This window comes from Microtus oregoni, unplaced genomic scaffold, assembly GCF_018167655.1.
Source record: "Microtus oregoni isolate MIOR12 unplaced genomic scaffold, Mior012 000025F_ref0000491, whole genome shotgun sequence".
Taxonomy (NCBI): Eukaryota; Metazoa; Chordata; class Mammalia; order Rodentia; family Cricetidae; genus Microtus; species Microtus oregoni.
The window spans coordinates 24,234,774-24,357,500 of record NW_024543084.1 but is presented as its reverse complement, the minus strand read 5'-3'; the positions used below and the strand labels follow the sequence as shown (position 1 = coordinate 24,357,500).

Genomic DNA, 122,727 nt, shown 5'->3' with positions numbered 1-122,727 from the left:
AGGCTGGCCGAGGCCTCGCTGCTGCTGGTGACGTTAGACGCCCGCCTGTGCCCCCCGCCGCGGTTGCGGCGCCACTCCGAGCCCGGGGTGGGAGGTGGTCCAGGGGGCGCGTGTCGCACACGACGGTTGCACGTGAGCTTCCGGGAGGTGGGCTGGCACCGCTGGGTGATTGCACCGCGCGGCTTCCTGGCCAACTTCTGCCAGGGCGCGTGTACGCTGCCTGAAGCGCTACAGGGACACGGTGGGCCGCCCGTGCTCAACCATGCTGTGCTGCACGCGCTCATGCACGCGGCCGCCCCAACTCAGGGCGCAGGCCCGCCCTGCTGCGTGCCCGCACGCCTGTCGCCCATCTCCGTGCTCTTCTTCGACAACAGCGATAATGTGGTGCTGCGACACTACGAGGACATGGTGGTGGACGAGTGTGGCTGCCGCTAACTACCTGGGACACCCTTGCAGGGACGACCCCACGCGAAAGCAAGGACCATTTGTTCATGTTTTATTGGTGACAAAAAGCTTAAAACAAATTTGACCAAAAATTAAGTTCCATTGCGTTGGCGCAGGTGTGCCTGGGTAGGGGTCGGGTGGCCGCTGCGGGAGGTTGGGGGGCCGTGGCAGGGCGCCCAGCAATGAGACCTCCACCCACGACGGGGAAGAACCCGCGGGCCGTCACGCATTGGTCACGCTCAGGAGTTTGCCTGCGGCCTCTGAAGCTCAAACGCAAAACAAATCCTCTGGCCATGGTGCAGGCGGTGATCCCAGGCTGCGGGGCTCAGGCTTCTTAGCGCGGCCTCTCTGGAAACTTCTTGCATCTCCCAGGTCCACCACTAAGGTCTTAGAGACAACTGATCAAAGTACTTCCCATACTCCTTTGAAGGAATTCTTGAAAAAAAAAAAAACAACAAAAAAAAATAAAACAAAAAACCCAAACACCATATTTTCTTTAAATGAAACCCCTTTGCGCTGGGACCGCGCCATGACGCTCCTGGCCGCCCGCTTGGGCACAGAAACGCGAAGTTCGTCCTGCTAAAACATAGCCCCTCAAATCACGAGAAACAAAGAAAAAGAACAGCGGGCCGGTCCTGGCGAGGCCGCTCCCTCTGGCGGGCTCGGCGCCGGGCCGGCCTCGTAGCGGTGCGGGCCTCTCTCCTCTCGCCGCCCGCAGGGGGCGCCCGCTCCTCGGCGCTCCACTCCGTCGTCCTCCCTGGCCGCTCTCTGCTCGCTCTCGCTCCTCTCTCCTCTCCTCGGCTGCTCACACAGTGGTGCTTCAGTTTTAGCAGTGGAAAACAGGTATCCATTTATTTTTATTTTTTATTACCCAGAATAAGATGCTGATAGACTAAGCCACATAGCTTAGCTCTTTCGCCGCCACCTGTAATCAGGGACAGGAGTGAGAGGTGTCACGGCCAAGCAGAAGCAGAACTACCCACACCCCACATTTATCTGCACTTGGTTACGGGGGTTGAGCCCACTAGGTTACTTGCCTTCTAGTACTGGGACAGCCCGGTGACCCCGCCGTGCTGATATGCCCGCTCTCCCTGGTAAGTGGAGTCTTGCGAGAGTGCCACGTCAATCTGTGACTTAAACTCATCACCGAGGTAGCTGTCCTGAAAGGCAAAGCTAGAGTGAGCGAGGCAGGGCCCCCACCAGCCCACACTCTGGGAAGAAACCCCATACTGTGGCAGGGTGACAGGCCCAGGGCCCAGTCTAGGCAGGGTCATCCACCCTTCAGAAAGGCAGCACGATGGCCGTGTGCAGCTGAGGGCCCACCTGGGACAGCTCTGGCTGGGAAAGGCCGGGCTGGCTCATCTGGGAGGGCTGGCTCATGGACACGTAGCCCTGGGTGAGGGCGCCCTGCGAGAAGGGCTGTGAGGCCACATCCTGGCTGGCCTGGCTGTTGGGAAGGGTGGTCTGGCTGGGCCCTGGAAGCCCAAAGCGATTCTTCTGGCGGCCTCCACGGCCAGTCTTGCTTTTTGGGGTGCCCCGGCCTGAAAGACAGCAGTGAAAGACAGCACAATCCACCTGAAAGCCGGGTTCAGATGAGGGCAGGGCAGGGAAAGGCCATTACCAGCAGCGGGCCCGTTGGCCTGTCCAAAGTACCCAGGTGGTGGCATGGGAGGCATGACCAGGTTGAAGGGAATGGGGATGTTCATGGCGGCCACATGGCTGGGACCCGCACTGATCATGCCAATCTGGTCGTGGGTCTGGAAGTACATGTTTGAGGGCCGGCCTGCAAGATACCAGGGGTCAGAGGCAGGGCCCCAGTGGGCAATGCTGCAGTGGTAGCTGCTAGGCCAGTCAAGCAGACCAGCAGACGGGGGCTGAGGGTCTGCCACACAGGGTGCTAGTAGAGGGTAAGAAACTCAGAGGTAGGCGAGACTGTCCATAATGAGTTTCTAGGCAACTCACAATCTTCCAGAAAACAGAGGCCAGTCTGGCTGAGGTACACACAGGCTTGCCTCAGGGCACACAGGGCAGTAGCACTCAGCAGCCTCAGTGGCACCAGAGGGACAGTGGTACAAATCACTAGCAGAGGCCAGTGTAGCTCTGGGGGTCTTAGAAGGGGCCCCAGGGGCCTGCTTGGAGAAGCCACATCGACCAATTGGGAAAGCTCCAAATGGAGGTCAAGGACTGAGTCTGGGAGGCCACCCAGGGGGTGACAGGTCCAGATTGGGACTTGGGAAGGTCAACACACTGGTGGTTGCCAGGAAAACTTACCCTGGCTACTGCGGTCATAGACAGATCCAGGGATGATGGCCTCGCGGGCATCATACATGGCTGTAGTCATGAAGCGGGCCCCCTGCAGGGTGGCACAAGAGTGAGGAATGTGTCAGTCAACAGCAGCAGGGGCTAAGAGCTCCCAGCTTTCCCAGGCCCTGGGCCAGCCCATTGGCCCACCGGGTTGACGGTGTTGACGAGCTTGCGAGGCTTGCTGAACTGCATGAGGCTCTCACGCAGGTTGTTGAGTGGCCCTTCCACCAGCGCCTTCTGCTCCTTGTAGTAGCTCAGCAGGTGGTTCCACAGTGGCTGCTTCGACAGTGCCTTTGGGTTACCCACAATGATCACACCATATCTGCAGGGCAACAGACATGCTAAGAGCTTAGGGCTACACCCACATGACTGCAGTGTCTAGGGCTAGCACCTTGAATATTAAGAGCTGGGTGCCAAGAACCCAACATTGGTCAACAAATGAGGAAGCACCTTAAACAGCTGAGCAATTGGAACCAATCATGACTCAAGCAGAAAAAGGACAGGGTACCAGAGACACAGGGACACACCAGGTCTGAGTGCACTTCCAGGACAGACGTGGAGAATAGGGCAAAGGAAGGGCTTCTTGTTCCTGTCTGGAGGAAGGTAGCAATGGGCAGCTGCCTACCTGGCTCTGGTGAGGGCCACATTGAGACGCCGGGGGTCGTTCAGGAACCCAATGCCCTGGTGCTCGTTGGCACGCACACAGGACAGGATGATGAAGTCCTTCTCCCGGCCCTGGAAGGCGTCCACACTGGCAATCTCCACTTCCTGAAGGAGACAATGCCCTATCAGTCATGGAGAAGTGGAGACTGCATGGGCTGCATGGTGACAATCCCTGGCCCTGGTACAACCAACATAAGATCACCAGAGCTCCTCCTCTGCCACATGTTAGGGTGGCACCAGCTGTTCTGCTCTCTTACAAAGTCTTACTGTGTAGCCCTGGCAGTCCTGGGCTCACTCTGCACTTCTGTGCCAGCTGGGTGCTGACATCAAAGGCAGCACTCACCACACACCCTTTCCACTCTCACCTCCAGCAGTCCAGAAGCTGCTCTGACTGCAGCACATCAGGCAGCCCTGCACATGATGTGGTCATGTGCTTGCTCCTCGCCGCTCAACACACCAGGGCACATTTTAATGCATTATCTGCTGTGCCCTTGCATATACCCCACAGCACGTGACAACAGGACTTGCCCTTTTCTTCCACTATGTGCAGTTGTCTCTGGTCACCAGGAAGGCTGCACTCAGCCCTGGCCCTCGGGGCACTTCTGACAGCCTACCTGGTAGAGCTTCGTGTGCAGGGAGCCACTGAACTGCATGTATTGCACCAGGTAGGAGCGCTGGCCCTCATAGGGTGTGATGATGCCAATCTGGTCAGGCTTGGCACCTGCCTTCAGCAGCTTTGTAGTTATCTTCTCCACATTAGCTGCCTCGGTCCTAAGAACATCCGGCTTTCAGTGACAGGCTCCCTACAGCCGTCCCCAGCCTGACATGATTTCAAGCAACCACGGGGGAACTAGAGAGCACATGACAGTCACCCACGCCTTCTCTTCACTGACAAGTACAGCAACCCAGGGAATGAGATGCTACGGTGGCCCCACGCACGGGTCGAGGCTGCACACCTGTTGAGGTAGGACGTGCCGGAGCTGGCAATCTCCTCCTGGCCCTGTGTCACGTAGAAGAACATGGGTTTGTCCGGCTGTGGCCACTGGAAGTCAAAGCCCTTCTTGACACGATCCGCTGTGTCGAGGAAGACAGAAGTGTCACTGCTGAGATGCACCAGGGCTCTAAGTACACAGACACTGAGGAAAGTGAGGTCACCGCACCAGTGGTACTGTCTCCAGGGCTCCCGGGCCAGAAGAGGGCAGCCAAGGGACCAGGCCAACACTGTTTAAGGCATCACTAGGAACAGGAGACATTCTTAGTCCCCTAGAAGCTACACCACTGCAATTTAGGGGACCCAGAGCTGCCATGACAGTGGGACCAGTCAGCAGCACCTGTCACAAACAAGTTTGTCTATAGACCCTCATCCTCACATCAATCCTGGGCCTACCAATCAATACTCTGCTGACCTAGGCGTCACACTGCACCCCCTGGCTGCCACTATTCTAGGTTTATTCAGGCTTCCCACTGTGCAGATCCTCACACCCTAGAGGCTAAATCCACTCCTACCAGCTTAACCCTTACCAGGGACCTTCCTCCCAAGGGTCCAATGTGTCATAGCCCATCACTAGTAAAGGAAGTTGGCATCAGGGGGCACCTTGCCCTAGGCCCTCCAATGTACCAGGGGAGCACAGCATGGTCCTTTGAACTTGTCAATGGAGTTTGGGGCCTAACAGCCACCCACAGAGGAACACACACCCTAGGTGGAGGCAGGCCATGGTCCCACAGGAGCTCTGGTGCCCACCAGGCAGGGTCTGTCCTGGTATAGCGTAGCCAGGGACATGCAGGCCTCTCCCAGCATTTCAACTGTGACACCTGAGTCATAAGGGGCAGCAGAGAACAGGAAACTCCAGGGACTGCTCCCATACTTGGGCAGCAGCACAAGTCACAGCTGGCGAAGCAGTGGTCTCCCTGCCTGCAGCTGCTGGGATTCCCATGCCACACTACATGGCACAGATCTCATCAGCACCATCCCTGTCTGAATTCATCAAACTCAGGCAACTCAAATCCACATGGACTCACTGAGAAACAAACCCACTGCTGAAGCTGTATGTGTGTTGAGATGGGGTCTCACTATGTAGCCCTGGCTGGCCTTGACCTATGCTTCCTAAGTGCAGGGATTAAAGATGTTATAAATTTTTATGAGAAATAACTTTATACTGCTAAAATCAGACAGCAGCCTTTTCTTCCTCATGGTCAAATCCCTCTACTCCACAGTCAGACTGCATGGAGGACAGCTGGGCCCAGAGCCAGTGTGGAAGAGAACTCTCCGGCAGGAAACCTGCCATAGCAGACCCATTGTGTGGTCACCACATACACTGTGCCCAAAGTGCTGGTGGGAGTTAGGGAGGCCCAACTGTTACCTGCAGTGACACCGTTCTGCAATGAGCCCTCGTAGAAGATGTTGGACGGGAAGGCGCTGAGTGCAGGGTGCATGCGGTACTGCACCTGCAGGCGGATGGGCCGGATGCCGAGCACCACCAGGCGCTCGAAGAGCGACTGTGACAGTCCGGCCTTGGCTGCCTTTTTGCACATCACCACAGGGCCCAGCTGACAGTGGTCACCCACGAGGATCAGCTGTGGCAAGAAGTCCCACAAGTCAACACCTCAGGCTCTAGCCAGCCTAAGTGCCCCCTCCCCCGACAGGGGTTCACTCCACCATCCAAAAGCAAGACTGTGAGTGCACACTGTGCTCACACTGCACAGCAGGAGATGGCAGCAGTGGACCACATGGACCTCCTGCAGGCCTTGTGCCACCCACCCAGCACTGCTACGGACAGGACATCAGAAGCCACTCAAGTGGCAGCTACCTACCTGCTTGGCCCCAAGGACCACAGGCACCATGCACTCAGGCTCAGTGGCCTGGGTGCTCTCATCAATAAGGATGGAACGGAACTGCATCTTGGCCAGCCTTGGGTCACCAGCACCCACACAGGTGCAGCAGATGACATCTGCGTTCTGTAGAAGCATAGGCGTAAGGACACATACAGTTGCCCCGCTCAATATCCACTCAGCAACTGTGTATGTAGGTACATCTGTGTGCATGTGTGTATGTTTTCCTGATGGAGTTTAGCTGTGTTGCCCCAGGCTGACTTTCCACAAGCAGTTCCCCAGCTAAACAAGCCACTCCTTCTGCCACCCAAATATCAGCACCACAGGCTACCATGAGCAGGAATGTTCGAGATGGTAGTCCTCTGGGGCACACTCCCCAGCACAGAAACAGCTCTATGTCTGCAGGACAGTGCCAAGCTGGAGGAACCCCAAGGCTGAGACTCCAGCTTTGGTAGCTGTGTGTCCCTGTCTGTGGGCACAGATGTAAAGACCAGGGCCTTCAAGGGCTCCCACGCTCCTGACTCGGACAAGTCTCTCAAGCCTCTCTGCCCACAGGGAACGGCCCCAAGGCTCCTGGGCTGGCGCCACACTCACCATGAGCAGCTCTCTTTCAGCTGTGCGCTTGAGCGCCCGGTACCGCTTCTCATCTGCAGACGACAGTTCGCCTGTCTCGTCCTTCAGCTGCTGCAGCTTCTGCAGCTCAGGCATGCTACAGAACACACAGTAGGAGTAGGAGACAGTGCCAGTGGCAGCATGCAGCCTGTACCAGGCCCCCAGATGCAGATACTCACCTGTCCATGTTCCTAATCTGGTTGTGCAGAGCCAAGAAGGACACTGGCGAGTCAATGGCCTCCCGGCTCTTGGCACAGAGGCGTACAACCTTCAGTCCTGTCTGGTGGATCTTCTCTGTGAGCTGGTCCACGGCGATGTTACTTGGGGCACAGACCAGCACAGGCCTGCACAGAGTGGAGTGGGCTGTCAGCATCACCCAGGGAAGCTCAACAAAGGCCAACATTGGAGCTACACAGCTCTGATTCCAGCAGGTGCAGCCATGCCAAGGCAGAGCAAGTAGTTTCCTGTCCCCTACTCAGCAACCATCATCTGAACGCTGCCCCTACCCTTTCATTCATTTGAGGCAGCCTTGTGACTTTGGGACACACAAAATACCTGTATTATGACACTGCAGCGCTTTCTCTGTGGCCCAGGCAGAGCCAAAACAGCCCCCCTCCCACCCACAAGGCTGTTGCTACTGAGCACCTACCCATTGCCCTGCCGAGCAAGGTGGTAGACAATAGTGGCAGATGTCACCGTCTTCCCTGTGCCTGGCGGGCCCTGGATGAGGCTGAGTGGCCTCTGCAGCACGGTCTTCACAGCATACACCTGCAAGGACGTTGTTTCAGCAGAGCTATGGTCGCTACAGACGCCCACAGGCCCTGCTCCTAGGGTCCCAGTGGCACCTGAGAGTGGTTGAGGTCAGGGAGCCCCTGAGCTGTGAAGCGCTTTGGCAGCTGGCATTTGATGACTACATCCTCCACCTCGTGGCCCAGCAGCTTGTGGTAGATGTATCCTGACACGGAGGTCTCATCCACAGCAAAGGTTTTCAGTGCACTCTGCATCCTGTAGAGCCAGTGTAGGACCCATGTGGGTCACAGGTACTAGATGGAGGTGGAGGGGTCCCCATGGCCCTATCACCCTGGGGCATAGGTGGACGAACCTATCAAAAGAGGTTGACTTCCACACAAAATCCACCTGGAAGTTGTGGGTCACTTCCACAGGCGCACCCACACTGCTGCGGAGCTCAATAGCAATCTCATCACCGTAATCTGGACGCTGAGTTAAGTCTGCTTCCTGTTCAAAGCCGCTACCCTCTATAGGGCCACTGGCTTCTGGTCCTCCTGAGTGACACTCCATCCATCACTAGACTAGTTCCCCTTGGTGTCCGCCAAGGGGGACTGCTGTAGTCTGACTCCAGGCTATTACACAGACCGACACGTATGCGCACGCACGTGCAGAGAGACACACGAATAGCACTGTGGTGGGACAGCTTCTAGCCAAGGCATATATAGTGCCGCCGTGTGCATGTTCCACACAGAGGGAAGACAGGAAGGAATCACACACGTTAAGGCCTTGGGGACAGCCAGGGGTCCTGTTATGGCACCCATCCTCCCAGCTGATGTAGCAAAGGATACTATCAGGGACCTTGATGACATGGCCAATCCCCTTCCATAGGGGTGCTAGGTCCCCTTTGTACCGCAGACAGATCTCGTCGCCCTGCATGAGCCGCATATCTTGCAGGAAGGAGCAGCAGAGTTAGCACTTTCCAGAGGGCCGTGACCTCCACCATGCAGAGTTCACAAAAGAACATGATACAGGGGACTAGGGATTTTAGGCTACTTATGGTCACAAATATTTTAAAACTTACAATCACCTCTTAACCAAATTATGACTAAATCCTCATTACCAGAGTCAGTCTTGGGCAAAGTGAAGAAGGCGATTCTCTTCTTGTTAAGGCCCAGGTCCCACCTGACCGTGATGTTATCTTGAGTCTGAACATATGAGAAACAGGGGCCAAGTTAGCCTACCACCCACTCCCGGGCCAGGCTCCCCACAGGATGGGGCCTCTACGGAGGCCATGCCTGTGCCGCGCAGCCTTTGGGGTGCAGTGCACAGCACCCACAGCCAGGAACTCCAACATCTGGGAAAGAAGCAACAAGGACCCACCCCCCCAACACCCGCTGCCCAAGCTGGCCCCAGCAGCAGACTTTGCAGAGAGCCTCAGGAGACCCCTGCACGCCAGGATCTGTGGGGAGAAGGTGGAACTGCAGACAAAGTTGTGAACCAGACACAGGGGTTCTCTCTGACTTTAAAAGTAAGAAACATTTTTGGCCTTCTTTCAAAATGCCCACAGTTCTGGTCTGATGCTGTTTGCGTTTCTGGTTCCATCCAGGTTCAAGCTCTAGAAGAGTCCCTGACCCTCAGGAGACACTCTGGTAGAGATCCAGCCTACACACTGCACCACATCACCTGTGACTCCTTCAGCTTCTTGTCGTAGTCAGCTTCTAGCTTCACCAGGGGCCCGAAGATGTTCTGGTACTGATAAGCATCCTCATACCGCAGGAGCACGTGCTGGGGCTCCTCATCCACGCCGGGCTTCTCCAGGTCCTCCAGGGTGGCTGAAGGGTTTTCCTGTGGCCAAAAATAGCGCTGTGCTTGCCCTGCTTAACCCATAGTCAGTGATCGAGAGCACGGAAGGAAACCAACTGGGGCTTGCATGGCCTCTGAGCACAAACCCTCATGGGTGGAGAGTGGCCACTTTGCTGTCAGTCTACGCTCTAAACCTACTGTACTGATGGTTGTGGTCATGTCCGGCAGCATTCTGACCCCAAGAAACCTGTAAAGAGCACCCCCAGGGCCCAGAGCAACACTAGGCCCACAACCAAGGGCGCTTAAGAGTCCTGGACATCCCCCAGTGAGCCAGGTCCATCCATCTCTTACATTCTGCACCCACATGCCTCCCCTGGGACTCACTGAGCTCAATAAACACCACTGTGGAAAACAGAACAGAATCTAGGTACATCACATCACAGCAACTGGAACCTGATCATCCAAGTGCAAAGAGACTAAGTTGGAAAGGCTTACAACACTTTGTCCCACACTACTTGTGATTCCTGGTTAAAAGATGCTCAAGTGACATTCCTAACAAGATCTGAACAATCTAGCTAGTCCCAGGAGGAGCCAGAATCCCACATCTGACCTCAAGCCCTGACTCATCCTCTGGGACAGATGCTCTCTGGAGCAGGAAATCTCATGACAGCCTCAACCAACTACTCAGACCATCCACTCTGTATCCTTCAGCCAGCAAAAAGACCCACTAGTTGGATCTCTGTGAGTTCGAGACCAGCCTGGTCTACAAGAGCTAGTTTCAGGACAGGCTCCAAAACCACAGAGAAACCCTGTCTCGAAAAACCAAAAAAAAAGACCCACTAGCCCCTGCAGGTTCCCCAGACCATGTCTTTCCTCCCCATGTCCCAAAGGCCCCAGTGTCAGGCTGGCTGTGTGCTCTTGTGTCTCTGCAGCCTTGGGCTAGCATCTCTGGATGGCTCACCTTCCACAGCTCCTCCAGCTTGTTGATCTGCTGTGCAGTGATCTGCCGTGCCCGCAACTGCTCCTGCTCTGAGGGAATCTTGACCAGCCATGAAAGGAAGCATCGGTCCTGGATCAGGGGCTGCCACTGGGAGCTGTCCCAGTTGATGTCCTTTAGGCTGCTCTGGCTGGCACAGGGCTGCCTGTGCAGATGTGGGGCAAGACAACGGGTTAGGACCTGGCCCAGGAGGTCTCTAACTAGCCAGAAGCCAGCAACATCCGCACACCTCAGCTCTGGCCCCAGCTCACAGTAGACTTCCTTCCTTTTTTCGATTTTTTGGAGACAGGGTCTCAGTATGTAGCTGGTCCTGGGCACTCTATGTAGACCAGGCTAGCCTTGAACTCAAGAGGTCCTCCCGCCTCTGCCTCTTAAGTGCTGGAATTAAAAGTTTGCACTACCATACAAGATCAGACTTCATTTTCTAATTTGACCAGAATACACACATAAAAGCCCCTTGGATCCCAACAGTCCCTGCCCTGCTCAGTCCTGTGCTGCTACAAGCAGCTCACCTGCACAGCAGCACCACTACTGAGTCAGCCTTTGCAGGGATGAAGCCCAGCAGGAAGACATTGCGGCAGCCGCAGTTGTAGCATTCCAGCACTGTCTCACCCAGGGGTCCATCCTTGTGCAGCGTCACTTCCTTGCATTTTGCCCTTACCAGGTGATTTACAATGTGGCTGGAACCAGGAAAACATTGGCAGTCAACACCCCAAGCCTGTCTTTTCACCATTTGCAGATCTATGGCCCCCATGGAATGTTCTGGGTACTACCTTTCATGGTCCTCTAGCACAGGTGGTCACACCTCATGCCCGTGCACCCTGGAGCCACAGTCCTGCCCCAACCAATCTACCTACAGGGAACTGCTCATTGGCTCACAATCCCTGCAATTTCTTCCATTCCCATTTTCTTTAGCTGGTCCAGTTCATGATCCTCTAATACCACTAACGGCTGGATGGGCACAGCATGGCTCCCCAAAAGAGGAGAGCCCCTTTCTCCCATGCCTACCTGCAGGTCACCTCCTGGTCTATGCAGCAAGGGACTGCTCTGAAGACTGCAGCTCCCCCATTCCTTCCATGCTGCCACATACGAGGACATGGTCTACCTCAAGGATGGCCTGTGCCAGACTGGTCAGCTCAACCCAGAGGGCCCATGAACTCTGCCAGCTTTTCTGATTGTTATAGGGGATGCCAGTCTTCAAGACCCCATTACAACCTTCACCAGAGTCCTCTGGCAGCCATCCAGCCACTCTTGGCTTTATAGGCCTGACTCCTAAACAGTGGCCACTAGATGCCTTGCTTTAGTGGCCAATTTCCCCCACCCCAATCCAGGACAGGCCCTTCTTGCCTACTGTGAGCTTTATTCTATTGCTTTTTCTGCACAGGAGGAACTGGTGCCAACGGAGCAACACTAGAACCTTCTGAGAATGGGATGCGTTGGTCTCAGAAGATGAATTTAAGACCATTTAAAGATGCTGGCCCCTGCCTCCTGACCTTTCTGCACCTACAAGCTTCTGTGGCATTGTAATATATATTCTGAGAAACAGGCCCCTGCTGGCAGTGGAGCACAGGCACACTAGACTCAGCTCTGCTTCTCTCAAGGAGTGGGAGGACCCTGTCATCATTATGGAAAGCCAGAATGGAGTGGGGCTCAGTAGGAACACCCAGGGATGGTGACAATTCTAGTTCTTCCTAATGACTTAGGATCTGGAACCATTTGCCCCAGAGACAATCAAGTGAGGGGCGCCAACTGGATGCCCGTAACCTCCCAGGAACAAGGACAAGTAGGCTGTACCAGCCTCATCTCATGTGAGACAGGCACAGACTAGGAATGAAATTACGCCAAACTCCTCGCATAATGAGCCAGCCAGAGAATCAATCAAGGGTAAACACGCCAAGGCGTTCACACGCCACCATCTGTTTCATGTTACACCAGTCAGAGGGAGCCCAGGTTCACCAGCGCCATCACATTCCACGTTTCACTCCAACGTCATCGTAACTCACTGTAGCCCAAGCGCCACTGATTAAACACACATGCATGGCTGTTAGCTACCTGCCAGAAGTATTTCCTCGGCCATTGCAGAACCACTTCTTGCTGGTATTGCAGTAAACCACGCAGGCAGGATCATGGATTCCGCAGTAACTGGAAAAGTCCAAACTCCAGCAGTCAGTGCTGGCCCGCAGCCTCTGGGATAAGTCCTTCTTCTTACAGAGCTTCTGGTTTCCATTAAACACAAACCCAATCCCAGCAAGTCAAGTAACAAAGTCGCCTCCACTAACACACTAAGGTGAGGGCAAAACAGATGCCAGGCAGCACAGACCAAAGCGGTCCTGGCCCCTCCCCTCAGATTGCAGGTTAGAAACAAGGCTGTGGTCAGGGGAGCACCTGACTTCAGTAGAAGGCACTATGGACCCAGCAAACTCTCAGGCCTACCTCAGAGGCTGGTGGTGCTATGCAGCACCCTATGTACCCTAAGTCACAGGTTCTCCATAGCTCTCTTGTGCACTGGGCAGGCTGGGGCAGGAGCTGTCAGACAGAACAGGTTCTCGCTGGCTCACTAGTCTACCCTGGCAGCAAGGAGGACGAGGGCACCCAGCTCAGCCTGCCCGGGGGCTCTGGAAAACACTTGTAAATCAGGAGAGCCATGAGAAAGGAAGGTCTGTGGAGGAGAGAGGCCAAACTCGTCCTGAAGAGGGCAGCAGGTGGCTGCAGAAGCTCCAGTGAAGGCACCAGCTCTGGCCTGGGGGTGAGGGGTGGTGGGACAACTAAGGGCTAGCTGAGCTGGGTGTATAGCAGCTGGGACATCCCAGCTCTTTAAGCCTCCACTCGCTCGTATGACTCTGATGGAGCTGAGAACCACAGCTGATCAGAACACAGCCCAGCCCACAAACATGTCCATGCTCCCCCACCTTTCAGAGTGGCTCTTCAGGGTCCCTGGGTAAATGGTTGTGGTTCCTCTCTAGCTCCTAATCACCAAAGAGTAGGGCTGGTGCAGGGGAACCCACCTGAGCTACGTGAACTTGGGGTGTCAGGTACTGAGCCCAGGGTTCTGACAAGCAATAGGGACTGGAGTCACCTCCTAGCCTACCTGCAGGCGTGGACTGGGAGGTCCTTGGTGTAGTACGTGTCTTCTTCGTCTTCTTCAAAGTTGAGCTCAGCCAGCAGCTGACTGGTCTTGGCTACACTGTCATCCACAGCCCCGTTCTGCAAGATGCCCTCTGGTCCAACCTACAGTAGAACACAATCCCAAAGGGTGCCACTCAACCTGATGGCTGAGAAACTATCCGCACAGCTGAGGTGCACAGGAACAAGACAACTGTTCCAAACCCATCACACACCCTAGGAATAGTCGTGTACCACAAAGGCAGAAGCAAGGCTTCCATGCCCAGGTGGTGCTTTATGGTGAGGCCCAGGGGGGGGTCTCAGTCACAGCACAGGATGTCGGCACCGAAACCTCACCACTGAGACCATGCCGCCTTGGCTAGCCTGAGGCAAGGCTCCATAACCCCAGGAAACAGACACCTCCTCATCAACCATGCTTCAGCACCAGGTTCCCACCTTCAGCCACCCCAGCTGACACCTGTGGACGTGAGCCTTTCAAGCCGCAGGCAGGCATTTGCAAGTCACTTCTCAGATCCTAAGACAGGGTGCCCACGAGAGGCGATTCCTAACACTACCAAGATGCACCTATATGGCTGGGTCACTGTCCGTGAGTACTCCTCAGACCACAGTCACCCCATGTCTATACTGACTTCAAAGGCAACATGGGAGTATGCTCGGTGGTCTAGAAGCAGTTTTAGACAAGAAAGGCCCAAAGTAAGTCTGGACTCGTCTTCCTCAGTACTGGGACAGAGCCAGGATCTCATGTATCAGCAGGAGCTCTACCAACGTCCTCTCCAGCCCTGGCCCCAGTGCTCCAATTTCTAGATGACAACATGCCACTGCAAAGAATCCCTTTAAAACTGTGACAAAAACAAAACAAACCAAAACAAAAACCCCAAGCCATAGAGCAAGCCAGGTATGGAGGTAGGAGGGTTACCATAGGTTCCAGGCTGGGCTGAACCGGGGTTGCTTTTAAGCGAGCATATCAGTGTTATCAGTGGCATTATTTCTCACCCTATGACAGGCCTGTCCCATGATGGCCACTAAATACTTCCTTCTCCAGAGCTATGACCATTATGAACTTTCTGTACAAGGATACTAGGGAGCGCCTGTAAGCGGGACTATTACAGAACCTGACTGGCTCACTTCCCTGAGCCACCACCTGTGTGGGACACCAGCTTAGGACCCTCACCTCACTCAAAACCCAGCCTTGCTAGACAGAAGCGCTCAGAGCTCTAACAGAAGTCCTTACAGGCCTGAGAAGAGGCAAGGCAGGGCTAGGAGGCTGTCGTGACTGCTACGACTGTGCCGACTACAGGGACCAAGGTTACGTCTCAATTCTCCAGCCCACATATCTTCACACCTGCTGCTCCCAGGAGCCATCAATTCTCCCCAGGCCACACCATTTTCCATTCCCCCCACGGGTACAGGAGCTCAGATTTCTGCCTGTCTCTGCTACACATGGTGTCTTCTAGCCATGTAAATGGGGCTGAGATGGAATCCTAGGGTGGCCTTGAGCCATCATTCCAGTGACCATGCATGCACTGTTGGTCACTCCGTCCCCTTTCCCATGTGTCTGTGAGCCCCCCACCCCCCACCCCATGTGGTGCCTGGCCTGGAATTTTGCCAGATGGTCCCCACTGTGGACAGAGGCTGGACTGTATCCCAGGGTTGGGAAGGAGGGTGATGTCTCAGTGGTCCTGACTCAGCTGCTGCTTCTTTAAAAATAAATAAATAAATAAATAAACAAACACACACACACACACGCACAGCATTGGTATTTTGCCTGCATGTATATCTGCACAGGGGTATCAGATCTTGGAGGTACAGATAGGTGTACCACATCGGTGCTGGGAATTGAACCTAGGTCCTGTGCAAGAGCAGACAGTGCTCTCAACTGTAGAGCCATTTCTCCAGCTCTGATTCAGTTTCTCATTCTACAAAACCTAGAATTGTCCCCACCCAGTCTTCTAGGGAAGCTGTCTACTGACTTCTGGAGAAGAGCCGTTCTTATTTGTTCCAGTGGTGCTGGGATGGAGCCCTAAGACTTCTGGGCGCGTACCCACAGCTGAGCTGCGTGACAGTCACAGGTTCATATTAAGAAACAGCCTTTCCAGGCTATAGTGGAATAGGAGGCAGAGAGAAGCACATCTCTTCAAGGCCAAGGCCAGCCAGGGTGCCACAGTGAGATCCTGTCTTGAAAATAAAATATAATTTTTAAAAGGAGAAAGGGAAATATTTTTCTGCATGTAGAGCCAGTCAGGTGTGAGACATCACCAGGGTGTCAAGGTCCTAACAGCACTGTGCTTACATCCCTCATGCAAGCTAAGGGTGAGAAGCCCTGGTCACCCTGAGAGGCAATATAAGATAAACACAAGGAAGATTCTCCAGCACCCAACAAAGGCCAAGCTGGAAAAAAGATTCCAGACTCGGTGCACAGCCTGGCAATGGACTACCCACCTCTACACATTCTGTGACTGTTGAGGGCAAGCATCTCACACTCTCAGAGGGACATCTGGTCCCAAATGGTAACAGAATGAGCTAAGAGCAAGGGACAGCACCTGGCAGAGCAGGGCCAGAGCCCTTGGCCCATGAGGAAGTCCAGGGCACACTGCCACCTCACCAGACTAAAAGTCATGCCATGGGTTCCCCAGCCAACTCAAGGGCTCAGGGCTGAGTGTCTTAGGCCCCGCTCCAGGAGAAAGTCTGCTCTAATACAACACTTGGGCCCACCCGGAAGCTGTCAAGTGAATTAAACCTACAAGGGTCACCTGCCTGAAGACTGATTCCCATAAGACACACAGAACTCAGACCCTGGGACAGAGCAGTGCAGAAAGGAACTGATTCCAGAAGAAACTTGTAGAAAGTTTCCATTGTGTGATGCTGTGACCTCAGACTAGAGGTGTACCACAGGACTCATGGGCATCACCCCACTTAAGTCTGCTGGCTGGCATGCACCGCCCTCAGCCTCAGTTAAGCTGGCTATATGCCTTAAGGTGTGCAGCACCCACCAGGGCAGCCTTGAATCTGTACCCGGCCCCAGGGCCACTATTTGGTCTACTCCTTGTAGTAACTCCACCCCTGAAGAGAGCCTGTCCTCCAGGAGGACCCAAGAGTCTTAGCCAAATCCATGTCTGCCATCCAAACACAAATGCTGGGATGTGAAGTGAATCATCTCTTGTTCTCCCAGGCCCTAAGCAGGAGATGAGTGGAAGCTGCATAGAATAGGGTACCCCTCCTCCAAATACACAGAACAGCCACACCCCTTCAGCTGGTCTTTCCAGCCTCAGGAGAACAGGACTTAGTGTCCTGATCAAGACCCAGCTGGGGCTGCTCCTGATCTGTGTGGCTATGAACTTTCTTTAAGATTTATTTATTTATTATGTATACAACATTCTGCCTCCATGTATATCCGCACGCCAGAGGACGGTGATAGATCTCATTACAGATGGTTGTGAGCCACCATGTGGTTGCTGGGAATTAAACTCAGGACATCTGGAAGAGCAGCCAGCGCTCTTAACCTCTGAGCCATCTCTCCAGCCCCGACTATGAACTTTCTTAACTTTAGTTTAGACCCAAGCTGAATTGTAGTCACTTCTGACCTATAACAAAGGCAACCTCACTGGGTCCAGTTCAGCAAGAAGTCCTCCTTTTCTCATCCTGTGGCCTCTGACCTCTATTCTGTCTGTATGGTATGAGCTCACTAGTACCTCCCAGGCACACAAGGATGGGACCATGCAGGTAGCAGAAAACTGCCAACCTGAGAGAGAGTACATGGTCAGGAGTCAGCCACCAAAGCCAGAAGTCATCCTAGGTGACAAAAGCAGCAGCTCGGCATCCAGGTGAGCCACACCCCATAGCCAAGCACTTGAGTCCCGAGGAAGCAAGCAGTGCTGCAGGCATGCTCCCATAAGAGCTGGAGCAGACTGGCCCAAACCATAAAAAGCACCCCACCAGCCCGGCGGTGGTGGCGCACGCCTTTAATCCCAGCACTTGGGAGGCAGAGGCAGGCGGATCTCTGTGAGTTCGAGGCCAGCCTGGTCTACAAGAGCTAGTGCCAGGAGAGGCTCCAAAGCTACAGAGAAACCCTGTCTCAAAAAAACAAACAAACAAACAAACAAAATAAAAAAACACCCCACTAAAGTGACCACCAAGCTGCTAACACTGTGGGCCACCATCGACACCTAGGCTCTAGGGGCCTCTTTTCTCATGAGACCAGAGGGACAGGGTTACTCAGCAGCCCGAGGAGAGGGCTCCAGTGCTGCTGTCATTCACAGGCTGTTCACACACGGCCAGCGGCATGCCCACAGCACTGCCATGGCATCCCCTGCTTCACCCTATACCACCTTCTGCCAGTCCTCTACTTAGCCCTACCTAAGGCCTTTCTGCCTAGGGCACATCACAGTGCCCGCAGTCCCTCCCCCCTCCAGGCCACGCTCTCACCCAACTTAGAAGCCAGCACCCCTAAAGGCTTCTATAAGCACTCAGGTCACCCTGAGTGCCACTGTCCTCACAGTGCTGAGTAGACACCATGAGCAACGCCAGGCCTTCCTCCATCAGTCCTGCATGCAGGAGGAAAGAAAGGCACCATGGGGCTGAGGTCAGGCCACAGGCTGCCAAGAGGTTATAAGGAGCACGAAGGAACACTTTAGGTGCAGAGGGGGTGCCAGTTCCAGCCAGGAGTTTAGTGAGGGCCTCATGTGTGACCACTGGTTAGTGAACATTGTAGTACAGGTGCTGCCCAGAGAACTAACTACACAGAGCCACAGGGGCTGCTGGACTCTGTAAAGACTACTGTCCCACTCTCTAGCTGCAGAGCCCAGCAGGGAAGGGCCCCTCACACATAGGGAGGGACACACAGAGCTAGGTAAAGATGCTAAGTTTAACAGGTCTCCGAGCCATGCGTCCTGCACATGTGCACTCAGGGCTGGAGCATTTTAACTGAGGGCAGGTCTCCACCCCACAGTGGGACACTGCAGGAGGCTGGACCCAAGTCTTTGGCAGTAGCAGGTGTGGTGTGGCCCACCAGACAGTGAAGACGGGCAGGATGGAAGTTCCCTGAGAAGAGGACAAGCGAGATGGCTCTGTGACTAGGGCTGGATGAGGTGCAAAAGTTCCAGAGTTTGAGCAGCAATGCCCGCAGACACTGGTGTCCCTCCCTGAACAGATTCCACTTCAAGGACAGCTGAGGGCACTGAGCCAGCAGCCTCTAGGCCACTTCTCCCTGCATACTATCACCATCCAGTGCTGTGTGGGCAAGACACCTGCACCTGCCGGTTCACCAGGAGGAGGAGGTACTGGATTCACAGCAGCACATCAGAGTCTCAGGAGGTACCTGAGGCCACTAAAACTCCCCAAGTCATCAGTACAGGAACATAGTAGTACCTGTCTCCTACAATTTTGATTTTTGCCATTTCACTTACGATGAAAGGCCTATGTGCTAAGCATATGACAGTGGTGACAGGTCCCCAAAGACCCATCACATCACAGCAAGGACAGTGCAGCCCTTCACTGCACCATTAGTGGGTCCTGTTTCCACCAGATCTCACTGAAAGAAAGGCCACAGCAGTGCTCAGGAGCCGAGCAGCCCAGGGGTCTCTCCCACAAGCCAGCACACAGCTGAGACCTGAAATCACCTTTCAGTGCTCACAGAAGAAAGAGACCTGGAAGAGTCAAGAATTGGGAAAAAAGCCTGGCCTATCTTGGGGACTTTGCAGGACAGTGCCAGCACATTCCATCTGGACCTGCAGGATTCTGACAAACACTGGGGCCTTTCACACAGAAAATGGGGACTTCTGGCGTTGACCCAACAGCCCTCTACCTCTAGACTCCAGGATCAAATCCCTGCCAGCATAGCAGTCCAGCAGCCCCCTAAGCAGTGGCGACATGGGACTCCAGGACAAGCTTCTTCCTCTAGAACATCTCCCACAGGCGCTAACCCACAGCAGAAAGTCAGCAGGGAGAGCTGTGTGCACTGCAGCCACTCAAGTCATGAAAAGGACACAATACATGCCAGCACATGGATGCACTGAGGTCACGACAGCAAGTGAAGAGTCAGGCACAGAGCTGGTGAACAACCAATTTAGTGTCTGCCCAGCGTGGACAGGGCTACGGCTCTGTCTGCACTCCAAAGGAATGAGCCACAAAGATGACAGACACAGGACAACCAAAACATGCCACCTCTCCACCAACAGGAAGGGCCTGGGACATTCTCATCCATAGAGGCCACAGGACTAGCATGGCCAAAGAGAGGCTGGGGTTGCAGGGACTCAGGATGAGATGCTCACCGTGCTTTCTGAGGGGGAGTGCAGGCTCCATGACTATTTCAATAAGGTTGGGGGAACCACCACTGGGCCAACAGGAAAAGCTCAACCTACTGGGCAGGGAAGCTTCCTAGGAGCCCATGACCAAAGATAATCACCTTCAAAGACAAGTAAGTTTAAAAAAAAAAAAAACAGTATTTCTGGTGCTTGGGGCCACTGGCTGTGCAAGGCAGGACTTTGTAATTCTGCTCACTTTCCACTCACAGATGTCCCACAGATGTATGTCCTCCTAAGACAGGATGGAAGGTGCTCCCTCCCTTCCCGGACAACAATTTGATGGTTTTTTTTTTTTTTTTTTTTTAGTTTTTCGAGAGAGGGTTTCTCTGTAGCTTTGGAGCCTATCCTAGCACTAGCTCTGTAGACCAGGCTGGCCTCGAACTCACAGAGATCCGCCTGTCTCTGCCTCCCGAATGCTGGGATTAAAGGCGTGAGCCACCACCGCCCGGCTAACAATTTCATGTTAAGAGAGGCCACAGGTGGGTGGAATGTGGCTCAATCTCCGATTTCAACTGGAGGAACAGGGCACATGCATGTGAGCACAAACACAAGTCTGCTGATGCACTTCAGCTAGAGCTAAAAGATCTTGAGAAGCAACCCCCCACTTCTGCTCCTGGTCTTCCCTTCACAGCCTGCTGCATGGTGGGTGACCCCACAGTTCTCTCCCCTCTCCAGGTGGATGAAGCCAAAAGGAAAGGTCTACCTGGTGGGGGAACTAACAGGAGGCCTGGCCTTCAGGGCCACCTCACTCCTCCAGGCAACCAGCTCTCTCCCCAGCTCCCTACACCGAAGGTGAACAGCTAGAAACAACACACACCTGTTCCCGATCGCTGTGGGGCTGAGTCAACCCTCTCCTTCTATTAGGACTGAAAATGAGTCCAAGTGGGTGGTCTACCCACAGGCATGACTCAACCAGCCAGCTCAAAGGCCCTTCCCCAACAAGGTCTGAGATCACTGATGAGGACTGGTGGTGTCTCCCTAGCCCCAAGCACAGGGACACACCTGTGGCTCCAGCCTGCAGCTCCTCTCTGAACACAGGAAAACAAGCTGTACAGTGAGAGCAACCTGACTATGAGGTGCTGGCCAGTTCCTAGTCCAAGCTGAAATACCTATGCCACCTGTCATTCAAAACAGAAGTCCCTCCCAGAGGCACCCATGTGATACCCACTGTCAATGCCTCTGAGGAGTAAAACTCAAACCCAACTTTTTCAAGCAGAGCCTAGGAGTTACATAACACTGGTTTCAGCAACAGGCAAACCCAGGAGGAAAAACAAACAGGCACTGGCCTCTCCAGCCACCCCAACCAGCCACGAGTGTGCTGCTTCCATCGCAGGCACCAAAACCCTGGCTCTGCCTTGCTCCACGGACCCCCAAACTTGAACCCAAATGGCCTGGCTGGAGGGATGATGGATTGAAATGATTAGTGGGTGGGATGAGGTGGTTGGACTGGCTAAAGAGGTGACCAAGGAGGGCACTTTGGGCCCAGAAGATAGCAACTGTGTACAGGTCATCTTAGGCCTGAGACCAAGGTAGGTTACCACAGACACACCCAAAAGGGGAGTGAGGACAGCTCTGCTCTGGCATGTCTTGAGCCGCAGCAGATCCTGTGTCACAGAAGGAAGGACATTTAGGCAGGTCACTGCCCAGCCTGGACAGGTAGAGGAAACAGGGCAGGTGGCAAGTAGGTGGTTCAAGAGGTAGGGAATCCGAGGAGATGGCAGAGAGCTGGGCCAGCGCTGCAAGGAGCTAGAGCAGGTGGCAGTGACTGTGGCAGGTACATGGGACATGGGATAGGTAGTTAGGACAGGTAGCTGAGGGTGGAAGCAGAGATTTAGGGAAGAGGCAAGTAAACTACAACCAGGGTAAGGTAACAGAGTTTTATCTACGGCAGGTTACGAGGACTCAAGACAGGTGGCGGTTACCTGAGGCAGTTAAACAGGAATGCAAAGTGGGTATCCATGGCCAGTTAACAGGGACTTTAAGGAGCCAGAGTGTGAAGCGGTCACCCGGGGCCTGCTAACTGTGCCTGGGGCAGGCTCACAGGGGCCCAGGACTGGTTAACTGAGATCTGGCACCCCAGCTCCCGCGCCCGCCCGCTCGCCCGCCCGCCCGCCCGGCTTCCGGCGCCGCCATGCGCCGCTCCGCTCACTTGTGCGTCGAGCTGGCCGGCCGCGCCGCCAGCGCCCGCTCCACTCGGGCCTCCCGCGCCGCCGGGGCCTCCGGGGGGCGTCTGCGTCTGGCTGGGGAGGGTGAAGTCCGTGAACTCGAACTCGGAACCCTGGGTGTCGGCGCCGAGCAACTCGGCCTCCTCAGTGTCCAAGAAGGTGAGCGTCTGGGAGCTGGGGCCGTACGCTTCCACGCTCATCCTGCCGCCCGGGCCGCGCCCTCCGCCGGCGCCTCGGCGCACTCGAGCCCGAGGCTTCGCCTAGGCCTAGGCCGTAACCTGGAGCAGCTGCCCCCGCCGCCGCCCCGCGAGCCGGGCGAGCTCCGAAGCGGCCTCCGGGAGCAGAGCCGAGCCGCCGGCTCCGAGCGCTGGGTCGCTGCCGCCGCCGCGCCCCTTCGCGTCGCCGCTCGCCTGAAAGCCCACCGCCGCTCTCAGCCCCCTGGACAGGAACCGCCGCCGCCGCTGCTGCGGTGCGCGTGCGCGAGCCCGACGCCGGCACAGGTGCGCGTGCGCGAGCCCGACGCCGGCGCAGTCGCGCGCGCTCCTCCCGGAAAGCGGCCAACTACGCCCGGGCTCTAGAAGCAGAGCGGGAGGGCGGAACTCGCCGTGCGCCTGCGCGAATGGGCGGGATTTCAACCGCCTTAAGGACTGGGGCTCGCGAGCTCGGCCCCGCCCCAACCGCTACTCGCGGTGCGCATGCGCGGCGGTGTTCGGGGCTGGGTGTTGAGAAGGTGCGTACTGAAGCTTTCCTCAAGCTGAGTGAGGGTGGAGGCTGGTGCGCTGGGACGGTGCACCTGCAGTCCTTGAGCCCTGCTTACCCCGTCTGTCACTCGGCTCGTGGCCATCCTCGGTGGACCCTGCCAATGGTGGTCACTGCTTCTCCTGGCGCTCCTGAAGCCTTTGACGACAACTTCTCCTTTCTTTTGTCTTGAAACCGGGTCTCACTACATAACCGTGCTAGCCTGGGACTCGCTGAGAAGGTGTCAGATCCTTCAGAACTACAGGTGGTTGTGAGCGCTGGGAGCTCAACCTCTGCGGGAGCAGTATGCACTCTAGCCGAGCCATCTCTCCAACCTGTTTTGTTCTCGATAGAGGGTCTCATACTGTAACCCAGGCTGATTTGGAACTCGGGTCAATCCACCTGCCTCAGAGTCCCTGGTACCACCACTGGAGATTGCAGTGTTTGCCACAGAACCCAGGCCTTTGTGCATGCTACAGCCACAGTCAGCATGGAGATGCAGGACCACATTCCTCCCTGTGCTTGTGTCCCACGCTCAGTGGAGGAAGCCCTGTGCTCAGAGAGCTGAGTCAAGGGTACAGGACACCTCTCGGATCTACCAGTCCTCGGCTGAGTGTGATGGTACATTCCTTAAATCCTGAGGGAGGCAGAGGTAGAAGGATCTCTGTGACTCTTTTGAGGCCAGCCTGCTCTACATAGCAAGTTCCAGGCTACCCAGAACTGTCTCAAAAACAAACGAAAAAGATAGAAAAACGATGTGGAACATGGTGACACAGGCCTTTTATCTCAGGACTCTGGAGATGAAGGAGAATCCGATTCAAAGCCATCCTAAGTTATATAGCAAGTTTGAGGCTAGCCTGAGCTACATGAAAACTTGGCTAAAAATAATAATCAATAGGTAAATGTTGATGAGACCAAGGATTAGCCTTGGTCCTTACAGTCTTCCACCACAGGACAAGGCCGTGCTTGTAACTGCTACTCAGGAAAAGGTTCTCCAATGCCTTCTTTTTTCGATTATTTGCATGTGAGCACACTTTTTTTTTTTTTTTTGGTTTTTCGAGACAGGGTTTCTCTGTGATTTGGAGCCTGTCCTGGCACTAGCTCTTGTAGACCAGGCTGGTCTCGAACTCTCAGAGATCCGCCTGCCTCTGCCTCCCAAGTGCTGGGATTAAAGGCGTGTGCCACCACTGCCCGGCATGTGAGCACACTTGTTCCTGCGGAGCTCATGTGGGGTCAGAAAACAGCCTGCAGGAGTTGTTTCTCCTGGGGGCTGGAACTCAGGTTTGGTGGAGAGCTCTTTACCCACTGAGCCTTCTCCCTAACTCCTTAGCCACTTACATTCAGGGTCAGTCAACAGAACGTGAGATTAAATCACCCAAATCCAGACCTTAGTGTTCTTTTTTGGAAAGTGTCTTGTTAGATCCTCTCACCTAAGCTCCAAGAGTCTGGCTCCTCTATGAATTTGAACTGAGCCACAGAACACCTGACATAGAGCCAAGCTACCACTCCCGATTACAAACATTTCCTATTTATTGATATAGGGGAAAAGACCTAATTAGTGGGTTTAAGATTTATTTATATTTTTTCTTCTCTCTCTCTCTCTTTTTTTTGATTTTCGAGACAGGGTTTCTCCGTAACTTTTGGTTTCCCTCCTGGAACTAGCTCTTGTAGACCAGGCTGGCCTCGAACTCACAGAGATCCGCCTGCCTCTGCCTCCAGAGTGCTGGGATTAAAAGCAAGCATCGCCACTGCCCAGCTAAGATTTATTTTTATTATTTTTTTGGTTTTTCAAGATAGTTTCTGAGTGTGGTCCTAGCTGTCCTGGAACTCACTCTGTAGACCAGGCTGACTTTGAACTCACAGAGATTCAACTGTCTCTGCCTTCTGATTGCGATTGCTGGGATTAAAGGTGTGCGCCACCACTGCTGGCCTTATTTTCTTTTTAATGGCACCTGTGTGGTATATGCACAGGAGTGCAGTGCCTGGAGAAGTCAAAAGATAGAGCCTCCTGCTGCGGGTGCCGAGAACTAAGGCCAGGTCCCCGGAAGAGCAGCCAGAGCTCTTCACTGTTCTCCGGGCCCTGTTGGCTGATTTTTCGTTGTTGGAAAGGAAACCTGGGCTTCATACACACTGGGCACCCCTCTACTTTGGGGGCTGCATGGCCAGCAACAAGAGACTCCATCATCTTCCACACTGTGGGTGCTTCCTACTGTATACTCAGTGATGGGAAATAAAATGTAATTAAGGCAGCAGCTCTCAGCCTGTGGGTCTTGACCCTTTCACAGGGCTCACATGCACATTCTGCATCTCAGATGTTCACATTACGATTCATAAAACCATAGCAAAATCACAGTTATGAAGTAGTAACAAAATAGTTTTATGCTTGGTGGTCACCACAATATGAGGAACTGTAGAAAAGGGTCACAGCATTAGGAAGGTTGAGAACCACTGGAATTAGGAGCTGGAGAGTGCCAGGCGGTGGTGGCGCACGCCTTTAATCCCAGCAGTCAGGAGGCAGACACAGGTGGATCTCTGAGTCTAAGGCCAGCCTGGTCTGAATCAAAAGGGTCTTCTTTTCTACAAATGTTTTTGTGAAATGACCTAGGGTGTTGATACTCTAGAATACAATTTAATGTAAAAGTCATGGGCTGAGGCCGGGCAGTGGCGGCGCATGCCTTTATTCCCAGCACTTGGGAGGCAGAGGCAGGCGGATCTCTGTGAGTTCAAAACCAGCCTGGTCTACAAGAGCTAGTTCCTGGACAGTTAGGACTGTTACACAGGAAAACCCTGTCTTGAAAAAACAAAAAAAAAAAAAGGAAAAAAGTCAGGGGCTGAAGTGATGGGTCAGTGGTTAAGAGCACTGGATGCTCTTCCAGAGGACACGGGTTCAGTTCCCAGCACCCACCTAGGGCGGTGATCTGTAAGTTTTCCCCTTAAATAAATAACCCCTTTATTATCCTAATTCTGAACTGGTGTGGGATTGTTTTATGGCATCAATTGATGCCCAACTTTTGATTTTAGAATCCCCTGGCTCTGCTGCCCACCGCCAGCTCAGAGTGTGTCCAGCTAGGCCCGAGCCCTCCCTCAGCAGGCCATGGCCTGTGCCTGGAGCAAGCAGTTGTGTATAGAATCTCAAACAGCGGCCGGGCGGTGGTGGCACACGCCTTTAATCCCAGCACTCAGGAGGCAGGCGGATCTCTGTGAGTTCGAGACCAGCCTGGTCAGGCTCCAAAACCACAGAGAAACCCTGTCTCGAAAAAACAAAAAAAACCCAAAAAAACAAAAAAAGACTCATATGATGTCCCTTCTACATCACTATTTTTGTATTGGGGATTAGTCTTGTACTCACTATTTATTTTGTAAAAATATGGGTTGACAATAGGGCTAAGAATGCGGCATTTTTAGAAATGGTACAGTCTTTTCAGACTGAAACTACACTTCTCAGGAAAGAGGTTGGAAATCTGAAGGTTAGGACCAATTTAACTAACAAAACTCGGTCAACTGAAATGGTACAGACTGATAGTAATTTATTTAAAGGGAGATTCAACACTCTGGAGAACCCACTAGCAAACCTTTAGTGGTACCAACAACCCTACCTTTAAAATGGTTAACTGAGCCGGGTGGTGGTGCACGCCTTTAATCCCAGTACTCGGGAGGCAGAGGCAGGCAGATTTTTGTGAGTTTGAGGCCAACCTGGTCTACAAGAGCTAATTCCAAGATAGGCACCAAAGCTACAGAGAAACCCTGTCTCAAAATACCATAAATAAATAATAAAAGGTTTGGTACAGTTAACTTTTGCAGTTATTTATTTATTTATTTATTTATTATGTATACAATATTCTGTCTGTATGCCTGAAGGCCAGAAGAGGGCGCCAGACCTCTTTACAGATGGTTGTGAGCCACCATGTGGTTGCTGGGAATTGAACTCAGGACCTTTGGAAGAGCAGGCAATGCTCTTAACCACTGAGCCATCTCTCCAGCCCCCTACAGTTAACTTTTCACTTAAAAAAAAAAAGATTAACTGAGAAACCAATATGGATGAAACAGTGCCTCTTGCTGAAGATAAACTGCAGACTTTGGAACAGCTGGTACGAGAGCAACCAGATGCTCACCCAGTGGTGTAGGAGGGTCTTCTTTCTATGTGTTGCTTTCATTGGTTGAATAAAGAAAACTGCCTTGGCCTTTGATAGGGCAGCCCTTAGATGGGTGGAGAATACAGAACAGAATTCTGGGAGGAAGAAGGCAGTGTGGCAGACGCCATGGCTCACCTCTCTGAGATGGACGCTGGCTAGACTCATGCCGGTAAGCCACAGTCAAGTGGCGATACACATTAATAGGGCTAGATTAAATTAATATGTGAGAGTTAGCCGATAAGGGGCTGGAGCCAATGGGCCAGGCAGCAATTTAATTACTACAGATCTCCATGTGATTATTTCGGGCATAAGCTACCTGGGTTTCCGGGACGACAAGCAGCCTGTGAGCCCGGGTGTAAGCCAGTCAGGCAGCAGGACACAGCCCGCCATTGCTCCTCATTGCTACAACCTAGAGACATATGCTAGAACATTATCTGTCTTTATTTGTGCAGGTATACCCATGATGGCCATAATTTCTAATAGATGTGTGATTACTGAATCAGCCTGTTCTGAGCTTAAAGCAGTTGCCCACTGAAAGCATGAATAAGTGTCAATGGTGTGGTGTACATATTTTGATTTTCCAAATAACGTAAAGTGGAACACATCCATCTGCCAGATTTCATTCCTTTGAGGACCCTTTGGGTTACTCCCTGCAGGTAACAGTATCTGGTTATAGAAAGAGCTGGTAAGACATCTCTTTATAATCTCCTTAGCTTGTTGCCATGTAATAGAAAACTCTGTAAATCTTTGCCATTGGCAGGTTCCTTATGAAATTCTGAGGCCTCATCACACTTCCAATCAATAATTGGTTGATTTTTTTTCTTCTTTTCTTTTTTTTTTTTTTTTTAGTTTTTCGAGACAGGGTTTCTCTGTAGCTTTGGTTCCTGTCCTGGAACTAGCTCTGTAGACCAGGCTGGCCTCGAACTCACAGAGATCCACCTGCCTCTGCCTCCCGAGTGCTGGGATTAAAGGCATGCGCCACCACCGCCCAGCAATTGGTTGATTTCTGCATGCCTTGAGCTAGAGGACCTGGTGGCTTACATGTGATTGGTGTGTGTTATGTATATGGAACAAATCCTATCTCTGATTATGCTTTGGGCCTGGATGAACAATGAAGTCAATTCTGTATCATCTGGTATAAATTGAGAGGTTTAAATATGCAAAACAACTGTTTCTGCATATTACGAATCAGTAACTATATTGAGAAGTTCTTTAAAATCTCTTAGTACCATGAAGATAGCATATAATTCTGCATTTTGGACAGAATTATAAGGGCTTTGTTCCACCTTACTTAAATCTTCTGATTTGTAACCTGCCTCTCCTGATTTATTTGCATCAGTAAAAGGTGTACAGGCTCCAGTTATTGGTGTGTCATATACAATTCGGGGGAAGAATCCAAGTAGTTCTCTTTATAAGGTTAATTTTATCACTTTTGGGATAATTGCTATTAATCTCTCCTAAAAAAATAGCACAATCTCTTTGCCATGGTTCATTGTCTTCCCATAATGTTTTAAATTTCATCAGTAGTAAAAGGCACTATAATCTCTGCTGAGTCTATACCTGCTGGTTGATGAAGTTTCAATTTTCCCTTTAAACTTAATTCAGAGACCTTTTACACATAAGTTTTTAATTTTTTACTTGGTTTATGTGGTAAAAATATCCATTCTAAGATAATATCTTTCCTCTGCATTAAAATTCCTGTAGGAGAAATTATGTAAGGCAATATGGCTAGAATACAACTAAGATTTGGATTCACTAATCCACATGTGCCTCCTGTAATTTATCTTTAGCCACAGTTAATTCTTTCTCAGCTTCAGCTGTTAAATTCCTGGGACTATTTAAGTCTTTGTTAACATTTAAGGTTTTGTTTAAATGAATTATTAGATCAGGTATTACCCCAACACCCAATTGTATACTGGACATGTCTCCCAGCAATCTTTGAAAGTCATTCAGGGTCCACAAACAGTCTCTCCTAATTTGTGCCTTTTGTGTTCTAATTTTTTTGTAAACCTATTTTGTATCCTAATTAATTGACTGAATCTCCTCTCTGTATTTTTTCAGGAGCAATTTGTAATCCCCATTTAGGAAAAACTTTCTTTACTTCTTCAAACATTCTTTCTAAAGTATCTGCATTTGAATAAGATAGCAAAAAGTCATCCATTTAATGGTAAATTATAGATTTAGGAAATTGCTTATGTATTATCTCCAGTGGTTGACTTCAAAGTATTGGCACAGGGTGGGGCTATTGAGCATTCCCTATGGGAGGATGGTCCACTGGTATTTCCTAGTAGGCTGAGAGTTATTATAAGTAGGCACTGTAAAGGCAAACTTTTCTTTCCTTTTCTTGTAAAGGTATGGTGAAGAAACAATCTTTTAAATCAATAACTATAAGAGGCCATCCTTTTAGTAACAGAGAAGGCAGAGGAATTGCAGATTGTAGAGGGTCCATAGGTTGGATAACCTTATTGACGGCTCTTAGATCTGTCACCATTCTCCACTAACCAGATTTCTTTTTAACAACAAATACAGGAGAATTCCAAGGGCTGATTGATTCTTCAATATGCTGAGCATCTAGCAGTTCCTGTACCAGCTGTTCTACAGCCTGCAGTTTGTCTTCTGTTAAAGGCCATTGTTTAATCCATATTGGTTTTACTCAGTTAACCATTTTAAAGGCCATTAGTACCTCTGATGGTTTGCTTGTTGCTTTGTGTTCTTGTACAGCCTGGATGGCTGGTGACCTTAGTTTAAAATACCTTATAATATTCTTCCCAGAAACATGAGTTTTGGGGAGTGCAGGAATGATAATCTGGGTATTCCATTGTTGCAAAAGGTCATGACCCCATAAATTCACTGCAATATTAGCTACATATGGCCTCTGCCTTCCTCTCTGTCCTTCTGACCCTATGCATTCAACCCATCTCATGCTTTGTTTCACTTGAGATAGGGTTCCAAAACCTAGGAATTGAAATCTGCCTCTTGAAGAAGCCAATTTGGATGCCAAGTCATGATACTCATGTCTACACCTGTGTCCAGTAATCTCTCAATGGCAATGTATTTATATGCACTCTTAGCTTTTGATCATTTATAGAAATCTTCCAAAATATATGCTTCCTATTTCCTACTGGAGTTTTTGACTCATCCTCCAGGTCTATTTTATTATCCAGAACAGTGTGGTTTTTTACAGTAGCCACTGAATTTTTTTTTAAAATTTTTCTGGTGAGATATGTCTTCCACAGTGACTGGGAATGGCTGAATCACATTTGACATGGGAGCCTGCAAGAGGACTCCCATGGGGTTTCCCAATGGTATCAGATTGCCTTGTCTGTCTTTTGTCTATCTACATTTATTGGTCCATACATCCTACGTATTGCAGAAGGCTGAGCATTCCCAGAGGAGACATTATTCCTAGGAATCCTTGTCTACGATCCCAGAGGAGACATTATTCATAGGAATTCTTGTCTACAATCCCAGAGGAGATAGCCAGAACCTGGAAACAACCTAGATGCCATTCAATGGAAGAATGGATGAAGAAAGTATGGAATATATACATATTAGAGTACTACTCAGCAGTAAAAAACAAGGACTTCTTGAATTTTGCATGCAAATGGACGGAAATAGAAAACACTATCCTGAGTGAGGTAAGCCAGACCCAAAAAGAGAAACATGGGATGTACTCACTCATATTTGTTTTCTAATCATAAATAAAGGACATTGAGCCTATAATTAGAGATCCTAGAGAAGCTAAAAAAGAAGGAGAACCCAAAGGAAAACATATAGGCATCCTCCTAAATATTAACCTTCATCAGGCAATGAAAGGAGACAGAGACAGAGACCCACATTGGAGCACCGGACAGAAATCTCAAGGTCCAAATCAGGAGCAGAAGGAGAGAGAGCACGAGCAAGGAACTCAGGACCGCGAGGGGTGCACCCACACACTGAGACAATGGGGATGTTCTATCGGGAACTCACCAAGGCCAGCTGGCCTGGGTCTGAAAAAGCCTGGGATAAAACCGGACTCACTGAACATAGCGGACAATGAGGACTACTGAGAACTCAAGAACAATGGCAATGGGTTTTTGATCCTACTGCACGTACTGGCTTTGTGGGAGCCTAGGCAGTTTGGATACTCACCTTACTAGACCTGGATGGAGGTGGGTGGTCCTTGGACTTCCCACAGGGCAGGGAACCCTGACTGCTCTTTGAGCTGACGAGGGAGGGGGACTTGACCGGTGGAGGGGGAGGGAAATGGGAGGCGGTGGCAGGGAAGAGACAGAAATCTTTAATAAATAAATAAATTAAAAAAAACAAAATCCATAGGTTCAATAAGTACATGTCTATTCTTCTGGGTCTGTTACTCCTTACAGCCTTAGTTAATCTTTGTAATCTTTTGTAATCTTTGGCCCTGTTTCACCCTGGTATATGATCCAATTCTCTTTCTTAGTTCCTGAATCTTATCCCAAACACTTAAAGCTGCTGTGCAGTCTAGGGATGAGGTGCGTTCTTTGTAGAGAGCCTGGCCCTGAGGATCAGAGTAATGGCTTTCACCAAGAATTTGATTTTGGAAAGTCTCAAATCCTCTTGCTTTTCCCTGTTGTTCTAAAATTTTTGCCTCTTCTTGCCAATAGCATTTCCATAGCATCTGGGTTCCATTTTCTAGGACTGCTGAGATTAATTGAAGCCAATGTATGGGGTGGCCTTATTGCTTGATGCCCACATTTTCACCACTTCCCAAACAAATGATTAATGTAGGCCACAGATACTATTGTTCGCTTAATTTCCTTTAGATCGCCTATTCCTGTGGTTCGCATGTACATTCTTTGACTCCCTTAGGGTGTTTTGTGCCAGATGACTTCTCAGACGATCTCATCAGATAGGCAGCTAACACTCGGGGTAGGTCATCTCAGACTCTGGCACGCACTGACGAGGCTAAATCCTGTCCTTGTACCTTTTCTCCCTGCTCATCCGTTTTGATAATTTCCTCAATCTTTTCAAATATTTTTACCACTACCTTTTGTAAACTCTGAATCTCCTGTCCAGTGTTCTGTTCTAGGGCCCTCATTGATTCATTTAACTTCAGGTCCTCATTCTGCACATATGATTGCAAGGTATGAAATTTGTCTCATCCTTGGACATAATTTTGATGGCATGCATACTGCCCTCCTGGAGAGATTCCCTATCTGTTAACCTCTCATAACTTTTAAATAGAGTCTGACTGTTAAATTCAACAGGACGAATTATTTCAGATGTCTCAGCACCCTTGAACACTGACTGGATTTTGTCTGTCAAGTTAATGTTAACCTTTTCAGTAGGAAAATTTCTCAGCTAGCTGTTCATTATTAGTCTGCAAAGACTGTGGCATTTCTAGAAGTGCCTCATTCTTTTTAAATTTTTATTTATTTTTATTTTATGTGCATTGGTGTTTAGCCTACATGTGTGTCTACATGAAGATGTAAGATCCCTGGAACTGGAATTACAGTTGTGAGCTGCAATGTAGGTGCTGGGAATTGAATCCGGGTCCTCTAGAAGAACAGTTCAGTATTCTTTTTTTTGTTTGTTTGTTTGTTTGTTTTTCGAGTCAGGGTTTCTCTGTGGTTTTGGAGCCTGTCCTGGAACTAGCTCTTGTAGACCAGGCTGGTCTCGAACTCACAGAGATCCGCCTGCCTCTGCCTCCCGAGTGCTGGGATTAAAGGCGTGCGCCACCACCGCCCGGCCTCAGTTCAGTATTCTTAACCACTGAGCCATCTCTCTTGCCCGCAGTCAGTGCTCTTAACCACTGAGCCATCTCTCCAGCCCAAGTGCCTCACTCTTGGCTCTGTTATCAAACCATTTTCTTAGGGATATAATATGAAAAGCAAAATCAAATGAATGGATGTAAAGGAAAATCACATAAGCCTTGCAGAATACCATCCATAGTATAAACAAAAAGTTTATTAAATTCCTGAATGGATATATTGTCAGCAATCATACAACTTTCAAATTTATTAATTTACTTACCACCATTAGATCTCAGTGAATTGTTATAGGTGAAATAATCTTTATTGACCAGCAGGTGTCATGGTTGCAGCCACATGGTGGGTGTGACCAGTGGCTGTACAGGATGTTGGTGCTGTTCTGGTTCCACACATCGGTGCCTGGTTAAATGTTGACAAATATGCTTTGCTTTCTGTACACGGAACAAGGAGCCCAGAGCTCGTGAGCAGGGAGCACAAACAAGCAGCTGTGGAAGCTGCTGCACCACAGGGAAATTAGCAGGCCGGGGAGGGGAATGTTGAAAATTGCCAAATTGCTGCATGGTAGCTCTGCTGTGTCAAGGTTTGGCAAAGAGCTGCTTAGTAGGTGAAATCAAGCCAGGCAGGTGGGGGTGGGAGATCTTCTGGGTCATGGACCTTTTATTCTTTTTTGGTCTATCTCCATAGGTGTGGATTTGGGATTACTGTGGGAGCCAGATGAAGATGGAATTTATAAAATAATTCCACACTAGCTCAGAATTGAGTAAAATAAAGGATTATTTATCTAGGGGTAGACTCACAGATCACAGTCCTCTGCACGAACGGGGAATCAGAACTGAATCCAGAAGCTGAGAGAGAGAGAGAGAGAGAGAGAGAGAGAAAGAGAGAGAAAGAGAGAGAGACCATTTTATGTTGGCATTTATTGTAAAGAGGCCATATCCAAGCGGGCTGGTATCTTAAAGGCCATAGGCTGAAGGAGTTCCTACAGCATCCATACACACACACAAGCTTGTGACCATACACACACACAGGTGTGTGCCTATATATACACACAAGGGAGACAGGGTTTCTCTGTGTAGCCCTGACTCTCCTGGAACTCCTTGAACTCACAGGGATCAGCCTGCCTCTGCTTCCTGAGTGCTAGGATTAAAGGCGTGCACCACCATGGATGTCTGGCCACTTTATTAGGAAGGAGGAGTCCCAAACCTATAATTATACACTGATCCATGGACTGTGACTTCAGGCCTTGGTGTACATGGAGGACCAGCAATGGGGAAGATGAACCCACATGAACGGGCCTTAGACTTCCCCAAGACAGGAAAGATAAAGACGAAGTGACTTGAAGGCTGGGAGTGGGGCTCAGCTTGTAGCTCAGATGGAGTGGAGTGCTTGTAGCTGAGTAGGAAGTACCCTGTATTGTAGCCCTAGCTTCATGGACACCTGTCATGCCAGCACTCAGGAGATGGAGAAACAAGGTCAAGATTTCCAATCAAAATAGGAGCTGGAGAGACAGCCTACAGGATAAGAGCACAGGCTGCTCTTCCAGAGATCTGAGTTTGTTTCCCAGCACCCACATGGTCCCTGCACCTCCAGTGCCAAGGGGTCTGATGCTCTTTTGGTCTCCATGATGCACAGACAAACAAGCAGGGAAAACACCCATGCATGTAAGATGAAATACATCTAACAGATTTTTTTTTTTTTGATTTTCGAGACAGGGTTTCTCCGTAGCTTTTTGGTTCCTATCCTGGAACTAGTTCTTGTAGACCAGGCTGGCCTCGAACTCACAGAGATCCGCCTGCCTCTGCCTCCCGAGTGCTGGGATTAAAGGCATGCGCCTCCACTGCCCGGCTATCTAACAGATTTTTTAAAAACAATCAAAACAAAAGAATGAGTCCTTTAATTCCGGAACTCTGAAGACAGAGGCAGGTAACTGAGTTCTAGGCTAGCCTGCTCTACATAATGAGACTGTATTTGAATAAATAAATAATTGAAACAGGAGTTTGAGAGATGGCTCTATGGTTAAGAGGGCTGTTACTCTTATACTGAAGATACAACTTCTGTTCCCAGAACCCACAGTGGCACCTTGGCCTCCTGAGACTCCAGATTCGGGGAATCTGATGGCCTTTTCTGGCTTTCAGTGCTGCTTGTACACATACACACACACACACACACACACACACACACACACACACACACAGAGAGAGAGAGAGAGAGAGAGAGAGAGAGAGAGAGAGAGAGAGAATTAAAAATCTTAAATAAACTGATGGTGTGCACTTTTAATCCCAGCATTTGGGAGGCAGAGGCAGAAGGATTATGAGTTCCAATTCAGCCTGGGATACATAGGAAGATCCTGCCTCTAAAAGAAATCAGTAAAGTCAAGGGTGATTCATGTAGGATGTCCTTCATATGGGTGTCTCTCATTGCCTGATGAATAAAGCCCTTTCAGTCAGTGGCCAGGCAGACTAGAGCCAAGCGAGAAATCCAAACAGAGATACAGAGAGAAAGAAGGTGGAGTCGGGAGATGCCATGTAGCCGCAGAAGGAGTCCCATGCCAGGGTATCACAGGTAAGCCACACCATGTGTCAATACACAGATTGGTAGAAATGGGCTAATTTACAAGTGAGAGTTAGTAATATGCCTAAGCCATTGGCCAAACAATTACAATATTATCCCTCTGAGTGTTATCTTATAAACAGAGAAAAACCAGTCCAGTAGAACTGCAAAGACAGAGAAGAGTCTCTATTATAGGTGAAGGCACACATCTTCCATCTCATCACTCAGGAGGCAGAGGCAGGCGGATCTCTGTGAATCTGAGGCCAGCCTGGTCTACAGAGCAAGCTCCAAGCCAGTCAGGGTTGTCTGTCTCAAAAACAAAACAAAAACCAAAAACAACACAAGGAATGATTGAAACACCCAAGGCCTGCGCGGCTGCTGTGTTGTCTCAGTCATCACAGGCAGTTCCAATGGCCCCACGGGAGTCCCATGGTCTGCACAAAGGAAAAGATTTGACCTATTTTCTAGATGGTTCTGCAGCAATGCAACCCTCCCTGTGCCCTGCCAGCAGACAGCAGTGAAGTCGAAGCCCTGCTCCAGGACATCCCTGGAGACCACTTTTGGAGGCTGATCCTCTTGGCTGGCCGGAACTGCCCACACACCTGGTGCTCATTCTGGAGAGAGCCCAAGCCAGGTCTGTAATTCCATACTGATTTATGGACTATGCCTGTGGCTTTGGATGGAGGACCAGGAAATTGGAAGGAACAGGACTGGGGAATTGGTCAAAGGAAACGGGGGAGGAGGGAGCTGTGTGGACAGAGCTCCAAGAAGTCAGGCTCTGAGACACTTCTGTCCCACATAGATGGACACCATGGGCGTTTTTAAAATAACACTTATTTTTTTGTTGGGGTGAGGAGCAATTGGCACAGTTCATTGTGGAGGGCAGAGACACTTGCAGGAGTCCATTCTCTCCCTCCACCATGCAGCTCCCGGTGGTCAAACTCAGGTGTCAGGCTTGCCAGCATGTGCTGTCACTTGCTGAGCCGTCGCTCTGGTCCAGCACAGAACTTTCCTATTTCAGTGGGGAGTGCGCCCGTTCTCTGGGAGTCCCCCTCTTTCCTGGCCATCCGCATCATTGCTCTAGGTGCCCATGAGTGCGGTGGCCATGGTGGCAGGAGTGGGAGCTGTGCCTAGGATCAGCGACCCGATGTTCACTCGCCAAGGGTGAGTGCCAGGTCAGCCTGCAGCAGAGGGCATCGGTGTCCTGCTCGGTCCTTCTGTCGCCCCTGCTCCCTGAAGCACTGAGGCTGCAGGTGTGTGTGTGTGACTATGTCCAGCTTTAACGTCATCTATTTGGAGGCAGAAAGAAATAATTGCACTGTGTAGTTGCAACCTGCTGTGTAGACCAGGCTTGCCCCAAACTTAAAAGTCCACCGGCCACTGCCCCCAACCCCTGCCACATGCTAGGATTAAAGGTGTACACCACCATGCCCCTGCCCTGGCTTTTTTATTTGTTTGTTTGCTTGTTTGTTTAAACATGTGTGCTAGGGATTTGAACCCAGTTCCTCATGCCTTCACAGCTCTCCCAGCCACTCCCCACCTCGCCAGCCTCTGCAATGGGCTGGAGGCAGGCTCTCCAGAGCACTGTCAGTCACTGTGTTACACTTAGTTACTTTGGTATATGTGCGTGCATTCATGTGGGAGCTAGGACTCCACTTCAGGAATCAAGCCTCTTAAAGACTGTGTGTGGGTTTGTGCACATGAGTGCAGAGCCCTCAGAGTCCAGAAGAGGGCATCAGAGCCCATAGCTCAACCTGCTCAACACCATGCTGGGAAGTGCTCAGGAGCCCTCTCATCAGCCCCACCTTGGTTTTTGAGTCTGTCTCTCTTGGAAACGAAGCCCACCAATTTACCTAGAGTGCTTGGGCAGCCAGTCAGTGAGCGCCTCCGGTCTCCACCTCCAGGAACAAGGGTACAGGCATGTGCCACCACAGCCAGCTTCTTTTTTTTTTTTTTGTTTTGTTTTGTTTTGTTTTGTTTTTCGAGACAGGGTTTCTCTGTGGTTTTGGAGCCTGTCCTGGAACTAGCTCTTGTAGACCAGGCTGGCCTCGAACTCACAGAGATCCGCCTGCCTCTGCCTCCCGAGTGCTGGGATTAAAGGCGTGCGCCACCACCGCCCGGCTCACAGCCAGCTTCTTATGAGGGTGTTAGGGACTGAGCTTCAATTCTCTCCCTTATGTGGCATAGTTTGTGCAGTTCCTCCTCATGCCAGCCTCTTCTAGCTCACAGGGCTGAACTAACAGAAGCACTGCAGAAGGAACGGATTGGGTCTTTGAATGAGGTCCATCCCCCATGGACGTGTGTCTCTGAATAGTTGGTCCCCATTTGGGGAGGTTATGGAACTTTTTTTTTCCTTCCTTCCTTCCTTCCTTCCTTCCTTCCTTCTTTTCTTCTTTTTCTTGAGACAAGGTTTCTCTGTGTAGCCCTGGCTGTCCTGGAACTTTGAGTTCTACCTGCCTCTGCCTCTTGAGTGCTGGGACTAAAGGTGTGTGCCACCACACCCTGCTGAGGTCAGGGAACTTTTTGGAGGTGGAGCCTTGTTGAAGGAAGTGTGTCCCAGAGGGATGTGAGGGTCTGTAGGCTCCAACTCCTGTTCTCTTTGCTTCTTGTGTACGTATGAAACTGTGATCAATCAGGTAGTGTGTGTATGTGTGTATGCCAGTGCACTGAACCGTAGCTGAAGGGGCTAGCCTGAAAATGATATATGTGTGTGTATGTGTTCTATTTATTATATATATTATGATGATTTAAAAAGTTTTAACACCCTAGTGAACAGGAAGTAGCCCTGGACTAGTGGGTACCAGACATGGTGCTTAGTTCCCAGTACCACACACATGCACACTTTCATGGACACACTAGTTCACTTACAGTGGCCAGGCGTGGTGGCACACACTTGTAATCCCAGCCACCAGGAGCCAGAGCCAAGACATCTCAAATTTCAGAGCAGCGTGGGCTTCACACTGGAGCCTATGCAGCACTGAAAACAGAGAAGGGGCCAGCAAAAGGGCTCAGCGACAAAGGTGCTTGCTGCCAAGCCCAGAAATCTGAGCCTGATCACCAGGGTCCACATGCGGAAGGAGGGAACTGACGCCATATCCTCCCCACCCCCAAAAAAGGACGTGATGAGAGAAAGCAAGAAGGAGGTGGCAGCGAGCTCGGCTCCGATTCTGGCGTGGAACTGTAATGACCGGGCAAGTGAGCATCCCTGATAGCCATGCTCCGTCTGCTGGCAGTGTGACCACTCTGAAATGGCGTGGGTTCAAGTGGCCCTTACAGCCTACAGCGTGCAGTGTGCCGAGGAGGGGGCGGGAGGACACGTGGGGGGCCGTGGGGGGCCGTGGGGAGCACCCAGGCCTGCGTCATAGTGAGTAGCGTCCTTTCAACACTTCAATCAGTATTCGGCCTTGCGGACCAGGCTGAGGACGAGGTCTTGTGCCTCCATCTTGGAATCTCACTCTGTCTCCATCTCCCTGTTTCTTCCTTTTTTTAATTAACTTTGCTTGTTTTTTGATTTTCAAGACAGGGTTTCTCTGTGAAGCCCTGGCTATCCTGGAACTAGATCTGAAAACCAGGCTGGCCTCGAACTCAGAACTCTGCCTGCTCCCAAGTGCTGGGATTAAAGTCGTGTGCCACCACCACTGCCCAGCCTTTAAATTAAATTTTAAAGATTAGGGGGCTGGAGAGATGGCTCAGAGGTTAAGAGCATTGCCTGCTCTTCCAAAGGTCCTGAGTTCAATTCCCAGCAACCACATGGTGGCTCACAACCATCTGTAATGAGGTCTGGTGCCCTCTTCTGGCCTGCAGGAATACATACAGACAGAATATTGTATACATAATAAGTAAATAAATAAATATAAAAAAAATAAATTTTAAAGATTAATTTATTTTAATTTTTTATTGATATTTATTGAGCTCTACATTTTTCTCTGCTCCCCTCCCTGCCTCTCCTCTCCCCCTTCAATGCTCCCACAAGGTTCCCATTTTCTCCCAATTTTTTTTTTCTTTTTGGTTTTTTGAGACAGAGTTTCTCTGTGGTTTTGGAGCCTGTCCTGGAACTAGCTCTTGTAGACCAGGCTGGCCTCAAACAAACAGAGATCCGCCTGCCTCTGCCTCCCGAGTGCTGGGGTTAAAGGCGTGCGCCACCACCGCCCGGCGATCTTGGCCATTCTTACAGGTGTAAGATGGAATCTCAGAGTTATTTTGATTTGCATTTCTTTGATGACTAAGGATGTTGAACATTTCCTTAAGTGTCTTTCAGCCATTTTAGATTCCTCTGTTGAGAGTTCTCTGTTTAAGTCTGTACTCCATTTTTTTATTGGATTATATGATCTTCTGGTGTCCAATTTCTTGAGTTCTTTGTATATTTTGGAGATCAGACCTCTGTCTGATGTGGGGTTAGTGAAGATCTTTTCCCATTCTGTAGGCTGTCGTTTTGTCTTGTTGACCGTGTCCTTTGCTTTACAGAAGCTTTTCAGTTTCAGGAGGTCCCATTTATTAATTGTTTCTCCCAGTGTCTATGCTGCTGGGCTTATATTTAGGAAGTGGTTCCCTGTGCCAATGCATTCAAGTGTACTTCCCACTTTCTCTTCTGTAAGGTTCAGTGTGGCTGGCTTTATGTTGAGGTCTTTGATCCATTTGGACTTGAGTTTTGTGCATGGTGATAGATATGGGTCTATTTTCATTTTTCTACATGTTGATATCCAGTTATGCCAGCACCACTTGTTAAATATGCTTTCTTTTTTTCCATTTGATATTTTTTTTTGCTTCCTTGTCAAAAATCAGGTGTTCGAAGATGTGTGGATTGATATCCAGGTCTTCTATTTGGTTCCATTGGTCCTCCTGTCTGTTCTTATGCCAGTACCAGGCTGTTTTCAGTACTGTAGCTCTGTAGTAGAGTTTGAAGTCAGGGATTGTGCTGCCTCCAGAAGTTCTTTTATTTTATTTTATTTTATTTTATTTTTTTTGGTTTTTTCGAGACAGGGTTTCTCTGTGGTTTTGGAGCCTGTCCTGGAACTAGCTCTTGTAGACCAGGCTGGCCTCGAACTCACAGAGATCCGCCTGCCTCTGCCTCCCGAGTGCTGGGATTAAAGGCGTGCGCCACCACCGCCCGGCAAGAAGTTCTTTTATTGTACAGGATTGTTTTGGCTATCCTGGGTTTTTTGCTTTTCCATATGAAGTTAGTACCGTTCTTTCGAGGCCTTTGAAGAATTTTGCTGGGATTTTGATGGGCATTGCGTTGAATCTGTTAATTTATTTTAATTTTAAGTGTATATACATTTTGCCTGCATGTGTATACACCATGTGTGTGCAGTGCCAGTAGAGGGGAGAAGAGGGCACCGGACCCCTGGCAACTGGAGTTAGAGTGGTTGCGAGCCACCATTGGATGTGGGAACTGAGCCCAGGTCCTCTTCAAGATGAGCCAGCTCTCCGGCACCCTTTGGTTTTCTCTGCCCCTGCCTCTCTGCTTCAGTCTTTCTCGTTTTTTTTTTTCCTTCCCAATCCTGTTATATTCCTAGTAGACTGAGGTGCTGTCTGGTCCTTCTGGTGATCTAACCCACTCCACATGCCCAGCTTCCGCCTTGCTCTTCCCGGGCCATCACGGAAAGTTCTAGGCATCCTCCAACCCCACTTTCCACGTCTGGGAATCAGCACTTTTCTCCCGCACCGAAAGAGGGCCCTGGAGCACAGAGGCGGCCACAGTCAACAACGCCTCCTCCCAGCTGCCTGTGGCTTCCTACAAGAACCTCCTGTCCTGGCAGAGGTGCCCTTGCTGAGCTGTGGCCAGGATGAACCCTGGAGACGCCCCCTTCCTAGGAATAGCAGCAGGCCGTGGGTCCTTCTCACTCACAGCAAGCACCCTGTTGTCGGCCAGGGCCACACCCGCCTGCCGCGGATGTCAAAAACATCTTTGAACATGGTGGTGGGCTCAACAGCCAGGGCTTCAAAGCCGCTGTGGCTTTATTGGGGGTGAGCTGGTGTGCTGGGAACTAGGTTTGGGCTTGGCCTCTAAGCCCCATGTCCCACAGAGGCTCAAGGCTGCCATTCAGGGTGGTCAGGGGCCATCCTGCAGAAGGAAGGTGCCCCTGGGCTCCTTTCAATTCCAAGCCACTGCTGGGCAGTTCTGTAGATGGAATCTCACTGAGGGGCGGGACTTAGATGGCAAGTCCCTGCTGCCTGTTTGAATGGAGACGAGTGTGTGTGTGTGTTTCTTTAGTGACAGGGTCTCATGTAGCCCAGGCTGGCTGCATATTTGCTGTGTGGTTGAAATGGCTTTGTACCCTGGCTCCTCTCACCTCCACCTCCCCAGTGCTGGGCTGGAAGACCGTGCGCCGTGCTTCCTACTCAGACAGCACACAAGATACTTCAGCAATGGAAGCAGGGCCAGTGTTTGTTGAATGAATACACAGTCGAAGATGCATCAGCCCACTTGTCCGTTTCTCTCGGCTGCTTCCCGGTCAGGGTAGCTTAAGGGTGCGTTCGATGGGATGCAGGAGCCAGGCTTGTAGGGTGGGTCAGGTTCCAGTGGTTGGCGGGGAGGTCTACAGTGTGACCAGGCCTTTCCACTCTTCAGTCTGACAGCCATAAAATCACCCTGCTTAGACTGGCAACATTTTCCTTTAATATGTTTCTGAAGGCTCTGGCAGAACCTGGAGGAAAATTCCAGAGTAACAAGGAGAGAGCTCTTTCACGTCCTTGGGGACCAGCAGGGGTGGGACCCAGGAGCACCCCACAGCCCCACCAGGAGGCCCTGAGATTCCCAGAGAGTGGCTCTTTGCCCACTGTCTGGTAGAGGACAGACAGACCTCCCTGACATTTCTTTCCATGCTGTGCAGAGTCTGGCTGAAGCCGCGGACCCTATGGCGCTCTGCACGCACACTTCCAGCACACTCTTGCCCAGAGCTGATACACCTTCTCAGTTTGCAGTCTTGCCCAGTCCAGAAACGCTGCCTCCTTCTCTCTCACCCTCACGTTTCCCCACACGGCCCACGCTCAGGACTGTCTCTGCTGACTCTTACCCTTCCTCCAATCACAGTGCAGAGGATCCTCCTCATGACTCCCATGGCTGCCTCTGCACCTCCATCATGACTCTAACCAGTCTGCCTTGACTAATGGAGTGTTGCTGGGGGAAGTGGAACCGGGCAGATGCTCTTCGGGTCAGGTTCCGAGAAGACACCTCCCGCCCTGCTGTGGCAGGTTTGCTAACACTACCAAAACACATCTAAGTCAAGACTGATACAACAGGAGGAACCATGGAAACAGGAGGAAGAACTTTCTAGACAGAGAAGTGCAGTGGGTGGAGATGGCTCGCCAGAATGCTACAGTGAGGAGAGATCTCGTCCTCAGGAGCTTCCGAGGGTCGTGAGCAGGAGAGGAACATGGGCTAATTTATTAGCTTTTTCTGGTCTTGAACCCTGGCCATCTTCCTATGTTTTTTTCCCATGTGTTGGGGTTACAGTGGAAAGGAGATGCACCATCTGGGATCAAGGTGGGCTGTGGGGAGAAGAAGGAGGAAGGTGTCTCAGGTACTGAGGGTGTCGGGGTTCTTGAGGGAGGGAATGCTGAGGGGCCCTAAAAGCAGCTCCTCTACCCCAACCCCGGCCACATTCCTGTCTGAGTCAGAACAGGAGTCTAAGTTGAGCTGGTGACTGGGCTTGGATGGTGTCCACTGTGGCAAGGAGGCAGAGGCTCGCCTAGCTGACCTCTGACCTTAGTGCCTTCCTCATCCTGGATTTGTGTGCTGTGACTGAACCCCAGGACCATGTAGTAAGGTGGGCCAGCCAGGAAGGTCAGCCTCTGTGTGGCGCTGGCAGCAGTCCCATGAGCATAAGGGGACAGGATGGTTGGAAACATGGGTTGTCACTAGGCTACACTGCAGCCCACTGAGGTTACCAATCCCAACACCCAACCGAGAAAAACAGCCCCCCCCCTCAGTGGAGACTAACCACAGGAGACATTCTGAGGCTGGAGGGCTGGAGGCGCAGTGAGGAGGACCAGCTAAGCTTCAGGTGCAGAACCTTGGGGCTCTGCAAAGGCAACTGCATGCTTACCCAGGGTCTCACCATGTAGGTTCCCCTGGCCCCAGCACAACCCAGTGAAGTTTGAAGGTGAATGGTTTTACCATCATGCACTATAGTTTTTAAAATAATAACTGATACATACATACATATATACACACATATAAATATATTCACACATACATACACACATACATAATAAATATATACACGCATGAATATATATACATACATACATAATGCACACATACACACACACACGCTAGTGGAACTCACAATCAAACTCACCTGACTGCCCAGCCCTAGACAAATGTTTCGTCCTCTCTTGGAGTCTGCTTGCTAGCTGCCACTCTGGGCCCTGGGACACTGTGACTGGCACAGTCTTGGTGATCCTTGCGATCTGATGTGTCAGCCTTTGGGAGCCGAGGGTGAGGGAGATGAGCATCCCTTGAACTCTGTTGGAACTGTGATGGCGTTGAGGAGGACACAGACACCAGTCCCTGACCGCTGCTGAGCTCCAGATGTTTGGAAAGAACAGGCTGAGTGGTTCTCCAAGCAGGATGTTCCCTGACATCCATGGTTGCCTGGAACTCAGTGGAAGCCATGCCCAGTGGCAACCTTCCTGGGGCTGGGATGGTCACCTTTCCACAGGGCCAGTGTAGACAGAGGGGCCAGTCACAGGTGAAGGCAACCAGTCCAGTTTGGTATCTGCCAGGACCACTAGCCACATCACAGGGAACCACTGAAGCTGATGCAGGGGAGGGGTGAGGCGTGTGCCTAGCCCTCCCCTGCTCTCTGCACCCCACCCTGCTCCCTCCCATCCAGCTATCCACCCACCACCATGACTTCCTTGAGCCATCATGGCTGTCACTCTGACCTCAGTGTCATCAGGTGACCCGTGGAGTTGCGCTGGGCCTTGCTCAGGGTGCAGTGAAAGCCATTTGACGACAGCAGCAGGGAGAGCAAGTCATTTGGAGGTGGGCATGCCCCAGAGTCACAGCCAGATGATGCCAGATGCAGGCTGGGAAGACCTGTGCAGCCCAGGCCTGGCTCCCATGACCACCCATACCCTCTCCTGCCCCATCCACCGTCCTTCATCTACCTCGGATGCCTGGACCAGGCCAGTCACAGGATACCTGCTCACCTGAGATGGTTTAGACTTTATCAGCCCTGCAGTGTCCTCGGACCACAACCCTTCTGTCCACAGCCTCACATTCAGCCCTGAGCCCTCCATGCAGTGGCCTCTGCCAGCTGACATTTCTTTGGCACCTTGCTGCCCAACCTCATGGCAGCTTCTCTTCCCCAGGCCTGGGCAGGAGCCAGGCATAAACACAGCGGTCCCTGCTCCATTCATCAGCCAGTGAACAAGGGCTGCACTGTGCAGGCACTGAGGCTGCTGCAGAGAGCAGCAGAGGACTGAGGCCCAGGGCTCCCCTCTTCTGTCCCCAGCCTACTGCAAAAACCCGGGGTAGACTTTTCTTCTGTGGCCTGTGTTTTCAGCATGGCAGGGATCCTCCCTTTCTTCCCTGCCACGGGCAGAGGTGACAAGTGTGTATCGTGCCTGGCAGCTGCTCTTAAACCAAGTTTCCCTATATGTAGCCTGGGTCCCCTGGAAGGTGCCATCCTCCTGCCTCCACCTCCTCAGTGTCGGGAGAGTAGGCATGCTCCACCAGGCCTGGCTTATGTGGTGCTGGGGATGGAGCTGAGCTACAGTCCCAGCCATTAGAATTGTATTTTAATTGTTATTTTAGTTTTTCACTCCTGCCCGGCTCCCCAGACAGGCTGTTCTGATTTCATTCTAGCTGATGATGGCCTTGAACTCCTTATCTTCCATCCTGTACCCCCTGAGCACTGGAGTGGCCTTGAGCCAGGAGGTTTCTGAGGGAGAGACTCCCTGTGTAGTTGGGTTGGCCTGGAGCTGCATCCTTGTGCCTCAGTCTCCCTGGCACGGGGACCACACTCCAGCGCCACCATTCTGGACCATACAGTTTATTTTCTAACGTTTTCTCTGTGAAGTTTGTGAGAACTACAAATGTTTGCTTGATTCTGGCATTGATCCCAAAAAGTGGGGGTCTTTCTTGAACTCATTTATATGTGTATGAGCGTGCACATCTGTATATATATGAGTCTGTGTGCGTGCGTGTGCATGCATCTGTGTATGTGCGTATGGGTATGTGAGTGTGTGTATACATGCGTGTGCATGCATCTGTGTATGGGCGTGTGAGTGTGTGTATACATGCGTGTGTAGCACTGCAGATGAAACCTGAGCAACCGAGGTTGCTTCCTGGTTGTGCTTGGTGGTTCTTCCTCATTAGCAAGAGGCAGAGCCTCAAGACCACCCAAAGGCTCCCTCACAGTGGAGAGCGGGGGACTAATGGAGGCTCAGACACCCCCACCCCTCCCCTCCTAACTCCCCATACTCCGGGGGGCACAAAGAGGCTGTAACACCCGCATCTCAGACCTGAGTTCTGACCAGATGTCTCTGGTCCATTCCAGCCGGGTCCTAGTGAAATTTAGGTCTCTTGAATCAATTCTTGAAGACGTAAAAATGTAGACCAAAATTTGAAATATGTGAAGAAAGAGTCAGGCGGTGGTGGCTAGAGAGAAACCCTGGCTCAAAAAACTGAAAAAAGGGGCTGGAGAGATGGCTCAGTGGTTAAGAGCATTGCCTGTTCTTCCTAAGGTCCTGAGTTCGATTCCTGGCAACCACATGGTGGCTCACAGCATTTTGTTACCAGACAGTGGTGGCGCACGCCTTTAATCCCAGCACTTGGGAGGCAGAGGCAGGTGGATCTCTGTGAGTTTGAGGCCAGTATGGTTTACAAGAGCTAGTTCCAGGATAGGCTCCAAAGCTACAGAGAAACCTGTCTCGAAAAAAAAACTGAAAAAAGAAAGAAAGAAAGGAAGGAAGGAAGGAAGGAAGAAAGGAAGGAAGGGAGAAAGGAAGGAAGGAAGGAAGCCTGGCGGTAGTGGTGCACACCTATAATTCACCCCCACCCCCGGGAGGCAGAGGCAGGCAGATCTGGAGCCAGTTCCAGAACAGCCATGGCTACACAGAGAAACCCTGTCTCAAGAAAAAAAAATTCAGATGAAGGCAGGCAAGATGTCTCAGGAGAAAAAGGCGCCTGGAGAAGCTTGAGGACCCGGTTCCGCCCCTGCTGGCTTTTCTCTGACCTCTACATACATAGTATGGTGCACAATAGCCTAATAGATGTGTGTGTGTGTGTGTGTGTGTGTGTGTGCTTGTGTGATCAGTATTGATGGTGCCTGAGCCTTGAATGACGTTTGCCATCATTCAATAAAACTGTGGTGCTGTCTTTAATCTGAGGCAAGTCTGGGGCGAGAAGGGTGGGAAGCAGGCAGAGCCTGCTGAAGGCCTAGGCAACACAGGCCTCAGACACTGGCTTCTTGACCCCTTATTATGGAGTGTAGATCTGGCTGGGCTGTGGAAATGGCCAAGTGAACCTCCCCTTGTTGCCTTGATGGATTCCCCAGACCCAGCCTGTGGCTGGGCAGCCAATAAACTTTCCCCCTGGGCGGTGGCCTGCAGTCGGTGCCACAGTCTCCTGGCCCAGCAGGCGTCAGTCAGAAATGGCCCCAAGGGCTCCAACAGCAGGCCCCACCTGGCCCTGATCCTGGAACCACTCAGCCTGGATGTCGGGAAGGGCAACTGGCCTGAGTTCATGAGTTCCAGAATATCACAGCTATTGCCTGGCTGGGGCCAGAACTGAGCCTGGATTCATGAGGGAAGGGCTGTGTGTGTGCGTGGACAGGTCTGGGGTTGTATGTGTATATGTATGGGGTTGTGCTTATATATGGTGTTGTGTGTGCATATATGCACTTATTTTTGGATTTTTTTGGAGACAGGGTTTCTCTGTAGCTTTGGAGCCTGTCCTGGAACTAGCTCTTGTAGACCAGGCTGGCCTCGAACTCACAGAGATCCTCTTGCCTCTGCCTCTGGGATTAAAGGCGTGCACCACCACTGCCGGCTTGTGTGCATTTGAAACATTCTCTGCACAGACTCAAGGTTACAGAAGCAGGCTGCTACATGGAGCCAGCCCACTGAGGATTCCCACAGGCTGTCTCTCATCCCAACAATGTCTGCTGTGCTTGGAAGAGTGGAAGAGGGGCACAGGCTCAAGGTCCCAGGGAGGCACCTGTGGAGTGTGGCCAGGGTTAGGGGTCTCTGCCCGGTGGAATTCAGGCTGTCCTCTGAGCTCCCCTCCCCATCAGTCCTGTCTCCCACATGGCGCCCCAGCTCTGCCTGCCTTGCTCCATACTTGTTGGGCTGCCATGTGCTCCCGTGTCAGAGGCTCGAGCACTCAGGTCCACCAGCAGTGGTGGTTTCTTGAGAATTCCAGCACTGGCCAGCAGAAGCAGCCCCAGGTGTGCTGAAAGCCAAAGAAAACAGGAGGTAGCCCAGCCAGGCAGGCAGTGTGCTTCTCAGAACATGGTCACGCCCAGCCTCCCTCTGCCGGGCTGTTCTCCCTCCTTCCACTCTGTGTCCCTATTGCCTTCCAAAGACAAGTTGGGCCTCAAGACATTGGCACTGCCCTTTGCTAGCCCCCCTCCCCCCAGTCTGACGCCCTGGGGGGCGTCTCTCTGGCAGTCCAAGCTCATTCCTGCTGAGGAGCCCCCGACACCTCTGAGTGACAATGTATCCCAGGATGCCTCTGGCAGGGTGGGAACTGTTGCCTTTCTGTGTCCCCACTAGCTACCTAGCAGGGAACTTGACTCACGATGGGCACAGCTTTATGTAACACAGATCTAGATACACATCCTCCAACACCCCCTCACTGGAGCTAAGCACCACTGATCTAAGGCCCTTTTTAGTCTTTGTCCCTGGGCCGCCTCCTCCAGGAAGCCCCCTATGACTTCTTATTGGAACAACAAGTCTTTCTGGGACTCTGGTTTGGCTCACAGTGGCCCCAGATGGATCAGTCCCTTCCCCTGATCCCAGCTTCTATGTAACAGACTAAGCCTGGTCTTCTGGGAGGCCGGGTAGAGAGGGTTAAAGTTCCTGGACCCTGAGGTGACTGGCCCAGGAAGGAGGATTTTTCAGTTCCCAGCCATTTTTCTTTTTGTGACTGGCTGTCTCCCCAGTGGCTGGGGGGGCAAAGCTGGGTACAGAACCCCAGGGAAGCAGAGGTTCCCTTCCCTACCCCATTGTTTCCTCGACAGTGCAAAAGGGGAAACTGAGGCACAGTCACCGTTTCCTGGTGATACTGTTTCTTTGGGACTGGAATCAGGATATTGTACCCTCAAAAGTCCCTGCAGACGCCCGCTGAGCCACGCCCACGGGGGCCTTTTGCAGGGTTCAGAAATGTGGACCGTAAGAACCTGAGTGTGTTGGTTCGGACTTTTCTATCACCCGTGACTCTGCTTCTCCAAATGTTATATGAGAGGGGCAGATAGATACTGTCTTGCATACTACCGGCACCCGATGGTGAACGGGAGTGCGAGAGGGGAGCCCCACTTGACTCCCTCAGGTTCATCCCTCTTTCTCCTCAGACCCCATCACGTCCTGATCAGTCGAGGGTCATTCCGCAGGGCCGTGGGGCGCGGCCCTGAATGCAGAGCCCAGCCTATTTACATTGTGGCGGGCTCTGGGCTGGGCCGCAGGGGCTGTCCCGGGCTGGGCGGGGGAATAAATAGGGCGCGGGCTCTAGGGCGCTGACAGCAGCTGCAGCTCCGTCGTCATGGGCCCCACCGCCTACGTTCTAGTGTTCGTCCTGGCTGCCATGCGTGTGACCGGACAGGGCCAGATCCCTCTGGGTAAAGCGGCTAAGTGGGAGGCGTGGGTGGGCAGGAGGCCTCTAAGCTCGCGGTTCCCGCTCCTCGGAGCTTGGGGTCCGCTCTCCAGAGACTGGGCTAAGAAATCAGGCGGCGGGTGGAGCTGGAGCAGCGGGATGGGTTTGGAGGACCCCGGAGATGGTGATGGATGATGGTTGGCGAGGGATGATGGGGTGGTTGCGTCGCCCATCAGTGGCCTCTGCGGATGCAGGTGGAGAGCTGGCCCCACAAATGCTGCGAGAACTTCAGGAGACAAACGCGGCGCTGCAGGACGTGAGGGAGCTGTTGAGACAGCAGGTAAGGGAGCAGAGAGGGAGACAGTGTGGGGAAAAACAGGGACAGGGGACCCAGCGCAGTGACGGGGCGGAGAACAGAGAGGGGACAGAAAAGGATAGACAGGGAGACAATGCAGGGAAAGAGAAACAGCGGACAACAGAATGGGCAAGAGTGTAGGACAGAGTGGACAGGGGCGCGGGACAGCGCGCGGGGATCGGATGCTCGGGGTCAGAGCCAGGGAGACGGGATCCAGAAGGGACTAGTGCAAAGGGAGTTGTGGGCACCAGGCTTCCCAGGGAGGTGATCGTGGGAGGAGGAGAACTGCGAAGGGGCGCACAGGGAAGCTTCCCGCTGACCTCCTTCATCCGCAGGTCAAGGAGATCACGTTCCTGAAGAACACGGTGATGGAATGTGACGCCTGCGGTGAGCACTGCCGGGGGCCCGAGGACGAGAGGAGGGGTGGGGAAACAGGAGAAAAGAAGAAAGAGGGAGCCGGGCGATGGTGGCGCACGCCTTTAATCCCAGCACTCGGGAGGCAGAGGCAGGCGGATCTCTGTGAGTTCGAGACCAGCCTGGTCTACAGAGCTAGTTCCAGGACAGGCTCCAAAGCCACAGAGAAACCCTGTCTCGAAAAACAAAAACAAAAACAAAAACAAAAAAAAGAAAGAGGGGTAGGGAAGGAAGATTGCGGGGGCGGAAGAGAACCGCGGTGAAGCGGGCTGCACGCAGGAGGTGCGAGCAGACCCGGGACAGCGTGGAGCTGAGAGGACATGCAGCGGCAGCGCGCACGCGCGAGCATGCCCCGCCCCAGTGGGCTAAAATGAGCCCTCCCGAGGGGCGTGGTCATGAACGGCTCCACCCTGGGCGAAGCAAGCTAGTCTCCTTGTAGGCGCGCCCGAAAAGCTTCTCCCCTGGGTGTGGTTCGGAGAGGCTCCTCCCCCCGAGCGTGGCCTAATTACTCCGGTCTCCAAAGGGATGCAGTCCGCGCGCACTCCGGGCCTGAGCATGCGGCCGGTATCGCTCTGCGCTCCGAGCTCCTGCTTCCCCGGCGTGGTCTGCACGGAGACGGCGAACGGCGCGCGCTGCGGCCCCTGCCCTCCCGGCTACACTGGCAACGGCTCGCACTGCACCGACGTTAATGAGGTGCGCGGGCTACCCACACCCCTGCCGTCCTGACGCTACCCGGGTCGACCCCACCACAAACTCCTTCCATCCCGACGGCCCCTTTATCCACCGAGGGTGTCCTCCCGCCCCTAACCCGGGGCGCAAATCCAGAAGACTTCACATCTACCCAGGGAGCTCCACCCAGGCTAACTCCATCACTGTCCCAGACACATGCCCTGACCACGCCTTCTGCACCTACTAACGCCCACCCCGACGACTCCTTGGACGCTGTGGGTGGCTCTCCCCAACCATCCTCCTCACCACTGGGTCTCGCTCGCCCCGACCACTCGTCCACTTTAGAAAGTCGCCCTCCTCATACACCTGGCAATCGCCGCCGTGCCGGCACACCCCGTCGGCCACGTCCTCCCTCGGCTGGGGATGCTCGCCCTCCAAGTTCATTTCCTCACCCCTAAGGGGTCACAACCCCACGTCCATCAAGGCAAAGTCGTCTGCGACCCATGGGATCTCCATCCCGTGTGACACCCTACTCCAAGAACCGGCTGATGGTCCTGGCTGGAAACCAATCGATCGGGTGGTGGTGGCTCACGCCTTTAACCCCAGCTTTCTTTGAGTTCGAGGCCAGCCTGGTCTACATGGTGTGTTCCAGGGCAGCTAGGGCTATGCAGAGACACTGTCTTCAATAAAACAGAACAAACAAACCCATGTCCAGATCCGGGAAGCCCCAAGGAGCGGCTCTCGAGGTTCACCTTGGGGCCTCTAATTTTATGTGCTGCTTCCTCACAGTGCAACGCTCACCCCTGTTTCCCGCGCGTGCGGTGCGTCAATACCAGCCCTGGCTTCCACTGCGATGTCTGTCCGCCTGGGTACAGCGGCCCCACCCACGAGGGCGTGGGGCTGGCCTTCGCCAAGACCAACAAACAGGTTATGAGACGTTTATGGCAGGAGGGAATGGAAGGCATTTTCTCCAGAAACCTCGGTCCACATCCTCATTCCAGCGAGGAAGTCCCTGAAGTCAGGGTGGACAGACAGGTCCTGGGTGAAACGTGTGTCGTCTGACAGTGGTCTCCGTCTCCCAGGTTTGCACGGATATTAACGAGTGTGAGACCGGGAAACACAATTGCGTCCCAAACTCCGTGTGTGTCAACACCCGGGTAAGGAAGGCAGGGATGATGAGAATGACGCCAGTGAGGCGCGGGTGGGTGCCCCGTTGACTAACCGCGCCTGTGTACAGGGCTCCTTCCAGTGTGGCCCCTGCCAACCCGGCTTCGTGGGTAACCAGACGTCAGGCTGCCAGCGGCGTGGGCAGCGTTTCTGTCCCGATCGGTCACCCAGCCCGTGCCATGAGAAAGCGGACTGCGTCCTGGAGCGCGACGGTTCGACGTCATGCGTGGTGAGTGAGGGCGCACAGGTCGTGGAGGAGGGGTCCCCGGGCTCAGGTGTGCGTGGACATTAACACCGACTGCCCTGCGCAGTGTGCCATCGGCTGGGCCGGCAACGGGCTCCTCTGCGGCCGCGACACGGACCTGGACGGTTTCCCGGACGAGAAACTGCGCTGCTCAGAGCGCCAGTGCCGCAAGGTGGGTGTGACCTGGAGGGCGTGACCTGGAGGGCGTGGTGAGTCCAGATAGACACGCCCCCTCACTCGACTTACGCGCTCCCCAGGATAACTGCGTGACAGTGCCCAACTCGGGGCAGGAGGACGTGGACCGCGACGGCATCGGAGACGCTTGCGACCCGGACGCAGACGGGGATGGAATCCCCAACGAGCAGGTAAATGTGAGAGGGCCGTGGACGGGGTTTGGGGACGGCTTGACCTCTAGCTGGTTGTCCAGCTTCCGACGGAGGGGCGGGACCTACTTGGAGATGCACAGGTCTGGGAAGTGGTTTTTGTTTCTTTTTCTTTTAAATTAATTAATTAGCTCGTGTGTGTGTCCACTCGCCAGTGTGACACTTGCAGGAAACGGTTTTCTCCTTACACTGAGTAAGCTCCAGGGAAATTGAACTAAAGCTATCAGCCTATCCCTCTGCCAGCCAATTGGGAGGCGATCTGTGTCTCCCCCCCCCCTGACTTCACTTGCCCTGTCTTCTAGGACAACTGCCCGCTGGTTCGAAACCCAGACCAGCGCAACTCGGACAGCGATAAGTGGGGAGATGCTTGTGACAACTGTCGGTCCCAGAGGAATGATGACCAGAAAGATACAGACCGGGATGGCCGGGGCGATGCCTGCGACGACGACATTGATGGCGACCGTGAGCATGGCTGGAGAGTCGGGGGGGGGGGCATCTCTCAGTGGCAGTGCTTGAATGCTTGGAAGATGAATGGTGACCCACCCTGATGTGGCTAAAGTCAACAGAGGGAAGCCTGAAACCACGGCTGCAAGATGGATAGAGTATCTCTGTGTAGCCCTGGCTGTTCTAGAACTCACTATATAGACCTGGCTGGCCTTAACTCAGGGAGTGCCAAAGCAAACAGCATTTTTATTACATTTTAATCTATCATTTCTTTCTTTCTTTCCTTTTTTTTTGTTTTTTTTTTTTGGTTTTTTGAGACAGGGTTACTCTGTAGCTTTGGAGCCTGTCCTGGAACTAGCTCTGTAGACCAGGCTGGCCTCGAACTCACAGAGATCCGCCTGCCTCTGCCTCCCGAGTGCTGGGATTAAAGGCGTGCGCCACCACCGCCCAGCTTAATCTATCATTTTTGTGTACACGCACCTGTGTGCATGCATGTATGTGCATGAGGGCCATGGCACACATGTGGAGGTCAGAGGGCGACCTGCATTGCAGGAGTGGGTTCTCTCTCAGGTGCCAGGCCTGACCCGTGCTGTTCTGACCCTGTCCTAACCTGGCCTTTCTTGGGATCCAGCCTTATTTCATTGATTTGTCTCAGGAATAAAAAATGTAGCTGACAACTGTCCCAGGGTGCCCAACGCTGACCAGAGTGACAGCGATGGTGATGGCGTTGGGGATGCCTGTGACAACTGTCCCCAGAGAGACAACCCGGATCAGGTATGCCACTTCCTAGGGGAGCCTTCCTGCCAAGGGCAGCCGGGGGTCCTCGGCCCTGACTGACTCCTGACCCCACTGCAGAGAGATGTGGATCACGACTTTGTGGGCGACGCCTGTGACAGCGACCAGGACCAGTAAGTAGCCCTTGAGATGGTCGCAGCTGAGTGGTGCATGACATCCCCTCCCAGAGTCCCATCGTCCCACTCCTTCACTCTAGGGATGGGGACGGACACCAGGATTCCTGGGACAACTGCCCCACAGTGCCCAACAGTGCCCAGCTGGACTCCGACCACGATGGCCAGGGCGATGCCTGTGATGACGATGACGACAATGACGGAGTCCCTGACGACCAGGACAACTGCCGCCTGGTGCCCAACTCAGGCCAGGAGGACAGTGACAGTAAGGGCAGTGAGGGTGTAGTCACTAGCTGATGTGGGCCTGGTCAGTAACAGGTGTGGGCGTGGCCGGCATCTCGTGTGTGTGTGTGTGTGTGTGTGTGTGTGTGTGTGTGTGTGTGTGTGTGTGTGGAGGGAGCGACCTGAACTGAGCCCAAAGTGGCAGCTCGTGTCCCACCTCCTTTCAGGGGATGGCGTGGGTGACGCGTGTCAGGGCGACTTTGACGCTGACAAGGTCGTAGACAAGATCGACGTGTGCCCCGAGAATGCGGAGGTCACTCTCACCGACTTCAGGGCCTTCCAAACCGTTGTGCTGGATCCCGAGGGGGACGCGCAGATTGATCCCAACTGGGTGGTGCTCAATCAGGTGCGGCCAGGGGCCACCGTGGCTATTTAAGGAAGCCTAGGAGCCCCTCAGCGTCGGCCTGAGACTCTTCCTTGTTCCTCCGACCTCCCCAGGGAATGGAGATCGTGCAGACCATGAACAGTGACCCTGGCCTAGCTGTGGGTGAGACGGGGCGGGGTGGGGCGGGATTATGGGGGCGTGGCCACAGAGCAGGACCTGTCAGCCTAGTGTTGGGAAGGGTAGAGAAAAGGGGAGACAGAGAGGTGAGGACAGATGGCAGGTTGCTGGAGTGGCCATAGGTGGGTTTCCACGTTGGTTGGTCTGGACCCGGGAAGGGTGGGGTTGCTGCTGTGCGTAGGGTCCTGAGGGCATGGCCTTGTGAGGGAGTGGTCTTGGGAGGCCTGGCCCTTGAGCCAGGGGGATTTGGAATGCTTTTGGATGTGGCCAATGGTATGCTGGGGGTGGGGCCTTATCAGAAAACCTAGTTCACTGGAGGAACTGGGTGTCCAGAGCAAGCAAGTTTTGGGAGGCCCCATTTCTCTCTCCCCTTCTACAGGGTACACAGCCTTCAATGGCGTAGACTTCGAGGGTACATTCCATGTGAACACGGTCACTGATGATGACTATGCTGGCTTCATCTTCGGCTACCAGGACAGCTCGAGTTTCTACGTGGTCATGTGGAAACAGATGGAACAGACATACTGGCAGGCCAACCCCTTCCGGGCGGTGGCCGAACCAGGGATTCAGCTCAAGGTGCTTGCTGCGCTGCGCCCTCTTGGTCCCCGCGCCCCCCCCCCCCCCCACACACACTATCCTTTCCCAACTTCACCCCAAAGCCTTCACAGCCTTCCAGCATTGTCCCACAGCCCTCAAGGTCACTACCCTCATTTTCCCCCAACCATTGCCACACAAGCCCGTGAATCCTCCTGCAGGAGGGCTGGGAAAGAAGCCCCTGCAGTCCAAGCACGGGGACTGGAGTTTGGATTCCCCAGAACCCACACAAATACTGGGTCTGCATGGCGGCCCACCTGTAATTCCAGCCTGAAAGGTAGAGACAGGCCCAGAGTAAGCTGGTTCGCGAGACTAATCAGACTGGGGAGCCCCAGGCTTCACTACAGACCCTGCTCTATTGAACAAGGTGGCAAACTCTTGGGGATGGATATGACACTAACTCCCGGCCGCACCTCCATGTACATACACCACATATATGCAGTGAAAAACTGAAGATATATCCTGCCTCAGGAAGGAAGGAAGGGAACGAGAGAGAGAGAGAGAGAGAGAGAGAGCGCACTCCTTTAGAAGCACCTCGTGTACCTTTCAGCCCAAACCTTCACAGAAGCCGAGTTTTACCTGGCCACTGCATATCCCTCCTGCAGTCACCTGCAACAGGTGCGCAGGTTCTCTAGACGCCAGCTTATCCCAGCAGGCACCTGTAACCTACAAGCCAGCAAACCTAGAGGGTCCCCAGGGTGCCCTGTGCTTCCAGTCCAGAGACTGCAGACTCCCCTCCCTGTGACAGGCAGTCAAGTCCTCCACGGGTCCTGGGGAACAGCTCCGCAATGCGCTGTGGCACACGGGGGACACAGCATCCCAGGTGCGGCTGCTGTGGAAGGATCCTCGCAATGTGGGCTGGAAGGATAAGACATCCTACCGCTGGTTCCTGCAGCACCGGCCTCAAGTTGGCTACATCAGGTGGGGACTGCCCTGCAGTGGGTGAGCTGCACTGGGGATGCCACGTTTTGTGGTGGTTCTAGAAGAAATGGGCTCCATCTGCAGCATAGGCAGATGGTCCTGACTAGAACTGACAGGACCCCAGCACCTTTGTACAGGGCACCTAACACATTCTTACAGGGAAAACTGAGGCAGGCTCTTCTGCTCCTGTTGTGACACCAGTCCATATCTTTTAAGTGTGAGCCAGTGATGAAGGGGGGCGAGCATGGGAACCCCACTTCACTGGTTCCCGTCACAGGGTGCGGTTCTATGAGGGTCCTGAGCTAGTGGCTGACAGCAACGTGGTGCTGGACACGGCCATGCGTGGTGGTCGCCTGGGCGTCTTCTGCTTCTCCCAAGAGAACATCATCTGGGCTAACCTGCGCTACCGCTGCAATGGTGAGCTGGGGCCAGCAGGCAGGACCCGAAAGGCTCCAGGAGGCATTCTCACCCGCTGTCTTTCAATCTACAGATACACTCCCTGAGGACTACGGGAATCACCAGCTGCAGAGGGCCTAGGGAACTCACGTGGGCACTGCTGCCTGATGAACTGTGGTAGCCTGAGCTACACTTGTCTGTGGGTCTGGCATCACTCTGGAGGGGTGCCTGGCCTGGGAAGGAAAGGCTAATAAAGTGTAAATGCGGGGGACTGGGGGCTCTGGTCTCTGCTGCAGGAGGCTCGCTCTGTGAACGGCCCCCAGGGAGGCCCAGATCTGTACTTTGGTCATTCAGATAGTCACTACAGATGCTGACACCCCGGGTATGATCAGACGGGTATTCCAAGTTTGAAGAACCCCAAAGTCACTGGGGCTCAGTGGGGGCTGTGCAAGGAGCTCAGGCCTGTGTGGGGCTCAGACACAGAAGAACAAGGCATCCAGGATGGAGGAGGAAAAGAGGGAGAGGCCCAGACGAAAACATTGGGTTTTTATTACATTTCATTACAAAGGGCGCAAAAATACAAAGAAGCGTCTGCGCCAGAAGGTGGGGTGGGCAGCCGTGCGTGCCCTGAGCAACCTGACCCCCAACTGCAGTGTCCATGTGTGTAGTTCACAGACATCCACAGCGGCAGAGTGCGCATGCTGGGGGCGGAGCCAGCGTGGGCACAGGGAGGGGGGTGGGACCATCCATTTGCATATATCAGAGGGGCTGCCCAGCCCATGGCATTCTGTTTCCTACTATGGGGTGAGATAGCCTGAGAACCAAAGCTGGCCTCATGTCCCCCGTGTAATCAGTTGGACCTTGGTCACCCTGGGATTCTAGAGCCCCAAGAGATGGGGTGAGCCCCTACTACATGTGACGGATCTCCAGCCCCAGGGAAAGGCTGAGTCCAGAAGGTGCCGCTGTCCCCACCCTGCCCAGAGAGTTGGGCCCCTGAGCCCAACGAGTTTGAAAAAGCAATGGAAGGGGACCCCTTGCCGTTGGGAGTACCCCAGCACCCAGGCTTGAGAGGGCACAGGTCCCTCCACCTTCTGCCCCAATGGGGAGACACAGCTATGACCAATGGGGTGGTGAGCATTTGTGCCACACTGAGGGCCATGCCTGAGACAGCAGTGATCAGGGGCTCCAGGTCATCCACCAGGAGATTCCTGAAGGAAGTAGGGACCCCAGGGGACAAGGAGAAAGGGTATGAAAAGGACCAGGAACCACCACACTTGGGGCAGGCCTTGGGGTCTGAAAAAGGCCGTGTCTCCCTCCAGCTGTTCGGACCACACACATGATGCCCTCACCTGGACACTTCTTGAGGGACAACAGGCAGGGCCTAGGGCACAAATATAATCTGACCTGACCGACCCACACCTGTGCCGCAGTTCCACCAGGACCCTGATCCCACCAGCCCTCTCCACCTATGGCTCTATTGGGCACAGAAACTTTCTAAGGAAAAACAGAAACCCAGGATGCCATGAACCAATCCCATGACCAGAGTGGTCAGCACCGGCACAGGCGGCTGCCTCCGTACCTTCTGCCTGTTCTTGTCCTGCACCAGGCCCACTGTGACAGCTGCCAGCCATCTTGGCATGCTGGGGGTGGTGTGTGGGTCTCGCTAGGGCCCCTGTAAGAGTCTTTCAAAGAGCTGAAGGCCAGACTAAATATGCAATGAACTTGAGAGCCCTCCCTGGCATTGAACGGTGCCACAGAGAAGGGACATGGACAGGACCCGTCGCTGGAGGGGACAGAAACGGGCTGGGTGCAGCTGCCTCCTCCATCTGGGGGCCTGTGGGTGGACAACCACTGCCCCAGGGGCTGAAACGGCGAGGTAAATTGAGGCATCTGAGCATAGTGCTCCACTTTGTTCTGAAATGGAGAAATGGGTCAGACCGCCTCATAGCTGAGGCTTGGCTGAAGATGGCACATAGCTGAGGTCTGCAGGGAAAGGCCAGGTGTCCAAACCTGTCCTGAGAAAGCATGGATGTGGGCAGAGATCTATGTACATGTTGTGGGGATTCCAGGATAACTGCTCCCATCAAAGTTCAATGGGTCAGTATGTTACGTCACCAGCTGGGGGTCCCCACAGCACTGACTCGGGATGGCTTGGCAATACTAGGCAAGATAACTGACATCTAGAAAACAAAGACTACCCTCAGGGGTACCACTGCCACCAAGCCTCTAGGCCCAGGGTGGGGGAAAAGTGAGCCCATCCAGAACACGCAGGCACCTAACCCCTGGCTGGGGCCCCATCACCCCATCAAGGAACTTGGCAATGAACCAAGTCATGCTAACGCAGCTACATGCACACTCCTGGCTGCGGGGTGTCCCTCCTGCCCCAGCTCACTGAGAACCTGAAAGGCCAGTGACTGGCTCCTGGAAGTCGGGCCTTGCCTGACAACTGCCTCTGACTCTCTACCTTGCTAAGGCTATTTGTTCAGGCTTCTCCACCTGGGGAGAATCAGACTCCAAGCATGTGCACCTTCTGTCTTAAGACAGGGTCTCACATAGCTCAGGCAGGGTGAAAGACAAGCACACACCATGCATGCTTCCTAAGGAGGATGATGGTGATGTCCCTGCTATTCCCTCCTAGCACGTACCATGGTGACAGGTGAACAGGACAAACCAATGCTATGTCCCCAAGTCCATGGGAACGGGGTGGGGCACGGTGATGGAGGGGCAGCGGCTTTCTCATGCAGGCAGTCACAGAGTGGCTTGGGGAAAGACACACACAGTTCCCGTGCTCCCCAAACCCCCAGCATGGGCAATGGGCGAAATCACCGAGAAACAAGCAAAAGGCGTGGCCCTGGTGGATAAAGGCATACGACAGCGTCAAGTTGTAACTCAAGGTCATGGGGAATCAGAGCTTCCAGGCTAAAAGTGGCCCACAAAAGACAAGCCAGGTCCACAGCTCCCAACACAGACTGTTAGCATAGAGATGTGGCGACCAGCCAACTACTGAGGCCTGGCTGGCACCTTGGGGAGGCTCAGAGGAAATGCGTTCTCCAGAGGTCCCCAATGAAAGTCAAGGCCTGTTCCTAGGAGTCTGTTCTGTGGTTCTTACAGTTTTGTCACCAGGACCTTGCATCCAGTCCCCTCCTTGCCCATCCAGCTCTTTGGAGTTGAGACTAAGTGCAGGTGAGTGACATCTGGGTGTGCAGCCAGACAGCCTGGCTTGGAAAAAAAAAAAAAAAAGGTCAAGGTGGGACTGGGGATAACACATGCTTCCATGCCAGAGAGGCTGGAGGGTCGGTCAACAAACGTTAATACAAACTCAAGGAAAAGCAAAACCCACAGGGTTGCTGTCGCCTGAGCCCCAGTTCCTAAGCAGCAGTAAGAACCAATCATGGGACTGGGAAGGAAGGATGAAAATGGGCAGGCGGCCTATGACCCTCCGTCTGCCCTGTATGGCAATGCTGGGCATTGTCTGGCAGTAGGCAAAGGGTGCTTGAAAGAGGGTGGAGGAGGGGACACTGGCTGCTTCAGTGGGCTCTGACCACACCACGTTTGACCACAGGTCGACTGTCAGGCTCCAAGAGCACTCAGGAATATGAAAGGCCGCCATCCAATAGTGTTTATTCTGCTCCGAGTCTGTCCCTTTGCTCTGCTGTCTTCGCCCTGGGCATGGTGGGCATGCGTGACCTGACCAGGACTGGGGGTGATGGCAGAGGAGGGGTAGGGATGAAGAGAGGCAGTGACAGCTGAGAACAGTTGAATGGACGGTGCACCTTAGCCTCTAGGGCACTCCCACGCTCAGGCCCCAGCCCCCTGTGCAGCACATCTGGGAGTGAGTGACACTTTGGGTATCTTGGAAGTGGACCACTGATGAGGGCCCCATCATCCCCGATGAGGGGCCAGGGAGAGAGCGTGGGGAAAGTCCATGGGGGCCAGGCACTCACAGTCCCTGTGATCAGCCTGGCTGCAGCTAGACGGATAGATGGACAGATAGCTGGCCTGGCATCAGGGAGGTGAACAACCAGGGTAGCGGCTGGCAGGGGGTGCTGGGCAGCATTGCAAGCTCAGAACCACAAGCTTGGCCGTTGGCAAAGGAGGATGGAACATCGCCATCCCCAGGTTTGGAGCGGCGCCGTCGGGGACTGACCAGCGGTGGGTGGCAAGCACGGCCACTCACAGGCGGTCCATTCGGAAGGTGTCCTCGGTGGCCGGGTCGGCTAGGACCATGTCGGGGTCATTCAACATATGAAGTCCGTCCAGGGTCAGAGGGTCGATCTTCAGTTCATCCAGTGGGAACTGATGGTCTGAGTCAAAGCCAACATCACTGACCCCTGCCAGTGTGCTGCTCAGGTCCTTAGAGAGGCTGGGGGGGGACTCTCCTGTCACTGTGGGGGGGGGGGGACAAATGATAAGGCTTAGCCTTGGCTCCAGGGAACCAGACACCTCCCACCAGTGTGGGGGGGCAGCTCACCCCAGGGAAAGCTCTGCAGGGGCATCAGAACAGCTAAGGTATTCATGATGGGGTAGACACTGGCACTGGTGCACACAGCCTCAGTTGGTCCAGTCCTGAGTACAGGTTGAGACCAGACACCCATAACACCACATGCTTGGTGGCGGACGGCAATGTCCGCCTGAAGGATACATGCTACTGACTCACGGTCTGAGGTACATGGCTACTCCCTGGAGGCTCAGCTCTTTACCGTCAGGGCTGTGCCTGCCCAGTGTCCAGGCCTGGAGACTCACAGCCATCCTTTCTTGGCTGGTGGATGGGTCTATCTAACCACAGAGCCCACCCTTCAAGCTGCAGGGGTCCTGAGGATAAAGCCCACAGGATGGGGGGACACTATCCCCAACAGAGAACAGGAGGTAGATAAGGGAGACTTGGGGTGGGCTGGCCACTGGGCTAGATGGAGTGAGGTTTGGCTACACTGCTCTGTGGGATGAATAGGACTGTCTCCTGGATATGGGTGTGGGACTGCCAGCAAAGGACAGAGTACTGGGCTGAAGTGTGACCAGCTTGGTCCTAAACAGAGGGCCCTGTGCATGGCAACTCTCCCTGGCTGAAGATGAGAACTGGAATCCAGCGCACAGTGTGAGGAGAGGGAATGGGATGTACTGTGGGGAGACAGCTGGGGCGGCAGCGTGGGCTGAGGACACACACCCGTGAGGATGATGTCAGGGATCCCGCCGTGGCCCGTGTAGCTGAGCTGCTGTGGGTCCTGCAGGCCTCCATGGCTCCCGCTCAGACCCATCATGGCGGCCTGGGCGTAGTTGAGTGTGGAGCCCGGGCTGTACAGGCTGCTGGGGCTGATGGCGTTCTCCAGCATGTTGAACTGCTCCAGCTACGCAGGGACCAGGAGAGGCCGTGAGGACGATGAACAGGGACAGTTCCTCCCACCCACGGCCCTGCTGGCAAGGTGATGGATGGATGATGGATGGGCCAGTGAGACTCGAAGCCACCGAATCCTCCCAGGCTTCCCCTCCGGCAGAGCCCTTCCCGCCACTGCCACGGGACAGTCAGGAGCCCACACCAAGGACATGCCTGCCCTTCCTCCCGTGCCCTCAAACTCTACCCTGCAGGGTTCACAGAGGTCAGGGAGATGTGGACAAGTCACCCTTGCCAGGGCCTTCGCTTTCACAGCCTGGCAGCAGGACAGGGGGCAGAGCAGTGGAGCCTAGGATGGTACACGGGTCTCTGTGAGGCCTGGTCTTGCTGTGGCATGGCCCATAGGCCTGGGTACCCGCTCACCTGGCGGGACAGAGCATTGGCCTGCCTGGCTGTCATCTGCTGCTCATAGTACGCGTCCCCAAACACGCTGCCCAGGGTGGATGTGTGCTGTGGACAGAAAAGAGCCCTGCTGTGGTTGCAGCCTGAGACCCAGGGGCGGGAGTGCTTCTGACATCTGTGCTTCCCACAGCCCCTGGGTGGGATGAAACCCCTGGAGCCTCCTAGAGGGTGGGGTTAACTGTCATTTAACTTGTAATTCTTAGGGTCTGTGCCCTGATGCTGGGGTGCAGGCCCTCTGACAGCACTGCCCTAACCCTGGGTATGGGGAACAGCACTTCCTTTTTAGAGGAAGCAGGAACTGTGGGGTTCCTGAAGCCGAGGACAGGCAGTGTGTGCATTTGTGTTTGGGATGCAGTATGTTCTTGGGGAAACATGGAAATGGCACAGGAGACAGTCAGGGACAAGCCACTGCCTAGGGCTGACTGTGACACCCTGGGCTCTGTACAGTGCATTCCTATGACACTTGCCTTTCAGTCACGGCTAGCTGGACTTTCAGGACCAGGCAGAAGGACAGGGGCCTTTAGGACCATAGGACCGTCAGAAGAGAGCTCCTGCGGGCTACACTAAGGACATGCCCTGGAGCTGGCTGGGACGTGGACAAAAGGGCATGGGTGGCCGTAAACGTGGCTAAGTCACACCCAAGGCACCTAGAGTTATAGCTATCACGAGCCTGACAGGTCACTGAAGATGGGGACCCATTTTCTCCTCTGTGACAGAGTGGCCCAAAGAAGCCACCAGACCCAGGCCTTCCTGAATGTGCTGACACCAATGAGATCCTAAGAGACAGTGTCCACGGGCTGCCGGCTCAGTGTGAGCTTCATCTAGGGTGCGTTCAGGATCCGGTTCCTGGGAGGAGACAGATGTCTCATGACAGGCCCTGCTGCCCAAGTCCCACAGCCTCAGCAGTAGCTGAGGATTTCATTTAAGAGGGGGCAGGGCTATTTTGGGGTGCTGGGCATACTTCCGAGATGGTGGCTATTCTGTCCCAGAGCCTTGTGAGGCTACCCTTGAAGTAAGCAACTCAGGGTAGGGCTTGAATTCTAGCAGGAACCAGGCCTGGGTGAATAAACACGGCACCATGCTCAGAGGGGACACAGCCAAGGCCCAGTGGCCTGCCTAAGGCAACCCAACAGGAAGCCATATGTGGTCTAGCCCAGGCACCTCTGGGTTCTGGATGAACCTTTTGCCTCTGCAGTCTCCACTAGAGTCACATTCCCCAAGAGTCCTGGCCTCACCAGCAGATGGCACCTGTTTTCCATATGAGTGAGTTACAGGCACACAGGCTGAACAACAGGACTAGGACAGCCTGCTCCCTCTGGGACAAACAATGTCCCACACTGTTCTCAGAGAGGTGTGCAGCGGACTGCAGGCTCCTGCTCTGTCCTACCTGCTGCTGTCGAGCCCCAGAGCTCAGCGGGAGTGGACTGGTGCTGACTGAAGCAGGTGGATGGCCACCACTGGGAACCTCACAGCCTCATCTTTGACTGGTGCTCTGTCTGGTGCTCCTTCTGGTCCTAGCCTGGAAGGAACCTAATGCCCCTGTACTGGGGCTAAGGAGACTTCAGTGCCTGGGGCGTTACAAAGGACAATACAACTGTCTCTGCCTGGTGGCATTTTAGGGTGGGGTGGCCCCGGGATGGTGAGCTCCTGACAGATGTTCTGAACAGAATGTGGGCCCAATGAGACTGAGCCACACCTCAACCCGAACAGGGAAGAAGGCTGTGAGGAGTGGAGGGTGCTTTCTTAGCTGATTCGGGCCTGCAGGGCAAGGGCATCTGGGATGTGCTGCTCACTGGATCTGGGCTGTTGTGCTGATGTGTACTGACACGCTGAGGCAGGAGGATTCAGAGTTTGAGGTCACTTGGGCTACACAGTGAATGAGGGACAGCCTGGGCTACATAAGACCTTGTCTCAAAACCACAACCCAAGTAAAACGAAGGCCATATCAGCCAAGTGTGGTTACATACAGACTGCTGTATCAACAGCTGAACCCAGGGGTGGAGGGAGAGGCCGAGCAGCTCCCAGACTGGCTGTGCCTGGACAAGCTGCCCCTTGACCTTCACAGGCCTCTGAGTCACACAGTGGGGCTGTTCTGGCATCCCGAGGACCTTTGTGCCATGGTTATCAACGGTGTGACAAACTTCTGTGCCCTGTCCTGTGTCCTGCCCCCTTGGCGCAGGAGGCCTACCCGGTGGGTGCACAGCCCTGGGCAGATGGCATGAGCGGGTGACAGCGCAGGGGAGCACTTGGCACATGGGAGAGGTGAGGTGGCACAGGGCCAGGGGAGGGGCCCTTACTTGTGGGGAACTTCCAGGGGAGAAGCCTTGATTGGAGACTGGAGAGGTGGGAGACTGGTTGGCGGGTGAGCCTGCGCTCGTGCGGTACTGCAGAGACGGGGCCTGTGATGACAGACAGGCAGGGTTCGCTGACTCCTGCACTGGCCCAACAAACCCCGGCCTGATGTCTGGACCCTCAACAATGGATGCCACGTGGTTGTCAGTGGTCCTGAGAATCCACCGTGAGCTCTGAGGTGGAGGATCTGACTGACGCAGCTTCCCGAGGGCGCGCAGAGGGCTGCAGGACCCCACCTGGAGCCCACAGCAGGGACTCCTGTCAGATGCAAAACCCTTGCACACCCACCTGACACAGTTGTATATCCATATGGTAATCCACACACTCCTATAAGCACACCACATAAATGAACGACACTTACCTGAATAACTCCACTCATTAATACACACACTCCATTCATGAACACATATACAACACCCACAAATACATTTGCACACACTTCCCACCTACACCCCCACAAACACTCTTGCACACATCACAGCATACACTATTTACATGAACACATACATGTGTGTGCACATCCATGGATATGTCTAAGCATCTACAACACTATGCCTGCACACCTAGAATGTGCAGACACACATTGCACACCTGCTGCATGAACCCCAGTGAGCTGGAATTCACACATGTACATACCCACTCAAACCCCCACCCCATACATTGGACGGGAACAGCAGCTTCACAAGCGGAGATGGTCTTCTGCCCCTATCCCCTTAGCAGCCCGTCCTGGCAACCCCCCTGTGTCCGCAGCAACACACTGGGTTAAACAAAACTGCAGTGAGCACATGACATGACATACAATCCCACAGGTCACACCCTCTGACTGCTCAAGGTATCCTCAGAGGCAGGTTATACAGGGGCAGGGCCTGAATTCTGACCACACTCCAGCCTGGAGGCTGTGAGCATTCACGCGGCTTTCTGGGTCTCTTACTCTCAGCCTCCCCAGAGTATTTAGTGGCCTGGGTAAGCAAGCTGGGGAGGGTTAAGCCTAGACGGGTGTAGAGGAAGGGCGCTCAACCAGCAGGATAGTCACGGTGGGACCAGCTTGGATGATATGGAGAACCCCATGAGCTGCGAGGCCACTCAGGTCCACTGTCCCTGGAGGCCAGAAGTTCCTGGGGTGAGGGCCAAGCTTTGCTGATTTTCCTTGTCTGGCTCGAGCACGGTGCCACCCCCAGTCCTGAATGGATACTTCCACCTGGGCCCCCTCAGCAGGTTCCCTGTGAGGCTCAGAGCCACTTGGTGGCACAGCCTCCTACAGCAGCCAAGACTGAAGTGGAAAATAGGAAAAGCTCAGTGTTCCCAAGTGACCCCCTCAGGCTCACCCTGAGTGCCCAGGGAGCCCCTCAGGCTCACCCTGAGTGCCCAGGGAGCCCTCTCAGGCTTACCGAGGTGGCGTCGATCCCCATAGGTGACTGGCCGGGGTTCTCTGCAGGAGACTGGGGGAGAGTGGACGGGACAGTGACTGATAGCGGTGGCAGCTGGGGCCCTCTTGTCAGGCTGGCACTGGGCAGCAGTGGGCCACCCTGGGGGAGGCCCACGGACACCTGTGGGGGTGGTGGCTGCTGCTGCGACACAGGCGGAGGAGGAGGTGGAGGCTGGGGCTGTGGGGGAGGCTGCTGAGATCCAGCCTGGGTGAAGAAGGCATAGGGCAGCTGTTGTTCCAGGGACAGGGTGTCCATGGCCACGGCCTGTAGCAGAAGACAAGGATGAGACGCTGGATCCTCGGTGCCGGCAGCGGCAAGGGGGGGAGCTCTATGTGTCTTATCCCAATAGTCTGTTCTCCCTAGAGCAAGGACGCCACACTCAGTGAGTGTGGCATAAAAACAAACAGAGAGGCCCTGGGCAGGGGTGCACACTTGCCATCCAGCACTCGGGGGCCGAGGCAGGGGGATCACTCTAAGCTGTTCTTTCTGCCCAGCAACCCAGATGCCTGCTGATGGCCCTCACACCACTCCAAGAGTGGTGACAGAGGAGATGAGAACAGAGGATGATTAATGCAAGGTCATTCTCAGTCCCTCAGGTTACATGAACCTTGTTTCAAAAACAAACAAAAATACTCCAAAATAAATACTGAATTATGGCTAGTGGTGGTGGCACACGCCTTTAATTAATACTGAATTATAGCTAGCGGTGGTGGCGCACGCCTCTAATCCCAGCACTCGGGGCAGAGGCACGTGGATCTCTCTTAAGTTTGAGGCCAGCCTGGTCTACAGAGTGAGTTCCAGGATATGTCCAGGCCAGTCATGGCAATATATACAGTGAGACCCTGTCTCAAAAAAGCAAAACCAACCAACAAAAAACTCAATGGTTTGAACAGTTTCTACTGGAAGCTCTGTTGATGAACAGCACAAATTGCTGATGTGGGACTTGAGTGCTGGCTGCTTTTGCAGAAAACCTGTTTGGGTCTCAAACCCACATGCCAGCTCACAGTCACCTCTAATTCCAGTCCAAGGAACCTGATGCACATGACACACACACACACGCACGCACACACGCACACACATGCACACACACAAATAAACTGCTAACAACAGAACCATGATCCAGATCCTACAGACCAGGGGTAAGGGAGGAGCTGGGAATTCCCATCTTCCCCACCCACCTCACCCTCGCACCTGAGTGATGGGTGACAGCGGGGACAGGGTGGGTGACACCTGCTGGGCCTGCTGCCGCCTGGCCTCTGTGCTCAGGGACAGCGGGCTGATGACTGCTGGCCGGTGCTGTGGAGAAGAGCTGGGGGTGCTCACACCTACAAAGGAAGAAGGGCACTAAGGAGAGGCGGTCACATGGGCACAGCCCACTTGTGGTGATACCCAGGATGGGCCTCTGACAATCAGCACTAACCCCATGTAACCAATCAGAACCTGTCTTGGGATCTTGGACATTATCCCTGGGAGTGCTGCCCATCAGAGCCCTGTCAACCTCTGGTGACAGGGACAGTGGTTATGTCCTGGCTTTAGAAGGTAATGTCCTGGGCTGGAGAGATGGCTCAGAGGTTAAGAGCATTGCCTGCTCTTCCTAAGGTCCTGAGTTCAATTCCCAGCAACCACATGGTGACTCACAGCCATCTGTAATGGGGTCTGGTGCCCTCTTCTGGCCTGCAGACATACACACAGACCGAATATTGCATACGTAATAAATAAATATTAAAAAAGAAGATAATGTCCTTCCCTACTGGTGCATATCTGTATCTATTAAGATTTATTTATTTATTTAATGTGTGAGTGTTTCCCCAAACGTATGTCTGTGTGTGGTCAATGACGGTGGAGGACAAGAGGGCCTCAGATTTCCAACAGTTGTGAATGGCTGTGGGTGCTGGGAACTAAACCTAGGTCCTCTGCAACGGCAACACTTGTGGTAACTGCTGAGCCATCTCTCCAGTCCCTTGCTTGTTTGTTTTGTCTTTCAAGACAGGGTTTCTCTATGTGTATCCCTGGCTGTCCTGGAACGTGCTCTGTAGACCAGGCTGTCCTCAAACTCTGAGACCCACCTGCCTCTGCCTCTGAAGTGCTGGGATTAAAGGTGTGTGCCACCACTGCCGGGCCTCTTTTTTTTTTTTTTTGGTTTTTCGAGACAGGGTTTCTCTGTGGCTTTGGAGCCTGTCCTGGAACTAGCTCTGTAGACCAGGCTGGTCTTGAACTCACAGAAATCCGCCTGCCTCTGCCTCCCAGGCCTCTTTTTATATTTTCATTTTTTTCTTTTGAGATAGAGTTTTGTGAAGCTCAAGCTCGTCTCAAGCTGGCTATGTAGTGAGAATGACCTGGAACTCACTAGGTAGTGCAGGCTAGCTCTGGCCTCAGGGCAGTTCTCCTGCCGTCTCTCAGGCCTGTATCACCACAGCCCATCTACTTTCTGGCTTTGCTCAAACCTAGCAATTCCATCCTTAGGGTTTCTATAATGCCAGGGCCCTCCAAGCGTGTTCTCTCCTGCCAAGGTACCTCTCAACAACCTTGCAGGCTCCATCCACATCCTTTGACACCTCCAGCAGGATGGAGCTCCCCACACCCCTTACCAAGGCTGCTTGAACTGAAACCAGACTCCTCACTCTGCCACAGCCCTGCCCTGCAGTGACATGCCCGCACCTGCCAGGGCTTCTGCAGGCCTCTCAGCCCCTGAATTCTGAGGTGATGAGGGACCTGGGTGAGATCAAGGGCACAGGCCCCTTTGATGACAGGGGAACCCTGAGGACCAGCACTTGACACCTCCCTCCTTCACGTTCCCAGCAGATGTTAACAGTGCCCTCAGGCGGTCACTGTGAGGCCCCAGTGAGGGTTCAAGCACAGGGAGGGCTAGGCACCATTAGAGCAGGTGGCACCTGACCCACCTGCTCCTGAAGTCGGGTGGGTGGGAGCACAGCAGCACTCCCAGGAGAGATGAAAGGACAAAAAGCCTTTGTGCCCTAGGCAGGTGCTTGTGGGCAGCCGGCACTTTCCCTCGGATCCCAGGGGTCATTGCTTCTACCCAGCACTGGAGTGGGTGGGGGTGGCAGAACTGGGTGCTGTCTGGGAGGCCAGGGTTCTAGGCTGCTGCCTTATTGTGAGTGACAGCCCCTCCAGTGTCAGATCGGAGCACATGCTGGGCTGGAGGCAGGAGCTCTGTGAGAAGAGATGGCTCAGTGCACTGGCTGCTCTTGTAGGGAGCACCCACACAGGCTCACAAACATCTGTCACTCCAGTCCCAGGGGACCCTACGGCCTCCTCTGACCTCCAAGAGCACCAGTCACATGTGGTACAGAGACACGAGACAGGTAAAATACTCACATACAAAAACCCAAAAATAATTAAAAAAAAAAGTAGATGTGGAAGGCCGGGACTTGACTGCTAAGAGGGGCTCGTAGCTCAGCCGGCAGATGGCTTGCCTAGAACACACAGGCTCTGCTTTAGTCCCTAGTGCCACAGACACCAGACAGAGTGGGGAATGCTTGCACCCCACACATGGGAGCTGGAGGCAGGAGGATTAGGGCTTTGAGGGCATGCCCGAGTACACTGCAAGCTCTAGCCTAGTCTGGGCCACAGGTCACCCTATCTCCAAAAACACACACACACACACATACACAGGCACACACACATGAACACACACACATACACTCACACATGCACACACACATACTCTCACACACGTGTGCACATGCACACACATACACACTCACACACGTGTGCACATGCACACACAATACACTCACAGACACGTGTGCACATGTACACACACTCGTGTGCACATGCACACACATGCACACACACACTCGTGTGCACATGCACACACACACACACACACACACTCACACACACATTGTGGGCTACAGAAATCACACTGTCAGCTGGTGTGTTTAGCCCTGGCCTTCTGGTCATGAATACAAGGGCATTTTTAATCCTTGCCTAAGCACTAAACCCAGAGAGGCCAGATGGGCAGGCAAACCACATGGGCACCCTGCTGGTGGGTTCCTCTTCCCAGCTTGGATCACCTATGGAGCAGAGCCAGCTGGAGGGGAAGTCTGGGCAGGGGAAGGGAGGGCAGGCTGGCCAGGTGGCAGTGGCCTGGCCCTAGCATGCAAGCCCTGCTGGTGGGGCCCTGCAGGCCTCTACAATATAGCCAGCAGTGGACATTGGGTCAGCCTCCACTGTGTACTGGTCTGCAGACAAGGTGGGGACTGTCTGTGTGCCAGGGTCTGTCTCAATTTAAAAGTGCCCAGAAAACAAAGTCCTTGTGAAGGGGAGAGGCTGGCTCGTAACCACACATGGCACATATTACTGGGCAGGGTTGGCCAACCCAGTGGGCCAGCAACAATATCACACAAGCCATTCCCTGTGCTTGTTTACACTGACATCGAAGCAGTGGTGGAGAGCCCTGGAACAGGAGGTGAGGGGAGAAGAGCATGGCGGCCCTCCCTGTGCCGTGGGCCTTGCAGCTGGGCACTTACAGGCACATGATCAGGCTGTGAAGACTCTACAGCTGACACTGAGGGTCCTGTTCTTGAGACCCTGGAAGCCTAGGAAAGGGCCCGGTGGTGGTGTGTGTGGCTCGGTGGTGAAGAGATGGTTGAGTGCACATGGGTGGTGTGGGTGGCCCAGTTCTGTCGTTAGCATCTGCGGAGCTGACACAAGGTCCCAGGCTTCGCCCTAGCATCAAGTATCCACAAGACCCTCCCTCACCTTCTATCTCAGTAAATAAACACGCCCATGCACACAATACCGGCACTGTCTGACCTGTGTCCCCTGTGTGCTGACATCAGCAACAAGCACAGAGGTCCCTGCTCTCAAATACCTATCAATCCTGCCTCAGGGGTCACAGGGCTCCTTGGCAACCCACAACCTCAGGTTTGGAGAGCAGCTCCAGAGAGAGGCCACCTGTGCACCCCCACCCTTCATGTGTCCTGCCGTCTGTCCTAATCCACGTTACAGCCACAGTCACAGCTGGGGAGGACACGGGCCCACACCAAGGGAGGCTGAAGCAGAGTGGAAGGTGCCAGCTGGGCAGTGAGTCATCAGGAGAGCGATGGTCCCCAGGCAAAGGCCCTGTAGTGAGCAGGTGCAACTAGCTGTAAGGTCAGGGCTGGGAGATAGTCAGAAGTAGGGGCATGGGGCTCAGCTTTCATGGGGTGGGGTAGGGACAAGGTGGCAGAGGAGCTGAGTAGGATCAGTCTCATGGCGGGGCGGACCCTCAATGAGTAGGTGGTAAAAATAAAGAGGGTGCAGCCACAGTAGAAGGAGAAGCAGTGGTGGGTCCAACAGGGAGCCAGTGGGATGGGCACTGAGGAGCTGGAGTCTGGAACAGGCCAAGGGGAAGAGCTCTTGAAAGGTGAGGGCACTGGCTGTTCCTTTGGAGGATCCAGGGTCAGCTCCCAGGATGCACATGGAGGCTCACGCCCACCTGTAACTCAGATTCAAGGACCCAGCACCCTCTTCTGTCCTCAGAAAGTACTGTGCACACACGCTGCACAGTCACACATGCGGGTAAAACACCCATTCACATAAAATATTTTTTTAATTAAAAAAAAACAAAACAAAATGGGTAAACTTGTAAGGGCCAAGCCAAAGTGTCACTAGCAAATGAAGTCAAGGGCTCCCAGACTGTCCCTGAAGCTCAGCACTGCATAGCACTGCCCTGAAGTCACTGCTTGATTCCTAGAGGCAATGCTCACCTTCCCACCCCAGGGCCTTTGCCGTGCCCTATGGGACTCTGGGTATGGGTGTGTCACCCCTAGACAGTCCCACGAACTCCTCACTCCAATGCATGCTACTGCGGGATGCGGATAGCATGGGAGCCTTACCCTGACCAGTGCTGCTGAGGCCCAGATGTGCAAGGCTGCCGGTGCTGCTAGAGCTGGTAAGAGCAGGGAACGGGGGTTCCTCGGGATCCAGCGGCGTCGGGAGTGGGGAGGGAAAATGGGTGTTGGTGAGGTCAGGGAGGGAGCCCCCTGTGTTGTGGGTAGCGGGGATCAGGGCTGCTGTGCAGTCCTGCTCTGCAGATGGGAAGATGCTGGGGAGGCAGACGGGGACAGGACGTGAGGTCTGGGACCATGACTAACTGGCCAGCCATGCCACCCCAGGACAACTGCAGTGGGACAGGAGGGGACTGAGGGGATCAGTGGATACACGGTGAGCTGTGAACATGACAGGACCCCAGGCTGGAAGAAAAGCTGTCCACAGGTATAGGGGACATGTTTGCAAGCGAGTGACAGGCCAGGACCTCCTGGGTACCCACTAGTGGCAGGTACAGACTTGGAGATGGAAAAGCCCTGGAACAGAGGGGTGGGGGCCACACTTACTTGATCCCAGGAACCTCGCAGGACTTGGGCCTGGAACCCGTCTGAAAGAGAGTAGAGCAGACGGCGTGTAGCAGCCACAGCTGCCTGTGTGCAGAGCCCAGTGCTGTGCCCTTCCCTGCTTCCCCTGCCCAGGACCAGCAACCATGCGACGATGCAGGGGGCCTCTGAGGAGCCCAGGGCAGAGTCAGGAGATGTAAAGATCTTCTCACATCCTCCCCAGATCCTGGAGCTGCTCTTGGGAATGGTCACAGCAGAGCTCTAGGCTGTGGCACTGGGGACTCCTGGATACCTGTGGACTCTGAGATCCTGGTCCTCTAGGGGCCAGTGCTGCAGGCTGGGTGCAGACCAGAGGGATGAAGGGCAGGCAGGCAGCAGCTGGGGCTTCCCTGAGGCTGGCATATGACCAGCAGACTTGCTATATTATGGGACTCCAGCTGGAGAAGTCTTAGAAAAGCTTTCTGGGTCAGTTATATGGTTCAGCCAGTAAAGGAGCTTGCCACATAGGCTGATGGTCTGAGTTCAATTCCCAGGACCTACATGGCAGAAGATACCCGACTCCTAAAGTTGTTCTCTTCCCTCCACATACATGCCAGGGTACACACACACAAGCACATGCTCGTGCATATACACACATACATACTCACATACACAATACAGTTTAAAAAAATGTAATAATAAAAAAAAGACATGTCCCATGGTCTCAGAGACCATAACGGCTTTCTTAGCTATATGATGATGCCCCCAGGTCTCTGAACATATATTCATTCTTCTCTATATTTTTATTTCTGCACACTGTCATGGAGCCCAGGCTGGTTGCAAACTCCTGCTCCTCCTGCCTCAGCCTCAGGTACTGAGATGAAGTGAGCCACACAAGATCAGCTGCGTGACAGCCCACATCCACCCTACTTCTGAACTGAGCCAAGAGTTTAGATGATCAAAAATTCTTTTCTTTTTATTTTGGTTTTAGTTTGAGATGTTTCTCTGTGTAGCCCTGGTGGTCCTGAAACTGTAGACAAGCTGGCCTCGAACTCACAGAGATCCTGCTTCTGCTTCCCTGTTGGGATTAAAAGTGTGCAATGCCTTACCGTTCAGATTCTTTCTTCAGTGTTGGGAATGGAATCCATACATGCTAGGCAAACACGATACCCCTGAATCACATCCCCAGCTTCCCTTTTATTTTGAAAGAAAAAGATTTATTTTTTTTAATGTGTATTTTGCCTGCAAGTATGAATGTGTACGAGGTGTGTGCCTGGTGCGCATGGAGTCAGAAGACAGCAATGGTTCCTTGGACCGCAACACAGATGGTTCTAAGTCTCCTTCTGGGTGCTGGGAACAAAACCTGGGTCCTCTGCAAGAACTGCTGAGTTGCACCTTTTCCTTTTTGACATTTAGTATTTATTTGTGCGTACGTGTGTCTGGGGTAGTCTGGGCACGCTTGTGCCATTATAGGCACGTGGAGGTCAGAGGACAACTTGAGGTAGTTGGTCCTCTCCTACCATATGGATCCTAGGGTTGGCGGCAAACACCCCCGAGGGCCCTCACCAGTCCTGCTTCTGCTTTGTATTCTGAAGCAAGGCCTTGTTCTATGCTTCCTGTCTGGGCCTGGTCACAGTGTGCTGAGGTCTCGGCTGGGACGAGTGTGTCCTCTTCACCACTGTGACCAGTCATGGATGTTAATGTTGGAGCTGTTTCTAGGCAGTCTGACAGGCCTACTGTTAATGTCAATGCCTGGGTGCCAGTCAAGCTGCACAAGGGACCCACCTTGGGGAAGATGGAGCCACTTCAACAAGCTACCCAGTCACTTGTTTCTAGGCTGGGTTGGTGAAAAGGTCAGCCCACTCTGCGGTTCTTACCTTCTTTGAGTCCCACGACTGCTTAGAAAGTGTCTTGTCCGTCTCAGACCGGGTCTCCTCCATGCCTGGGACAGTGAGTAGTAAGACTGGATGTGGGGGAGAGAAGGTCAGGAAGACTGAGTGCACGGCCCTGGCAGCATATCCAGGGGTGACTGAAGCTGTCAAAGAGGGCGTGGTCACCAAGACAGCCCTGTACACCTTGACTGCAAGACCAGCGGACAAGCTGTGGCTCACCCTCCCCTGCCTCCGCATCAACGCTCAAGTCCCCAGTAGCTAAGCCAGACCAGGGTCCCCCACACTGGTGACAGGTTCTGACGCTGTTGCTGATGCCCAGAGGGGGCGGCGAGCCTGAGGATGAGCAGAGATGTCAGGGGGGACCACAGGTTGGCCAGGGGGTGAGACCGGAGCGCTTTGAGGGGGCTGGTGGGGGTCTGAGGGTGAGGTGGATGGATACTGCTTGCTTTGCCTGAAGCCTGCCTTAGTCATGTGAAGGTGTAATTCTGTTCTGTTTTGCAGTGCTGGGGGTAGACCCGGGGCCCTGCAACACTCAGCAAACGCTCCATGGCTACACTGTGCTGTTTTCTACCTCTTGCTGGACTCACGTTTTCCCTTGTGACTTGCAGGACCAGAAGAAGAAATGGCATTTGGGAAAGAACATCATGGAAAGCAGGCATGTGCGTGTGTGTGGGATAGTCAGGGGTAATCTCCAGCCCGTATTGCCTTGGTCCCTCTCGGAGCACAAGACACGGGTCTTCCCACATCAAGGGAAGTTGGATGCTGTGCATAGAGGCCCACTGAGGCTCCTGAGAAGGCACGAGACCTTCATGGCAGGTCTCTTACAGAAGGAGGCCCTGTGTAAGGAGAACCCACAGGTCTCAGTACAGCCTGAACTGTTCTGCCCAACCTCGGCGCTCCCCGCACTGCAGAGTCTTCAGCTTGTAGCCTTGGGCGACCTGCCAGTACACCCCCCAGGATGAGTACTTTATCCAACAGAGGCTCCCTGGGAACCTGGGAGCTGCCACACACAGGCCTCCTTTGGTACCTGGGCCTCAGTGTCTACGGTTTGCTACACCTAGCCCCACAGAACCCATACCCTATCTCTTCAACACAAGAGTTGTGTGGGGGCCCAGGACTTGGGGAACAGCCTACAGAGTCGTGTGTATGGCAGCAGGAAGGAAGCTCACCCCAACCTGGGGAGTCGATGACCCTTCTCTTACATGGAGCTACCTAGCTGGGCCCAAGGGAAGGATGAAAGGGCAGGGTTTTTTTTTGTTGTTGTTGTTTTGTTTTTTTGAGACAGGGTTTCTGTGTAGTTTTGGAGCCTGTTCTGGAACTGTTTCTGTAGACCAGGCTGGCACTGAACTCACAGAGATCCTCCTGCCTCTGCCTCCCAAGTTTGGGATTAAAGGCATGCGCCACAACCGCCTGGCTTCTCTGCATCTTCCTGCCAACTTCTTACAGTTTGGTCAGTCACAGGCCCATGGCCCAGCCCCAGCCCAGCTCAGAATACAGCCAGTGCTCATCACCCAGGCCTGGCTCTACCTGTAAAACACCTGTGCATTCTCCAACACCAACTCCAGTAGCCCTGCCTGGGCAAGATTTTCTGAAGACATGCTGGTGACCTCGTGGGATGACATACCTCTTTTCTGCTGTGTGTCCTGAGACCCGCCTGTGAAGGACTCTACCTGGGTGGGGGCCATTGTGCTCTGGTGCAGGGCGGAGTCAGAGTTGGTCCTGGGGACAGAGGGATGGTAACACAGGCTCAGTCTTGATCTATCCATGTTAGATACAGCCTTGGTCCCTACAAGGGTCTAGGACCTGCCCCATGGGCAGTCTGTGTGGGTCATCCCACCAGCTGTGTGCCCCAGGTCAGGGTTCTGACCTGTGACCAGGTGCACATGGCGTGACACGCATGTGGAAGCCGCTTTCTGCGACAGGTCTTCAGCCTGTGTACACCAGGACGCCCACTCTATCTCACTGCAGTGTGCTAGTATCACAGACATGTGCTGCTGCATCTGACACCATGTAGGTTACAGGACTGAACTCAGGGTCTTGTGTTTTGCCTTGATTTTCCAGAGGTTGCCACCCAGCTTTCCATGCCCAGTGCTAGGCCTGTGGACCTAAGATGGATGCCCCAATGTTGCAGAGGAACCATGGGTGACTGTCCTTGCAGTCAGCTGTTTCTGTCATTTCTCACATTTTTGGAAGTCGCTTGCTCACACTTCCTGCTTACTCAGTTAATATTATTTCCTTCTTGGGTTTCTGAGGGGGTTGAAGATTAGATAGCTATAGTTATAGTTTACCAGATGCAGAAAACAAGTTAAAATAAAAGTAAATTAGGTACAAGACTTTGGACTCATCAAATTAGGATAGACAAGGATTATTTTCTCTGAATTTGTCAAATGCAAATGGACTGGACATTACTGATGTTATTTATAGCCTGTATATATTGTATATTGTCATTGTACTTACCATATATAGTTTTTTGTACAATAGTTATAGCCTTCTCTTTTTTAAAATATTAGACAAAAAGGGGAGATGTAGTGGTATTGCATTTGTATTTGTATAGTTTGCCTTAAGTTCAGAGAGTAAAACAGCCACAGGGATCAGCCTTACAGACCGAGCAGTGGTGACACACACTTTTAATCCCAACAGCCAAGCTAGTTTGCCATAGAAACCAGGTGGTACTGGTGCATGCCTTTAATCCCAGTCCTAGAGAGGAACGTAAAACAGGAGGAGACAGCTCTCAGTTTCATTCTGAGATTCCTGGAGGCAAGAGTCCATTTTGGACTGAGGTAGAGGTAAGAGCCAGTGGCTGGCTGTTTTGCTTTTCTGACTTTCAGGTGAACCCCAATATCTGTCTCCAGATTTTTATTAATTGTTCTGTAGCCCAGCTTTTTTCTATTTAAAGAATTGTGATATTTTTAAAGATTTATTTTTTTGTGTATGGGTAGTCTGCCTGCGTGTATCCTTGTGTACCACGTGAGTGCCAGTGTCCATGGAGGACAGAAGAGGGCATCAGAGCCCCAGCAGCTGGAGTTACAGATGGGAAGACAGTCCATGCTCAATTACGGAGCTGTTTCTCCAGCGCAGTTTTACACGAAGCTGAGAATGGGATCCAGATTATGTACATGCTAAGTGAGCACCAAGCACTCAACAGCCCATCCCAGCTTGGCTTGCTTTAACTAAAAGTGTTAGTCAGGGATGGTAAGTATGGTCCCAGCCACAGCGAAGATCCCAGGAATGTGAGGTCTGCCTGAGGAGGACAGTGAGAAAGCACGTTTGAAAAAAATCAGGCCAGCAAGAGAGCGCAGAAAGTAAGAGTGCTAGGTCATCAAGCCTGATGGTTGGGACCTAGGTGTTAGCCCTGGCACCCATGTGGTATAACAGATCTGCTCAAGGTAACCTCTGACCTCTGACCTCCACCTGTGCCACACTTGCTCTCCCCATCAAAGCCGGGCGTGGTGGCGCACGCCTTTGACCCCAGCACTGGGAGGCAGACAGGTGGATCTCTGAGTTCAAGGCCAGCCTGGTCTACAGAGTGAGTTCCAGGAAGCCAGCCCTACCGAATGAGACCCTCACTCAGAAACACTCACTCTCAAAACAAAACAGAAGTCGACCTGGGCCATAACTGAGTGGCTGAGCTCCCCGGCACCCATGAGGCCCTGGCTTTACTCCCCGCACCACATAAACTGGTGTGGTGACACAAGCCTGTCCCCTCAGTGGCCAGGGCTGGACAACAGGTGTCAGGTCAGCCTGAGTCCATGAAACCCTGCCTCAGAGAGAACAGAGTAGCAGCAGAATATGGTAGCAAGTATCACTATCCTCTGCGGTTCCTGGGAACCCACAGGGCGCGGAGCCTGTGTAGTGCAGCCCTGACCAGCACCCGACACAACAGTGCAGTGCTGTACAGAACCTCACACCTTCAGCTGACAGGACACTGGATATGCTGCACTGTGTACATTGCTTTTTTCCCCAAGATTTATTTTAGTGTTTGTGCATGCAGTTCCTCTGCAGGCCAGCAGAGGGTGTCAGAGCCTCTGGAGCTGGAGTTACAGGTGCTGGTCAGCATGTGGTTCTGGGATTCAAACCTGAGTCCTTGGGAAGAACAGACAATATGCTGAGCTGCTGAGCTGCCTCTGCAGCCCTGCATGGCCTGGAGTTCACAGAGATCTGCCTGCCTCTGTCTCCCACATGCTGCTACGACTGGCAGGGACCTCCACATCCAGTTAACACCGACAAGCAGCATTCCCTACAGCTTCCTTTTCATGGTGCTGGGATAGAAGCAGGGGCCTCATGTGTGGCAGGTGGTGCTTGCTGCAGACCCAAATCTCAGTTGCCAAAGACCATTTAGTAATGTGTCTGAAAGGCAGCTTCCATGCAGCAAATGCCAGGCTGGTGGTGCACACCTCTACTCCCGCCACTCGGGAGGCCGGGGGCCGCTGCAGCCAGTCTGGGCTAGGAAGTGAGAGGTTGTCTCATTAGGAGAACAAAATAAAAAAGAAACAGGCAAGATACACCACCGACTATTCAATTCTAGAAAGAAGAAATAAAAACCAGGTGGTGGCTGTGCACACCTTTAACCCCTGAACTTGGGGAGGCAGAGGGAGGCAGATCTCTGCAAGTTCGAGGCCAGCCTGGTCTACAGAGTGAGTTCCAGGACAGGCAGGGCTACATGGGGAGATACTGTCTCAAAAAAACGAACAAACAAACAAACAAACAAAAAGAAATATGGAAAAAGAGAAAGAGAGGGAAGAAGAGGAGGAGGAGGGAGGAAGGGCAGGAGGAAGAAGAGGAGCAGAAGAAGCAGGAGGAAAGTGGGAGGAGGAGCAGGGAGAGAAATGAGGCTCTGAAGGCTCATGAAGTCACCCTCTCTGTATTTCGAAGTTGACTTCTGGAATCCTTTGGGAGCATCTGGCTCACTTGGTCACTTTCCAGTGACCATGCCCTGCATCTCCTTACACAACTGTAACAATCGTCTACACTGTCTTCTCCCGGAGGCAGGTGGCCCTGGCACTGACCTCCTCCAGCTGGTGTCTGCAGGAGGCGAGAGGTACACGGTGCCATAGGGGCAGCTGTCAGCGTGTATGAGTTAAGGGAACCTCGCAGTGGGCTCTGACCCTCCCTTGGTCACATGTTGGTCATGGCCACAGCATAGGAAGCCTGGCACACTGGCTGGGTGTGGCTTGGGCTCCCAGCTTGTGGCTGGGTCTGCAGATAGCTGGCCAGGAGGGCAACGGGTGTTTCCTGCCTGGCTGGAAGCAGCTGCTGGTGCAGGGGCTCCCTGGGGGGCCTGGCTCATTCACCCACAACTCAGCACCACCCTCCAAACTATTCTAAGAGGAGGCCCAGGCCTCACACTGGGGCCCAGATACCTCATGGAGGCCAAATTCAACTGACCTCTTTGATTGAGGCAGCTCCTAGCACCAAAGGCTCAGAAGCAAAAAGCAGAGAGCAAGCAAACAGCTCCATCTTGCAGAGTTGGGGGCGGGGGCAGGAGAAACCTAAAGCCACTCTGTGCCGGAGGATCTCGCAGTGGCAGCCAAGTGAGGAGGAGGACCCTGGCAGGTGTCCACCCTCCAAACAACAGAGGCAGGACTGTGTGTGGAGTCATCGCTGTGTCCATCTGGGCCTGGCTCTGTCTGCAGCCCTTGAAGGCTGCGCTCCTGATCAGTCCTCTGTGGTTTGGAGTCACCTCCTTAATTCTGCTCTTTGTCCCACTGACCCCACCTCTGACTCCAGCACACTGGCTATCTGCAGGCTGACCCCAGATTTCCCTGATTTGGTGTGCACAGGCAACAGCGTGTGCCTGTTCCCGCTCCCTCCCAATCCCACACACATCCTCTGCAAAAGGATATCTGTCGCCCATGCTTGTCAACTGAGAGGGGCCGGCGGTGCGGGGAGCCAAGTCTGCCGCGCTCACGATATACTCTGTCCACAAGCCCATGGTGTCGTGTAGTCCGACTTGTGTCCAGGCCTGAGGACTGAAACGGTGTCTGGAGAGAAGGAATGGGGTCAGAAAGGAGAGAGGAGACCCAAACCCAGATTACTGGCTGAGGCCTGAGGTTCCCCCAGCTTTACCCTCAGGGACCCCTGATCTGGGGACACATTCAAACTCTACCCCATAGGCTTCTCTGGCAGACCAAGTTCCAGCTGCACCATGGGGCTAGGGTGCAAAAGCTGGCAGGGGTGTCCCAGGAAGGTCAGGAGGCTTGGAGTGCAGCCTGCATGTTCAGGCCAGACAGGGCACTCCAAGCTTTGCCTGGGTGCCAGGGATAGCTCTCCCCAGCTGGCCAGGTGCAGACAGGCCTCCACCCTCTCTTCCAGGCCTGGCCGGCCTCCTGTCCCCACCTACGTCATCTCTGAAGGGGCCAGCCAAGAGAGGCCCCCAGGGCTTCAAGCCCAGAGCTGCTGTGGGGCCCACCTGGCCCGGCACTTGCTCCCAAGAGGATCAAGGCAGAGTCCAGAACTGCTCTGGTTTGAGTGGGAGCCCTCTCTCCTAGCCCCTCTCCCACTCCACCCCAGCATCTCAGCCAGGCGCCACTGAGAGCCAAGTACAGGCGCCTTCCGGAGCTGTGGCCTGGCTGGCTGGCTAGGGCTGCTTACTCACACCTGGGCTGGCACAAGACTCCAGGCAAACCTTGGTGTCCCCAAGGCTGCCAGAAGCCTGTCACCATGTTAGGGTGAACTCAGCTGCCTGTGCCAGCCCAGGACGTGTCTTATCCCCATGACTGCCTGGCTACCTAGCCCTTCTGTCCCCAGGCATAAAGCAAAAACCATTCTGATATTCAAATGGGCTTCCTGCTGGCAGTGGCTGGAATGGACTAGCCACTTCTGTGTGTCTGCCTTCAGGGCTGGCTGAGTAGCCACTGCCAAATCTCTTTGTGACCCAGAGAGACCTTGCTGGTTTGGGATTTTCTATAGCTTTCCCCAAGGAGGGGAAAGTGAGGCTCAAAAATGGCCATGAGCCTCCCCACCAGTCCTGGGGAGGAAGGGGTCAGTCATCTCTCCGAGACATCTGTAAGCCTCAAGAGAAAACCGAGGCAGCTGCTGCCCATCTCTCTAGGCCAGGAATGCCTCCTTATATTAGACCCCCCTCAGCCCTTTGCCCCCATTAGCAACCAAAACCCATCCTGCATAGAGGCCACTAGCCCTCTAGACCCTGCCCAGCCTTCCAATCCCCGCCCTCTTCTCCAGGCCCCTCCTAGCCTTTCAGTTCTATCTAGGATCCAGCACTTGGGCATGTGCATGCTTCCAGGCTTAGATCATAAATCTTGGGACACGTTTGGACTCTGCTGCAACAGATCCCAGGTCAGGATATGTGCACATGGCATCTGCCCAAGAAGGACCCCAAGAGTCCCGGGGGACGTTGAGCAGATTCACCCTGGGTAGGGGTGGAGGGTACCTCCCCAGGAGCCACAGGGACAGCTGTGGGTGTGCACATAAGGGTGAAGGGTGCGCACATCATATGGGTGAAGGGTGTGCACATATGGGTGAAGGGTGTGCACATCATATGGGTGAAGGGTGCGCACATCATATGGGTGAAGGGTGTGCACATATGGGTGAAGGGTGTGCACATCATATGGGTGAAGGCCTCACAGGTCGGGGCTGGGCAGGAACAGCCTCAGTCTGGGGCTCAGTTAGCACAGACACTGAGCTGTGGTCAGGGTTACCCCTAAAACCCACTGCACTGAAAATGCGAAGAACCAACACCCTGAACTGTCCAGTGGGCAGGTGTGGGCCCAATAGGGTCCCTTGTGCCCTCAGACTGAGAAGGGCACTGTGGTGACCATGCAGGGTTAAGTGAAGGTGCTGGGGAGGGGGAGCTGAAGATAAAATGGAGATTACCCACCCCAGAAAGCCAGTGACTTCAGTATGCCAAGCTCTGGAACTCCACAGAGTGAGGTTCCCCAGGACCAAGCTAGCAGTCTAAGCACACCCAGGCACAGACTGACTATCCCAGCAGCCACATGGTAGGGGAGGAGTCATGATTCTGGAGCCTGCCAGCTCTTGGGGACATGGCTGTTCCCAGACCCTTGGTAGCACTGTTTGATGGCTGGAGGGCCCTGTCTGAACCCCCTCCTCTCACTTCTCCTGCAGACTGGGGTCTGGGGAGGAGACACTGGCCCTTATCTACATTATCCTGACAGCAGCCTGCAGCCTGAGGGAGCCTGCAGGGTGTGCGGCTCTGCCAAGAACTGTCTGCAGACAAGTGGGGTCAGGCAGCAGGGGCTTCCTTCTGAGAACTGCAGATCAGTGAGGCGGCTGGAGCCAAGCCTCCAAGGCCCTGAGCTCTTCCAAGGCCTCAAAGCCTGCTGGCAGGTGCAGCAGCTGCTGAGTGCTATGACTAGTCGGGGAGGGGGTAGGCTGACTCCAGGACTCAGTGGAGCTCAGGGAACCTGGAGCGGCTGCCCCGCCAGCCACCTCCAGACTCGGGATGTAAGAGAATGGGTGGAAACAGCTCAGCCTGGGGCCACCCAGCTGTCCCTGCAGGCTGTGGCTCGAGTGGAGCCCAGAATGCAACAAAGTTGAGACAAGAAGACTTGCAATATTACCTAGGAAAGGGGAAATCCTAGGAGGAAAGGGGGCTCACCTGGAAGGAGAAATCCATGCTGCCACTTCCAATCTGGTTCACGTTGGGCAGGGACCCGCCATAGTACTGGCCGCGGCTGGGGCCCAGCTGCAGGTACTGGGACTTCTGCAGTTGAAGCTGGAGAAGCAAAGCCACCAGCTGTCACCATGCAGGAGGGAACATGTTCTAAGAGAGCCCCACAGAATACCCAGACACCCAGAGGGTTCAGGTGGTGGGGTTGAGGGACCCCGTGACAGAGATTCTGAAAGAGGCAGAACCTATTCTAGATGGTGCTCCCCAAGTGGGATAATGCACCCCAAAGAAGCTTCTGACCATGAACTTGTGGAGCTAGCTGCCTGGCTCACTTTACTGAGAGACCTGGGAAAGCCTGGCCAGAAACCACAGACATGCTGGCCATTGGGAAGCCTATTTCAATGGTGGAAAACTGTTTACTAATATAACATGTGGGGGCTGTCTGTCTGACCCTCTAGCCCTAGTCAGCACTGGGGATCCTACCTAAGCCCTCCAGCTCCTTGGGACTCTGAGGAAGCAGGTACAGTCACATATCTGAGTAGCATGCCTGCTAGTCTCCAGCCCTGCTTAGGAGTGCGGACTGTAGGGAAAGGGGCATGGCCCATTTCCGGTGTCTGGACGTAGTGGCCAGGGAGAGTGCTGTCTGCTCTGGCTGGGCTGTGGTTGCTAGGGTCCTGCACTGTGTACACAACAGGGCTGCCTCTCAGTTTCTCTCACAAACAACTGGCAGCCCAACTTCCCGCCCCTCTCCCACGCCAGCCCTTGCTTCCTGGGGAGGCCCTGGACACTGGAGGAGGAAGCAAGACTCCAACTGGCTGCATGCCAGGTCAAGCACCTCACCCAGGTAAACAGCTGTTTCCTGTGTGCCTCAGTGGAGGACAGAGGAAGGTGAATGGGCCTGGATCTTGGGTGCCTCTGCTGGGTCTGTACTGGGAGGTTTCTGTGTTCTCAGTGGATGCCAGCTGGTCCCACCCACAGCACCCCACTGAGTTCCTCCCTGCAGCTATGAAATATGGAAAGGGGCAGGCAAGATGGCTCAAGAAGAAAAAGTGTTTGCTGCTAAACTTAAGGACCCGAGTTCAATCCTTGAACCCCAGGGAGACCTGACTCCTACAGGTTGTCAGTTTGTCCTCTATCTCCACCCACACAAGTGAGTGTAATTAAAAATGAAACAAAGCTGAACAGTGGTGGCCCACGCCTTTAATCCCAGCACTCAGGAGGCAGAGGGGGTGGATCTCTGTGAGTTCGAGGCCAGCCTGGTCTACAGAGTGAGTTCCAGGACAGGCTCCAAAGCTGCCGAGAAACCCTATCTCAAAAAACAAACAAACAAACAAACAAACAAAATTGAAACAAGTGAGAATAGGAGTGCTTCTCGGGACAAAGCCAGTGTAGCTCTTAGTGCCCATCTTGTCCAGGGCTAGGTCACACTCCTTAGGTCCCCACCTGTCTGAGCCTCAATTTCTCACCTCCTAGTGTGAGTGCCACTGATGGGTCTGTGCTCCACCAGTCCTGTGGTGACAGAAATGGCACGGAACAGTACATGTGTCCACATGTGGTTCTCCATGGATGGACAGAGCCATAGGTTTTGGAGACCAGGCGCCAGGGCAGTGCACATCAGGCCATTGTATTTACAGCTATGTCTGAGAACACAGGAGGCCTGGTATTTGGGGATGAACCTCAGAACTGGGTCTGACCAGAACGATCCTCGGGGGTTCCAGTCCACTCTGCAGAAGCTTTGCTCTCCTGCAAGATGTCTGAGCCCCCCCACCTAGCTCAGCAAGGCCTTGCAGCAGCTGCTCTATCTTGGCTGCTGTGGTGCAAACCCCACCTTCCCTGGGGCCGTCAGGCCCACCTTTGGTGACAAACAGAATTTGCACAAGACACCTGGAGGCCTTCAGGACATCCTCCCTGACAGGGTACCATTGCGGTAGGGTATGGGGCGCACATTTGTCGTTCCAGCACTGAAGAGGCTGAGGCAGGAAGGGCAGGAGGTCAAGACCAGTATCTTAAGTGTTTTTATTGCTGCAAGGAAAAAGCATGACCAAAAGCAAGTTGGGGAAGAATGGGAGAATTGGCTTATGATTCATCAGAAGAATTTAGGACCAGAGCTCACACAGGGCAGCAACTCCAGGCAGGAGCTGATACAGAGGCCATAGAGGATGCTGCTTACTGGTTTGTTCCCCAAGTCTTGCTCAGCCTGCTTTCTTAGAGAACCCAGGACCACCACGTGCCCAGGGATAGTCCCACCCACAATGGACTGGGCCCTCCCCATGAATCACTAATTAAGAAAATACCCACAGGCTTGCCTACAGCTTAGTCTCTCTCTCTCTCTCTCTCTCTCTCTCTCTCTCTCTCTCTCTTGGTTTTTCGAGACTGAATTTCTCTGTAGCTTTGGAGCCTGTCCTGGAACTCACTCTGTAGACCAGGATGGCCTCAAACTCACAGAGATCTATCTGCCTCCTGAGTGCTGCAGCTTAGTCTTAAGAAAGCATTTTATCAGAAGTGGCTTCTGACTCTCAGAAGACTCCAGCTTGTGTGAGAACCGCCAGTCTCAACATGAGACCTAACACAGTTATCTCAAGTGGAAAACTTTGAGATGACCCAATAAAGCAGCAGATTTTTCTGTTAGTTTAACGTCCACGGGGAAAAGCTGTAACGTGAATGTGAACGGTGGGTGAAGGCCGAAGTCTCTCAAAGCCCCCAAAGCTCCCTCTCCAGAAACAGCGATGGAGCCAAGAAAAACCTCACCAGCCTGGCAGTAACGTTCTGAGCCACCTAAGAGCTGGAGAATGACCATATGGGCCTGTCATGCAACAAAGAACTCAAAACCCAGGTGTCATGATAGCCTGGCGATGGTGTGGTGGCTTTGATTGTTCATCCACTGCTATCGTGACAGTCATTATTAAGTCCCAGTCTGCAAAGGATGAACCATGTGAGCTGGAGCACCTGACAGCTAACCACACAGGCTCTGAACTCCCAGAATGCACTTCTGGTGGAAGGAATTTTTGCAAGATTTTCATGTTGAAGACAAGAACTCAAACATAGAAGTGGAACCTGGATTTAGTTTCCATCAGTCACTGGCTATGGAGACCTGTTTAAAAAAACAAAAGAGGGCTGGAGCAGCAATGCCAGCAGGATGGCTTGGCAGGTTTGGGCAGCTCAGTACCCAGTCTAATGACCTGAGTTTGATCCCCACAATCCACATGGTGAAGAAAAGAGCCAACTCCCATAAGTTGCCCTCTGACCTCCACATGTGTGTCATGGCTCATTCTCACACACATGTGGAGATATGATAGAAAGATAGATAGATAGATAGATAGACAGACAGACAGACAGACAGACTGACTGACTGACTGACTGTAGACATAGTTTTTGGTTTTTTTGAGAGAGCGTTTCTCTGTGTCCTGGAACTGGCTCTGTATATAAGGCTGGCCTCGAACTCACAAATCGGCCCGCTTCTGCCGATTTAAAGGTGTGCGCTACCACCAACCTAACTAGTTATTAAGGTGTATCATCACGGACCTGGGCTTTAAAGACTGACCTTCAACAAGAACCCAGATGCCCAGGCAGTATGGCTGTGCTGGCACACACTGGTGTGGGCAGGATGAGCATGCTCATGTGGTGTCATAGTGATGGAACAACTGAAAGGCCTGCCCCATGTCTCCTTGGCCGAAATAAACTATAACTGTAAGTCAGAGAGCTTCCAGAGAGTTCTGAGTCTTTCTAATGCACTGTTGGACAGAGGGTGACCCTGGGGTGATGAGATCCTGACCTGTACCCCGTAAGTCCCTCCTACAGCCAAACCACACTCTGTGCTGTCACACTGCTTCCTGAGGACACAGAACTGGTCTACAGAGACATGCCAACCTGGTATCTGCTGACAAGCATGTGACAGGAAGAATAAAAGAGCGCGAGGCACAAGTCCGCCACTCTGTTGGGCTGCTCACACAGGAGTCCGCCACTCTGTTGGGCTGCTCACACAGGAGTCCGCCACTCTGTTGGGCTGCTCACACAGGAGTCCGCCACTCTGTTGGACTGCTCACACAGGAGTCCGCCACTCTGTGGGGCTGCTCACACAGGAGTCCGCCACTCTGTTGGGCTGCTCACACAGGAGTCCGCCACTCTGTTGGGCTGCTCACACAGGAGTCCGCCACTCTGTTGGGCTGCTCACAAAGGACAGCCCATCAGTCCCTCTGAATCCAAACTGCACATAAAGCAGTGGTTTTCAACCTGTGGGTGACAACCCTTTGGGGGGTCAAACGACCCTTTCAGAAGGGGCATATACCAGACATCCTGCATATCAGATATTTACCTTAAGATTCATAGCAGCAGAAAAATTACAGTTATGAAGTAACAGTGAGACACTTATGGTTGGGGGTCACCACAACATGAGGAACTGTATTAAAGGGTCATGGCACTAGCACGGTTGAGAACCACTTGTCCCTGATCCCCAGGCCAAGCTGGCCACTTTGACATAAGCAGGAACATGTGGACACTGGCCCCTGAGGGACCGTCTAGGAGATACAGTAACCCCCCCACTCTGTTGGACGCCTCCTCTTCCCACCCCCAGCTGCCAGCAGGGGTCAACACTGCAGCATTTCTGCTCAGGTCTGTGGATCAAGCCCAGGGCCAGGTCTACAAACAGTCCTCTCTAAAATTCTGAGAGCCCACCTGGACAGAGGGCGGGCAGGCACCCACATGTTTGCTTTAGTCTGTCACCTTCTAATTGGCCCACTGCTGCAGGATTGGGATTGTCTCCGCCTTCTGAGTGCTGCCATCACAGGTGTGTGCACCACAGAGAAGAACAGAAGGCAGCTGGAGGCCCAAGTGCACTCTCAACTGAGCGCCATCCGAACCTGCAGGAAGGACCCTGGCACCAGCCTGGTCACAGCTCTGCTTGTGACTTCTTGGCTCCCAGCCACCTTGGACTTGGATCAGTGAGTCGCTGAGACCTAGTGGCTGCTGTATGCAGAACCAGACTGTGAGCAGAGCTGTAGTGGGGTCTCACTTCCTGCCTGCTGGCTGCAGTCCTGGACCCTTCTGGAATGCCAGCCCTTGTCCATGCTGACAACGAGAGTCAAGGTGGCAGGTGCCCCTGACATACTTCTCACTGCTGTTCTGTGATTAAGGGGCAGGCTGGGCCACAGTTGGCAGACAGAGGAACAGCCTGTCTCACACTGTGGCCATGCTGGGCATCTGGAGGGGTGGCAGCTAGAGGGCACCTGTGGGTGCTCCCGGTGCCTCTCCACCCAGGGCAAATCCCAGGTGAACATGGTATGACCAGGTTAGAATTCTAGAGCTGTCCGACTGCCAACAAGCTGGAAGTTCCTTCCTGTCTTGTCCATCCGCTACACTCCAGGCAGCCAAGGATTTGGGCGCACAGCTCCAGTTCTAGATCCCCCACGCTGTGGCCTTCTTTCTGTGTCTCCACCTCAGTCCATGGATGCCTCTCTCTTCCACACAGCACAGCCCTTGGTATCTGTGGGTCCCACACTCAAAAGGCCCCAGACAAAAAGATCACTGCATCTTTCCAAAATGCCCACAGAGTCCCGTGATTCCCCTAAATGCCACTGTGACAATTCCTACAGTTCAGTGGAGTCAGGTGTTCCAACTCCTGTAGAGAAATTTCCAGAAGGCTTGGCAGAGTCTGCAATGCTACCTCATGTCAGAGAGTGACCTGAGGACTCCTGGAATTTCGTGTCCACAAAGCCCCGGCACCCAAACCCCACAGATACTAAGGGGTGATGAAGTGGCCCTGGATTTGACTCTCACTTTAATTGAGAGTGAGTTCGCCTTGAGACTTTTTTCTTTTCTTTCCCTCCCTCCCTCCCTCCCTCCCTCCCTCCATCTTTTTCTTTTTGAGACAGGATTTTTCTGTGTAGCTTTGGAGCGTGTCCCAGAACTCACTCTGTAGACCAGGTTGGTCTTGAACTCAGACAGCCACCTGTCTCTGCTCCCGAGTGCTTGGATCAAAGGCATGCGGCAGCCACCACGCGGCTCACTTTGAGACTGTTTAAAAAATAGTGTACTTTTTGCCGGGTGGTCGTGGTGCATGCTTTTAATCCCAGCACTCAAGGCCAGCCTGGTCTACATAGCAAGTTCTGGGACAGCCAAGGCTACACATAGAAGCCCTGTCAACAAAACCAAATCCATGTATTTCATGTTTAATTACATACACTGTGCACATGCTCACAGATACCAGAAGGGGACACTGGAGCCCCTGGAGCCTGAGGAACCTGGGTTCTCTGCAAGAACGGTACTCACACTCCTAACTTCTGACCCATCTCTCTGGCCCCAGGAGGGTGGCTCAGTGGAGGTCCCTCTGCTGGCCTCTCCTGTGGGGTGGGCTGACAGGGCATCATAGAAACTCACCCCTGGCCGTGTGTGACGCCACTGAGTCTCTCCTGGGAATGGGAAAAGATCTGGCATTTTCCCTGGAAGACCTGTGCAACTCCCAAACCCACTAGCCCCTCCCAGCCTCACTGTTCAGATGGATTGGCCTTGGGCAGGCCATGGTGGCCTATAGTTGCCATGGCAACCAGCTGGCCTTGTAAAGAGATTAATTGGAACAGGCTGACACCGGGGCTCTGTCCTGTGCAGGGACTGTGGTGAGGAGGAGCAGAAAGCAGAGGAGAGGGATATATGCCCGGTGTGTGCCTTTGTTTCCCCCTTGTTTGTCTGACCTTCTGCTCTCCCAACCCCACAGCCCCTCTACCAGATAAACCAGTTGCAGCTGCCTCAGGGCCTTTGCATGGATACAGCAGGGGGATCAGACACTGCCTAGAATTCCACGGGGTTCTCCCTTCTTCAGTTCACACTCTGAACTTCCTCACCCTGGGTCTGTCACCTCCGTGGTGACAGGAGAGGAGCCTGGAAGAGGAGTTCAGAAATGTCACAAGCAGCTAGGAAAATGCTCACAGCACTGACCAGAGAGAGCAGCTCTAGGGCCTCCCCTTGGGGCAGGAGGGACACAGCTGTGCCTGGACAAGGCAGCTGCCCTCCATTCATAGCTGACATGGGGAAGAGGCCTTCCCAGGGCTGACAGCAAGCACACAAAGGCCCAGGTGTTCACACTGGAGCTCGAAAGCTTTGGAGCAGTCACAGAAGGCAGCCAAGGGCAGGGGACCCTGGAATGGGGCCACCTTCCCAGTGCTCTCTGAGGGAGAACTGGCGTCCCTGGATTCTGAAAGTGTCCCAAGAGCCAGAAAGCTCAGGGAAGGCCTCAAGCTACCGAAGTTCAGGAGGGGCTGGTACCAAGGCTCTGGGGTAGGGGCCTCGGACAGCGCCAGCCACCACGAAGGGGACAGAAGCCACCACAAAGGGGACAGAAGTCACCATGAAGGGGACAGAAGCCACCACGAAGGGGACAGAAGCCACCACGAAGGGGACAGAAGCCACCACGAAGGGGACAGAAGCCACCATGAAGGGGACAGAAGCCACCACGAAGGGGACAGAAGCCACCATGAAGGGGACAGAAGCCACCATGAAGGGGACAGAAGCCACAGTGTCACTCTCACTCAGCACTGACAGAGACTGGGGCTCCTCCCTCCCACACAAGACACCTTGACGCCTCCCCTGCCCATGCTACCCCAGCCCTGTCAACCACCCACATCCCCACATCCCCAGAAGGAGCCATCTGCTCCCCACAGCTAAGTCCTCAGATTCTAAGCAGCAGATCATCACAGCCTCACCCCAATCCTGGTGGAGCAGAACCAGCCCCCGGGCAATGTGCTCAGGCTGAGGACTGGCTAGCTGCAAACAGCTCGCTACCAGTGGGAAGGGAGAGCGTCAGGGCCCCAAGGAGGATGAGGACAAGAGCTATAAGCTCTCACAAAATCCACTCCCCAAGTTCCTCTCCAAGTCCTGTCAGAAGGCTTGTGCTCCCCAAGTTCCAGCAACAAGAATGTGGGACAGCTGCCCCCTCCGCAGCTGCCCTCCGTGCTCACACGAGCTGGGTGAGTGCTCTACCCCTGAGCTGCACTCCAGCCTCCCACAAGTTCTGCTCCCCTGAGGGTCTAAAGGAAAGTGCTCTGGACCCCACATACCAGTACGTATTCTTATTTGTCCCACGTGTGCACAGTTTAGTGAACCAGACCACTAGAGGCTTAACTGTGGCTATGATGGAAGACTGGGGGTGTGTGAAGGGCTCTGGGATGGCTGATCCTGGGGGGGGGGCATTGTGTCCCTTCCCACCCTAGCAGCCCCGACTCTGCTCACCATCTTTATAGATGTTCTGGACATGTACCCCCAGCTATGCAAAATGTGGCCTTTTATGTCTGGCTTCTGTCATGTCCTGTCTGTCTGAGATGCATCCGGCCCACTGCACGCCCCAGGATGGGCACACCACATTACTGTTTGTTTATTCCTCGGATGATTGACACTTGGCATATTTTTCCATCTTTCAGCGGTTGGCAATAATTGGTGAACACAAATGTGCAACGGAGCCCTGGCCTACAAGTCGCAGTGTCCACCTGGGAGGGGCCGTGGTGTTGCTAGCAGTTCTCGGCGCACTGGCTGTGGCGTCTTCCCCAACAGCTGCAAGTGTCACACTCCCACAGGGCGCCAAGCTTCCAGCCTCACCTCCTCCCCAACACTTGTTCCTTTTTGGGTCTCTTTGTTTTTGCAATGCTGGGGGTGGAACCCAAGACTAGAAGCACACTATGCAAGTGGTGCTCTGCCCTGACAGAATCTCAAACTCAGAGCAATCCTCCTGCTGCAGTCTCAAACACGGGGGTTATATGTGTTGCATAAAGTTGACTCTGGTCAACTTTAATTTTATGATTTCATTTTTAAAAAATTAAAGATTATGTGTGTGTGGGTTTGTACACACATACACAGGAGCCCTCGGGCGGAGGTTCCATTACGTGTGTGTGTGTGTGTGTGTGTGTGCACATATACACAGGAGCCCTCGGGCGGAGGCTCCATTACGTGTGTGTGGGTTTGTACACACATACACAGGAGCCCTCGGGCGGAGGCTCCATTACATGTGTGTGGGTTTGTGCACACATATATACACAGGGGCCCTCGGGCGGAGGTTCCATTACGTGTGTGTGGGTTTGTGCACACATATATACACAGGAGCCCTCGAGCGGAGGTTCCATTACGTGTGGGTTTGTACACACATACACAGGAGCCCTCGGGCGGAGGCTCCATTACGTGTGTGTGGGTTTGTGCACACATATATACACAGGAGCCCTCGGGCGGAGGTTCCAGATCCCCTGAGCTGCCTAAAATGGGTGCTGGGATTCTCTAGTCCCCCAAAGGGTCTCATGTAGCCCTGGTTGGCTCTGAGTCCCTACTGTAGTTTCTGATGCTGGAGTGACAGGCAGGAGCTACTACCCAGCTGATGTGTGTGCTTTTACACACATCATTTCATTTGATTTCAAAGGAATCAAAGGTTCCAACTCTTGCATTTGGACTCATCTCAAAAAATTTTTTACTAAAAAAAAAAAATTTTTTTACTTTTTTTTTTTTTTGAGACAGGGTCTCACTGTGTAGTTCGGGTTGTCCTGAAACTCCCTCTGTAGACCAGTTATCCGTGAACTCAGAGCTCCGCCTGTCTCTGCCTTCCAAGCATTGGGATTAAAGGTGTGCACCACCATGCCTGGCACATTTGGGTTCAAGTCTGTCCCCTACTGTGATGTTGCCAGGGTCTTGTCGGGTTACTAGGCTGACCAGGCAAACTGAGGGCACTGTGCCCACAGGAGGGGATGAATGGAGGAGGACATAGGCATGTAGATTCCAGGCTGAGTCACCTCAGCCCCGGGTGGGCCTCCAGCCTCCCCATCTCTGCAGCCCACTGTAAACAGACTGGAGTACACAAGCACGGTGGGGCCTGGGAATGTCTTTAATCAGCCTTCACAGCAGCTGCCAAATTTCCAGACCCGGGAATGAGCAGGTCTGTGGCGGGCGGCGCCGGCTGTTTCTCTAGACAGCGGTGGAGGTTAGACATAGGCACTTGGGCCCAGAGCTGGGACGGGTCCCTTGGGGTCTGTACAGCACAGCTGGTTCTGTGGGGCCCTCCTCCCTCTATGGGGTACCCAGCCCTCTCTTTTGGCCTAGAGCCTACTTCTGAGTGAGGCCTCACAAAGGGAAGAGACACTGCTGAGTCCCTAGTTTGCAAGTGGGGAAACTGAGGTTAGAAGGGGGCTCTGTTACAAATCAGACTGTCTCATGGACCAAGGGGGGTTTCTCTTGCCACCATTTTGGTCTGGGGCTCTCCATGAAAAGTCTACTAACAATTGTACTGGAGCTAGGCATGGTGGCACACACCTTTAATCCTAACACTCTGGGTGCAGAGGCAGGCGGATCTGAGTTCCAGGTCAGCTTGGTCTCCACAGTAAGATCCAGGATAGCCAGGACTATAAAGAGACCCTTGTCTCAAAAGACCAACACCCCCCCTCCCCCGAATGAAACCAGAAAACTCGCTGTATTAGAGGCTGGACGTGGGGCTCAGTAGCGGGGAGCTCAGCGGGCAGAGCACTTGCCCAGCATGCACGAGCCCTGAGCTCCACTCCTGGTACAATACAAACCAGGTGTGGTGGCACAAGCTTGTAACTCAGGAGATGGAGGCAGAAAGATCAGGAGCTTGAGGTCATCCTGGGCTATGTTAAACACTGTCACAATGAAAAACTGGGAAGCCTGGAATATCCACATACCTCAGATTTTAGGGATGCAGCACCTCAGCCTGCCAAGATCAGGCAGAGCCTTGGGGTGCCAGGGTTCTTCTGTGGAAAGCCACAGCAGTGTGGGTCTGCAGGGGTCTCTCGGTCTGGGCTCTGATGTGACCTGAGGTGTATGGCTGACCAGCTGCCACCTCCTTCCCAGGTGACTTGGCTGGGACATGCCAGGCTGGTAACTATGAAAGCTTTCTGGGTTGAGTCACACACTAACCTACCTTGGGAATCAGCAGGAGGCTTGCGGCAATAAGATGATCACATAGGGTTTAAGTCTAGGTACTCCAGGGCAAATGGCCTGTACTATATAAAACTATGCCTTACCAAGAAAGTCCCACCCACCCAACCTCCAAAGGCAGCTAGCTGCATTAAAATCTGGAGTCTCTGCAGTCGGTTAAAGATCTGAAAAATGAGGCCTGGACTTAAGGAGAGGGATGTGGCCAGAAGCCAAGAGATGGCAGGATGACCCAAGCCAAAAGAAGCCACACGCAAGGGTAGAAAGAGAACTGAGCCCTACTCTGCCCTCCCAAGCCCACACACCCATGACATTGAACCTCATCTCACAACGATGTGGGGCTCTGCAAAGGCTCAGAGTGAGTCTGGACCACAGGCGGTAGAGAACTCTCCAAGTGGGTCTTTGGAAATGACAGGAGATCATGGGACTGACACACCAAGCACAGAGCTAACTGAGCAGAGGCCGACCGAGTGAGGAGGTAGACAGTCACAGGAAGGCAGATCAAGGGGACCCCTGCAGGATGCACAAGGAAGATGGTGGGCAGAGAGGAGCAAGAACAGAGGAGAAGGAGGGACATGGTACCAGGGCCTCACCAGGCTAGCTCCCATGGTGGTCAGCAGAGAGGTACCAGGATGGTGGTGCTACAGCTCAGACCATAACAGTTACGAGGGGTGGCAAGGGCCTGGAGGCCAAACACAGCAAATTTTCTAGTCTGTGTAATGTGGGAGGTCCTTCTGTCTGTGTGTTGCTTTTATTGGATAATAAATAAAGAACTGCTTTGAGCCTATGGCAGGGAAGAACAGAACTAGGCCAGGAAAGCTAGGCTGTATGCTGGGAGAAAGAAGGGTACAGTGAGAGAGATGCCATGGATCCTCCTCCTGAGACAGATGCTGGAACATTACCTGGTAAGCCACTGCAACGAGGCTATACACAGATTTATGGAGATGGGTTAAAATAACATGTAACAATTAGCCAATAAAAAGATAGAGCTAATGGGCCAAGCAGTGATTTAATTAATACAGTTTCTGTGTGATTATTTCGGTAAGCGGCTGGGAACTAACTCACGCCCTCCATTCAGCATCTGTGAACCTAAGGAACTGAGGCTCCCTGACTACAGGTTTGCTGTGCTGCTGAAGATAACCCTGATATCTTCATGCCTCGGTGTCCTTAGTGCTACGATGACAGGCATGTATCTCCACACCCAGCTTTGGCCCCTCTCTCTCTCTCTCTCTCTCTCTCTCTCTCTCTCTCTCTCTCTCTCTCTGTGTGTGTGTGTGTGTGTGTGTGTGTGTAGGTCAGAGGTCAAACCTGAGTTTAATTCCTCAAGAGACATTTTGGGGAAAAGCATTTCTCACAGGCCTGGAACTGGGAGTAGAGGTGAAGCTGGCCAGCTGGTGACCCCAGAGAGCCTCATGGCTCTGCTTCCCTACTCGATGGCAGGCATGCACCACCACACCCAGGCTTTCTTTGGGGGGTGTTTCCAACTTTATTTATTTGATGTATGAACATGTACTGAGAGTGCCTCAGTGTGCTTGTGGTTGTCTCCTTCCCTTCCCCACACAGGCCTCAGGGACCAAACTCAGGTTGCCAGGCTTGGTGGCAAGCACTTCACCGGCCTGCACCAGCTCTTCTGCTTGGCTCTAAGCATCAAACTCTTGGTCCCCATGTTTGTGTGGTGAGCACTTCACTGACTGAGCCATTCCCCCAGCATGCAATCCGTTCTTGAGACAGGGTCTGGGGGGGGGGTTGAGACAGGGTTTATTGGTGTAACAGCCCTAGCTGTCTCGGAACTAGCTGTTGTAGACCAGGCTGGCCTTGAATTCAAGGAGATCTGCCTGCCTCTGCCTCCCACAAAGGCCTGGGACACCACCACCTGTGGTCTGGACTGACCTGGAACCTCCTTAAATCTACATCCCATGTGCTGGTATCAGGTATTTGTCATGGAATCTGGCAGGGTGGCTGCTTTGGGAAGCAACTTGGTTCTAGGGCATGAGATGTCTACCCTGGATACTCTAAGCCCTCAGGGATGCTGTGGCTGCTAACTGAGCTGGGAAAGAACCAGTTTTCAGATAAGATTAAAACAGTTCTGTCTCAGAGAACATTAAGCTCAAGGCTTTAGGGTACCCATGCCAATACCCCAAAAGAGAAATGGAGAACTGCAGTCAGGCAGTCAGGAGTGGAGGCAGGAGAAGTAGGAGTTCAAGGTCAATTTGGGCTACAGGAGATCTTGCTTCAAAAACTACAAAAGACACAATCTCCCAGAGAAGACACTGTCCCTGGTCTGCACCTCCACACCAGTGTCACAGCCAGCTGTCCCCAAGTGGCAACAGCCAAGATTCACACCACAGCCACACTGTCTGTCACTCAAAGGACCCCTAGTGGTAGCTACAACCCTCGGTCTGCTTCCTTACTGTTTCCCCTGGCTCAGCACATGGGATGTCCCTGCAGCTCCTCAGGAAGCTAACCTGGGAACTGGCCCACTGTAGACTCACATGGGCCTGCATCATCCTTGGGCACAGCCGGAACTCAGAACTAGAGGACATGGCTGAGAGGAAGCTGGGGTATCTATGGAGGTTGATGGTCAGAGAGTCTAGCTATGGCCAGGCTGAGCAGAAGGAAGCAGTTGGGCATCAGCTGGGAATAGGACAACAGACAGGAAAAACATGGCCATGTCGTCACAGCTCAGCCTCCTCCCTGATGGGCTGCTGGGCAGACCAGGACAGAGCTGCTGATGACCCAAACAAGCCTTTCTGTGGACATGTGTGGCCTCATGCTGGCACAATGTGGACCTAGGCCAACCTTGGGCACTGTCCCCCAGGTTAGTTCTGAGCATGAGGCAGTGTCACAGGGCCACACACACCTTTCTCTATCCCTTCCCATATTTTCATGCACTGTTTTTACATATATTTATTTGTTTAACGGGGGTGGGATAGCTGCATGTGCCAGAACAAATGTGGAGTCAGAGGAAAACATGGGGGCGTCAGTTCTCTCCATATGGGTCCTGGGGGCAGGAGCCTTCACTGCCTGGGCCATCTTGTTAACTCCCTACCCTATTTTTTAAGACAGGCCTCCCACTGGCCTGAGACTCCCTGACTAGACTAAGTGGACTGGCCAGCAAGCTTCAGGGATCCTGTTGTCCCCACTTGCCTGGTGCTAGGACCACACATCTGTGCCATGGACTAGAGCCAGGTCCTCACACCTGCACAGCAAGCACTCTGCCCGCAGAGCCGCCTCCCAGCTGCCCCCTCAGGGTCTCGCTATGCAGCTCAGACAACTCAGCCTCCTGAGTGCTGCTGGCATGGCAGGCATGCGCCACATGCCCAGCCTTTACTCTTGTTCCCAGACCTCTCTGACAATCTGGGGCACATAACGTGAGGTTCCAGTCCCCAAACAAATGGTCTCTCAGTAGGAAATGCCTCACGGATGCCTTTTTCACCTTCCAGAGCTCCAGCCAAGGCATGGAGCTGCCCAAAGGACCCAGAACAGGTTGTCCTACACCCTCCAAGGTTCAGTGCCTCACAGTTCTGGCACCCAGGGCCCTGCATGAAGGAGCTGGATGGGATGATCACCTCCAACTACAGGGGCCAGGACTGAAACCAGGGCTACTGGGGCCTTGGCAACATGTCTGTGGGGAGCTGTGTTCTAGAAATCATGTTCAAGTGAGGAGAGGTGGTACATCTGTCACCCCAGTACTTGGGAGGAGGAGGAAAGAGGACCTGGAGTTTAAGGTCATATTCTTGGCTGCAGGGGGAATTCAAGGCCAGTCTGGGATACCTGAAACTGTCTTCAAAACTTCAAAACAAACAATACGGGGGGGGGGGGGTATCAAAATACAAATAAGAATTAGCCAGGTGGTAGTGGCGCACACCTTTAATCCCAGCACTCAGGAGGCAGAGCCAGGCCGATCTCTGTAGGTCAGCCTGGTCTACAAGAGCTTGTTCCAGGACAGGCTCCAAAGCCACAGAGAAACCCTGTCTCGAAAAACCAAATAAATACATAAATACATAAATAAATAAAACAAACAAATAAGAGTTAAAACTGTGGGCACAGTCAGGTGTGGTGGCACATGACTTTCCCACCAGCAAAGGCAGGGCATCTCTGGGAGCTCCTGGGCTACACAGTGAGAATCTGTCTAACAAAACAAAAACTTGGGCACACACCTGCATGAGCAGAGACAGCATGGCTCGGACAGAGGAGGACCTTTGAAAATTAGAAAAGATGGAGGACAGTAGGCTGTGTCTCTGTGCAAAGAGGCATGCAGGCCTGCCAGCCCAGTGCACTGGTAGCCGGCAAGGGTAGAAGGAGCCTCCTGGCCTCTGGAGCAAGCAAGACTATGGCTCATGCTGAAGGACTTGTCCCCTGAGGCAGACATACATGGCTGTGGGTCTCAGTCCCCAGGGGTGCCTCTTCAGCTCCAAGCCTGCAAGCCTATTTGAATGCATGCACATGAGTGTGTAGGTACACATTTGAATGTGTAGAAACATGTGTATGAAAGTGTGCACATGTGTGTTACACTGAGCAAAGGGAGCACAAATGCCAACTGTACTGTTTTGTACTTCAGCCCCCTGTGCTTCTGCCTGCACAGGCTGGGGTGAGATGTGTGCCACCACGCCCAGATGCATGGTCCCCATGCTGCCAGGCCACCTCGTTGGGGCCATAGCTGAGACTGGACTGCTGCACCCCTATTCTGCTCTAGGGTGATGGGGCCACAGGGAGATAAAGCAAAATTGCAGTGGCCTCATTACCACGGCCCAGAATAGCCGGACTGCTCCGCATTTCAACAGCGCTCAGCCATTATGTAAGAACGCAGGGCTAGGGCAGTGCTGCCACCCAGGCCCACCCTGACACATCTAGCACCCACTGGAACCTCACACCAGACTTTCACAGGCCCTGGGCATCTGTGTGCTCCAGGTCTCAGGCCCTGGCTGGGTGGCATCTACCCTAGGCAGAGGCACACACACATCCAAACCCCAGGCCCTCCCACCCCCAAGCTCTCCTTGAGCTCCCAAGATGATGTAAGTCTTTGGTCCTAGCCTGTGCCATCTTAGCATCCAGCTCTCTACACAACATTATTCTAGGCCTGCCCTGGCAGACCATCCTCTACAGTCACTGCTACAGGGGCCTGCTCCTCACTGCTCTGTCACACAGCTCAAATGTCTTTGCTCACACTCTCTTTCTTTTTTTAAACCACACCAGTAGGTTTCTGTTCCATTTAAAATAAAGTCAACTTGCTCAGAACTTCACAAATAAAATACAAAACCACAGTGTGGCCCATCATTCTATCCCCAGGAGAGTGCAAACACATTCACGGTGGCATGGCAAACGGAAAGAAAGGGAAAGCGTTTCCCGCAGCAGTGTATGGCTGGGAATAGACTGGTGTGTGGAGGCTCACACATACTACAATGACAGACCTTGAAAACATGCCACTGCACATCAGAAGCTGAAGAATAAGGCCACATCATGTGTGAGCCCATGGATGCAAAATATGTTCTTGGACCTACACAGTAGGGCAGCAGACCTAGTGGTGAAAAGCTCTCCTTTATAGGCATGGAGTGTTCTAGAACTAAGTGTAAGTTAACAGTTACATTGAAGGATAAATGCACCCAGTGTCACAGGAAGGAGGCGTCACAGAAATTAGTAAACAGAAAAATGAGATTCAAACCCAGCCCTGCCTGAGGCTAATGGAACTAGATGTCTATTACAAATGAAACCTGGAGGTATGACTCACTTTAGAGCCCCTGCCTGGAGTCCCTCAGTGAGGGGCTGGGCGTGTGACTCTGAGGTTCAGTTTTCAGCAGGTCCTGGTCCTGTGTGGGTGGCCAGAAGAGCCTAGACTTGCCCACCCAGCACCATTTAACAAGAAAGTCATTACAGTCCCATATCTCACTCGGAAGAGATAGGGACACTTAACCACCAAAGGTTTCCTCCAGGTGACAGAGAATTTCTGGTACTTTCTAGGTCACGTCCAAAAAGAGACATGATGGACATCACTGTCCTTAGTCCACCTAGGCACTGCAGTCTGGCTGGAGGAGCCATGTGATGGGGGGTGGGTACATGCATGTGCCATGGCCCGTGTGTGGGTCAGACTTGGCAGCACCGTCTTCACTCACTGAACCATCTCACAAGCCTAAATCTTATTTCATTAATTAATTAATTAATTTTTAGTTTTGAGACATGGTTTCTCTGTGTAACAGCTCTGGCTGTCCTAGAACTAGCCCTGTAGACCAGTCTGGCCTCAGACTCACAGAATTCCACCTGTCTCTGCCTCCCGAGTGCTGGGATTAAAGGCGTGTGCCACTATCACTTGACGTCTAAATTATTTTTAAAAATTAACTGAGATATAAGAATGACTGGCTTGCACCATAGCAGCCAAGGTGGATGTTAAGTTTGGATTCCTGGCTGGGAGCTTTAGCTCCCCACTACCACTTCTGGGAATAGAAACGATGGTGCCCCTGAACCTTGGGCTGACACAGCTGCGGTGACCCAGCAGTTACAGGCTCAGATCAGCTCAGCCAGGGCCATCTCTAGCTCTTCTCACAGGCTGGCCATTTTGGACAGGATGGCACAGAGTGACTGCCAGCATGTGAGCCCAGCAATGGCCAAGAAGATGGCATCTGCAGAGATTCTGCAGGGGGGGGGGGGTCCAGGTCAAAGCTAGGCCTGAACATGGGCTTTTTCAGGAGTTAGGGTGCCTGCCACCAGGCTGCCATCAGTCCCTAGAACCATGTAAAGGGAGGCAAGAACTGCACATGTGCACTGCAGCTCAGGTGCCTCCTACACAGACCATCTACACACAGACCATGTAACTGAATTAGCAGTGGCAGGGCCTGGGCCTGTCTCCTGGGCACCCTGCAGCAGCCTCTTCCACCCTTCAGGCCCCCCCAGCAGGGGACAGAGTAAGCTGCCCTGGGCAGCACAAGGGTGAGCAAAAGGTGAAGACAACTCTGGAGTTAAAGAGAGACACAGGACACAGCATGAGCAAAGGGCCAGGGGTCACAGGGTTAGAGCGCTGGTGGAGAGGCCAGGGAAGCTCACTGCATGAGACCTTAGCCAGGGCTCTGGCAGGGACAGAACCGGCAGAATGGGGACAGGACATATGGGAGGTTCCCTGGCACGTAGACGCCTGTCCAGGGCAGAAATGATATGGGGCTCATCTTTCCCAAGGATGCAGCACCCCCGTGTGCCCCCAGTATCTCTCAGTCCTTCTCACCCCACAAAGGGATCCCCTGATCTCCAACAGCAATACCTCCCTGTGCACACCTAGGCTCTAAGATGAGCCTGGAGGCCCTGGACTACCGCAATCTGCTCCTACCTGTTCTCTGTGACTAGTGGACTGGACTTGCTATGGACTGGCCATCCCCACAAGATGATGAATGTGTGCCCACATGGTCGACGGTCACATGGTCGACGGTACATCTCTTTATGTTTTAAGTATCATAGACAATTGATTTCCAATTACCCTCTGATTTCCACATGTGTGGCCTGACCCCAGAAAACATAAAAACAAATTTTAAAAAATGAAGACCATGGTAGTGTGGACCTTTAATTCCAGCACTTGTGAGGTGGAGGCAGGCGGATCTCTCTGGTCTCTTTGAGCCCAGTCTGGTCTCAACCTTGCTTATGCTGCAACTCTTTAACACAGGTCCTCACGCTGTGGTGCCCCCAAGCACAAAATTATTTTTGTTGCTACTTCATAACTCTAATTTTGCCACTGTTACGAATCGTAATGTAAATATCTGTTTTCTGACAGTCTTAGGTGACCCCTGTGAAAGGGTTGATCGACCCCAAAGAGGTCATAACCCACATGTTGAGAAACACTGACCTAAGAGTTCCACGCTAGCCAAAGTTATACAGAGAAGCCATGTGTTTAAAAAACAAAAACAAAACAAAAAAACTAGCCAGTGTTGAAGCAACAAGAAACAAGCCCTCGCATGACTACTGACATTGGTACCAAGGCACTAGGTGGGAAGGAGCAGCCTCTGCCTAAAGGGCTCTGGGGAAACCACATCCTCACACACAGAGACAGGAATCTGGACAGCTCAGAACTCATACTCAGACCCGAGGTTAAGCCCGGCACCAAGGCCAGCTCTGTCTCAGAAGCTGCAGATCTATGAGGCAGGCAGCCTGGCCAGCACCTCAGGAAGGCAGGAGCTATGCAGGCTTGGCAGCCATTTCTTGAATATGACACCAAACTCAAGCAATAAAAGAAAACAAACAAACAAAAGAACAGCCAAGAATTGGACTTGGTCAAAATTAAAAATTCACGCATCAAAAGGCGCCATGGACAGGGAAAGAGGAGGCACGATGCCACAGAAGGAGAGGCCTGTGCTTCCAGAGTCACCCCGTGGAGCCACTGTGAGCCACGGGCTGCACAGCTGCAGAAGACCTGGGATGCCCTGGAGAGGAGGGGAACTGCAGACTGCAGAGTGCTGGTGTGAGAGCGATGCAGCCACAGTGCAGAGTGGCTCAGGTGTGCGCTGCGTTCTGGTGACATGGGCAGTCAGCAAGTTAAAGCAGGAGGACTGCCACTTGGGACGCTGAGGACTCAGAGTCTAAGGTCAGCATTGCCTACACAGACCTTGCCTCAAAACAAAACAAAAGAAACAATGGCACCCAACGTGGGGCTCGAACCCACGACCCTGAAATTAAGAGTCTCATGCTCTACCGACTAAGCTAGCCGAGCAGGCGGCCGGGGTGCTGGGAACGAAGCCCCGCCGCCCTTATTACTACAAATGGCGCCCAACGTGATGGACTAAACCCACTTCAAAAACCTGAGAAGGCTTAAAAATAAGGGAGAGAGAGTTTAACACAGATTTTTGCTGTTTGTTGGTGGCGTGCTGTAGAGAGATTTCCTGATTCGGCAACAGCAGCAGAAAAAACGCTGTGTCATTTTAAAGCGCAGCTTCTTGGGGCTGTGCTGCCAGCGTGAACTCTGGCTTTAAAGCATTTGTGGCACTCTGCTTGCTAGAGGCAAGCAAGCGCTCTCATCTAAGAGAAGCTTCCTGACTCAGCTTTAGCTGCAAAACCCTGCAGCTCATTAAGAGGTCCTGCCACGAAACACTTAAATGGTGTTGACGAAAAGCTGAACGCATGCTTTTCAGTTTTCAGCCGTAGCAGGAAAAAAGCTGCACCATTTAAAAATGCCGGCTTTCTGGGCTGTCCTGCCAGGGCAAACTCTGACTCTTTTACGCAGGCGGTTCGTGCGGTTTGCAAGCACAGGCTGCTGAAGCTCGCTTGCTGGCAGGGACCTTGAAATGCCATAGAGTTGTGGCAGTAAACATGGCTACAGCCAGTACCTCAGCCATGAGGCTGGAAAGCTAAGGAATGGGCTAGATCTAGCCGCCAAAGCCACGCCTTTAATCCTACTGATATTGCTTGGTAAATGAAAGACTCATGTGGTCAAAAAAAGAGAGAGAGATACAGTAAAAAGAGAGATTCAAAGACAAAGAAAATTTTTAAATAATTTACAGCGTGTTAAAAATATATGCAGACTAAAAGTTAAAATTCTTAAAGTAAAAAACAAAAATAAGGAAAAAAGAGAGTAGTTGGGTGTGGTAGTACACACCTTTAATCCCAACATTTGGGAGGCAGAGGGAGATTGACCTCTGTGGTAGCACACGTTTTAATCCCAGTGCCTAGAAGGCAGAGACAAACAGATCTCGGTGAGTTCAAGGTGCAGTAGTTTACACCTTTAATCCCAATGCCTGGGAGACAGAGACAGGTGGATCTCTGAGAGTTCAAGGACAGCCTGGTCTACAGAGTTACTTCAGGTCAAAGATACAGAGAACCTGTCTCAAAAAACAAAGAGTTAAAAGTAAAAATAAACAAAATAGAGGTTAAAACAAAGCTACACAAAGATGGAAAATACACAGAAAATTTTGATACTGTATGCTATTATGCTCTCTTTAAATTATTTAAATGCTGAGAAAGGAGCAACAGATGCTAAAAGATATTTATTTATAAATTCTGCTGAACTAATCCAACATAGATATTTTGATGCCTTGACTTTGAAATTTGGATCTAAGGACATGATGCTTTGGAAAGGAGTTTCTTATTTTGTTTTCACAGAGGATAAGACCATGTTCATTTCTTCTATTCCGATTTGGTATGATGGACCACGCCCTCCTGAAGGGTTGGTGTGAACACCTTCAGAAAATTGCTTCGCTCAACTGCCAACTGAGATGAAACTAGCACACAGGTTATACCATGAAAGACCTAATTAACGACGCCCCCATTCAGCAGGAAGCAGTTTGGAGAGAAAAAACTGCGCCCATATTCCCAAAAAATGTTTATAAATGTTCATTTACATTTAAAGGGGGATATGATATAGGTATAAATAATTTGCATTAGTATAGATTTTGCTTTATTGATAGAGATTTACAGTCAATTTTGTTATATGTATATGTATTTCTGATATTGATTAAGGTATTGTGATTGTGTAGTTCATTATTAAAATGTAATGTATAATTAGGGAATATAGGTTGTTGATGGATAATCATAAATAATAGTCAAGTTTGTAGTCATGTTAATTAATATTTTCTAGATGTGAGTAGATATATTTTAGATAGGCATTCTTCATATTTTTCAAAGATTATAAAATATGGCATTTTAAATGTTTTAATAACTTAGGACTTCATGACAATGAGACACTCTGCTCCTGGCAGCACCAATCTACTTCAAGAGGAAGATGGGCATCGAAGAGGCTCGTTATGGAGTTTGATAGCCATTTGGGCAAGAAACTGCTCTTGCCTGGACTATTGCATAAACTGGACACAGAGAACCCACAGAGAGAGGACTACTGAACTTGCCTAAGGTGAGATGATCTTTCGGGGTTCCTGATTCATGAAAGAGTCTGCGAGACATTCTGCAGGACACAACAGATAGTGACTGAACTGACTTTAAATTTTCCTGCTTTATGGAAATGTCTGATGGATACCATGGGCCTGAAGGCTAAAGATGGATGCCCCAACGGTACAGAGAAACTTTGGGTGACTGTCCAGGCAGCGAGATGTCTCTGTCATTTCTAGAGTTTTAAAAGTTGCTTTTTTCTTGTTTGCTTAGGTAGTATTGTATCTTTCTGGAGTCTTTGATGGAGTTAAGAATAGTTAGTTATAGTTATAGTTATAGTTTTCCTTACTTATGATAAAGATTATTGTAACTTTTACTTGATAACTGTTTCGTTATATGTAATTTTGCTATGTTAAAGTTAAAGCCTTTTTTTTGTTGTTGTTGTTGTTGTTTAAACCGAAAAAGGGGAAATGATGGAGGAAGGTCATTGGTTAAATAAAAAGAAACTGCTTGGCCCTCATTGGTTAGAAGATAGGTGGGAGGAGTAAACAGAACAGAATGCTGGGAGGAAGAGGAAGTGAGCTCAGACTCCACAGCTCTCCTCTCGGGAGCAGACGCCTCAGAGAGACGCCATGCTCCCAGCTCCCAGGCAGACGCACGCGATGAAGCTCCGACCCAGGATGGACACAGGCTAGAATCTTCCCGGTAAGCGCACCTAGGGGCGCTACACAGATGATTAGAAATTGGCTAAATTAATATGTGAGAATTAGCCTAGAAGAGGCTAGATAGAAATGGGCCAAGCAGTGATTAAATGAATACAGTTTGTGTGTAATTATTTCGGGGCATAAGCTAGCCAAGCGACTGGGGTGCTGGGGACACAGCCCCGCCGCTCTTATTACTACAAAACAAGAAGCAAACAACTGAACTGAGGAGCCTGCTTGGTGGACACAAGGAGTGCAGCTCCTGTCTGTATATCCAGCCTTGACAGGGGACTGACGCCCAGATGGGGATGCTAACTCTGCTTCTCTACTGATGCTGAAGTAATATTTAATGGGGTATATGCTGGGGAGGGGGGAGGCAGAACTCCTGAGTGGAGAGTCCCCTGAGTGGAGAGTCCTGAGTGGAGAGACCCTCCCAGGCCATCCCATGGTAAGCATCTACTTGCAAGGTTAGCACTTGGTCTAGAAGTCATCCAAGTTGCCAGAGGCTGTACATTCAACTAGTCACCACTGCTGCCTGCCAAAACCCTGAGAGTAGCTCAGGCTGTCCCTGAGCTATGAACCTCCAACCATGGGTGACAGGACCTCTCCCACTAGAAAAGCCGTGTATCTGTACCCAACAGGAACCATTCCTTCAGGGTTACACCCTGCATATCTGCTGAGTGCTGAATACACTGCACACCTGCTGAGTGCCTGTTGAGTGCAGCCTGGAGCTGTTAATGTACACACCCCACGCCTGCTGAGTATAGCTAGTGCCCGCTGAATTTTGTCTGGATACCATCACCTGCTGAGTGTCCCCCAGATGTCTACCAGCAACACAGCCCATCACAGCCAGCTGCTGCACTGATCTCTTTCCTCACAAGGGTAAACGGAGTCCATGTAAGTCCGCCTCACCTCTCCAAAGAGGGTGCAGAGCTGGTGAGCACAGGAGGCGGCCAACCTATCAGGCCTGCAGCTCTTTCTAGGAGGAGCAGGCTAGCCATATCTCATTTCCCCTCAGCAAATGCTAATGTTGACTACGTGTCTGTGGCCCTCAAGGCTCACAGTGACTTCCTCATTTGTCCAGCCAGGGCCACAGGGCCACACCTGGTTGGGACAGGCACCATCTGAGCAGGCTGTGCAGGAGGCTATCCCCAGCCACAGCTGCCCATAAGCTCCAGGACAGTCTCCCAACCCCCACACTGACCTGTCATTGCCATGGCCTTAGTGCCTGAGCTTTCCTCAAGCCTTGCACCCTTCCCTGCTGCTATGGAACACACAGGGACAGTCCCTGCCAAGTGACCACCTTGTCTGGAGGCAGATGTGAGAATATGCAGGTTCTAAACGCCATGCCTCACACCAAACAGTGTGTGACGGGGTCAATGTTCTGGGTCGGAAGGTCCCGAGACTCAGGTTAGAAGTCACCTGAGTAACACAGATGTGTGATGGGCACCGCCAACTCCACACCAGTGTCTCTCACACTGCCTTTTTCTGTAGTCTTCCATGGTTCCTGCTACCCCCTGCTTACTTCCCCCAGCCACACCCACCACAGAGTCTCTACTTTGAGAGCCATTTTCTCTGTACAGGGTTCTGGCACACTGGCACACCCTACCACAGCCTGATGGGCTGGCATGCTCCCAAACTGCATGATATGCTAGAAATCACTCCGGCTGCTGTGGGTCAGTCTGGCTTGCCTAGTTCATGCTCTGTAACACAAGAGCATGGGTCTCATGCTCCATCTCAGGGGCACTATTGGTAGCCTAGCACTGCCCGTGACATGCAGCACACCAGACCTCCTCTCTCCAGTTGTGACTGCACAACACCCATGAGGTAGTTTTAGTGTTGGGTGAGCTATTCTTAGAAGAGCGGGGTGGGGGTCTGCCTTGCTGCCAAGCTAGCCTGGAACCCACAATCCTCCTGCCTCAGCCTCAACAATGAGTTGAGCAGGGGTGCACTGATGGCTGCTTGGTTAGTCTCCATATGTAACCAAAGCCGAGCTCAAGGATGAGCGATCCTCCTGCCTCTCCCTCCTCCATGCTGGACTACAGCGTGCACCACCACACTTGCTGCTGGCTTTGGGGGTTTGGTCTGTGTGCTGCATATATGTACAGCCATCAGCACATGGAGGCACAGGCTGACAGTGTCTCCTCAATTGCTCCTGCCTTGTTCTCCCGAGATGAGCTCTCTCAGTAAACCACAGCCTACTGGCTGGGCAGTGCTGGGAACCACCTCCCCATCTCTGACCCTGTGCAGGGGTCACAGACATGTGGCATGGACCCAGATTCTTCCAGGGATTCTGTGGTCAACCTTGGGTCTTTACCCTTACACCCCAAACACTTCACCAATGAAACCACCTCCCCAGCTCTTGGCCAACTCAGAGTTCCAAACTAGTCAAGATGGACATTAGGCTCTTGATTTCCCTGCCTCCCCTTCCCAAGTGCGGGGATGGCAGGCATGCCCACCGAGTTCCTCAGCAGGAACCAGGTCCCGCTATCCCCCAGCTGTACCCCATTCCTGTGTCTACATGAGATCAAGCTGAAACTAGAAAGCCGTCAGCACAGACAGTAACTCACCCAATATAACCCAGTTAAGTCCAGTTAGCCCCAAACAACGAATCAGAGAGACCATGATCGGGGAACATGAGATGCCAAGGCAGGAGTCACAGGTATATACTGGACACGGACCCTGGGAAATTATGAAAGAGAAACACAGTACCCTGCACCCTGAGCTTGCAGAGAGAATTCCTGCCTGGTGACAGTGCCACTGTCCCAGGGCCACCAGCCAGTTGGTCCCCAGCAGAGGGCTCATTCTCTCTTCCACCCTGCCATGCCCCACCTGCAAACACTGACAGCTGGCTACTCTTCCTTGTGAGCCCTGAGATGTGGGACAGAACCACCAGTTAGAGGTCCACAACGCTGTGAGAAGCCCAGGGGAGACAGTTTTATTTGGGGTCACCAAAACTGAAACGCAGGGGTGATAGTGTGGCTTAGTGGAAAAGTATCTGCTCAAGCTTCATTGGAACACCCTGACAGCACACATGCGGTCCCATGCTCCTTCACCAGCACTACCTCCTGACTATGTGAACAGAGGCACCTAGACCAGGGCCAGCCCCCAGAGAGCCTCTTACCCTGGGCCACCTGCTGGACTAACACAGGCACACATTCCATGCAACCAGCAGTGGACACTGTCTGCAGAAATAAGAGCTGCAGGTCACGGTGCCATTGCCAGCACCAGAACTGTGACAAGGAATGAAAGGCTGCAGGCTCTGCCTCCCAGGACAGGAGGAACACAAACTTGAATTTGGAAACCGAGTCAACAGAAGAAATTGCCTTGCTGAACCACTTTCACAGGGATCCTAGGCACGGGCTCCACCCCTCAGCCACAGCCCCTCACTGGGGGATTCTAGGCAGGGGCTCCACCCCTGAGCCACGCCCCCAGCCCCTCACTGGGGATCCTAGGCAGGGGTTCCACCCCTGAGCCACACCCCCAGCCCCTCACTGGGGGATTCTAGGCAACCTGAGCCATGCCCACAGCCCCTCATTGGGGGATCCTAGGCAGGGGCTCCACCCCTGAGCCATGCTGCTATTCTTGCTTGTTTGCCTTGACGTGTGGTTTGGCCATACAGCCCATAACCGGCTTTACTTTTTTTCTGTTTATTTCTTTGTGTTATATGTTTGGGGAGGACTATGTGAATGCCAGTGTGTGTGTGTGTGTGTGTGTGTGTGTGTGTTAAAAGGGAAGAAACAACTTACAGGTGTTGTGTGTGTGTGTGGTAAAAGGGAAGGAACAACTTACAGGTGTTGTTACTTTGCTTCTACCACGTGCTGGCTATATTTATGCCAACTGACAGAAACTAGAATCATTTTGGAAAAGGGAACGTCAATTAAGAAAACGACCCCACTAGATTAGCCTGTGGTGTACTTTCTTTTTTTTTTTTTTTTTTTTTGGTTTTTCGAGACAGGGTTTCTCTGTGGCTTTGGAGCTTGTCCTGGAACTAGCTCTTGTAGACCAGGCTGGTCTCGAACTCACAGAGATCTGCCTGCCTCTGCCTCCCGAGTGCTGGGATTAAAGGCGTGCGCCACCACTGCCCGGCTGTGGTGTACTTTCTTGATTAATGATTGATTCACTGTGGATGGTGAAAGCAGACTGAACACGTCATGAGCAAGCCAGTAAGCAGCGCTCTTTCATGGCCTCTGCATCAGCTACTGCCATGCATCTTGTTTAATGGAGAGGGGGCTGAGAGTTTTAAATGAAAGAATCCCCGCCTCCCCAAGTTGGTTTTGGTTGTGGTGTCCTATTACAATAGAAACCTAAGACACGGCATGTGGGTCCCAGGACAAACTCAGGTCATCAGACTTGGGCAGCACTTTTCCCACTGGAACATACCGTATCACCACGCTCACACTGTCTTTAAATCCTGGGGTCTAGGGCTAGAGAGATGGCTCAGTAGTTAAGAGTACTGGCTGCTCTTACAGAGGTTCCCAGGGATCTGATGCCCCCTCTGCTGACCTAGGAACTAAGCATGCACTTTGTGCACATGTATACGTGCAGGCAAAACACTCATGTACATAGTATAAGTCAAAAATAAGTAAGTAAATAATTTTTTTAAGTGACCAAGGGGCCAGGTTTAATGTCACACACCTTTAATCCCAGTACCGAGAAGACAGAGGCAGGGGGAATCTCTAAATCTGAGGCCAGCATGAACTACAGAGCAAGTTCTACACAGAGACTCTACACAGAGACCCTGTTTCAGAGAACAATGAGCACAGCGGCTTGGGAAATGGGTCAGCACTAGCAGCACTCACTGGGCGAGCACAGGCTGAGGCTGCGTCCTTAGAAAACGGCACACACCTTCAATCCCAGCACTTGAGACAGAGGCTAGACTGGTCTCCAGAGCGAGTTCCAGGATAGCCAGGGTTACACAGAGAAACCCTGTCTCAAAAAATAAAATAAAACAAAGAAACAAACACTGGGCACGGTCACACATTCCTATAACTTCAAGAAGCGCAGAAAGAATGGAATAAGACCAAGAGTGCTGGAGAAGTACACAGGATGCCCTGCGCTGCCCCGTGCCCATATGGACAGATGTGTACACACACACCACACACAACACCCGATGCCCTGCGCTGCCTGTGCCCACATGGACAGATGTGTACACACACACCATACAACACCCGATGCCCTGCTCTGCCCTGTGCCCACATGGACAGATGTGTACACACACACCCCACACAACACCTGATGCCCTATGCTGTCTGTGCCCACATGGACAGATGTGTACACACACACCACACACCACACGATGCCCTGCTCTGCCCTGTGCCCACATGGACAGATGTGTACACACACACCCCACACAACACCCGATGCCCTGCACTGCCTGTGCCCACATGGACAGATGTGTACACACACACCACATAACACCCGATGCCCTGCTTTGCCTGTGCCCACATGGACAGATGTGTACACACACACCCCACACAACACCCGATGCCCTGCGCTGCCTGTGCCCACATGGAAAGATGTGTACACACACACCACACACAACACCCGATGCCCTGCGCTGCCCTGTCCCCACATGGACAGATGTGTACACACATGTACACTCATACCCCACACAACACCCGATGCCCTGCTCCGCCCTGTGCCCACATGGACAGATGTGTACACACATGTACACTCATGCACACAAACACACCCCACACAACACACGATGCCCTGCTCTGCCTGTGCCCACATGGACAGATGTGTACACACACACCACACAACACACGATGCCCTGCTCCGCCCTGTGCCCACATGGACAGATGTGCACACACACACCCCACACAACACCCGATGCCCTGCTCTACCCTGTCCCCACATGTGGACACGGGCACACACATCACATTACACACAACACCTGATGTCCTGCTCTACCCTGTCCCCACATGTGGACACGGGCACACATCACATCACACACAACACCTGATGTCCTGCTCTACCCTGTCCCCACATGTGGACACGGGCACACACATCACATCACACACAACACCTGATGTCCTGCTCTACCCTGTCCCCACATGTGGACACGGGCACACACATCACATCACACAATACAAACACCCACAGAAGCCCGGACTGCAGCTTCTCCTCATCACCTTGTCACTGGCTATGGAGTGAGACTATCTCAAACCGGAACAAAAGCCAGGTGCTGGTGGATCGAGCCTTTAATCCCAGCACTTGGGAGGCAGAGGCAGGCAGATCTCTGTGAGTTTGAGGTCATCCTGGTCTACAGGGTGAGTTCCTGGGCAGACAGGGCTACACCCAGAAATTTTATAATTGTATCTCTAAGAGAAAAAAAAAAGGAAGAAAGAAAACAAAGAAAAAACAAAAACATAGCTGTGAAATGACAGGGATGTTGTCATCTAGACCCTGGGGACAGATCTGTCACCAGGGTGTCATGGGATCCTGTGCCTGCTCAACTCTACAGGTGCACAGTCTCTGAGAAGCTGCGGGGCTCTGCCCCGCCCCCTCACTCTCCTTGCTCTCACAAGGCTACCTTATCTTCTTTACTTTTCTCAGTTTAGTTTTTTTAGACAGGGTCTCCTGTAGTTGAGGCTGACCTTGAACTCCTGACCCTTCCACCTCAGCCTCCTGAAAGCTGGAGGAAAAGTGCACGAAGGCACCCAGCCACCTCTAGTGACCTCATCAGATCCCATCAGAGTCCTTTCACAGGAAAGCCCACTGCCAGGTCTGGGGGCTGCCACCACACCCTGGAGGAGCTTCTAGAGGGGGGCAGTAATGAGGATGTCACCCCTATTCTCCTGACAACAGCTTGGGGTGTTTCCTCTGCAAAGGTCACAGATGGTAACAGACAGCCCTGGTAGCCGGCAGCAAGGGATAATTTTAAAGGGCCAGCTAGATGGCTCAGCGGGTATGAAGGTGATTGCTGCCAAGCCTGATGACCTGAGTTCGATCTCCAGGACTCACCTGAGAGAAGGCAAGGACCATTTCCAGCAAGCTGTCCTCTGATCTCCACACATGTGCTATGGCATATGCACGCGCACACACACAGAGTGAATAACAAACGTTCCAGGCCCTATTCTCAACAAAGCCACCCCTGTCCCAGGTAAAGGCCAGAATGCCACCACTCAGCCCAGGCAGGGACATCCTGTATTACTATTTCTGTGAGGAGAAGGCCTTGTTGTGTGGTCTAGCCTGGCCTCAAATACCTTGTCTCTAGGATCCTCATGCTTCGGTCTGCAGAGCATCCGGGACATCAGATGCGTACTTCCACACCTAGCTGACTAAAGATATTCTGTGGCCCAGGTCCTGTGGCCTAAGATACTCAGTCGCACCAGGAACCCAGTGTCCCAAGCCGATGGTCAGCAGGTGACACACACACTACCCCATTGCTACTCCATGCTCACCAGTTGCCTGCCCCCTTGCTCAGGTCACCAGGCCTCTCTCTGCATGGGCTACACAGCCACTTGGCCCTAGCCATCTTCCTGGGACACAGGGATCGGGACATGTGGCAGAGACACTGAGTCCAAGGATGCAGGTCCTAAGGCGCCGAGCGCTGAGGATCCCCAAGTGTTTAGTACAACAGACCAACTAATTCAGCACCATCCCCCAGAGCCAGGAGCAGCAGTACTGCAGGCACAAGCTGGTGAAACAGCTCGGCAGGTGGAGGGGAAGGGGCTTGCTGCCAAGCCGAATGGCCCGAATGGGACCCTGGGACCCACATGGTGGAGAGAGCCAGATCCCACAGCTTGGTGACTGACCTCCCAGCTAGGACTCGCAAAATAAATCAATAATGTTAAATTTGTAAATTTTGTCTTTTTTTTCTTTCTTATTTTTGTGTGTTGATATGGATGTGTGCACATACATGTGCAGAGACTACAGGCCAGCCTTAGGCATTGTTCTTTAGGAGCCTTCAAATTGTTCATTTTTCAAGACAGGGTTTCTATGTGTAGCTCTGGCTGTCCTTGAACTCACTATGTAGACCAGGCTGGCCTCAAATTCCTCCTGCTTCTGCTTCCCGAGTGCTGGGATTAAAGGCATGCCCAGTCATTTTTACTTTCTAAATGTGGGCAGTGTATGCACCTGTACACAAGTGCAGGTGCCTGAGGAGGCCAAGGTCCCCGTGGAGCTGGAGTCACAGGCAGTTGTGATCTGCCTGACACAGATGCTGAGAACTAAACCCAGGTCCTCTGGAAGAGCAGCAAGTGCTCTTACCACTGAGCCACCTCTCCAGCCCAGGGTTCCAGGTACCCTGGAGCCAGCCGATGTGGTTAGCTAGGCAGGCCGACCGGGCCTGAGGCTGCTTGACGGTCTCCACAGGCTGCCAGGTGGGCACATGCTTCCTAGAGAGCGCCGGGGATCGAATCCAGTCCTCACACTTTTTTAAACCATATACTTAGCACCCCCTTTTCTTCCTTCCTTCCTTTTAGATTTATTTTGCTGCATAGCCTAGGCTGTCTTGAAAGGCCTCAAACTCAGCTCCAGCCTCAACCCCCAGCTGCTGAGATACAGGAGTATGCTACCACACCCCCTGTTGTGTACAGTTTAACTTAGTCCACTATGGGACATCAGAGGACAGGTCTGAGGGCTGGTGGAAAGCATCCTCACCTGCCGTGTTATCTCACCAACCCGCAATTATTTCACAGGAGGAAGCAAGCATGGACAAGTGCTAGGTGGAGGCCAGAGATAAAGCTGAGGGCCTGGAATCCCAGAACGAGTGCAGCCACCGGACAGGGACAGGACCCTGAGACGCAATAAATGTGTCCTTTCCACATACGGATGGTGGCGCTCTAGTAAAGGAGGCAGGAGCATCAAGACTTCAGAGTCATCCTCAGCAACTCGATGAGTTCAAAGCTAGCCTGTGCTACATCAGTAATTTTTTCCACAGCCATTCATTCCCAATTCAGAGCTAGCCTGTGCTACATCAGTAATCTTTTCCACAGCCATTCATTCCCAATTCAAAGCTAGCCTGTGCTACATCAGTAATCTTTTCCACAGCCATTCATTCCCAATTCAGAGCTAGCCTGTGCTACATCAGTAATCTTTTCCACAACCATTCATTCCCAATTCCTGGAGGAAACCAGACTTCCATCAAAATGTGAGCCATGGAACTCTTTATTCTGGTTACACTGCAAACATTTGACTCCATCTGCATGCAGACACCTACTATACACTGGAAACAAGAAGCAGCCTCAGCTGCTCTGGCCTATGACTGACACAGAGGTGGCACACTTGCTACTGTTCATGGCTCTCTATATGTGCTGCAGGAGAACATGAGTCCCCTCTCCATCACACGAGAACTGGGCCTGGTGAGTGAGAAAATGGGCACACATTTCATTTGTGACACCACAGTCTCAGATAAACAAGAAACTGGCTAATGTTACCAAAGGTTCCAGCTGACCTGTGCCCCTGGCAGGTGACCTGGGAAGCAGGAAGTGCCCCATGATGAGGGTCCCTGCCACCCACACTAAGCACCATCATGTCCTTGACCACTGAGGAACATGAAGGAGCATCCGACACCACACACTTGACATGCCAAGTGTCATGGCCCAGCCAAATGGCCCAGCCGTCACACCCTCCATCCAGTGGGAACCAAGCAGCTGACTCCATACCTCTGGAGACCCCATAGAGGGTCACTCAGTTATCCAAGAGGGTCAAGAACTACTTCATGACCGAAGTAGGTATACCCAAGGAGGACACAGGTGACAGGTAGCGAAGGAGGCACAACTGTCCCTTTAGATAACTGAAGGGATCCCTCTCCGTTAGTGGACAACTGTGCGCTCAGGTAGCAAAGGGTGACAACTATCTCGTTACTAGCAACAGTGGGACCCCTTACCCCCACAGGTAGTGATAAAGGATAGCTCCTGACACCTTAGGTAGCAATGATGGAATCTCTGTCCCATCAGGTAGCAATAAGGGGGGTGACACGTGTCCATTCTGATGGCTACCATGAGGGCGCACGTCCCCTCGGGTAGCAATGATGGATGACACCTGTCCCCTTAGGTGGCTGTGATGGGACCACCTGTCCAGTCCAAAGAGCAACCTCGGGAGCAGCCGCTCCGCACCGGCTGGCGGCGTGGGAACACCTGCGGCGGCCTCAGCCCCGCCCCCGCGTCTCTCCCTCCTCCCCTCCCTCCTCCCCTCCCCTCCCCCGTGCTCTCACCCGCGCGGCCCGCGTCAGGCTCAGGTCCTTCATGACCTCCTCGAAGGCCGCCGTCTCCTCCGCCTGCTTCTGGTTGTGCAGTGCGATTTTCTCGCTAAATTTCCGCGGATTGTTCGAAGTCGCCATCTTCTCGCCGCCGCCTCCTCCTCCTACTCCTCCTCCACCTCTTCACCCCCCCCTTGCGGGCGCCACTGCGCAGGCGCCGGCTGGGCCCACGGCCGGAGAGCAATGCGCAAGCGCAAGCGCGGCCCGGATCAGGGCGCAGGCGCACTAGAGAGGCGCGCGGCCGAGGGTGGGGGGAGACGCATGCGCGCACCTGGGCAGAGCGTTGGGAAACCGGGACGTGGCTACGCAGGCGCACTGAGGCGCGCGCGGCCGGTGGACAGCGGTTTCCTGATTGTGGGTTCAACGCCTTCCCCGACTGACGAGTGGCGGAGGACACGGCAGCACCGGTGCCTGCATTCGCTCGACTCCAGCGGTCACTGAGGCGTTATGGAGCGCCCGATATATACCAGGGCACCGGCGTAAAACAGCAGCCGTGGTCCCTGGGCTACTGGGCTACACAGCCGGGGAACAACCTGGAGAGCTGGAGGCCCGAGGGGCAGCCCTGTGCAGAGCCTGGCTCGGCACACAGAAGCCGGGGTGCGGCCCCCAGCGACACACACACACGATTAGCATAATAAAGTTTCAGATCGGAGAAATGTGCCGCGCCTTTTAAGAATAGCGACAGTGCTGGACGTGATGGCAGAGAATGCTGGAGCCAGCGGATCCGGAGTTCAAGCCATCCTTAGCTGCAGAGTGAGTTCAAAGTCAGCCAGTGACACAGGAGACTCGCTCTAAAGGAAAGAAAAAAGACTGAAACTAGAAAAAATGGCTCAGAGGTTAAGGGCACCTGCTGATTTAGTGAAGGTACCGAATCCCAGCTCGTAGGTGGAGCAGCTCACAAGTCCTTGTGACTCCGGTTCTAGGGCATCCAACGCCCTCTTCTGGCCTCGGCGACGCACGTGCGCGTGCACACACAGCTTGTAGACACACATACACAGATGCATAAGTAAACTTTTTAACTTAAAAATAGTAAGAGCTTGGCCGGGTGATGGTGGCGCACACCTTTAATCCCAGCACTTGGGAGGCAGAGGCAGGCGGATCTCTGTGAGTTCGAGGCCAGCCTGGTCTACAAGAGCTAGTTCCAGGACAGGAACCAAAAGCTACGGAGAAACCCTGTCACGAAAAAAAAAAAAAAATCAAAAAATAAATAAATAAATAAAATTATCCTTGCCTACAACAGAGAATTCAAGGCCAGCCTGAGAAACTGTCTCAAAAAGACAAAAGAATTAAAAAAGAGAGAGAACAATGGGTCAGACAGGCCTAAGAGCAGTATTGTGGGGCCTGCTGAAGCAGCGTTAGGGACTTGTGGGCTCACATGAAGCTCACTGCAAGCAGTCCCCCTTCTCACTCCACATAGTAGGTCCCTCATCGAGACAATTCATGTCGTGGCCTGGAATCCACAGCACCTCTGGCTCCCTGCTGTGTGTCCAGCCCAGTCTTGTCAAAGCTGTCTGCTTTTCCATGGGTGCTCACAGAAAGGCCAGAAACCCAACTTGGGTTAGGAATAAAAGGGGGGATGGATGGAGCCTCCCGAGTAGCAGAGGTGGCCAGGAAGCAGTCAGGCTAAGAGCCACAGCCAGCTGTCTCCAGTCACACTGAGGGGTCCTAGTCACCGATGGTGAGTGCACACCTCAAGGGTGGCAGCAAGATAGAATGGGAAGACAGAAGGCTAGGACTTCCTCTTTGGCTAGAGTGATGGCTAGTAGGGACACTGGGGACACTAGTGTGAGGAACTAGTGGACACACCCACATTTGCCAATTACAATAGGGCAGCAGGTACCACGTAATATAAACAGGTGGTCGATGATGCAGGCGGCCGAGCTGACAGCTGCACCAAGGACAGTGGACAGATGTGAGGTAGACTGAGGGAGTTGTTGTGGTTTTAGAGGTAGGGTATCATTTGCAGCCCAGGCTGGCCTTGAACTTGTGGTAACCTTCCTCAGTGCTTGGCTGTCAACTCTAAACCACCACACCCAGACCTTCTCCCTGATAGGCTCTCCTGGAAACTAGGCTAGCCTCCAACTCCCTATATAGCTGAAAATGACTTTGAACTTCTGATCCTCCTGCCTCACTCTCAGGTTCTGGGATGACAGGTCCATGGTTCACCACAGTTTTGAGCACTTTCAGAGGCTTCTACTTATAAACAAATAGATATGTTTTTATATATGCACACACATATAGGCGCATGCATCTACAGATTCGGTTCTGAAACTTAGACATGATGGGAAATCGGCACACATAGGAACCTGTGTCTTCCTCAGTCACTCCCTTCATGTGGGTGTCATGGCCTCTCACTGATCCCAGAGAGCGCTGACTGGCCAGCGAGTCCCAGGAATCCTCCAGGCTCCACTTCCCTTGTGCTGGGATTACAGGGGTGCCCTGCCATAATGGACCTTTTCCGTGGGCACAGGGGACTGGAACATGCTTTCAGCGCTGACACCTCACTGAAGGAGGGACCCCCACTGCTCCAGCCTGCCTGACTTGTGTCTGCACTTCAAGGTTGCTGTGCGTCTGCAGTCTTTAACCCTGGGATTCCAGTGTGGAGAAGCCTGAGGCCTGATGATCCAAGGCCAAGGGGGCTGCTGGGAGAGCTGTCTCCAGCAAGCGGTTAACAGTGTTACTGCTCTTCTGAATGACTCCAGTTCTGTTCCCAATACCCGCATGAGGGCTGCTCACGACACCTGCCAGCTACAGCCCCAACGGGGACTGACTTCTCAGGTGCCTGCAGTCTCGTTCCCACACACACAAAGGGAGAGAGGAAGGGGTTCCAAACAAAACAAAAATCACACACATCTGCAGTGCCGATGGTGACTGCATGAAACACAGACCAAGGGAGGACAACAACCTTCAGGGGCAAGACTTTGTGGTCCTGACTCCAGCTGTGCCTAAGCCGGAGAACCAGGCTTGCACACGAGGCTATTGTGTGCCTCCATACCTCTACCTGATCCATCTTTTCCACCTGGCACTGCCTGAGACCACAACTTTTGTCCAGCAGAGAAGAGATGGGACACACTCCTGTCTGCCAGCTAGTTTTTGCCATTATCCTGAGATGTCAGATGGCACAGACAGGACCCACAGCTGCCAGAAAAAGATTGGACATGAGACCACAGCTAGAACTGGGCCCTGATAAACACGGGGCCACGGCTAGGGACTGGGTCCTGATAGACACGGGGCCACGGCTAGGACTGGGCCCTGATAGACACGGGCCACGGCTAGGACTGGGCCCTGATAGACACGGGGCCACGGCTAGGACTGGGCCCTGATAGACACGGGGCTATGGCTAGGACTGAGCCCTGATAAACGCAAATCTCAGCTTCCTTCTCACACGGCTTCAGAAGACTTTAGTGAAATTTAATGTGTGTGGAATAAAAGCCAGCTGTCTCTGCCACCTACTTGGATCTGAAGGGATTCCATCAGAAGCACAAATAAATAAACGGAGGAGACAGGGGCTGGAGGGAGCAAAGGTCAGTAGGTCATAGGTGGGGCTATGTTCTCCACACCCCATTCACCCCACAGTCCTGCCTGTGACTGGATCTTTCCTGACCCCCAGGTGGTAGAAGTGCCAGCCTGCTTATTGGGCAATGGCTTGACCATGACCCAAGCTCTCCTTGATCCACTGACCAACCCGATGAAGGTGAAATGGGATCAAGAGGGATCCCCCTTCCTCCTTTTCTCAAAGGAAGCTGCAGCGTGTGGTGACACACACCTGTCATCCCAGCACTAAGGACACTGAGGTGGAGGAATTGAAACTTCTCAGGTAGGCCAGAGAGAGGGCTCAGCAGGCGGTATGGCAGTTTGAAAGATGTGGCGGCACACACACCTTTCATCCCAGCACTACAGAGGCCGAGGCAGGTGGATCTCTCTGAGTTTGAAGCCACCCTGGTCTACAGAGTGAGTTCCAGGACACCCAGAGCTACACAGAGTAATCCTATCTACAAAGAACCAGTCCCACAGGCTCAGGCCCATATAGTTGAATGCAAGTGTCACTACTTGAGAAGAGTAGGGTTAGGAGTTGTGACTTTGTTAGAGGAAGTGTGTCACTGGGGATAGAATTTGAGGTTTCAAGTTCATGTCAATCCTAGAGACCCTCTGTTGTAGAACATTATGTTAAGCTGTGTTACTTTTGTTTTTGCTGTGGAACATTTGTTTTAGCGATGCAGAGATGTGTTGCTTTTGTTTGTTACATTTGTTTAACTGTGGAGCTGTGATTCTTTGCCTGTCTCAAACACCTGATGGTCTAATACAGTGCTGAACAGCTAAAGCTAGGTAGGAGAAGGGTTAAGCAGGGCTGGCGGTAGAGAGGAGAAATAGGAGAAACCTGGGAGAAGAAGGAGCAAGATAGCAAGGAGAGAAGCTGCTAGGGGCCAGCCAGCGAGCCAGCCAGCGAGCCAGCCAGCGAGTAAGAGTGAAAGTAAGATAGACAGAGAAAAAGGAAAAAGTCCAAAGGCAAAAGATAGAGGGATCATTTAAATTAAGAAAAACTGTCTAGAAATAAGCCAAGCGAAGGCTGGACATTTATAAGCAATAATAAACCTCCATGCATTTATTTGGGAGCTGGGTGGTGGCCCCCTAAAAAGAACCAAAAGAGCAGGACACCAAACAGCACCTCTCTGTCGACAGGAAGTAGAACGCTCTGCTACTTCTCCAGCACGTCTGCTTGTGTCCCCTAAGCTCCCCATCATGATAATAATAGACTAACGCCATGAACTGAAATACTTCCCTTCATAGGAGGTACAGCGACATGGTGTCTAGGGTGTTTGAATGTAACTGCCCCCGTAACTCATAGGAAATGGCACTATTGGGAGGGGTGGCTTTGTTGGAGGAAGTGTGTTACTGTGGGAGAGGGCTTTGAAGTTTCCTATGCTCAGATTCAGTTCACTTCCTGTTACCTGCAGATCAAAGATGTAGAATTCTCAGTTCCTTCTGCCTGCACACCACCATGTCCCACCATGATGACAATGGATTAAAGGGCTGGACTGTAAGCCACCCAATGAAATGTCTTCCTTTAGAAGACTGGCTATGGCTATGGTGTCTCTTCACAGCAATAGAACAGGGACTAAAACAGCAGGAAAAAAAGTACGGGAACCAGGTTTAGCTCCCAGCATCCACATGGCAGCTGTGAGCATCTGTGGCTCCAGCTCCAGGGCATCCAGTGCCCTCTTCAGCCTCTTGTGCATTGCGCTTCCATGGTGTACACACTCACCAAGGCATACAGAAATGACGGTTGGTCTCAACATGTAACTTCTCAGCTATTGCTTCAGTGATGTCTGTCTGCTGCCGTGTTCCCGGCCATGATGTTCGTGAACTTACCTCTGAAACTGAAGCTCACGCCTTGGCCACTTCATAAATAGGAACTAAGACACTGGGGCTTCCCTACGCAATGACAGTAGAACAGGGCTGGCAAGGTGATTCCAGCGACAAAGGAGCTTGCCACCAAGCACGATGACCTGAGTTCAGGTCCTGGGTCCCATGTAGTGGAAGAAGAGAACCAGCTCCTCTGAGTTGCCCTCTGACGTCCACATGCTCACTGTGGTGTGCAGTGACAGCATCCAAAATGGTGACATCCTTTCAGCTCAGGGTCTGGCACCTCCTTCTTATTTCTTCTTAACCCTAATCTAGCCTGGTGACTCTAGAAGCTACCACACATCTCCTTATGTAGCCCAGGGTGGCTCAGACTTGCAATCCTGTCTCAGCTTCTAGGTTGTTAAGATGACAGGCGTGTACACCCATGCCCAGTTTTGTGTGCAGCTATGTGCCTGGTCCATCACATTCACATCGTGTGCATGCGCACAGATGGAGGTGGAAGAGTGCACATTCTGCTCTGTGGTCCCTCGCTGACACCTCCACAGCACTGGGCTTACACCTGTGACCACACTATTTTCTTCATGGCTGCTGGGATCTTTCAGCTGCTGTGGCATTTTTCATTTGGTGTGTCTGTGATTGGTATGTCTGCACACTATGGAACACATCTGAAGCTCAAAGGACAACTTGCAGATGTCAGCTCTGTCCCTCAACCATATGGGTCTAGGGATCCAGTTCAAGTCGTCACTTAAACATCTTGCTGGGTCCCTAATTTTGAATTGTTTGGTTTCAACTGTCCAAAAATCTGTTCATTATGGCTTAAGTAGCATTTTTGAATAACAAGGAACCTAAGGTCCAAGGAACCAGCATGGGACGATGCATTGTGACATTAAGGATTTGGGAGACAAGGATGTCTCTATGATTCCCTTTCTTTGCTTCTCACAGTCACAACATGGCTGCAGAAGCTCCTGACATCCTGTCCACAGAGGAGGCAGCAAGTGAGGGGAGGGGGCAGCAAAGCCTCCCTCTTGTCCAAAGAAACTTCCGACCCCTTGGAGCTTGTTGACCAGAGCTGGGAGCTGTGCCCAGATTGAAAAACAACCCCAGCCAACAGCAGTGCCAAGAACGGTTCAAACCAAATCTTAAATCAACCCCGGGGGCTGGGCACATGGCTGCTGGCAGCATATCAGAGTTCTACTAGTGAGGAGGGAGATATGGCTGCTGGGTCTGCCCCTGGGAACACTGGGAGGAGAACTACGCAGGGGCCCTGCCTTGGATGGGAGTGCAGCTTCCTGCAGATGCTGGAATGAGGACTGGCCCTCACCTCTCTTGTGTATGGGCATCTTCTGGCCAGGTCCCTCTGGGCGAGGTCCCAGGCTGCTAAGAGAGGCAGCCAGGTGCCGCCAGCACTAGGAGCACAGGAGATCTGAGCCGTGAGAACACTCAAGCTGGAGCTGATTTCTGGAAAGCAGAGCCAGGGGCGGGCTTCCAAGCTGGCCAGGTCCAGGCAGATTCCCACCTCACATGGCTCCCTGGAGGCCCTTTTGGCCTGACTCACTACGAAGCCCTAGAAGTCACACTTGGCCTGTCTCTCGGGCCTGCAAACTGCTGTCCCCTGAGAGGGCAGTTTCCCACAGCCAGAGCCCAGGTGTGGAGGGAGGTGCCTGAGGACCTTGGCCAGGCCTTTAGGAGGAAGCAGGAAGCAGTCCAGTGTCCCTAGCTCAGGCAGTTCAGATCCCTAAGACTTTAGGATAAAAGGCAAAGAGAGGCCAAGGCAGGGATGCTACCAACCTGCAAGAGGGCATCTGCCGAGTGCTGGAGCTGGGCATCTGTGTATGTGACAGGGGTGGAGACCAGGGGCTCAAATATACTAGGGCTGCCCTTTGCCCCTGAGCCAGCCCCAGCCCCTCACTGGGGATTCTAGGCAGGGGAACTCACCCATGAAACACCCCTAGCCTAGTGGACTTGCCCGTAACCATATGTGAGAGCGTGTGTGTGTGTGAAGTGGTATACAGACAGAAGCACATGGGTGTGAGAGCACGTGTGTGTGAAGTGGTATACAGACAGAAGCACACAAGTTTGGCATGTCCAGTTTAGCTGTGTGTGCTTATGAGTTACTATGCGTCCTTGTGGTGTGCGCATGCGCAGTACAAAGGCGTGTTCCCTTTCTTGGAAGGACACAGACATTTACTGACTGAACATGCAAGTCAGCTTCTGCTAATTAA

General features: G+C 52.8%; 4 protein-coding genes across 9 annotated transcripts in view; 2 read left to right on the top strand and 2 right to left on the bottom strand.

The window, feature by feature from the left end:
* The window catches only part of Gdf1 (growth differentiation factor 1), a 1,524-nt gene extending 1,038 nt beyond the window's left edge, over positions 1–486 (top strand). Inside the window, exon 2 of the mRNA XM_041674271.1 lies at positions 1–486. This exon is cut by the window's left edge and continues 353 nt beyond it. Within this exon, the coding sequence (XP_041530205.1) occupies positions 1–435 (435 nt within the window). The 3' untranslated portion in view covers positions 436–486.
* A 397-nt stretch (positions 487–883) lies between these two features.
* On the bottom strand, positions 884–22,422 carry Upf1 (UPF1 RNA helicase and ATPase). Of its 4 annotated transcripts, none has more exons than XM_041674266.1 (24): positions 21,953–22,422; positions 13,470–13,609; positions 12,434–12,523; positions 10,894–11,061; positions 10,346–10,526; positions 9,265–9,426; positions 8,669–8,786; positions 8,430–8,528; positions 7,955–8,081; positions 7,698–7,857; positions 7,502–7,620; positions 7,032–7,196; positions 6,835–6,949; positions 6,223–6,366; positions 5,772–5,985; positions 4,368–4,485; positions 4,026–4,182; positions 3,374–3,516; positions 2,896–3,070; positions 2,716–2,797; positions 2,066–2,227; positions 1,768–1,985; positions 1,482–1,604; positions 884–1,369 (listed from the first exon to the last, which is right to left on the bottom strand). In XM_041674266.1, exons 1-23 carry the CDS (start codon positions 22,166–22,168, stop codon positions 1,485–1,487), a joined length of 3,393 nt encoding a protein of 1,130 aa, XP_041530200.1. In that variant the 5' UTR covers positions 22,169–22,422; the 3' UTR covers positions 884–1,369; positions 1,482–1,484. The 4 variants fall into 4 exon arrangements, with proteins under 4 accessions (XP_041530200.1, XP_041530201.1, XP_041530203.1 ...); XM_041674267.1 differs by having other exon boundaries at positions 7,955–8,063; XM_041674269.1 differs by having other exon boundaries at positions 8,702–8,786.
* Positions 22,423–48,793: 26,371 nt separating this feature from the next.
* On the top strand, positions 48,794–56,427 carry LOC121462777 (cartilage oligomeric matrix protein). The gene is made up of 19 exons (XM_041674673.1): positions 48,794–48,911; positions 49,141–49,226; positions 49,577–49,628; positions 50,179–50,348; positions 51,114–51,251; positions 51,407–51,481; positions 51,562–51,720; positions 51,803–51,907; positions 51,993–52,100; positions 52,421–52,580; positions 53,218–53,336; positions 53,418–53,470; positions 53,554–53,735; positions 53,920–54,098; positions 54,191–54,239; positions 54,634–54,830; positions 55,597–55,769; positions 56,047–56,186; positions 56,260–56,427. Exons 1-19 carry the CDS (start codon positions 48,836–48,838, stop codon positions 56,304–56,306), a joined length of 2,268 nt encoding a protein of 755 aa, XP_041530607.1. The 5' UTR covers positions 48,794–48,835; the 3' UTR covers positions 56,307–56,427.
* A 253-nt stretch (positions 56,428–56,680) lies between these two features.
* On the bottom strand, positions 56,681–115,274 carry Crtc1 (CREB regulated transcription coactivator 1). 3 transcript variants are annotated; one of them, XM_041674434.1, is made up of 15 exons: positions 115,097–115,274; positions 82,520–82,636; positions 79,785–79,922; positions 78,948–79,009; positions 75,566–75,660; positions 73,927–74,012; positions 72,074–72,114; positions 71,576–71,784; positions 66,924–67,057; positions 65,853–65,996; positions 65,694–65,744; positions 64,251–64,352; positions 61,915–62,001; positions 61,327–61,507; positions 56,681–60,550 (listed from the first exon to the last, which is right to left on the bottom strand). In XM_041674434.1, exons 1-15 carry the CDS (start codon positions 115,220–115,222, stop codon positions 60,339–60,341), a joined length of 1,785 nt encoding a protein of 594 aa, XP_041530368.1. In that variant the 5' UTR covers positions 115,223–115,274; the 3' UTR covers positions 56,681–60,338. The 3 variants fall into 3 exon arrangements, with proteins under 3 accessions (XP_041530368.1, XP_041530366.1, XP_041530367.1); XM_041674432.1 differs by having other exon boundaries at positions 65,694–65,996; XM_041674433.1 differs by lacking the exon at positions 61,915–62,001 and having other exon boundaries at positions 65,694–65,996.
* Positions 115,275–122,727: the final 7,453 nt, after the last annotated feature.

Excerpts from the sequence above, each read along its gene's own strand:
- Upf1 (XM_041674266.1), bottom strand. The coding sequence starts at position 22,168 with ATGAGCGTGGAAGCGTACGGCCCCAGCTCCCAGACGCTCACCTTCTTG. Across the intron at positions 13,610-21,952 it reads CCGGCCAGCTCGACGCACAA|GTTGGACCAGAGGGCATCTT; the intron begins GTGAGCGGAGCG and ends GTTCTACTGTAG. Across the intron at positions 8,082-8,429 it reads TGTCATCAAGGTCCCTGATA|ACTTAACTCAGCGTCCAGAT; the intron begins GTATCCTTTGCT and ends AACAGGAAGCAG.
- LOC121462777 (XM_041674673.1), top strand. The coding sequence starts at position 48,836 with ATGGGCCCCACCGCCTACGTTCTAGTGTTCGTCCTGGCTGCCATGCGT. Across the intron at positions 53,471-53,553 it reads TGTGACAGCGACCAGGACCA|GGATGGGGACGGACACCAGG; the intron begins GTAAGTAGCCCT and ends CCTTCACTCTAG. Across the intron at positions 54,831-55,596 it reads AACCAGGGATTCAGCTCAAG|GCAGTCAAGTCCTCCACGGG; the intron begins GTGCTTGCTGCG and ends TCCCTGTGACAG.
- Crtc1 (XM_041674432.1), bottom strand. The coding sequence starts at position 115,222 with ATGGCGACTTCGAACAATCCGCGGAAATTTAGCGAGAAAATCGCACTG. Across the intron at positions 82,637-115,096 it reads GCCTGACGCGGGCCGCGCGG|CTTCAACTGCAGAAGTCCCA; the intron begins GTGAGAGCACGG and ends TTGCTTCTCCAG. Across the intron at positions 65,997-66,923 it reads CGCTGTCACCCATCACTCAG|GCCGTGGCCATGGACACCCT; the intron begins GTGCGAGGGTGA and ends CTTCTGCTACAG.